The 134,339-nt window shown below is 37.3% G+C and overlaps 4 protein-coding genes across 5 annotated transcripts; 1 reads left to right on the plus strand and 3 right to left on the minus strand.

The window, feature by feature from the left end:
• The first annotated feature begins 7,359 nt into the window (after window positions 1–7,359).
• On the plus strand, window positions 7,360–90,263 carry LOC129237277 (synaptic vesicle glycoprotein 2B). The gene is made up of 5 exons (XM_054871925.1): window positions 7,360–7,757; window positions 83,663–84,175; window positions 84,251–84,674; window positions 89,307–89,533; window positions 89,648–90,263. The coding sequence occupies exons 1-5, from the start codon at window positions 7,715–7,717 to the stop codon at window positions 90,004–90,006; spliced, it is 1,566 nt and encodes a 521-aa protein (XP_054727900.1). The 5' UTR covers window positions 7,360–7,714; the 3' UTR covers window positions 90,007–90,263.
• On the minus strand, window positions 21,546–38,884 carry LOC129237279 (uncharacterized protein DDB_G0286175). 2 transcript variants are annotated; one of them, XM_054871926.1, is made up of 3 exons: window positions 38,533–38,884; window positions 31,758–32,651; window positions 21,546–22,526 (listed from the first exon to the last, which is right to left on the minus strand). In XM_054871926.1, the coding sequence occupies exons 2-3, from the start codon at window positions 31,981–31,983 to the stop codon at window positions 21,721–21,723; spliced, it is 1,032 nt and encodes a 343-aa protein (XP_054727901.1). In that variant the 5' UTR covers window positions 31,984–32,651; window positions 38,533–38,884; the 3' UTR covers window positions 21,546–21,720. The 2 variants fall into 2 exon arrangements, with proteins under 2 accessions (XP_054727901.1, XP_054727902.1); XM_054871927.1 differs by lacking the exon at window positions 38,533–38,884 and having other exon boundaries at window positions 31,758–32,654.
• LOC129237280 (uncharacterized) lies at window positions 73,313–73,886 on the minus strand. The gene has a single exon (XM_054871928.1). It carries the CDS (start codon window positions 73,670–73,672, stop codon window positions 73,445–73,447), a length of 228 nt encoding a protein of 75 aa, XP_054727903.1. The 5' UTR covers window positions 73,673–73,886; the 3' UTR covers window positions 73,313–73,444.
• Window positions 83,193–83,450, minus strand: LOC129236862 (uncharacterized). The gene has a single exon (XM_054871133.1). It carries the CDS (start codon window positions 83,448–83,450, stop codon window positions 83,193–83,195), a length of 258 nt encoding a protein of 85 aa, XP_054727108.1.
• Window positions 90,264–134,339: the final 44,076 nt, after the last annotated feature.

Genomic DNA, 134,339 nt, shown 5'->3' on the forward strand with positions numbered 1-134,339 from the left:
TGAGTCTTTACCAATGGGACGTCTTTACACGGGAACTTTGGAAATTTAGATTTTGTTGCTACTTCGACATTTTGTTGTATTTGCGCTGTGTTTGAAGTGTGCCGAACGGTTTTGAAAAATTCCAAATTTTTTTTCAAGTTATTGTAAATTAAACTTAAGAATTAAAGTTGAATAATATACATACTTTTTAAAATAGTTAAACTTAATTTAGCCGCCGTAGCCGAATGGGTTGGTGCGTGACTACCATTCGGAATTCACAGAGACAACGTAGGTTCGAATCTCGGTGAAACACTAAAAATTAAGAAAAACATTTTTCTAATAGCTGTTGCCCCTCGGCAGGCAACGGCAAACCTCCGAGTGTATTTCTGCCATGAAAAAGTTCCTCATAAAAATATCTGCCGTTCGGAGTCGGCTTGAAACTGTAGGTCCCTCCAATTGTGGAACAACATCAAGACGCACATCACAAATAAGAGGAGGAGCTCGGCCAAACACCCAAAAAGAGTGTACGCACCAATTATATACTATATATTTATACATATGTATGTATATAAACTTAATTTATAAAAATTCAAGTAATATTTTTTTTACACCAATTCAAATAATTTTTTTTTTTCACACCAAGCGAATAATCAAAATTTATGAAAACATATTTTTAAAAAATTAGAAGTATCTTTAAGTAATGCTCTATATAAAAAAAAATGTGTTCTTTGATTTTCTCGAAAAAATAATTTTTGAAATTTTTATTGACTGAGCCAAACATGGCTTGCGTGGTAATTCTAGGCTCTTTTCTGAATTTCTGATAGGCTAATTTTCACTTATTTTAATCTATAGTATGAAAATAAGTCGGGTTCTACTTCTTGACGCTCTAACTCCAGAACGCACGAACCGATTTTCACGGTTTTGCATTCGTTGGTTTATAGCATGTACTCTGCTCAGTTAATTTCATGTGACATTTATTATGTGCACGTTCTTTCAAACGCTAACTTAAAACCGGTATTGTATTGACTGTAAAATTGTGAAATTGAGGTTAAAGTTATTCGTTTCCTAACAGTTCAATTAGAAACCATCAAATCAATCACGCGTATTGTGCAAATTTTTATTCAACTTCAACAGCAGGCATTTCTTAAGCTGGTAAGTTGAACTGTGCAAATTATGTGGATCGTGCATTTGAGGTTAAATTCACCAGTAGTCCAAAATGCTGAGAGGACGACGTGCGAACATCGGCCGCCGCACAAGACACGTAAGCCAGCAACAAGCGTATTCACAGAACTTAAGCGAAGAAAGACAAAATATAATAAGAGAAAATGCCCGATTGAGACAGCGCGTGAGCACACGAAGATCATTGGCATCATACACTCGCTTGGCATTCCGATATGATCCCACTGCGAACTACAGTTCAAAAGAGAAACGGTTGGATTGTGCTGCACAAGTGGAAAAGTCAAACTGGATCCATTACTTACACCACTACAGACACTGAAACCATTGTTCGATGGAACTGATCCCGATTCCAACCATTTTCTTCAACGCATCCTTGAATACAAAAACTGCTTTCGCATGACTTCCTTTGGAGCTAATATCACTCGAGAAGGCGGCTTCATGCCGACTTGAAAGGTAAAAGATACAACACACACAACCAATCACTCACACCAATCAATCACACCAACACAATCAATTGCAACACATAACAACTACGCATACACTACACCATCACACGATCAGAAGTCACACCGTATTCTTCAAAAATAAATAAATAAATTATTCTATCTTAATTGTTTGCGCATCAATTTCTGCAAATATATTTCATTTCGTCGATGGTGGATCAGCTGAATGTGCGGTGCAATACACAAGGAACATAGCAGTTAAAGAGAGGAATTATCACGCTAATAACGCTGTGGTTAATATGTTCAAAACAGCATTGGAACGAATGCCAAAAAAAATTTAGAAAATCGTTGCGTGTTCGCGAGTTGGGAAACCATCCGTTTTGTTTGTGTTAACGTCAGGCCAAAGAACAAAAAATCTGGTTTACCAAAGAGCATTTCAATGAAACGGATAATTTGCGGACACGTATAGCGCTTCGATTCAGTATTTACTTTGGATTCACTTTAACTTCTTACTTAGAGAAGTTCAACTAAATTGCACTTCAATTTTGTAATCGAAATGCAGTTATTACTGTTGTGAAAGCTTGGAAAACTGTTTGAAAAATAGTGAAAATGCTTAATTAGTAGTAGATTGTTTCTGACTCATAAAAAAAAGCAAAAAAAAAAAATGAATTGTTTACGTAAACAATTAGCTTGTAAGCAATTACATTGTTTACATGTAAACAATTGCTGTAAACAATGTAAACAGTTTACAGGCCCAACCCTGGTTTGCAGTAAAATCTGTTTGCATTTTTGAGTCTAAGTTATTTTGATTTAAGCTTTTTTAATGTCATTTTTCGTATTTTTATTTTGTGAACTCAACGCCTCTTTTCGTTTGCTATATTTGTGAAGCAACTCCTTAAGGCTCATTGTTACAAAAAAAAACAGCTTCTTCCTAAATTATTGATAATTTGCATTGTATTCTCGTGCAAATCGAACATTATTTGCTTGTTATTTGCCTGCTGTTGCTTGTAAACAAATATTGCGTATGGGAATAAGTTTTCGCCTTCGTAAATGCGGTGTCGCTGCTCATACTATTTTTGTGTTCGCTCTAGTAATATACTGGTGATTTGAAGTTGTATATGTGAGGTCTCGATCGCAGTAGTTGAAGCATATAGAACCTTTTTTATCTGACGTCATAAATGTCTACGTTCGTCACGAAAAAACAGCATTTGCGGGAACTCATGCTTCATTATTACCTTTCTAAAAAAAGTGCAGCTGAAACGTGTCGTATATTGATCAATATTTCCGGTAATCACGCTCCATAAAATACAATTTGTAAAGCGGTTTCCAAAGTGGCAATTTCGAAGTGAGTGATAAAGATCGCGAAGGGGCACCGAAAAAATTTGAAGATACTCAACTGCAACAATTATTGGATGAAGACGCATGTCGAGTCCTTGAGAATATGTCTAAAGAGTTGGATGTTGACAGATCGTATGTTGCCTGAAAGATGGAGTAAAGCTGTAGCTTCCAATGGCACATACTTCACATAATTTCATGTAATATTTAATTGTTTAAATAATTCGTAACTTTGGCTAAGAAAGCTCAGAAACTTATTCCCATACCCAATATTTTTCTTACGATTGAAAAATTAATTCCATATGAGTAAGTTTCAAGAGCTTGCAACGCAAGCCATGTTGACTGATCCGATAGCCAAAAATTCAAAAATTAATTTATCAAGAAAATCAAAGAAGATATTTTTTATATTCATAGCATTTCATTAAGTCACTTCCAGCTTTATTAAAAATACTTTTTCACAGTTTTTGATTATTCGCAAACAACAGTAAAAACTATGACTTGAAATTGTTTTTCTTTTTTAAATTAAGTTTAGCTATTTTCAAAGAAGTATATTATTAAACTTTAATTCATATCCAGTAGTTTTTGTTAAAGACATTTTTTCTAGAATCAATACATTTCGAGATAAAAGTCCTTGAAAAAAAAGATAATTCAAAGTTTGTAAATATAAAAAAAAAAATGAATTTTGTAAAACCGTTTGCACACTTATATTACACAACAAATACAACAAAATGTCCAAGTAGCAACAGAATCTGGAATTCAAAAGAAACGCGCCATATGCACATATTTACTTATCTGTAAGCATAAAACTCCAGCGAATCGCTTAATCAATTCGCAGTCATGCTTAAAAATGAATTTATTAAATCTCGAGCTCTTATCATTTTGGAGTGGTTTAAGGTGAGAAAGTGCGTACACACACTAAATATACAAACATATGATTTTAAAAGTGGTAAACACTTCTTTTGATTACATACATACATACAATCTGAATCACAATACGGCGCAGGCTGCTGGGTAGTGTATTTACTACTAAAATACACCCGCTATTAATTTTGCGGAAGTGTCTCATTCGAAGAATATGCAACGTTCCACTGACCCGGAACCCAGATTAAGGTAACTTTATGGCTTACACTCAAGGTGGTAAGCCATATTTCTGCCAACAATTTCAACAGTTCAGAGGTTGTGGTAGCCGAATCCAGTGCCTGGATTGCAGCTTAGCTATCCCAAATAATAGCTATTTAGTAGTCCAGAAGTTTTCCCAATTGCCAGTACTTCCACATGGAAAACGCTGCAAGCGTTAGGAAGAAGCACACATTTTTCAATTCTGAGTCTTTAAGAATCCATTTTAGAGCCATTTGTATAGACTGTAGTGTCGAAGATGTTTAGTTAGAATCCCTTACTCCATTCCTCCTTAGATGGAGAGAGAATGGTAAAATTCCTATTGAATGTTACCGTCGGGATGACGTAATCAATCCTCTCTGAGGTGTACTGAGATTGTCGCAAATGACCATACGTTTTTTTTTTCAGCGACCCGCTTCATTTAAAGTAAATGCGTTCATGGTTGCCAACTTTTTTCATATGTAGATCTATCGGAATAGATCATAACTGACACTGTGCATTAAGAGCCTCCCTAGGAGATGATTTGAATGCACTGACCATTATTGCACAGGCTGATCTTTGTATTCTGCCAAGTAATTTGATATTCTAAACTCTCCTTAGAGCTTTCCACCAAATTACCGATTCATACGATAAAACTGCTCGTATACTCGCTACATACAACCATAAAGTATCATCTCCTTCCTTGCATAAATTTATGGGCATATGCAGCAATTTCTGCTTTATTAATTTAAGCTCAGCTTGGAGTCCAGATTTACCACCCCTAAAGGCTTTGCATTGGGCGAAAGTGAGAGAGTTTGTCCATTAATATTTGGTAGGGTAAAAGTTGATACCTTTTATCTGGTGGCAAATAGCCACAGCCTGTAGCCCAAGAGCCAAGCTCACCTAGCGCCCTTTGAATTATACCACTGATCGTATTAGGACAAAGTCCTGATGCCGTTAGCACCACATCATCAGCGTACGCCACCACTTTTACCTTACCTCTATTAAAATAAATATTCTTTCCGTGAGACGCTTCTGCTACTACAAAGTTTTGAAATTTTTTTTGCAACGAACGGATACTTACGAAGTCCTGTTTACACCTCACACAGTTCAAAAAGTAAGTCTCATTCATTCGTTATAGTCTTTTTCGTAACTTCTATACCAGAATATATTTAGTCCAAAGATAAATTCTGAGACAAATTTTACAGTGCATACGGCGAAAACAAATTCGCAGAAAAAAGTTCCGTTAATTTTTCTTTTGTTCGTTGCCTATTCATAAATAATACTCAGTTAAGAAGGGATGGAATTATTGAATTAAAAAAGTGTGGTAAAAGCGTAAGTAAGATTTACGAATAGCTGAAACGTTTGAAGTGACAGACAGAAAAAAAGTGGTCGTCCTCGCGTGGCTCAAACCAGTGGCCCCATAAAAGTCTTTCGAAAAAGAATGCGCAGAAGTCCCCGAATCGAATGTATCGACTAGATCCATGCCAATACTAATTAGAGATGATCTTCACAGGAAAGCCTGCCGCCGCTCAGCCGGCCATCTTTTGACAACGCGCTTGAAGGAAATCATACTCGACAGATGCAAACAGTTTCTTCGATGGCACGCAATCAACGGCCATGAAAATATTATTTTCGCAGATGGCAAAATTTTCACTGTTGAATGAAGACGTTTTTTTATAAGCAAAACTATAAAGACGCAAAAAATGTTGTTCCAAGGATTCAGCGTGACCACCATTCAGCATCCGTAATGGTTTGGTGAGCAGTGTCTTGTAAAGGCGTTATATCTCTTCATTTGCCGCTCCATCCCATAACGCACAAACCACCCAGCAGTGGCTAAAAAACAATATTCCTGGGTCCATAGACGCAGAAGATTGGCCAACTGGAATTCCAGATCTGAGTCCATTGGACTACAGCTTGTGGTCAGAATTGGAGAACATGACCTGTCGAATACTGCACAAATATTTGGAGAGTCTCAAACAATATTTGGTTCGAGCAGCGACGTCAATACCCACGGAAACCGTGTGTGCTGCAAAAGCTGAATTGCCTAATCGTTTGAAGGCTGGTGTAAAAACAAATAGTGACTACTTCGAATGAAAATTTAAAAAATTTTGAAGTGAAACTTCTTAGACATCGACGCTTACACCGTTTTTTGATGTTTGGCCGAGTTCCTCTTCGTATTTGAGGCGTGCATTTTGATGTTGTTCTACAAATGGAGGGATCTACAATTTCAAGCCGACTCTGAACGGTAGATATTTTTTATGAGGAGCTTTTTCATGGCAGAAAGACACTCGGAGGTTTGCCATTGCCTGCCGAGGGGCGACCGCTATTAGAAAAAACTTTTTCTTCATTTTGGTCTTTCGCCAAGATTCGAATCTACGTTCTCTCTGAACGCCGAATGGTAGTCACGCGGCAATCCATTCGGCTACGGCGGCCAAATTTACATGATTAAATAAAATTAACTTCATTAAAAAAGTAATATAATTTGATATCTATAACGGACTTAATTTGTAACAGAACTTATGGCAGGACTAAGTATTATCTCGTATACTTATTAATGAACTTCCTAAAGATACACAACTTATTAGAATATCATCCGTTTTTCTAACAGAAGTGAAAGTATGACCTTTTGGTGTTACGATGATATTGAAGTAATGTTGCGCCTCTCATATAACTTATCTTTCATTTAAAACGATTCCCATATTTTTGCCTTCCTAAATTTGCTTAATAAAGTTTCTTGTATAATTAGTTTATTTACGTAATCTGCCATTGAATTTCTTACACATCTCTTTATTTGATTTCATAATGCGTACCGCGGCATTTAGCATCCAAGGAAATGGCATTACCACTGGTAACTTTATTGAAGGCTCTATGTCATTAACTATTATCTTATTTGAATTCTAGTATTTAAGCGTACGCGCATCATTAAAAGTCTAAAAATGATATATTTTATAAGATAATAAAGAATTATAAACAAACAAACAATATATCATCATCATACATCCCCACGCACATACACACATACACACATATGTACTTATGCTGTTTTTGCAGGCTCATGCTGCCTTTATCAGTAATGTCTGAAGATTTTCATACAAAATTTCGTACAACCTAATAGGCCTACGCACTTATGTTTGCCCTTGCTCACGCGTAAACACACACACACACACACTCATGTATATGCATATGTGCCTATTGACGAACTACAGCTGGCAGAAGTTAAAGTGCGAAAGTGTTGTTGTCATATCATTGCTCTGCTGTCATTTCGGGCGTTATAATGCTTTGTCAGAAGTTATAGGCTTTCAGTTGGCGTGCGAAACGTATGGCGGTTTGAAACAGTTTATTCATTGCGAAGTTAGCCCCAGCTAGTCGAGCCAAGTACTAGTAGAACTTAGTCGTTAGTTGGTGAAATGCAATGAAAGTTATTAATTTTTAGTTCAATAGTTTAAATAGCAAAAATGTGCTGAACTGTGATATCTATCAAGTTTGTGGTTCAAACGAAATTAAATGAAGCGCAATTTTTAAATTTTCGGGCCGCGAATTTCAATTAGAATATTAATGAAAATATAATAATTACTATTTTCCGATACCTTTAAATGTGTCAATAGTAAAACAAAGAAAAAACAGAGAAAATAAAAATTAAGACTCTGTAATTTAAAGTTCAAACCAACAACTGATTAACAATGGATAATCCAGCTTATATAGCGGAAGTGGAGAATGCGTCTGGTGAGTGACTGGAATGGGCTTAATTCGCAGAAGTCCTTAAGTAAGGTTAAATCACTAGTTGTGCAAATAAAGGGTTTTCCAATAACAGGTGTTATTGGACGCGTACCGCTATTTCGGTAGATGTCACTTTTGAAGCAGTAATTTTTTGATATTTGACAAGTAGAAACTACGCCATTAATAAAAATGGAACAATACACGCTTAAACAACGCATTGAAATGATTAAAATTCTCTATAAAAATGGTGAAAATTTGGCAGAGACGGTTCGTAAAACTCGTGAAGCATCTTGTCGGACCGCAATAAAGAAATTGGTGAAAAATTGGAGCTTTTGGGACAAGTTAGTGATGTGAAGACTAAAACCCGAGCACGTCGCTCAAGAAAAGCCGAAAATATTGCAGTTGTAGCCGAATGAAAGTGTTGAGGAAAACCCAGATTTGTTTATTCCTTGTCGTTCTTTGGAATTAGGCATTCCACAAACGTCATTACACCGTGTTTTGCATAAAGATTTGGATCTTAAGAGGGTCTTCTGGTCTCGAGGCCCTGAAATGAAGGGTTTTTTTGGGGATGGATTGTGACAAATCCTGTGAATATTTAAAAATTTTTTTATTTTTATTTTAAAGGTACATGTCTTGGCTTTTAAAAAATGGTTTTGACTTTGAAAAAAATTAACACCCGCGACCTTGAAATGGCGCTGAAGACGTCCACCTCCAAACGAAACAGGTCTCCATTTTGGTCACGGTTTTTCCACCTGGGTAATCACAAAGCAAAAATTAGATATGCGTTGTCTTCAGAGTTGCCCTGGTTAAGTTTTCCCGTGACAGATTTTTTTTTTAAATTTTTTTCAAAAGTTATGCAACAATTTGCAAAAAAAATGTTTTTTTGCTCATTTTTTGAACTTTAAAAGGTTATAAAAAAGGAATGAAAAAAAAATTCAAAAATCGTACACGGAGAAACTTAGCGGTAAGTTTTCCGAACCTTTTAAGACCAAAACCATTGAAATCGGAGTATAACTATATTACTATGAAAAGTGTGACCAAAATGCTTAAAAAACACGATTTTCGGGGAAACGCGTTTAAAGATAAAGTTTATGATAAAACGGCCGGAGGAGGGTACACTTCGGTGCCCAGAAAAATGTGAAAAAATGCGATTTTCAAAAAATCCTTTCTGTGGCGTATTCTCGCATACACATACAACAAAATTATGCAAAAAAAAAAAATCGATTTTTTTTTCGCTGGAGACCAGAAGACCCCCTTAAGGCTTATAAAGTCCAGTTAACACAAGAACAACGTCGTGTCTTTGCTGATTGGGTCGTTGAAATTCATGAAAATGATCCGGAATTCCATCGAAAAATCATCTTGAGTGACCATTTCCACCTCGCTGGCTTCGTCAACAAGCAAAATTGTCCTATCTAGGGCTTAGAAAATCCAAGAGTTATTGTTGAAAAGCCACTCTATCCTCAACATGTGACTGTTTGGTGCGGTTTATGGTTCGGCGGAGTCATTGGACCTTACTTTTTCGAAAATGAAGCTGGAGCTACAGTTACGGTGAATGGATTGAGCTATCGAGAGATGATTAACGATTTTTTATGACTGAAATTGGAGGGTATTGATCTGGACAACGCTTCTTAATGGAAAACCCTTTATATGTTACAGTTCCTTTTCTAAAATCTTGTTGAATAATAAGAAATTTCAGCGACAGTTAATTTGACAAATCATACCACTTTTTCAGTATTGTTTGAAATTTCATAATTATGATTGGTACAGACTTCCACCTGAGCAGCATTTATTATTTGCTAAATGTATGATATTACTATGAGTAGAATCTTTTGTGCTTGGCAAAATTGATGCCACATTTCGATAAGATTCCTCTTTGTAATTCACAGTGAAGTGCACACTGTTATATAAAACGGACGAAAAGAATATATAGGATCAAGATGATTATGATGATATCTACTAGAGTAATAATAGGAAAATGTCCCAATATCGTTTCGTTGATTGTATGTTTAAAACGGTAGGTTAGGTTAGATTTTTGTGGCAGTCGGCTTAGAGTAGCCAACTCACTTAAGTCTTCACCATGAAGGTCTGTTGTGGTACCACTACGCAACACGTGAACTTCACTATTTACTTTTCATGGAACCAATTAGACTCTTTTATGATAGGATAGGCTTTATCCCAACACCGGATAGTTCCGTAAGAGAGTCAAAATGGTATTTTCCTAACAACCTTGCTCTACTCCTAGTTAAGGCTGGACAATTACAGAGGAAGTGTTCAACTGTTTCTTCCTTTTTCTCGTCGCTATACCTTCTGCCGTATTCATAATATAATAAGAAATAAGCCAAGAAGAGTGCCTACCTAACAGCCAATGACCGGTAACAGAAGCCACGACCTTCGCGATGTTCTCTTTTGAAAGGTTAAGCAATTTACCTGATCTTTTCTTATCTATTTGCGGCCAAATTAGCTACGTATTTTCTTCTCTCCATGACCTATTGGCCACTTGGAAAATATTATTTTTATTCCAATATTGCCTCTGTTTTCAAGCAGAGGAAGATTAGTAGTACCCTAGCTATTTGGCCTTATAATTTCCTTCAATATTTCTATGTCCCGGAACCCATACAAAGCTGATATTGAAGACGATGCTAATATCATTTAGAGCTGTCAGGAATTCCTGAGCAACCTTTGATCTAAGTATAACTGCCTCCATTGATTTGATGGCCGCCTGGCTGTCTGAGAAGATATTTATTGTAGTTTTTGTTACGGCGTGTGCGCTAAGGTACACAGTTATCTCCTTTATGGCTGCGACTTCTGCCTGGTAGACATATTTCTGCCTGGTTAAAAAACATTCATTTCTGATATTTTAGTAACGCGCAAATTCCTGTTCTGTGCAAAACGAAAACGTTTGCTTTTTGTGTAATGTTTATGTGACTGTTTTGGTTTAGAAACAAAAAATATGCCGCGCGGAAAGCTTTGTCTGAATTTGAGCAAGCACAAATTTTAACGTGAAGAGAGAGGGAAAACTGTGGTTTTGCATTATTTCTATTCGAAAGAAAAGCACGGATGCCAAGGCAAGCGGCAGAAAACCAAAACTTCACGGTAGCGATGTTCGGGAGGTTTAGTTATTTTTTATTTTATTTTTTTTTGTCGGGACAGATTAGCAAGTTCAGCACTCAGACACAATTAAGCTCATTGTACTGCACTCGAGTTCCTTTTTAATTTTCTTTAAACCTACCGGACCTCCAAAGAAGAGTAGATCTTGTGGTGCCAAGGACCTTAAGTCTGATTCGAGCGAAGGCCGGGCAGACGCACAAAAAGTGGTCCGCCACGTATAGCTATACTTATAAATAAATTAAATAGCCCTGCTGAAATTAAACACACTCTTAATTTGGAAGTTGCTATCCGTCGTGTCAAAGGCCAACGCCTATTTGTTTCATATCCACAAAAATAGTGTCAAGTATATAGAACTTCTGCAGGAAGTACTTAATACTTGTTTTGAGGATAATTTCGTTGAGGAGAGGATTTTCCAGCAAGACAACGCAGCCGTTCATGCTTCTAAAGCAACAATTAACAAGAGAAACTTGAAGATTTATGTTTTTAAACTCAAACTCCATTTATAAACCATAAAATTGATATATAAAATGTCAGTTTTTTAAGCAAATGTCAGTTTTTTAAGCAAATGGTTTATATTTCACTAATGCATTGATCTAAAGGATAGGATACCAGAGTGATTTGAAAGGATACTTCAAACTCCATTCACCTTTTAAGAATATGTTCTAATTCACTAAGAAGAATCATCTACGTGCATTTTGTAGAGTGACAAACTTTGTGATGGTATGCGACTAGTTGTCGAGAATATAAGTGAGGAGATAATATGAGAGGGTTATGTGAGTTATTGCAGCCGCCATAGCCTAATGGCTATTCGGAAGTGTGTAAATTCGAATTTCGGTGCATGAAGCACCAAATGATAAAAAAAGTGTTTTCTAATAGGACTATGAATAAGTTCGTGCGGGTTTTTTTCGAAATTTGAAACTTTATTGACGTAAAATGGTTACAAATTTAATATTCAAAGTATTGTCCATCGCTTACTACTACTTTTTCCCATCTTTCTGGCAATTCACGGATTCCCTTTGTGAAAAATTCGGTCGGTTTTGCCGCAATCCACGAATCGATCCATTTTTTGACTTCATCGTAATTACGGAAGTGCTGGTCAGCCAGGCCATGTTGCATCGATCGGAAGAGATAGTAATCGGATGGCGCAAGGTCTGGACTATACGGCGGGTGGGATAGGACATCCCATTTGAGCGTTTCTGAGTATGTTTTGACCACTTGTGCAACATGTGGCCGAGCATTGTCATGTTGCAAAATAACTTTGTCGTGTCTATCGGCGTATTGCGGCCGTTTTTCTCGCAGTGCTCGGCTCAAACGCATCAATTGTCGTCGGTAGACATCCCCCGTAATCGTTTCATTCGGTTTCAGTAGCTCATAATACACAACACCCAGCTGGTCCCACCAGATACACAGCATAACCTTCAGGCCATGAATATTCTGCGCCGACGTCGATGTTGAAGCATGGCCAGGGTATCCATACGTTGCCCGACGTTTTGGATTGTCGTAATGGACCCACTTTTCATCGCCAGTCACAATTCGATGCAAAAAACCCTTTCTTTTGTGCCGTTGAAGCAGTTGTTCGCATGCCATAAAACGGCGTTCAACGTCTCTTGGCTTCAATTCATACGGCACCCAATGGCCTACCTTTCGGATCATTCCCATGGCTTTTAAACGTTTGGAAATGGTTGATTGATCAACTCCCAAAGTTTTTGCAACCTCTTCTTGCGTTTGAGCCGGATCTTGATCGAGCAATTCCTCCAATTCGGTATCCATGAACTTTGGCGGCGCGGCCAAAATCACCACTTTTAAAGCGTGCAAACCACTTCTGGCACGTTCGCTCAGCTAGAGCATGCTCACCATAAACTTCCACCAAGATATGATGACTTTCGGCTGCTTTTTTCTTCATATTAAAATAATGAAGAAGAATTCCCCGCAAAAACACATTATTTGGCACGAAATTCGACATTTTCAAGTGTGGTAAAAATATTGTTGTTTACGCTTCAAATAAAAAACTTATACTGACGTTTGTGCCTTACGACAGTAGCTCTCCAATGAATGTTTGGAAATGTGGATCGATGGAATAATAATCAAGTTACGCCATCTGTTGTAAACCGCACGAACTTATTCATAGTCCTATTAATAGCGGTCGACCCTCGGCAGGTAATGGCAAACCTCCGAATGTATTTCTGCCATAAAAAAATATCTGTCGCTCGGAGTCGGCTTAAAAGTCGGCTTAGGTCTGCTAAAGGGTTTTTTAAGAGGTGTTTTTTGATATTCAAAGAAAAATGCTATTTTTTAATATAAATGATTGGTTATTTATTTCGGCATACCTTCCGTTAATAGTGAAAAACAACATCAGGCAAATGACCACCACGACCACGCTTACATGACAATATCCTTTTCATGAAATTTTCCATAACCGAATTGCAAACTGACAGCCCTATGTCCCTGGAAGCCTCACGAATTCCATCTTTGAGGTCTTGAATCGACCCTGCGCTGTTGGCGCAGACCTTCTCTTTCACGTGTTTCCAAAGAAAAAAGTCACAAGGTGTTAAATCATAAGATCTCGGGGTCCAATTGTGATCACCTCTACGAGAGATAACACGGTTCTGAAACTTTTCCCGTAAAATATAAATGGGGTCGTTGCTTGTGTGGCACGTAGCGCCGTCTTGTTGAAAATAAACGTTGTCCAGATCAATACCATCCAATTCCGGCCATAAAAAAGCGTTAATCATCTCTCCTGTTTAACACCTAACACCTGTTATTGGAAAACCCTATAAAAACCCATAAAAACGCACACCACAAATGGGAGGAGCAGCTAGGCCAAATATCTAATATAACAGAAGTGTATGGACCAATTACTTTTTTTAAGTCATACTTGTTGAATACTTAAGTTAATTAGCATCGAAAACCTTCGAATACTTCCCTTAATTAGTGTCACAATTTGTGTATTTTTTACAATATTTCAGAAAGTATCTCTGTTTCTGGCTAACACCAAAAAACGCGAAAATTTTGGATAATTGTTTTTCATAATTTTCGAGGTGTATTAACAAGTCAAGAATAACTTCTGCTCAAATATGAACGAGACGGTATCAATAAAACGGTCCGCGGATGACATATGGCAAAAATAAATTTTTTTGTTTTTTGGTAGGACTGTTATAAGCTTACATGGCAAATTTCAGCGTGATATCTCACATATTTTGTTTTCTGTGCTACTGTAAACAAGTCAAGCTTGAGTGTGTTCTTCGAATTTAACGATGGAAATTCAAGTTGAACAAAGAATTTGTTTGAAATTTTGTTATTCCAACAAAATTTCGGCTTCAGGCGCCTTAAAAATGTTGCAGACAACCTAAGGGGACTCTGCTCTATCGCATGCACATGTTTTCCAGTGGTTCAAAGAGGGCCGTACATCGGTTGAAAACTTGCCTCATGAACGTGGTCCAGCAACATCAGTAAAAGACGGAAACATCGGAAAAGTAAAGGAAATTGTGCTTGAAAATCGCACAAATCGCAAAATCGGTTAACGCTGAATATTATTTAGACGTTTTAAAGCGTTTGCGCGAGAATATTCGTCTTAAAAGGAAGGGATTGTGGGACAACAAGTCATGGTTCTTGCATCACGATAATGCACCAGCTCACACATCACGTCTTGTTCGCGATTATTTGAACAAAAATAATGTTAATATTGTTCCGAAAGCACCGTACTCGCCTGATATGGCTCCATGTGACTTTTTCCTGTTTCCCAAGCTCAAGTTGCCGCTCCGTGGAAAACATTTTAAAACAATTGAAGTCATAAAAGAGAATTCGAAGAACACACTCGAGCTTGACTTGTTTACAGTAGCACAGAAAACAAACTATGTGACATATCACGCTGAAATTTGCCATGTAAGCTTATAACAGTCCTACCAAAAAACAAAAAAATTTATTTTTGCCATATGTCATCCGCGGACCGTTTTATTGATACCGTCTCGTTCATATTTGAGCAGAAGGTATATCGATGAACTAAAATCATTATACGACGAGCCAGAGCCATGATTTAATAATATGATAATAATTGTAATTGATGTTTAAGGTGCTGGCCCATTGCACGCTTTCTTTGCGTGCATTGCTTGGACAACTGTCAAAAAAGAATATAAATCTACTGTAATAAATGAAAGTTGGCCAAATGGTCGCTTTGTTTCACTCGCTTGAAGCGCTTTAAAGTTTTGAATAGCTTAATACCACCTTTGGAAGCGCTTTTTCGGTCTTTGACATTATAATTTCCTCCCTTCGTTTTTTTCTATTATTCTGACAGCGTTCAGAACTGCCATTCGGCCACAGGAATTTTCAAAGTAAAGCAGAGCAAAGTAGAAAAAAAGCAAGAACGGCAAGCAAAGCCAGGCTGCATGGGGCAGCATCTTTACACTAATTTTTATGCGTTTGACCAAGCTTCTCCTTCTATTTGTGGTGTGCGAATCGATGTTGGAGGTTTGCCATTGCCTGTCGAGGGTCGACCGCTATTAGAAAAAAACTTTTTTTAATCATTTGGTTTTTCATGTCCGAGCTTTCGAACCCGGTCACTTCCATTCGGCCACGGTAGTCACGCACCAACCGATTCGGCTACGAAGGCCGTGCACAATTATGGCAAAAGCAATGAATTTTTTGGTGGTCGCTGTTCAATCGTCGACAAATTCCAAGAAGGTCGTCCAAAATCAAATGTTGTACCAGAATACCGTGATATTTAGGCAGCCTTGGGCATAAGTATGACAAGGATCAATTAAATATTGCATGATCGTCTTCTTCATCTTGGTTGGCGCTATAACCGCTTAAGCGATATTGGCCGAGTTCAACAAAGCGTGCCAGTTGGACACACTAAGTTAAGTGAAGTTAAGTCCCTCCCCACTTAATCTTTCCAACGCAGAAACAGAAGAAGAAGAACGCCTTCATCTTGTATTCATTTGGACGACATGACGTAGCCAACGAAACCCCTGGATCTTTATTCGTTGCACTATATCTACGTCGTCGTAAAGCTCATACAGCTCATCGTTCCATCGCCTGCAATATTCGCCGTTGCCAACGTGCAAAGGCCCAAAAATGTTGTGCAGAATCTTTCTCTCAAACACTCCAAGCGTCGCTTCATCGGATGTTGTCATCGTCCAAGCTTCTGCGCCATACATTAGGACGGGCATGATGAGAACCTTATAAAGTCTTAGTTTTGTTCGTCGAGAGAGGCCTTTTCTAATCAATTCCCTACCTAGTCCATAGTAGCACTTGTTGGCAAAAGAGTTCAAACATTGGTTTTCATGGTTGCCATTATTATCGGTGTTAATGCTGGTTTCTAAGTATACGAAGTCTCTTACAACCTCGAAATCATAACTGTCAAAAATGACGTGGGTGCCGATACGCGAGTGCACCGACTGTTTGTTTGATGACAGGAGGTACTTCGGTTTGTCCTCGTTCACCACCAGACCCATTTACTTTGCTGCTTTATCCAGTTTGGAAAAGGCAGAACTAACAGCGTGGTTGTTAAGCCCAAGATGTCCTTATTATCGGCATACGCCAACAATTGCCCGAGCTATTAAGTACTTGTATTAGGCTTTTTTTTTATAAAAACGTGCTAGTTCGAAAGATCCTTTTAATTTTATAAAGAAAATTGTTTGTCGAACTCACGCCAGCACGAGGTTTTACTCAGTTTCATATTTTCGCCCACTTACCATTTCGCTCGCCAATCTTTTCAAGCGGCCACCTCTTTATTCTCTTACTCACTTCGCTCTCTCACTCACTTCTCAATTTACTTACTTACCATTCCTTAACATAAATTTTCCAAATAAAAAATTCATTGAAAATCTTCCTCTTTTGTTTCATTACATTTCATTACACATTTTTTCAACTTATTTGAATTTATTGTTTCGTATTCATCTTTTAAATTACTTTTGATAATAATTACGATACTGCAACTACATACGTAATGCGATTACTTCTTATCTTCTTTGCTCTTTGTTATTTGCTGCTTGCAGCTGCCAGTTGTATGTAGTTGGTACTTAAAGGCTTTCATTTGCAGTTCTTCATATTCATTGCTTTATTTGTAAAGTACATAAGTACATAGTATATGTATATTATGTCTATGTATTATGTTTCCGCTATGCATTTTTGATCTACCTCCTGCTCTGGACATCTATAATTCTCGCCACTATCTTCGTTTTAGACGACCAGCATTTACACAAACTACCAATTCATCTCGTTAAACTCTCATATTTTCGCATCTGGCCACTTTGGCGCTTGAGCCATTGTTTAAGGCCATACCTAAGTCAACAATACATACATATGGTATACATATAAGAACTATGTAATTTGATATTGTTTTTTTTTTAATTTTTTTCCCCAACAAGCAAAATAAACATAAAGTGAAATTTTTTTAAGTTTACTCTAATAAACATTAAGTTTACAAAACGCTGATTTTTCGTTTATAAAACGCTTGAAAGTACGCGTATTATAATCGTAACGGCACCTCGGTTGTAAGCGTGTGAGTATAAACTTACAATAAAGGTTTAAAACACAATTTTTTTATAAATCATTACTTAAGCAATATTTTATTCCGTACAATAAGTTTGGAACCTATTGGTTTTCCTATGGTAACATTCAAAGGCAAATGTTCATTCTTATGCCGCAAGATTGTAAGCAACTCATTCCCAGTTGCACAACAAATATTAGCCGCATTCTTTTGTATACGCGTTGCAAAAGAACATTTCAACTACGTTAGCGCAGCTATGGTGGCCTTGATATAAACGGTCAATTCACATTAACCATGAAACAGAGAGCAAAACTAAAGGTGTCTACGATTCCCCATGTGTAAGCGAGTGGGGAATAGATGAGGGAACTGGCATAAATAAACATATGTTGGTAATATTGGAAAGTGATGCCAAAAATGGTTTATTGTTTATTTATTTATATATTTATTTAGAAGCACTTGGTAAGCATTAGTAAGTCCGCGTTCAGACAGGGAAACTTTTGATGATTCAACTTTGCGTATTCTTTCTTTTAGTTTTTAGCCTACAGCCAACAACCAACAAAATTGAGAAGTACCAAGAACTCAAAGTGTGTTCAGCGAGCACGAGTGATTCGGATACGATTTTGAAACAACAAAAGTTGGCCCCTATGAATGCGGTCTCATGTAACCTGCCTGATATACAAAAAAAAAAAAAAAAAAAAAAGAACAATTGGATATAGTGGTTTATATAACTTTTGTAAAGGCGCTGTGGGCGAATCTTGCTCAATAACTTTGTTGTTGCTTTCATCAAGTGAGTAGAGCCCAAACATAGCGAGCAGAGAAATGGCGAATCGAAAGCACCTCAAATGACGATCGAAAGGAAATGTTCCAAGTTCTTTCATGATCAATCACAATAGTGTCATTATTGAATAATGATGATAGATTGTGGAAATTGCGAAAATTATTAAAAGGGAAAAAGGTACATTTAAAGGGATTTTCCGGTAACACAATTATCAATGCACAATTTATCAGAATTCTATTAGGAATGCTGGTTTCTCTTAGATAATTAATCGTTAATTGCGTTCTATTTACTGCACTATCAATTAATATTTTCAGTATTTCATAAAGTTGGTTTTTTGGCAATTCGCTGGAAATCCAATTTTTGTTTCTCATATAATTTCACGTTTACCTTTTTATGACATTTTCGAAGATTTACAGTTTTTAGATCCAAATGTTGCTTTCATTTTCCAATAAAAACCAAAAGCGTTGCACTTTTTGCAATAAAAAATATATTCATATGTATGTACATATATTTTAATATTACTTCTTATGACGGTTTTTGCACTCTTTCTGAAATTGTTTGATTTGGGTAATTTAGATATTTTCCACGATTTTTGTGAGAAATTTGACTCAGAATGCCTGGCATCACTGGTTGGATTCTACTGGGTTAAAGGCAAGCTGTGTTGTTGCTTTCCATGTAAATCGACATAAAAAAGTGTGTGTTCTTTCAACTCGTCTACAGAAGAATACGTTTGGAGAATTCATCACTTGAAAGATCGACAGATCCACCGATTGACACAGCAAACGCTTGACTATACTGAACATTATTATTTGTTCTATTGGTTCATACCAGATTTCACTATTCCCAAGTAAATTGAAAATTTTTTCACATTCCTTTTTTCTCTTTTTTTAAGTACGAAATTTCTATTCATTTTGTACCACAACGATTTACATATACTTCGTCTTTTTATAATTATTTAAGGAGGAAGTCTACTGTGAATTTTTCAAAAAATCGATTTTTTCTTTATTAGCTTAAAAAATACTTTGAACCCTCTTAAATAAGGTACAATATGTGTTACAGCTGGCTAAATTTTTCTTCGTTGAAATTTCGACCTTTTCCCGAAGCGCTCCAAAGCGCGTACCTGCGGCACATGAAACTTTAAACGCATTTTTCTCGAAACTAAGTTTTTGTATACGGTGTACACGATATCTCGAGTTCTGATAAATGAATCAGCTTAAAAATTTAATTATATATTATATTCTCTGTAATAGTGTCTCTCGTCTGACATAGGATTTTTTTGATATCGTTATTTGTTAAATTGTTATAAACAATAGTAACATCAATTTTAGGCAAAAAAAAAGAAAAAAATTTCACGCCAAAATTTTTTATCGACATAATCCTACGTCAGACGAGAGTCAATACTATGTATATGATAACAATATTTTGTTTTTTTGTTTTAGATCACCGAAACGTAAGATTTCATGTACACCGTTTAGGCACCTAAGAAAAGCGGACCTGCGCTTGCAGAAGTGCCACAGCGGCCATTTTGAATATTTTGACTTAAAATTTTTTTTTCAAAAACTTAAATATATAATAAAGATAAGAGTTTAAATAGATTTTATGTACGAGCAATATTTTGTTAGAAATAAAATCCGGAAAATAAGCCTGTTTTTTCCCTTGTCACAGTAGACTTCCCCCTTAAAGCTTCATTTGTATGTGGAAAAAGTTTATAAAGAGTGATCAGATTGGAGGTACTTTTCCAATAGGGTTTTTTGACAGATCGCGCTTGACTATTGTCTCACTACATATACCATTTTGTCAATATTTATTGACATTTCATCATGAAAAGACTTACGCCTCAGCAATGTTTACAAATCGTAAAATTGTATTACGGAAATCGACGTTCTATAAAAAGTGTTCATCGCTTGTTCAGGCCAATTAATGATGTTCAGCGATGAGGCTCATTTTTGGCTTAATGGCTACATTAATAAGCAAAATTGCCAAATTTGAGCTGAAGAGAAACCCATTGAAAACAACCGTTTGGTGCGCCCAATGGACTGGAGGAATCATCGGCCCATATTTCTTCATAGCTGAAGCTGGCGCCAATGTAACAGTGAATGGCGAACGCTATCGCGCTGAGATAAATGACTTTTTGATGTCGTCAAACCATGGAATTACCTGCGTCGTCGTTTCGGTGAGAAATTTATCTTTTGTCTCGGACCAGTAGATTGGCTACCAAGATCGAGCGATATCGCACCTTTGGATAATAAGTGCTTTGTGGCTAAACCAGCTTCGATTGAGGCATTGGAAGTCAACATTACTAAAGTTATTCACGAGATACCGACCGAAGTCCTCCAGCGAGTCGCGAGCCATTCAAAATTGGTGTTTAGGGGTGGCCGAATTACGGCGCAGTTGCGGCCAACATTTGAAAGGGATTACCTTTGAAAAATAAATCTCATTAATGGTTGTTTTCGTTGTTTTATTTCAATTAAAAATCCGATACCTCTAAATTGATTACCCTTTATGTTCCGCTTCATGAGAGAACAATAGGATTTCACTTTCAAAGTTAAGTGATTCTTAAACATCTGCTCTCAATACTTAAAAAGTACGATTCTCATGTTCAAACACTTAAAATAAACTTAAACTAAAGAACTGTTTTAACAGTTATCATAGCAAACTTACTTTAAGTTTTTATTTAAACACTTACAGAAATGCTTGTTGGGGTGTTTTTATTTTATTGGTGGTGTACTTGATTCGATTTGGTGATTAAATTCTTCACTAGAAAATGCGCGCGTGTCTAAATGGTGAAAGGGCAAGTGAGGTGTGAGTGTGAGTGGAAAGTGACAAGTGGTGGCGGTGAAGGCGAAGTGAGTGAAAAAGTAATAGCGAGTGGTGGTGGTGTTGGTGTATAATAAATGCGTTTTCATGCGGTTTTATGCGTTTCTATGCGTTATTATGCTGCTTCAAATGGGTTAAGAACCATGCACGTAGATATAAAGTGGTGTGGTGTGATTTTGGTGTATAGGCGGGAAGGTTTTTTTCTTCGATTATAGTATATAAACATACAATACGAGTATAAACAGTACATACAGACGATTACAAGTGTATTGTTTGTTGGGTATACGGATATATAAGATTTTTTTGTGGTTTTTTAAGGTATTCAATTTTTCAGTTTTTTGTTGTTATTTCATCACTAATTGCTACACATTCAAAAATTTGCTATATATGCTCCATTGTTGTTTTTTCTCTTTGTTTTGCTTATTGTTTTCTGATTTTTTTCATAGTTACTCGTATTTGTGGTGTTTGCAGCCGCAGCAGCAGCAGTAGTCGCCGCAGCAATGCAGTTATTATGATAGCTCTGCTGCTGTTATTGTAGTTTTGGGGCGGCAATAATGGCAGTATTTGTTGTTATTTGTATCGGTTATGATCCAATTTTGACCCGGTTTGTGATTTTTCGGCGCACCACCATTTATTGCTTTGCTTATCTATGTAAATATGCTTTGCATCCCAACCCAGCGCGTCTGTTAAAGTAAAGTAATTTTTTTGTTTTGTATTCCTGCTTCCCTCAAACCCCCTACTTCGTCTTAACGATCTGGCTACCTCCGCATCTCAGCTTTTTATTTCTCGAAAATTAGTTCTCCGGTCAGCAGCGGATTCATATATGTCTGCGTATCGTAACCCACCCGCTTTCGCGCTCCGCCCCTACGCTCACCATGTGTATAATATAACGGACGCTTATCCTCACGCGAATTTAGAACTAACGGTATGGGCAGCTGTGTGTAAGGCTCCTGCACGACGGACAATATGGGCGGATTCATTGGTGGCGTCTCCACTACAAATGGCTCGGGTTCATAGTCATTGTTGTTATTATTGTTATCCGCATTGTTGTTAACTGCGACTGCTGTAGCGGTCTTTCGATGATTCTTGCGTGATGTGTGCCGATGATGGTTGTTATTGTTGTAATGCTTGCGATGCGACTTGCGTTTGTTGTGTCCGTTACTCGTATTGGCCACTGTCAACGCCGTCGCCGAAGAAGATGCCGTGGCAAGCGCTGAAGCGGGTGCCAGTATAGGTATTGGCGCTTGCGCTGTATCCAATATGGGTATACGCGGCTCGATGTTATTCACTATGGGACGCGATGGATCAAGTAGGAAGGTACCGTTTGTGGGTGTGACCGGTTTAAGTATCGGATCATTTGGATTTGCTTGTATTATTGTCGCTGTGGCGAAGATCTCTTGAAATTTATTGCCGGCTGCAAGTTGTTGTAGATGCAGATGTTGTTTTTGTAGAAATTGTTGTCGTTGCTGTTGTAGCTGATTCAGTATACGATATTGTTCGAGTATGTGTTTGTAGAATTGCTCGGCGGTTACTTCCGATGAATTGAGTAGGCGTATGGCGATTTTCTCTGGTATCACAATTTTGTCTGGTAAGAAAGGAGAAGAAGGATGTTATATAAATATTGAAATGATAAATGTAAGGATAAATTGCAAATTCTTATTTTGAGTATCCGAACACCTGCCACCTAACTCATAACTCTGTAACTGAGCGATTCCGTGCAAAGTGATTCAGGTGTTTTGGACATTGCCGTTAATTCTTCAAAAATTCAAAAATTGGTTTATTAGTAGGATTGAATGAGACTGAGGAAGAAGTAAAATGAGAAATCTTTGAAAACAAATTTAATAATTTTGAGATTATTTCCATGTTGAAATTTATGGTAGCGAATTTTTCGGAGTGAAATATTTATTTATTTATTTACCTACTTCTTCTATTGAAAAACTCTTTACAAAATTGGGCTTAGTCATTAATTAATAATAGATAAGGGCTAAAAAATGGAATCCACTGAAGTTCTAAAAACATGTATTAAAAAAGCAAAATCAAATGAGAGCATTCTAAGTTAATTTATGGCAGTTTTGCAGCTGTCCGCATAGAACGGCAGAAAATCAGGTAGAATTTCATTTATATTTTCATAACTTTTTTTTAATTTTTTTATCATAAAACGTACTTTAAAAATAGAGTATTCGACAAAAAAAAAAATATTTTTGGAATTTTTTGGAATAAAATACACTTAAAAAAATAATTATTTGAAGAATTTTTTTTAACAACAATAACAATTTTTTCAATTCCACAGGTGTTCAGTTAAATCAATTATACCAGGGACTGAAAATAATATATTTTTTTAATTTCTTAGGAAAAATTAAAGGCCTCCAAATAAGGTAGAACAGCTTCGATTACATACAATAGGGCGCAAAATTCATCACCCTATCGGTAGATTTATAGTTTTGCAAATGGCGTCTTACGTCAATCAAGTCTTTTTGACACTTGTGCGCTAAACAACTGCAGTATAAAAACAGACAAGCAATGAAGCGCTTGAAGGTCAAAATAAAGATTTCCATCACTCTAGAATCAAAAACAATATGCAAAAACAAAGTTGGAGGAGTAGTTTGGACCGCCTTGTAAAAAAACTCAAAGTTTTTAGCCGGAATTTTTAGAGTTTTTAGAATTTTTCTGTGCATGCAGTTTTATTGCACATTTGATTTCTTTTTGCTGAGGTATCACTCTAGAATCAAAAACAATATGCAAAAACAAAGTTGGAGGAGTAGTTTGGACCGCCTTGTAAAAAAACTCAAAGTTTTAGCCGGAATTTTTAGAGTTTTTAGAATTTTTCTGTGCATGCAGTTTTATTGCACATTTGATTTCTTTTTGCTGAGGTATCACGCCTTGTCTTCCACACAAAGTACATGCTCGATATTTTATAGGGAAAAAAGTCGTGTATCGTCTTTGAAAAAATTCCAAAACTCAACAGTATTTTGTAGTTATATTAGTTGCAATATCATCTTTTTCATGGCAGAAACACATTGCCTGCCGAGGGCAATCGCTGGTGACTCACGCGGAGATTCGAACCTACGTTCTCTCCGAATTCCGAATGGTAGTCACGCACTAACCCATTCGGCTACGGTGGCTGCTCTGAACCCAATACTTCAGTCAAAATATTGTTTAAAGTGCCCAATAAAATCGCCACTATTTCTACTACTACAGTTCTACCATTTCAGTCAGTCGATGATTTTTCAACACGATATTCTGTATTTTTTTTACGATTTCTGGTGTTATCGTTGGTTTTGGACGTCCTTGACGTAGATCGTCGTCGAGGTTTGAATTCAGCAACCCATCTTTTTACTATACTAATTGATGCCCTTATACACTTTGAACATTCGTTCATAAATTTCCATTGCTCCTAAGCCTTCCAAAAATAAAAATTCAATCATTGCACGATACTTAATTTTTTCCATTGTAGAAAATACTGTGACAGTTCGATCCTAATTGGCTTGTAAACAAAGAACGAATTGACAAATGGAAATGAAAATTTACCCAAATTTAGGTTAGTAGCAACACCCTCACTTATCGAAACGGAACGCTTGTTGAACAACCTAGTATTTTTATAAAATATATTTGTATAAAATAAATTTTTTAATAAATTTTTATAAAATATGTATAAATATGTATGTATAGTAGAGTATTTGTTTTTTGTATTTTGCAACTGGGTCTATAAGACGTAAGGTAATAACTTAGGTAAAAGTGTGAATTCACGGCTGTAAGTGTTTTACTAATTCTTATATAATTTTTAAATAAACAAAGAGACTTAGCAACCTTGTGTATGTACAGGGTTGGCCATATTAAACTGACCCATGTGATTATTAAAAAAATATGGAAAAAGAAACATTTTTTTGTGTTTCATTGTGAAAAACATTTAATTTAGTTCAAGGAGATTCGTTTACATCACTTTTTGAATATGATATCGCGCAAGTGGTCGCCCTTAGCTCGTATAGCGTAATGTGCCCGTTTTTCGGCGTTTTCCATAGTTTTGGCCAGCGTCTCGGCCGATATGGCGGCTATTTCCCGTCGGATATTGGCCTTAAGTGCGCCTAGTGTCTTTGGCTTGTTGACGTAAACCTTAGATTTCAAATTACAGTAAAAAGTTATAGGGTTACTCAATGGGTCAGTTTAATATGGCCAACCCTGTATATATTATATCTATGGCTAAGCGCAATACAAATTGTTTGTTTAATAATATCCACATGTTATTTGCAACCCGCCGCTTTTCCAATAACGCCAGAAAACCACATAAAAGCTGATCGAACAATTATTAAATCATTTTATGATAATAAATAATGTAAGTAATACTTGCACATTTATAAGAACACACACACAAACACTCACAACCTGCCATAATTTCTGCCATCAAGTTTTGCTGCTTATGATATCCTTTAATGGCAGCGCCATGGCTCTGTGTGTATATGTGTGCATATGTATGTATGCGTATAGTTGCTTTTGTTCTTGTGAATTTGTCGGTACATGGTCATAACCTTGTCGCCGGCAATTGTCGGTGGCGTCTATGACGACGACGCTATTACTCTCGTTGTTGTTGTAACTGTCGTGACTGCCACCTTGAAAATACCAAGTAGAAATTATGCCAAATAACAAGTTTGTTTTGCTCCCCATTTTTGTTTGTTCATCGTTGGTTGCTGCTCTACTTTATTTATTTATAAAGTATGTATGTATGTATTAGCTTTTTAAAGACTACAGTATAGTGTTGTTGCTGTTGCCAACTTAATATTACAGAAAAAACAACAACAAAAAAATATAGAGCAACGCAAATTTGCAATTAAAACAGAAGTGCAAATACAGACAAATCTACCTACAGATATATGCAGCACAGCATGCAAAGTGTGAGAGTGGGCGTAGGCGTGAGCCAATGAATGAATTTGGGTGGTGAGAGAAGCTCAACTTCTCTCAGCTTACGTAAGTGTGGGAGTGTGAGTGTAAGTATAGCGTTAAATGAATGAGTGGGCAGTAAATGGACAGCACAAACTGAATTATGGTGTGTCGATTTGTGTGAGTGAACGTTTACTCGGATTTTGACCTGTCAAAGAGGTTTTCACACATTTGCAATCAGAGGTGACAACGCGAACTCATAAACAACAAACAAGCAAGCACACCGCTTTTTGGCATTTGGGTTTGGTGTTGCGCGCTCAGTTGCAAGTCGCGGTGTCGCTGAAAGTGGAGCACACACCCACCGACCTCCAAGCGCATATGTTTCATACACACCCACACACATATATACATACTAAGAAACACACAAGTGTATATGCAAGTAAACATGCATGCATACATAGAATTTACAAAATATGCACTACTACTTATACAAATATGATGTGTGAGTGCAGCAACGCCTGCCTGTCAACTACCTACTCCCCACAATCTCTCTTCCTACCTCTGTGTCTAACATCTCACTTTAGCATATTGCCAACCCATTGACCTAATTTTTGGTGCAAAGCAAATTTGCAGCGCTGCAACCGCAAAACGCGAACATATAACAATAACAAAAAGCAACAAAATGCGCACACACAATAATAACAAATCGCTAGCGTTTGTGTACAACAATAGCAAACGGCAACGGCAACAACAATAGTCGCGTAAACTAGGCGTTGCACTTGTTAGCTACTCGTAGCCAGCTATTACAACACTACTCTACCTTTTACTCCACTCCTTACAGTTCTTACACTTCACATACTCAACTATCTTTGTTGCCGCGCTTCATAACCACAACCGCTACTGGTTTCTATCGCTCATTTTCTATCCTATCTGGCATCCTTTTCACTACGGCCATGCCCGAATGTTGTTACGCATGAATGGTTGACTAGCTGACTGCTGGGCTGGAGGATGCATTGTGGCCTAGAATTTCAACAGCTGCCACAAGTGGAGGAATTTCAATTCATAATACAACGAACGAACAAAAAGGAAGAGAAGAAGAAAAAGCAGCAATGGCAGTAACTATTTTTTCATTAATCGCACACTTTATTCTCCTTTTCGTCTTTTCGTCTTTTCGTCTTTCCGCCCTTCTCATTTCTCTGTGGCTGTGCGCTTTTATTCTATGTTTTTTCATTCTAGTTTTTTACTCAGCTTTTGTTCGCAGCTCTTTCACTTTTTACTGCACGTACTAATTTGCAAACTTTTTTGTTTTACGTTTTGTTTTGTTTGTTGTGTCTTTTTGGGGACGAGTGCTAAGGCAACCCAACTAACTCACTCACGTACGTAACGACTAATTTGCACAGGGGTCAAAAGGTGGCATTTGGTTGTACAAAAAGGACAATATTTCAAAAAAAGTGAAATTGTTCACATTGACCGCTGAGAGGTTGGAAAAAGTGGGGAGTAGTTAGTAATGTAATTTTACCAGTTTTACTGGGAAATTGCGGAAGTTTGATGGAACTTTACGCTGTAACTAAACGGTGATCAGATTGGAGGTACTTTTCAAATAGGGTTTTTTGACAGATCACGCAAGACTACTGCCGAACTAAATATATAATTTTTTCATTATTCATTGACATTTTATCATGGAAAGACTTACCTCCCAACAAAAAAATTTTATTACGAAAATCGCCGATCTGTGAAAAGTTTTCATCGCACGCTCGGGAAAACTTATGGTGATCAGCGATGAGGCCCATTTTGGATATAAGCAAAATTGCCGTATGAAGAGCAGTCCGAAGTCATTCAAGAACAGCCATTACATCTATTGAAAACAAAAAATGGGCTGGTGGAATCATCGGCCCATATTTCTTCAAAGACGAGGCAGGCGCCAATGAAACAGTGAATGGCGCACGCTATCGCGCCGTGACAAACATGCCATGGTTCCAGCAAGACAATGTACGTACTGTGCCGCTGTTTCGGTGAGCAATTTATCTCTCGCTCTCGTTTCGGACCAATAGATTGGCTACTAAGATCGTGTCATATCACTCCTTTGAACTCTTATTTATGAGGTATTTAAGGTATTTGTGGATAAACCAGCTTCGATTGAGGCATTGGAAGCCACCGCTACTAAAGTTATTTTCGAGATACCGACCGAAGTCCTCCATTCAAAATTAGTGTTTACGGATGGCCGAATTACGGCGAAGTTGCGGCCAACATTTGTAAGGGATTGTCTTTAAAAATATATGTCATTAATGATTCTACTAAAAATAATCAATTTTGAATTTTCATGGTTTTATTTCAATTGAAAATCCAATGCCTCTAAAGAAGAAGTGAGCTCGAAGCGTCTCTTACTTGAAGTGCCGAAGCATCTCCTATTGGGCTCTACAGAAGTATGTTATGGACCAAAGCTGTTATATGATGTTATCAAAAAGCTCGACCGATATGCGCTTTACAAGCTGCAACTATTTTTAAATTAGTGGCATAACAACTTTTCCCTCAGTGAGCCTCACAAAGAGATCAGACGGCTTCAAAGTGCAGCACCGATTTCCGAACTTAACGAGCTGACGAATCTAGTTATCAAACCGAATTGAGTATTAGTGTTGAGATCGCAATTGTATTTTACTGTGTTACCCATGAAAAGTCCTGAAATATCAACGGCGCCGCTATACTTAATATTTTGCACAGAGTTGTTCAATTTTCTGATAGGCTGTGTGGCATGGCATGCAATCTAAGCAAATATTTCTGTTTTCGCTACACGAAAAAGTTGATAATTGTGGTTTTGAAGCGTATACCGTTCGCCGAAAAGGCACGCGTAGTAAAATTTTCGAAAGAGCATCGAAGGTGACTAATGATGGCTTCAACAACAAACTGTCATATTTTGTAGAATTCTACTCTGCCGTGCAACTTTCCGATCTACTGATACCGATACATTTTTTTTTGTTCGTGCTTTGGCTGGAATGTTGCTTTTTCATGCGAGTTCGAAGTCGAATATGAGCTGCTCAACGGTTCAAATTGAGAAAGGATAATGAAACATGATCGTTTACTCCACTTATGGAAGAACAGCATAGGAGGAGCTGCTGTGAACGTCTAACAGATATACACGCGCCAGTTATATACTTCTAATTATATGCATAAAATGTGGTTTGAATGTATTTTATATGTTCATCATAACTCATCGCCTTGCAACTTTGCATAAGAAGCTAACACGAATTGAAGCTTACACTTGAGCTCATTACTTCGAGCAAAACCTATCCGGTTCTGCTTAGTTTTAGGCTTCCTTCTATGCAAGAAGCCTAGTACTATTGATGGCCAGGGTAGTCACATTCTTGTCGATTACACTTGAAAGTGGGTCAAGGAAAACTAAAAGAAGCGAAAGCAAATATTTACTCTTTCATGGCCATGACTTTGAAGTAATTTTTCAAGGCCAATATAATAGAAAAATAATGAGGGGCTTGAGGCTTGAAATTTCTTACAGGACATAACCCTTGGTCGTTATATATCAAAGATTAGCCCGAGGTATCGACGAACTACCATCAAAATGAAGAACTACCATAAAAATAATGAAATAAAAAATTGAAAGTTTGTAATAAATGACAGAGGAAACGCCTTTAGATAAATAATTTCAATTTAAACTCTTCTTTTCAAACTTTTATCTTACAGGCCTTATACAGCCCATTTTCCATCCAGAGAGGTCTGGGAAAATGGTGTAGTAAATTATGAAAACTGAATACTGATGGCTCAAAAAACTCAATGCTCAAGTGGCAGCTGGTGCATATTCGAAAACTATAGCCACCAATATATCCATTCTCTTGCTTGATTGTTGGCGACATCTGGGCGATCTCAGAAATCCTTTAGTGCTAAATAAAAGCGTAGTAACCGTTAGAGAAATCTTCATTTACTCCGATAGTCAGGCAGCTCTCAAATCGCTCCTATCAACACCCGTCTAAGACAGTAAAAGAGTGTTACAAATTATTAGAAATACTTGCAAGGTATTTTTCTATTAATCTACTCTGGGTGCCAGGACATTAAAAGTAACTGTAAGGTAGACGAGTTAGCTAGATTGGGCTCGTCGCTCCAAATTAGTCAGGACAAGGTCGACATACTCATACCTTTGGCAACATGTAAACTTTTAACAGACAGACACACCATTAGTGTTGCTAATTCCAACTGAAGACAGTTAAACACCTGCGCTATCAGTAGTCAAACGTGGCCCGAATGGGACATGAATTACACTAAGAGCCTACTTAAACTAAGTAGGAGAGATCTAAGAATCGTACGAAGCGTCCTATCTGGGCACTGCCTAATAGGAAGACATGCTGGTAGACTAAGGGCGTCATCCAATGAGTATTGTAGAAGCTGTCAGGATATAGAAGAGGAAGAGGTAGTCGAACACCTATGCGGGTGCATAGCTCGGTCTCGCTTTTGTGGACAACATTGCGGATGTTGCGAATCAGAAACTTTAGCTTTTTAAAGGTTGCACAATGGTTTCGAGAGGGCCAAGTAAAGTAAGGATAGGATAGTTTCGGAGGTATCACAGGGGCCGCCAACTAACCTACGAGCGTCCAAGGAGAGCCATTTCACCTAGGTTGGTAGGTAGGTAGGTAAGGTGGTTGTCGTAGCGACATACTTAGACCTTTCGCAAGTCCATTGTGATAGCACTGGAGCTTATTCTTATGTGTTCCTTTTCAAACCATCCGGTAGCTTTAATAAACGAGCAGAGCTTCGTTGGTTTTAGATGCGCTGTGCCCACTACATTGGTTAAAAATGCTGTATCAAGAGTGCGTAGCTTCTTCATAGCTAAACTTTCACACTCACATAAAAGGTGTCTGACTGTTTCCTCTTCTTCTGTATTAAGACAGCTTCTACAGAAATTGAAGTACGGGAGTCCTAACCTTCTAGCGTGGCTGCCTATTACACGATGACCTGTTATTATCCCTATAATTTTTCTTATAGCTTCTCTGTTAAATCTTAACAAAATTTTCGATCGATCGCTGTTCCAATTCAGCCATGTCTGCCTGCTTAGTTCGCATGTTGTGAGGTTTTGCCAGCTTGTATTTACTTTTTTGATGGTTTCCCTGTCTATAAGTAAGCGTTGTACCGGTTCGAGCAAGTTCATCCGCCTTGCAGTTCCTTGTTATATTCCTGTGGCCTGGCATCCAAATAAGGTGCACTTTGTAGCGCTTAGATACGTCATTTAGAAGTTTAAAACATTCTAAAACTGTTTTTGATGAGTGTGTTTTAGATCAAACGCATTTCACCTCGCCTAACCTACTTTTATCACAACGATACTTCAATATTTTCATCCAACCATAACTTTCCCTTCATGGGTTACCATTTTATGGGATAGAAAATTGTTAGATGGTGATGACTTTTGTTTACTTACAGGTTAACGACCCTCTAAATTTACACATGGGCCGGTTAGTTTGTCTATTCGCATGGAGTACTAGCTTCATTCTGAGTACATTGAGTATCCTGAGCACATTTTATGCGAATATTAAGTAATGGCAAAAAATGGATTGAAACATTTCAAATCTTCCACAGTTGGTCCTTAGAAATTTGGCTACCAGCGGAAGTTGAACGGATACTTGGCGACTGCGATAATGTCTCTCTGCTCTTTCATAGCCAATTTTTATAGCCTATAGTTTTCTTATCTTATTTTCTGTTCGTTCAACTCTTCGTTTGCTTATCAAATAAATTAGTTCACTTTGCATCACTGTGCGACCCACTTCTCATTACTTACACATTTTAGACGCGTAAATGAAATCCTTTGTTCGGAAATCATGTTATAACCAATATACATACAGACACATTCACATGCACATTCGCATTCACTCACCCAACCCAGAAACGTAGAGTTACAAAGTGTTGCGGACAAATTGTACTTGCATGTTATAAATTTCCACTGGCTTACCACATTGGTTGCCCTTAGTGACAAAGGGTCTAATGGTTGGATCCCAAATGAAGATGTAGTACAGCGACAACATAATCGCCGCCAACGAGACGCATAGCACATACACCGCCACCGTAAGTATACGGATGACTTTACGATTCTTGCCTGGTGGCTGATAACACCGGCTTATCGTCTCCGTTGGCGGGAGTTTCACTTTCTCCTCCAACGAACTGACTTTTGAACTCATCGCGCTACCGCCGGTCTCCTCCAGTTTTGCGGTTGTTTGACGCGCTTAGCGCGACTTTGCGAACCAACGAATAAGTTTGTTGTTAAAATGCACTCGCACACCAACCCAGCCAGCTGTTATGCTTGTTTCCTTACTTTGTATGTATGTGTGTGTATGTGCTTATGTATATGCGTACGTGCGTGCGGGTGTGGTCGGTGGCGTAAATTGTTTTAGTGTTGGCTGTTAAGTGCGTTTGTTTGCTTTGCGAAAGTATGTGTGCCTGGGTGCATGGGTGCGTGTGTGTGTGTGCTTTGAAGGATTAAAAGTAGTCGTTGTTTGATTTCAAATTGCTGTTACTATGATTACTGCGATTATTGTTGTTATTGTTGTTTGCTATAGTACCATCTTATTGTTTAAGTTGTTGACATTTTTGTTGCTTTTGCCATCAAAAGTTTTCGCTGTTATTAGTTTTCGCTGTTATTAGTATTCGCTGCTAAAGTTGTTGTAAAGTGTCCTTATGTGTTAAATTGCTGCAATTAATTGCTATTTGTCCTCTCTTCTCTCTTCTCTCCTCTTCTTGTCTTCTTATCTGCTTTGTGCTTTTGCTGCTTTTGATATGTTGAAAGTCTCGTTGAAATGCAATTATGTCGATTGTTCCGATTTGGTGAAGATACACGATCCGATTTTTTCTAAAATAATGACTTTGTTACACATTTGTATGAAGGTTTTATTTATAAGAAACCTGGTATATTTTTTAGCTCTTTTTGGCAAATAGATTTTTGTATTCAAAATAGTCTCTTTAAATTGTTCGTGATTTCTTCGTGTTTAAGTCAAATTTATTTACTTTTTTATTTTTGTTTTATTTTTTATTTATTTATTGATAAATCTAGATTTTGATATTAAAATAAGTTATTATGTTAATAAATGCACTCTTAATTAATTAATTCGAAAAATTTGCAATTCTTTATGTAAATCACATCAATGTTATCTACAAACTTTTTTAAATTTTTTGTATTTTGTTATTAATAAATTACTACAAAATTTTTTTATTATTTACTAAAAAAATTTATTTTGTTGTCTAAAAACTCCTTTTTTAATTTTTGTTTTCTATTACTGATCAATTACTATATAGGCGCGCAACTAACTTCCCGCTGTTTGTCAGTAGATGCCGCTAGCAGTGTGTGCTAGTCGATTTTAACATAACCTAAACGTCATAAACTGAGCTTAGACATATGGTAAACAAACTGCTTCGGCTCATCAGTGATTCGGTTTTGATTTCATATACTTTTGATTTTATGAAAGTGTCTGATTTTGTGCCGAATAATCGTCATTTGAGGGAAGTGTTGATTTTCCTCTTTCATTTGAAAAAACGGCGCCTGAAGCGCATCGAGAGCTACAAAAAGTTTATGGAGATGCTGCTTTAAGTGAAGCAACGTGCCGAGATTGGTTCCGTCGCTTCAAAGACGGTGATTTTAGCGACGGTATGCGAGATCTACCAGAAAGGTGGGAAAAAGTATTAGCCAACGATGGGCAATACTTTCAATGATTCACTTGTAACCATTTTTTTTCAGAACAAAGTTGTATTTTCATCAAAAAAACAGCGAGAACTTTGTTGCGCACCTATAATATTTTTAAAAACTATTTTTAAATTTGGTTGCAAAATTTTTTTATTATTTTTATTTGTTGTTTATTAATTATTACTTATTATTTGTTATTTATTATTTATTGTTTATTATTTATTATTTATTATTTATTATTTATTATTTATTATTTATTATTTATTATTTATTATTTATTATTTATTATTTATTATTTATTATTTAATATTTATTTTTTATTATTTATTATTTATTATTTATAATATATTATTTATAAATTTAAAAAATATAATTTTTGTTGCCTAAAACCTTTTTTTAAGTTTTGTATTTTATTACTGATCAATTATTATATTATTATTAAAATTTTTGGCAATAATTTTTTATTATTTTTATTTTTTATTTATTATGCATTGTTTATTATATATAATATAATTATTTTCTTAGATTTTTTGAAAGAATTTTTTATTATTTTTATTTTTTATTTAATTTTTATTTATTATTTATAATATATTGCTTCTAAATTAAAAAAATATTATATTAATTTTGTTGCCTTAAATATTTTTTTTAACCTTTTTTTATTTTATTATTGATCAAATTCTATTTTTTTTATTATTATTAGAATTTTTTGCCATAATTTTTTTTTTATTTATTATTTATAATTGACAACAGAAATACTAATTTCGTTGACTGAAACCTTTTTTTAAATTTTTTTGTATTTTATTATTGATACAATTTTATAATATTATTGTTGTTAATTTTTATTATTAATTATCAATTATTTATATTAGTATTAATTATTTATTACCAGTTTTTTGTTTTGTGTTTAATAATTATTACATATTATGTTTTACTTATGTTTCGTTATTTATTACTTATGATTTAATATTTATTACTTATAATTAAAAAAAAAAAGTTTTGCTGACTAAAAACTTTCTTTTTATTTATGAATTTTATCAATTCTAAATTTTTTTATTATTAAAATTTGTTTTTGTAGCAAGTTTTTATTATTTTTTTTATTGTTTATTATTTCCAGTTAACAATTTATACTTAAAAAATATTAATTTTGTTGTCTAAAAGCTTTTTTAAATGTCTTTTATGTTATCAATTACAATTTTTATTATTTTTAACTATTAACATTTATTTTTTGTCGCGTTTGTGTTTTCTTAAAAGAAAATAATTTTCAATACAGCCTATTTTTAAACAGCCTACTGTAATTTAATTGGAATAAATGAATAAATTCGCATTTTCGCATATTTTACTTTGTACAAAAAAAAAAATGAATAATAAAAATAAATAATAGAAAATTAAGATATTTTTTCGCTCACTGCTAGTTTTACTTATAGTTCGCTAATATACGTGATATATACAAATATTTATATACTAAGATTTATAGAATTTTTTTATGCTGGTTATTTTGTTCGCATTTAAAAAAAGTGATAATTGCTTGCTATTTATTTATTTAGAAATTTTAAAGTTTTAAAATTAATTAAGTTTAATCTTTAAATTTTTGCAAAAATATTTTTAGAGAAGTATTTCAATTAATTAAAGAAGGAGGTTTTGAACGAAATGTACAGTTTTTAAGGTACATATTTGAAGTACTTTTAATTAATTTTAATCTTTTAAATTTGTAAAGGAATATTTCTATAAAAACATTTCAATCAATTAAAGAACAAGTTTTAAAACAAAATGGGTTCTTTTTAAGGTTTATATTCGAATTAATTTTAATTGTTATGAACTTATTCTTTTTTATTGATAGTTTTTTTATCCTTCAGAGGCTAATTCCTCTTAGAAACTTGTAAGTTTAGGAAGCCCTAATTTTAATTACATTTCTAAGATTTTTAGTTACGTTCCACTATTTAATAATTGCCGTGCAATTCTCCCCAAGCAGCAGCTCAGGAGCCGTGAATAGCTAATATTTTTATTCGACCACAGCCTAATTATTCGACCCATTTGCAGTTTTTTGTTTCATAAATTTAGTCAAATTTAGTCTTCACCAGAACCTTATATCACAGGATTTGGGCAGTTTCTTCAATATGAATATCGTGCAGACTACAGCAGCGAGCTAGTCCTATTGCATGAAAGCCCTATTCTGTTGCAGTTTTTATTTTTGCAGCATGCTTCCCTAGTGACCAAAGACTCATAATAGTTGTGCCACGCGCGCTATGCAGTTAGTTTCCATAAGAAATATTTTACTTAATTGTTTTTGGGTTTTGGTTATTACTGAAAAAATCTTTAACCTTCTGCTGACAAACATTTTTGTTTTTAAATTCAATGTAATAGCTGTTTTTTCGTAAAATTGTTAAAATTTTATATTTAAGAAAAATATAGTAAATAAAAAAACAGGAAAAAAATTAAAGCATTTGAAAACTCAAAATCAGTTGACAATTTGTTTGAAGTTGAATTGCTTTTTATTTCAATTGATATTCGGTCTACTTCCAAATAATGTAGCTAACTATACGAGTATATTCAAGTTTACAGCTAATACCATTGGGTCTTGCAATATGAAAAATTAGTATTAATGCATAACATTTTGTTTAAGTCTAAGTTTTTCTTAGTGTTTCTGCAGTCTGCGCTTTTATTATCGCACAAATTCACTTGAACATTTCAAATTTGTGCTCGGAAAGACAGAAAGATAGAGATGCTGGAATTGAGAGTCAATGAAAGTTGCCTACTTCTGCTTGGCTTCAAAATGATCTACTCGCGCATATCGCGCGACCATTCTTATAAGGATAATGCGCCTTGGAATTTATGTTACTCTTACGCCCACGCTCACTTTTGTTGAAATGCTGAAAATGTCATTAGTGAATGCTTACTAACTGGCGCTCATTATTAAACTCCGCCAATCAAGAAGAAGAAGTGAATAGAAAACATACGTTTCGAATTATATTTAATTAATAAGCATTATTTCTTAGCAAATTTAATATTTTGATTGACTATTTTCTTTTATTTTTATTTGGCTAGTTGTTTGATTAGTTTATTTGTTAAATCAATTAAGGTCGTGCCTGCTTTTCAGTGTAAATTTGAAAGAAACGTTATATTATTTTTGTATCACCTTTGAATACATTTTTTTTAAATTCTATAGGGAAATTCACAATTAAGTACAAACGACCTGTCATCACAGCTCTGAAACGCTCAGATTTGTTATGCGGTATGAAGGAAATAAGATTGCTTCAAATCTTAGGAAAATGGGTGTGGCACAGGCCAATTAGGAGAAAATATTTATACATATACGTTTGGCGCTTACACCCTTTATTAGGTCTTTGCCCAAGTTTCTCCATCAATTTGTGGCGTGCATCTCGATCACAAATGGCTGAGCCTATAGTTTTAAGCCGCCTCCGATCGGCAGATGATTTTTTGTGAGAAAATTTTTCATGGCTTGTAGGTTTGCCATTGCCTGACTTTTCATATCATTTGATGCTTTATGCCTAGAGATTCGAACACATGCACTTCCGTATGGTAGTAACGCACCAACACATTCCCCTACGTCGGGCAAAATATTTGTAACTATGAAAATTCTTTATTAAATTCTGCCAATTATGCCAATGTGACAAATAATTTTCCCAACAATTAAAACTTTGATTCGCTGCCTTCCATTCAGTGCAAGGCGTGCCTGAGTAAAATTTGAGATAATTTAATGAAACTTAGTACGCAAGTTACTATCAAAATGCAGTAAGGCACCATTTGATATAGACGAAATCAATGAATTAACCACGCCTTCCTTCCATGTAACGGTTACTTTCAAAGTAGTCGAAGTAGCGATATTTCTGCAACTAACGAAGAAAAAATGCGTATTTTTTAATTTAAATTTTTGATATTATAGAAAAAAATATTGTGTGATAAAAAAAAAAAAACAAACACAGGAAAAAATACTTGGGCGTTACGGAAAAATATGTCTTGTTTAGGTTTCTACCACAATTATATTTTGAAAGCTAAGACATGCACGAGCTATACAAAGTTCTTCCACTCTTCAATACGTATTACACTGTAGAAAACAATAATCATATTTTTTGTGAATCAGGAAAATTTCCGTATGTATGTGAAACCATAGATTTTGCTTAGTAATGCTGCATACACCGTTTGTTTATTTTTTCAGGAATTAGTTTTACGAAAGAATTTTAAATTTCAAAAGCGGAAATGTGTATAGAGGCATCCATGGCGTATACTTTATTTGATACTTTATTTCATAGGAGGAGAGCTGAACTATTTTTCTACGTTTTTATAAAACAGCCAGAAGAACGAAGTTGGGCGTATATTATTACATACGCATACGCATATACATAGATTCAACATATATTCCGTTCAAAATAATTCATGGGACAATTTTATGATTATTTAAGGATAAAATTTTTCAAAGAAAAATTGCATTATAATTGTTCTGGTTCAGTGTTGCTTAAACAGCTGGATATATTATTTTTCGTCTGATAAGTATGTGAAATATTTTTTTTGAAAAATGTTTCCACTGAATCTGTAAAATGTTTTAAAAAATTCAATTGTTAAGAAAATGAAAAACTGAGTATGCAGCATTAATATATGAAATCTATAGTTTTACACGCTTGAAAATTAAAAAAAAGAAGAAACTTTTTCTTAATAATTTTTACTGCCTCACGATGTTATAATTTATTTTTCTCTTAAGTATTTAGTTTCACATTTATTATATTATTATATTTTTTATTTATTATTTATTTTTATATATTTATTTTTCATATTTGATTTTTATATTATATTATATTTATTTTTCATATTTAAAATTAATTAATTTTGCATTTAATTATTATACTATTTTTTAAATCACTTTACTTCGATTTGCTGCTTTTCTTCAACAAATTTCATTTAAAGTTAATTCTGTATATTATTCCCACTAAAAATTTCTTTGAACATTACAAGTATTTCAATTCCCAACTGTTTACTTTCGAACATTCATTTCAAAGTTTTTTAATTTGCATCTCCATATTCAAATGGAATTTTTATGTACCTTTTTTAACAATTTTTGAAGCTGTTTTTCTGTTAAATTTACTACTTATTGTCGCTGCTTTTCGGTGTTTTTTGTTGTGTTTAAAATTTTGGTGCTGTCATTGATTTTTTTTTGTGCTTTCGAGTATTTATTTATATATTTTTATTTAATACTCGGTAATTAGATTTGCCATTTGATGCGTTTATTTTAGTTGAGTTTATATTTGTATGTATATAAGTATAGGTGTGTATGTGTGTGTGTGTGTGTTTGTGCTACGTTTCGATGTGCGTTTATATTCCGCTTATTTGCATATCAGTAATACTATTTTCCGTTATATTTATATATATTTTTATTTTTTATTTCTCATTTACACGTCCAATTCTTCTTTTTTTTCGCGTAATAAAATTTATCCAAAAAAAAATTCAAAAATTTTCATCCGTTTTTGATTGCCGAAACTTTTTGGTATGTGCTCTCCGACGCGACAACAAACTGCAACTGAACTCAACTCAACCGAACAGAATCAAACTGAACTGATTCCTCCGTCGCTCGCCACGATGAATCTCGCAAACGCAGCAAGTCCTCACCGCACCACTCCATTGCTTGCATAGCACCACAAACATCTAAATACCATCCCTCGCTCGTCGGCATACTGTTTGTGCCATCCGAAGGAGGCGTTCGCAGCCATTCGTTTCCTTATGCGCGGCGCTTGCCTTACCACGCCGTTGCACTCCAACCGAAGGCGTTTTGCCATCGTATAGCTTTGTATTTGTCTGCTTTTTGGTTTTTGTACAATTCCTCATGTTTGTGTGCGACATGGTGGGTGTAGGGCACAAAAACCAGTCAGCCAGCAAGCCAGCTGTTGCAGGAGGCACTGCAAAACTTCTTTGCCCATCACCAACTCCACAGTCTATACAGCACATTCGCAACATTGGTCCTCCGCATTTCACCTTCAATCGTCATGTAACTTGTTGTTGTTGTTATTGTTGTTTTTGCTACAACTCCTCTGCACTGTCTTGTTCCCGTTTCTCGATTGCATTGTGGCTTCCGATATATTACATCTTCTCTTTTTCTGTTTGAATCGGTCGATTCCACTTGACTGGGGCGGATAAAGAACCAAAACAAACGTGCAACAAAAAAAACTTTACTGAAAAGACGATGAACGAATGAACGAACTCCATTCAGCAAATATGATGGAGTATCTGCTTGCATATAGAAATTGATTGGAAATGGAAAGTGCATGGCAATCGTTCGATTCACAGTAAAGGAAAAAGGAAAAACAGAAAAAAGTGAAAAGTTCTAAAAAAACTTTACTTTCCCAACGTGTGCTACGTGGGCTACATGTATTGAACATTTTATTGCTGAAGTGCATCGGCGTTGGAGCACTCATACAAGTGAAGTGTGTTATACAATCATGTCGGAAATATTCCGGAAATTTTTAATTGGGAAAGTTGCAGGCAGCTTAAACGACACTTAAGCAATATTGCATGAATTTCGAATGGATAGTAAAAAATTCGCGTAAAATATTCGGCTTATTGACAAAAGAAAAGTTGTAAAGTAAAATTTAAGACTTTGTACTTGGAGGAAGTATTGACAAAGTAGAAAATACTAGGCGCGCATATAAGTAGGTGTTTATGGCACAGTGTGACAAAATGCACACAAATTTTGCAATACATTTTGAAAAAAATTATATGGTAGTGAAAATGGCGATCATATCTAACAATCTTTTATTAGCAAACTGGTGTAATACCAACTTGACGAAAAAGTTCTGGAATATGTTCAAAAAACTCAAAATACAAATTTATATCTCAAAAGTGATATGATCGTCTTCAAAGGACCTCCCATGAACTGCAAGGCACTTATGCCAGCGTTTGGACCAGCACTCTAAATATTTCTGGAACTCTATTACAGTTACACATTGCTTCAGTGCCGCCAGCAAGAGGAAGCGGGCATGCGCAGTAAAAGCGCAGACACACCACTTTAGTGAAGTCCTAAACCACATGTGTGATCCTTCTGCTAGAAAAATGTGACACACAGATGGCGCACCAAGCAGCGAGAAGGCGTTGTTACTAAGCAATGACAGATGGGCATCCCCACTACTTAGAACTGATAGCGGCAGACTAATCACCTACCCTGTTAGAAATCAAATAGATTAACGGAACCAACGCAACACAAGTCCTGTCGAAGCCCTATGCTCCTGAGAGGAGTGCACAAGGAAAAAAAATTGGAATAGCCATCAGAGGCGTCTTCGATTTTTACATTAGTTCCTTTCGGCTGTTAAAATACGTTCCGAGTAGTGGTTTTTTATAGGGTAAAAAAAAAAGGAAGAAAATCACAGGGAGCCATATCAGGTGAATTCGATGGCTCTTGGTTGGTATTCGTTTCGTTCTTGATCAAAAATTCACGGATAATTATAACACTCATGGCGCAAAATCCATGAGTTGTTTCCAACAAATCCTTTCTTTTGTGGAGAATTGCTTTTCGTAAACGTCCCAACTACTTTATGAACTGAACTGATCTGACCTTCTGTTAAAAATTCGATACTATAAAAACTATGAGCATCGCTTTCTTTTTCGATTGAAAGAGATGTGGTGTTTTTTTGGCTTGGTTCATTCGAAGCTCTACACTCACCCGTCTGATATCTGGATTGCGTGTCGTACTCTTGTCTCCAGTAATGATGCGTTTGATGAATGGTGGGTAGCCTTGGAATTCGTGCCTTTAGCGATATCAACGCGGTCCTCTTTTCGCATGAAATGCAGGCCCTTTGGAACCAATGCGGCGCGAACTCAGATCATTAACTACTTACAATGCCCTAATGGTCCTAATTTGCGGTTACTGATCTGCTTTTCTGTCACTTTATTGATGTTTTCATCAGTTTTCCATGTCGACGGTCTGTCCCTACGTTTGTCATCCTCTTTAGGCCCACGATCTCTTCTGAAGCGTTCATGCCACTCGTAAACTCATTTCCGAAACAGTTTCCTAACATTTGTAAGGTGTTCGCATCATTGAACCCATGATTAACGCAAAATTTTATAAAAACTCGTTGTTGCAAATTAAAGCCCATTTTTAAAACCGTAAAAAATAAAACTCAAAATCGAAAACCCGTGCAGAGGTAGGTTTAGTCAAGACGGCGTAACCTGTACAAATGTCACGCAATGGCGATCAAATTTTTGTAGAAATGTTAATCAAAAACTTGGCAACCTAATAAAAAAAACAGAGCTCAAATCAGTTCACTTAGAGCATCACCTGGAGGTTGTTTTGGGATTTTTGATCAAGGTATTATATGAGTTCGTATGCTAGCGCTTTGGTGGGTTATTTTATTTATTATTATTGCTTATCTTGTAAAAAAATTTGACAAAGTAACTATGAGGTACTTAAAACTAGGGCCAACAGGCATTAAGCTTACTTAAAAAAATTGTGTTTTTTTTGTTTTTTTGAAAAAGAAATATTTATAAGAGGATCGCTTTTTTATTTTGCGGCCAAAAATGAAAACATAGTAGAATAATAATAAAAATGACTTTATAGGTTTTCAAGATATTCTCCTTCAAAGTCAATACACTTTTACACTCATTAGTGGATACCTCCAAAACGAGCTGTTTACAGGCTTCAGCAATTTCTTCAGGCGTTGAAAAGCGTTGACTTCGCGTGTTATTTTTGATGCTCGGGAACAAAAAGAAATCATTAGGTGCCAAATCAAGGCTGCAAGTGGATGTCCCATTAATTCGATCTTTTGACCGCTCAAAAACTCTCTTGTGTGAGCCGATACGACATAAGACATGATCTGTTTCCCACGCGAACGCCAATCGCGGCTCTGGCATTTCCCCAATAACTTTTTGGTTGCGCATGTGGAGTGTTAGGTTACCGTCATATTTTGGTTGGTTTGTGTGAGGTGTTGCGTTAGCTTGCATCAGTACTGGGCAAGAAAGGAAAAGTTACCTATGCGATAAAATGGGTCTTGGGCGGCCGCCCTTTTATTGGCTAATGTATCCGGCATTTCATTTTCGGTACTTCCTATATGCCCTGGAATCCAGGGGTTCAGTACCTGAATGTGGGGATTTGGTTTATAAGGTGGAGTATTTTGGTAGGTATGGCCGCTCGGGCGCTTATGGCAAACCTCCGAGTGTATTTCTGCCATAAAGAAGTACTCAAGAGAAAATAAGTCCACATAAAACTGTAGGCCCCACCATATGTGGAAAAACAGCAAGACGCACAACGAACATCTAGGGTTTAAGCGCCAATTATTATTATTATTAATATTATCGTCCATCTTAGTTGAGATTTTGCCTCATTTAACGGATTCCATTTTGAAAAAATTCCTCGATATTAAGGTCTCAGAAAATCATTGAGGACCCAATGTGCCTGTCGTGCTTAGAGGAGGCGTATAGCACTGAGCATTTTCTCTGTGAGTGTCCTGTCTTTGCTAGAGCACGGCCACGAGTTTTGGGTTCCGATGTCATTAGAATGAGTAATATTCGTTCCCTAAAACTGGACGATATTTACAGATTTGCCAAAGAATCTGGAAAATTCTCACAGGACTAACTAATTCTATCTCTGTCTCTATTCTTTCCTATCTCTTCCTCTGATACTTTTCTCCTTCCCATCTCAACTATCTACCCTCTTTCCAGAGCTTTAAATTCAATGGACTTTTTAGCCTGAGTGTTTTAGGAGCCACCAAATCTCCTGGTGCTCCTTGGCTCGACCTTTTCAAATTTCAATTCAATTTCAAGGTCTCAGAAGTGACCCAATTTTCGGCATCTTTCAAGAAGTGGATTGTTGCGCGACTAGAATAATCGGGCGGAACAAGCCGTTGTTGGAAGAAAACATTTCTTTCGAATAAAACAGGTGGTGTAGGCTTTTGAAGCGCCAGCTAAGTCTCCTCGACGAGTTTTCAAGCATTGTCGAGTAGCAGAATAATTTCGTCATCTATTTTGGCAAATTAGGGTTGGTTGAGCTGCAATACTCGTCAAAAATGCTTTCATTGGAAATTGTAGGAATTTGTTAATAAGGTGGAGAACTTTTAAATTTGTTAATAATTACAGGCGAACAAATGTTGATGAGAAATTGACATAAAACTTCAGGGATATCGATTTGTAGAAAAATTTCAAGGCGACTAACGCAGAAAGTAGACGAAAAGAGTTTACGTTTTGGAAAGTAATTCATTTAGTTTTGGAAGCTAGTGGAGATAGCAGCATAGGCGTGCTAAAGAATATATTAAAAAGCGTTTGCCAGTTTATTTTCAACACTCAAATGAGTTTTATTTATTCCCCCACGTAGTTTTATTAATTTGGTCAGCGAGTTGAAAAAAATGTGCGCCATTTTCAAAAACACCGTTTAATTTTTTTCAATTTGTTTTATTCCCCAATGTCTCCAACGACATCCTCTACCGCAGTGTGAACATTTTCCTTCAATTACCACAATGAAATAAAGTTGTATATGAATCATAGTGAAATATTTATTAGTGCAGCGATAACTAATTTGTATGAACACACCGGCCACACCGGACATTGTAATGAAACGCTTCCGCTGGCGCATGCAAAATTTTTCATTACACATTTTTGGCTGTACTCACTTTTTGCCATAATCCACATATCCACACAATGTTTGTGCATTTCAGATATGACATGCATACATACATATGTACGTACTGTACATTTCAATCGGTCATGCATACGAACAATTTTCCGATGCATTCAAATTCAATATTTGCGCTAAAAATAAAAGTTCGCCGTAAACAAATCGATGGCTCGTTAATAATTTGATTTACACAATTCATTTGGTGGAGACGAGAGCGTAAATATAAAAAAAAGAAAACAAACAGAAAAAAGGAAACAAAAATGAAAATAAAAGAAATTTATATAAAAGTTTCCGAATGTTATTTGCTTAGCTGTTTCACTTACTTATGCTACAGTGGTCAAAGTTGTTTTTTGTTTTTTTTTCATGACAATAAATTGATAATAATAAAGGGCTTTCCAATAACATGTGTTACAGGTGAATAGATTGCGCTATCGAGAGATGGTTAACGATTTTTTATGGCCGGAATTGGATGGTATTGATCTGGACAATGTTTATTTTCAACAAGACGGCGCTACGTGCCACACAAGCAACGAAACCATTGATCTTTTACGGGAAAAGTTTCCGGATCGTTTTATCTCGCGAAGAGGTGATCACATTTGGCCACCGATATCTTGTGATTTAACACCTTGTGACGTTTTTCTTTTGGGCCACGTGAAAAAGAAGGTCTACGCCAACAGCCCAGTGTCGATTCAAGAACTCAAAGATGGAACTCGTGAGGCTATCGTGGACATCACTTTGCAATTCGGTTATGGAAAATTTCATGAAAAGGATATTGTCCTGTAAGCATGGTCGTGGTCGTCATTTGCCTGATGTTATTTTCCACTATTAATGATATACCTTCCTCTTTATAATGAAATAAATATTCCATCATTTATATTAAAAAATAGCATTTTTCCTTAAATATCAAATTAACACCACTTATTAAAAAACCCTTTAGTCATCGAAATGCATTTAATTGAAATTTCTTAACTACGTAACTAATATTGAAACTATTGAAAGTACTAAGAGCGTGCTTTTGCGCATAACGGTTGTTTGTATTGGAATACCATTCATGCCTGGCTTTACATGCCTCAAATAGTGCGCATGATAACTCGAACAAAACTTGAGATGTCTGAACCATACGGGACGCAAATATTGTTTTTTTTCTCGAGAGCCGTTGGTTTTATTTGATATTTCTTAAAGTCAAAACTCCGCAGTGACCTATAATAATTTGTTTTACATGGGCAGCGGTGCTTCTTGGCTCGCTTTTGTAAAATTTCAAATTTCAAGGTGATCGGCAGGAAAAGTACTAAATTTTAAATTTCCCAGGCTCCTTAACATCTAAAAATATTATCGTACGCCAAATAATACAAGCCTACTCTATTCTCAACCCATCTGTGCCATGAAAATGAACACTCATTATATACTTATATATTTATTCCTTTTACTCCATAGTGAAGCATAGGGCCAAGTCCTTAATTCAGTGAAAATAGCACAATAAACTTTATATGGTGTACGCAGTACTTCCTTTGTAAACAAGCATCCAACGGTGGGTCCAAGTTATTGAGAAGTCTGACGGCACCAGCTAGTTTTTTTATTAGCAAAATATAAATACATGCACAAATAAAAATCAGTTGTGCTGCTGCAAAGCATTACATGAGGGCCAAATTTTGTATTAAATTGTGCAACCATTTATGAGAGTTTGACACATTGTAATTTTAAGTTTCTTGTGCAGAAGATTTGAAGAAAACCTATTTTTGTACACGGGGTAGCTACATGCAAGCGCTGTAGTCCCACATTTAGACAGCGATGCCATAATCAACATTGTGGACAAACTGTTTCCCACACACCTTTTGCTGCGCGGGGACGGAGATTCTGATAATTACGATATGCCTCCGCCCTTCACTGAAGAAGAGCTCAAAACTGCGGCAAGAAGGCTCAAAAGGAACAAAGCTCTTGACCCAGATGACGCTGAAGTCCTCAAGCTTGTGGCCGAAACCCGACCGGACGTGCCGCTCGCCGGAAAATTGCTGGAAAACTTTTACAGGGCAGGCTAGCAGAATCTGTTGAAAGTACAAAAGGACTATTAGCAAGGAAATAAGGTTTTCGATGCGGAAGATTGACCCTTGGCGCAATAGAGGAGGTGGTAATCAGTGTAGACCGCGCTCAATGAGGACGTTCTTATCCGCGGTGCATCGTCGCTTGAAATACGAAACGCATTTAATAGCTTACGATGGGCAGACATAATAAAAGTACTGCGAGAAAGGTTCTGAATACTCGCATACCTGCTATCGATCCTCCAGAGCTACCTAAGCGAACGTGAACTTCTATACGATACACCGGATGGTCAGAAAACTAAAGCGGTAACGTCTGGCGCAGGCCAACGAACTATTCTCGGCGCGGAAGACGAGCCTATAACATGAAGCTGGCTACAAGCATGGTGGACCCAGACTTGGGTGAATAGGTGTGGTCCATTTTATGGACATCGTGCTGGGCCCTCCCGAAGTAATGCAGAAAATACGATAGTTCCGGAAAGGGAGTCTCTCCCCTGAAGAGGAGCAGGGATTGTTTTAGTGGCCACACCACACGACGCAGTAGACGACGACTCACGCACCAAAAAAAAAAGAACCACAATAATTTTTATGCTTCATATCCGCAGAGTATACAATGAATTTAGTAGCTTCGGACCACCAGCGAAGATACAATGCCTGAGCATACTCGGCTATGTTCCTCTGCCCACTTAAAGCAAATATTCAAAATGCGCTTGTTTTATGATAATGTTTAAGCTGTCAAATGTTTATTAGGGTTGATATCACCAGCATATCAGCATCCTATGTCAATTGCTTTTGCGTAAACTTTTAAAGCTATAAGTGAAGGAAAATATGCATACATACGTACGTAAATATTTTCAAGTACATTTATGCGCACACGTCTCTGTTAGTCAAACATAAATATCGATTTACTATTTTCTTAAACTTTCGCCGCCAATAAAAAACAAAAACTGTGTGCGTGCCTATATTGGATTTGCCTTAGAAAGTTTGAGAACTAAGTATCTTAACTGCAAATTGTGAAAATCTGGGTTTGATTAAATGGGCTATCTCAAAGTGCTCCACACCTAAGGAGTAGAGATGCGTGGGGATATATCATAATTAGAGAAGAAAATTGCAAAAAGCAGAAAAAATAAGAAAGGAAAAGAAATGTAAGGAAACAGTGAACGGCAGTGATTGGAAAGGTTAGCTAAAGAATAGTTACATGCTGCTAAAAGAATTTCTGAGTCGAGTGAATCGAGGTGTGCTCGATAGCAGACTATTATTCGGCTCTGAGCGAATTTGACAGACTCAGCTGATGGGTTGACTTAAGAGTGGGCGTGTTTATAAAGAAAACTGAGACTGTGTGGGTGATATACGAAAAAATCAACGCAATGTCACTTCAGTTGCTGTTTGAAGAACGACTGATTGGACGAGTGTGTGAACATAAGCGAAATTAGTAGCCGCCGAAGTTTTCCTCACATTTTTCTTTTTCACCATAGTTAATGTCCTAACCTTTTAAATCTGTTATCTTTGGTTAAAGTTGGAGCCAAGATGAAATAAACTATAAGATGACCAACTAGTAATTATACCAGTCCTCAAAGTATAATGAAATTATTTTTTTCTAATTTTTTTTCGTGTTTGCTTGTTATTAGAAACTGTATCTTTTAATTCCAAAACACTGAAGAGGAAAAATGACCTAGTTTTGGGCATTGGGAATTGAGAAAATGCAATCCATTAACTGAAATCGAGTAATTAAAAATAATTTAGTTTAAAAGTGATTTACAAAGTACACCATAAATAAAAAAAATATTTTTTTCACTCTTAGTCAGGACTAACAAAAAGTGATTGTAATCACTTGTGGCCTCAATTAAATGAATATACGAGGGTATACTATATGATATATATATAAAGGGTAATCAGATTGGAGTTACTTTACTAATAGGGCTTTTTTGACAGATCACGCGTGACTACCGTCAAACCAAATACATACATTTTTTCAATATTCATTGACTTTTCAGGATGGAAAGTCTTACGTCTTAGCAATGTTTAAAAATCGTAAAATTGTATTGTATTACAAAAGTCGATGCTCTGTGAAAAGTGTTCATCACGCGTTCAGGCCAACTTATAGTGTACAGCGATGAGACCCATTTTAGGTTTAAAGGCTACGTCAATAAGCGAAATTGCCGTATTTGGGCTGAAGAGGAGCCCGAAGAAATTCACGAACATCGCTTATATCCATTGAAAACAACCGTTTGGTGCGGCTGGAGGAATCATCGACCATATTTCTTCGAAGACGAAGCTGACGTCAATATAACAGTGAATGTCAATCGCTATCGCGCCATGATAAGCGACTTTTTAATGCCGGATGAACGGAAATTGAAGCCGGTGATCTCCACAACATAAACACATTTGGTTCCAACAAGACGGCGCGACATGCATTCTTTAATACCTGTGGGTGTAGATCAATAGAAAAAAGTTGTGGTGTAATGTTGCAGGCATCTGTTGCGCATGCTATTGTTACCCTTGTAGCCCTACCTTGCACGCCTTTTACAAGCTTAAAATCAACGCGAACTTACACTTTATTCAACGGGTTATAAAGCTGCAGACCCAAAGATTCTGATCAAAAAATTAAATATTTTGATGAGCATTTTTTTTTTAAGCTTGGAGTTTTGAATAATTTGGTTTTTGTTGAAAAATTATACTTTTATAACAAAACAAACAAAAAAAGCAACAATTAAATGCGAAGAACAATAGTTAAAACTTGTTGTCACGGTTCTATTATTTTGAACACAGGTGCAGGACAGGACAACCTATGGCTACGTACATTTACGGTACTCTATTTTGAGACTCTATACTGCATTAGGGATTAAAAGTGCCTCTACTTCTAATAGCGGTCGCCCCTCGGCAGGCAGTGGCAAACCTTCGAGTGTATTTCTGCCATAAAAAAGCTCCCCATAAAAAATATCTGCCGTTTAGAGTAGGCTTGAAACTGTAGGTCCCTTCGTTTGTGGAACAACGTCAAGATGCACACCACAAATAGGAGAAGGAGCTCGGCCAAGCTCCTATTAAAGGATGTAAACACCAATTATATTATATATACGAGTGCGGTTACATAAGTATCCGTGTTTGATGACAAAGGGCGTTACAAAGGGAAGTTGGTGTTAGCATCGTGTGCTGCCATCTATAAAAAGATGGAAAAACAAATTTCAAACTGATTGATAGGTTAGTTTGGATTTTGCAGCTATTCGAGTACGACCTTTTTCGTGATTTTCGCTAAGATTGAAAAAAGCAGTATCGTTCGGTAATTCGCTTGTTGTTTTTGGATAGGAAAAAAATGCGAGAAGATAAAAGCAAAGTTGGATGCTGTCTATGGGGACGCTTCGCCATCTATGACCACAGTTAGATATTGGTTCAACGAATTTGAACGTGGGCGTACATCTGATATCAATGAGGAGCGACAAGGACGCCCGGCAGACGTGGTTACCGAAAAAATCATTCAAAAAGTCCACGACATAATTCTCGCTGATCGACGAACGAAAGTGCGCGAAGTAGCAGAGGTTATAGGTGTGTCGTCCGATATGGTAATTAATACTTTACATAATAAGTTGGCGATGAAAAAACTGTCGTCCCGTTCGGTGCCGCGATCGCTCACGGCGGAAAATAAGCAAATGCGGCTGTTAACTTCGAAGTAGTGTTTGGAGCAATTTGAGCGAGATTTTAAGGATATTTTGCATCTAGTTGTCACCGTTGGTGAAATCTGGATTCATCGTTACATACCAGAAACTAAGTAAGAATCAACACAATGGATTTCTCCCGGTGAATCTGCTCCAAAGAAGGCGAAGACAATCCCATCGGGCGGAAAGGTCGTGGCGACGATTTTTGAGGATGCGCACGGGGATCGTCATCCTCAACGATCACTAGAAATACTACAGCGCGTAATTGGAGCGCTTTCACAAAAAATTGAAAGAGTCACGGCCTCATTTGGTAAAAAAGAAGTTGATGTTTCACCACGACAATGCACCAGTACGTTCATCCGGATTTGTCGCCGCCAAACTGCATCAATTGCTTTATGAATTGTTGCCGCACCTTCCGTAGTCGCCCGATCTGGTTCTCTGCGGCTTTTTCTTCTTCCCTAACATGAAGAAATGGCTCGCGGGGAAAAAATTTAGTTCAAACTAGGAAGTCATCGCCGAGACAGAAGCGTATTTCGGAGAGTTCGACAAACCCTATTTTTGGGAGGGGTGAAAAAATGGGCGGAGGAAAAAAAAAACATTTTTTTTTTTAAATGGTGCCTTCATTTCTAACACGGTTACTTATTAAACCCTCTATAAATACGCGTGTTAGAAATGAAGACACCATTTTTTTAAATTTTAGTTTTCATCATAGTCCCCTTTTAGAAAGATACACTTCTTTTGGGTGAACACGCTTTTTGTATGTATGGTCGAGCTCCTCCTCCTATTTGTAGCATGCGTCTTGATGTTGTTCCACAAATGGAGGGACCTACAGTTTCAAGCCGACTCCGAACGGCAGATATTTTTTATGGTGAACTTTTTCATGACAGAAATATACTCGGAGGTTTGCCATTGCCTGCTGAGGGGCGACCGCTATTAGAAAAAACTTTTTCTTCATTTGGTGTTTCACCGAGATTCGAACCTACGTTCTCTCGGTGAATTCCGAGTGGTAGTCACGGACCAACCCTTTCGGCTACGGCTTCTTTATAAATACACAATTTATATATATATTCTACCTTTAGATTTTTTGAATTTAAGGAAAAGTCTTAATTTTTCTATTTATAGTTTAATTTAAAATTCTTGTTACATCAAAATGTATGTACGTATGCACATGCTCTTGATTTACCAGGTGGGAACTGGATGATGGTGAAAATTGTGTCAAATTTACGGTTCATTTTAATTACATGTGTATATGTCTCTACAATTACATACATATTGAGGCATGATATGCCCTATTTGTTTTCTCTTTTTATCCCTCTGGTCATGCATATATGGGTATGTGTGTGCACATACTCCTACACAGATGCACGCCTTTGTACTTAAGTGTGTATTTGCAAGCTTGTCGGCAAATATTTTTAAGCCAAGTTATTTCGGTGCTGAAATTCCTTTTGAATAGCCAATACAAGCAAACCAATGAGTGTATATACATTTAGGACTACCTGCAATCGAATATTTGTATGTATGTATGAATGTAGATAATGATAGACAGACAAACAGTCGATTGCTTTGCAATTTTTATGTTGTTGTTGTTGTACTGTAACCCATTTGTGTGCCACTTACACATCCATATATGTACAAAGTAACGCTATTATATACAAAGTAATAAGTATGAAAGTGTAAGTGTACATACACACATTCGCGTTCACAGGCATAGCAATCCCACTTTAGGGCCGACAAGGGTTAACACATGCATTACAGCACTTACTCACAACCCATTTGCAAGCAACTACCACTTAGTACTCACTGCTTAAAATGTGCATAAGTATATGCGAGTATATATGTATTTGCGAATGGGCACTGGTGTGTGTGCTTGTTGAAGTGTTGTTGCATAAAGGTGGCTAAAATTGGTAGAGGAAACGCTTAAACGTTGAAGGTGGTGAAAATTGTATGGAATGGTGGGTTATTGAGAAAATTTCTGCTGTGGTATTGGTGTGCAGTTAGTTGTCGGCGGTTGGTAGTTACAATTGCGACTGTTGTATTTGTTGTATTTGTTGTTGTTATTGTTGCTGTTGCTGTTGTTCGGATAACTGGTATTGCTGCGCAACATTTGCCATCTGTTCGTGTTGTTGCATTACGTTGGTGTTAGTGTGGACTTTCGCTTAAATCGAATTTATGGCAGGGGTTAATAAACTGCAACTGGGTCAGTAGGACGGCATGCAATTTCGCACAAGAACAACAGCTAACAGCGCCAATAACAACAGCAACAATAACAATAACAAATTTAATAACAACAACGGCAAAGTGAGACGATTGCATGCTCGGGCCGCGGGCATCGGAGTAGTTGAGCCAAAGCACACAAGCAAGCGCGAGTAAGCTAGCGGGGTGTCAAGGTGGAGGGACACAAGAACAGACATGCACAACAAATAAGTACTCGCGTACTCGTATCTACTATGTGTTTTTGGCCGACTATGCCAACATTTAGCAGGCGCTGTGCTAGTGATACGACCAGTGGTTAGCATATTGGCCTGTTCACTTGCGGTGGTGCTGGTGGTGGTCGCATCGCAGCGATACATACTGAACTATTGTACATATATACATGCATATATTTATATCACATACATACATATATTACATACCAAGAAATAGTACATACATACATCCACTCTATGCAACTAAAAACATTGAAATATAATGCACACCGCCTGACTTCTCGACCATTAACACACACTCATTTACTCACTTGCCTAACTCTGACCAACTGACTCGCTCAATGCTCGGCGGCTTGTCGGCCGATTGTAGCCTCAATCACGGCGCTTTGCAAGTGTGGCTGTGGAAATGTGTATCAAGTCCAACTGCTGCGCCTGAAAGTGTGCTACGCTGTTGAATAGAAAGGCACGCGAGGCAAGGTGGGGCGCCACAGGTGTACGGTGGGTAAGCAGTTGAGTAAGTAAAGGTGTTGAACGTTGAGAAATTTGTTTTGTGCAAATTACCTTTGAGTTCTTCATTTTGGCCTCCAAAAACATGCAGCCACGTATATAGGTGAGAGTCATAAGCCGGAGGCAGTGTAAATTGGCTTTACGGGCGAAGCAAACAAACAGCGCGATATTTTGCAGGCGTTTGAACGGGCGAAATTGCCGACGACCCAAAAGAGGGCATAAGCGAGCATTAATGGCATAAATATGCAAGTTTGTGTGAGTTTGGGATTGTGTTGGTGAAACTTTTGCTGCACCTTTAGGTGAATAAAAACACACATACACATGCGTATGTGTAGGCATGTATGTACGCGAATATATACCATATATATGATTGTCATGTGTTCGGCTAGCTTGAGAAAGGGTTGAGATGCCAACGGGCATGCACACACAAGCACGGTGAAACACTGACACACACAAACTCTGAACATTTGAATACGTGAGCGCATTGTAGCTGGTTGTTCAATACTTTGAGGTGCGCTGCCATACCATCGACTAAAAAGTTACATAATACCCAGTAAACCAAATTCACCGATTTGCTTAAACAATGGCAAAACAAAAAATAAATTGAATTTGGTTTTGATAGAGTGTTATTTTTTTGCTCCGAAATGAGAGTTGTTGTATATTTTTATGACAAACACTCTCTGTGAGTTGTTGTATATTTTTATCACAAATATTCACCATATTTTAAGTTTTACATTTTTTATCAAAAATAATTATAATTTTTTCAGTTAAATTTTTGATCGATTAAAAAATCCATTTCTTGAATGTTGTTTTTTTCTCAGAAGCAAAAATGAGTTTTTGAGTTTTATTGCTTTTTGCAGAACGAAAAACTCAAAATGCTACACCTCACCTTAACTTACCTGAAATTCCCTCAATTGGTCTTAGCTCACCTCACCTCAATTAACTTCTATGAACCCTCCTTGCAACGATGATAGATTTGCCAGGTATTGAAATACTTCTGCACTAATTTCGCTTTATGCTACTGATGAAGTTCATCAGATTTTTTATATTAAGGCCTGCTATATCAGCAGAAGTAGGAAAGAAGTAAGAACTAAGATGCCTGAGAGAGCAAGGCCGTTAAGGTGAAGGTACTGAGATGATTCCACCTCATCCTCCATACAGTTGACGCAAAAAGGCGCCAAAGCAATTCCAAGTCTCACGGCATACATACCTCGCGGTTAGTGACCTGTGAGGACACCCACGAAATTCTAGAGCTGAGATTTCGCTATCCCAGGAGCAGAGCGTAGGCTGTCAAGGGCATCCCAATACTCATCTTTCGCAGGGAAACTACCTAACAGGTCCCTTCTCTGGCCTGCCCTTATTTAATTTTAATTTCTTACTTAATTTTACTAAGTTTTTTATGAAATTGTAGTGCATTCTACTACAAAAAATCTAAGTTTCAAATTTTATGCAAATCATGACAAAATTTAACAAATTTTCACTAAAATTTCAAATTTCTTAATCAGCATTTTCAGAAAACTTCTGGGTATGCAGTTTTATAGCTCATTGAATTTTAGTATAAGGAAGTGCGGCCGCCGTAGCCGAATGGGGTGGTGCGTGATTACCATTCGGAATTCATAGAGAGAACGTTGGTTCGAATCTCGGTGATGGCAATGGCAAACCCCCGAGTGTATTTCTGCCTCGAGAAAAGCTCCTCATAAAAATATCTGCCGTTCGGAGTCGGTTTGAAACTGTAGGTCCCTCCATTTGCGCAACAACTTCAAGACGCACACCACAAATAGGAGGAGGAGCTCGGCCAAACACCCAAAAAGGGTGTACGCGCCAATTATATATGTTTATATATATATATAACTGCAAGTTTAAGTGGCTCAAAAATAACGTTGACATTTTATAATTTGCTTTTACTGTTGGTGTTGAGTGTTCACATAAAAAATAATGGCGGGCATTCGTTAGATGAAAAAAAACCGTCTGCAAAAAAACAAAAAAAACAAAAAATGTATATATATAAAATTGAATTCCAACTTTTAGGCAATGCGCTTCACAATCGCCTCCTGGAATTTGTATATTCTGCACCATTTATAGATTTAAAGAAGCAATTTTAAAGGCGTCAAATAAGGTCCTGTTGGTTCCTACTTATATTCTCTATGCGATAAGTTAGGTTGAGATAAGATACGATTAAGATGAGATAAGATAAAATAAGATATTATTCGCGCATAATAGGTGTAGATACTTTGATCTCGAAGTTGATTGCCTACATACTTGCTTTCCTCCAAAAATGTTTGTAAATATGTTATTAAGGGGTCCCGGTGGTTTAGAGTTCGAAAATGTAGGGTATTTTCAGGAATTTTGTTTTTCAATAAAAAATGCAAAACGATATTTAAATTTTGTAGGCTTTTTATTTAACTTCTCTTACATACAAAATTCCAAAATTTTTTTTTTCTAATTTTAATAATTTTAAAAATGGCGCTGGGGCGGTCAACTTCCCGAAAAATTGGACCTGCATGGTATTGTCCATTTTGGCTCTTTTATTTATTTGAAACACAAAAACCAAAAAAATTATAAATCAGTATGACTATAGCTTTGTCCCGCTACTAGAATATAAAAAAATTGACAAAATGGTGCGGGTTTGAATTTGACACCCTAAAAATCGGGTTTTTTCCGTTTTGTAATCAAAAAAAAAATATATACAAAATAATTGAAATAATAATATGATTCTAGTACGGGCGATAGCCATTGATGTTGTGAATAACATTTTAAAATTTCAGATGATTCGGTTGAATAGTTTTTTTTTGGCAACACCAGGCCGACAGAAGTCGTTTCGAGATAAATGAGTTTAAAGTTTGAGGTACAGGAGCGCGCGGACTTCTCTCTACCTAGTTAATAGGCTGTAGAAACTATAATATTGTGAATTTCTGCATGAAAATGTCACAGTATATTCTCAAGATACTATGCTTTCGAAATATTGAAAAAACAAAAAATCGATTTTTTGAAATTTCTAGAGCACCAGGACCGGAATATGTAGTTCTATAACTCAAATTTGCTACTAGGAAAACCAACTAATAATAGCACAAAAATCACTTCATACTTTCGTATGGTCTATGCAAAAATGAGTATTTTTTTCTCATGTGGGTAAGTAAATTTTTTCTAATATAGTATAAAAATAATTAAACAAAATTTCGAAAACAAATATATAATAATTTCTTACAAAATAAATCGAGTATTTTCATATTTTTACACAAAAAAAATTTATTTTTTTATTTTGTAACTACATATTTTGAGAGCTGTAGCTTTAATGGAAATTGTGGTCAGAGCAAAGATAGTAAATTTTATTACCTTTAATGCGATATAATTATCATTTGTTTTGATCGAGTAGCGAGTTCTCGTGAAATTAGGAGTTTTTCTCGAAAATTACCTGACAGAATGAAAAAATTATGTGAACTTTTGGAGTCAGCGAAAGATTTTACAGAGGCATTGGATGGTTTGGTTGATGGATAAAAGAATCTCTACTTATTTGTAAGCCAGTGGCATACACGCGCTTTATGTGTAAGCTGGAGCAAAATTAATCACTCTATGGCAAGATGTTACGTGACACGTCAATCATATTTTACACTTGTGAACTAGACAGCTGCAGTATGCAAACATATAAGTAGTGGAGCGCGTAGAGGTCCACATAAAGATTTCCATTACACAAAATCTTTTATTTATTTATTAAAAAAGTTATTCAAAAACAATTGTATGACTAATTTATATGAATTTATTAACTCACTTGAAAGCTCATTGGCGACACATGTGAATAGCGCATCCATGTGATATCATGCAAGGAGGTTGGTACCTCACCTAGGTGTATACTTATTCTTGAGCAAACTTATGAATCCTTTAATTTATTATATTCTTTTATACTCTTATGCTCTGGAACTCAGAAAAGCTGCTGATTCCTGATCATTCATAGTCCTTCCATTATTTGTGAGCAAATTTCAGCAGTACATACACTTGTGCTCACGTGTGGTACAAGCTTTTCACAGACGGTCGAGAAGATGTGAATGACGACGCTCGCTCTGGACACCACAGCACATCAACAACCGTTGAAAATGTTGAGAAAGTGAAGAAAATTGTTATGGAGAATCGTCGAATCACAATTAGAGAAGTTGCTGAGGATGTCGGCATATCGGTTGGCTCCTGCTATGCAATCTTTTCGGACATTTTGGGCATGAAGCATGTGGCAGCGAAGTTCGTTCCGAAATTGCTGAATTTAGATAAATATCAATGTCGCATGAGCATCGCTCAGTAATTGTTGAATGATATTTGCTTAAAAGGTTCATAACTGGTGACGAATCGTGGGTATATGGTAAAGACACCGAAACCAAAGCCCGTTCGTCCCAATGAAAGAGTCCAGGAGAGCCAAGAAAAAAACACGACAAGTTCGATCCAATGTTAAGGTGTTGCTCACTGTTTTTTAGGTACATCGGGAGTTCTTACCACAAGGGTGTGCGGTGAATAAGGAGTATTACCTTGCAGTTATGCGCCGTTTGTGTGAATCAATACGAAAAAAAAACGACCTGAATTGTGGGACAAAATGGATGACTTTTGCATCATGATAATGCACCTGCTCACTCATCTTTGCTTGGTAGAGATTATTTGGCCAAATCAACACCGTTATCATGCCTCAGCCACCGTATTCACCAAATTTGGCTCCCTGCGAACTTTTCTTGTTCGCAAGATTGAAGAGACCCATGAAAGGACGGCGTTTTGCGACGATTCAGAAGATAAAAACCGAGAGCTCAAGGACATATCGAAAAGTGCGCATCAGAACTGCTTCGAGGATTGGAAAAAACGCAATACACTGTATCTGAGATGGACTACTTTGAATGAGATAAAATAGAAATTGAAGAATAAATAAATATTTTTGAGAAAAATTAAAATTCACCTTATTTTATGAACACACCTCGTTCATATATGTAAACACTTTTTTACATACACACATGTGAGAAAGTGTTCAGGCTGCCTGCAGTAAATGGGTGAATAGAAATTAAAGCATGCGTAAACATCTTATGAGTTGAATGAAATTGAAAGGCATAATTTGTAGAGAAAAAAGTCTCAATTTAATAAGTTTCTTTTTGAAGACATTGACTCAGGTACCAATTATGTATGTGAAAAACTTTATTCTCGAAGGTATAAATCTAAGTAAAATACGTCGTACTATTAATTCGTTAACTTTCTTGAATAGAGTACTCCCTTTCAAAGTGGCCGATAAACATTTACTCTGAAGTCTAAGACCTTAAGGGCACTGACCTTTTCTAAGTACCAGCTCACAGTGATATGAACTCAAATTTTATAGCAGCAGGGCACAATCCTGGTGATTTTACTCAAGATATGGAGGATAGCAGTTCTTTTAGTTGGCTACGGGATTTCCAAAGGGAGGTGAACCTTACTTCATCAACGATTGGGGGAACACAGAACTCAGACGATACTGGACGGAGGCAGAATAAAGTGTTTATCCTTCGCTCCAGAAGAGCATCAGATGGGGTTTTAAACCTGGATAGGGGAGTGCCTACGAACTCTCACTAGTTGCTTACTACACTTCGGTATCGTTACAGGAAACTAGAATTAGTAGAAACAATCGTCTGCGGGTTTTGCGAACTAGATGATGAAACTACAGAACACAGCAGCTTTCACAAAGAGTCGTACACTTCGGTGGCTGTGACTCTAAATCCATAAGCGCGTCTTTTAAAAGACACTTTTTGACGTGATAACGTCTTATAATTCGATTTAGCCGGCTGCACACACGAAAAAATGTGTCGTTACCTTGCTCATTAGTGTTGCCTTGCTTATTTGTCGTTACCTTGCTCATTTGTCGTTACCTTGCTCATTGCCGTTACCTTGCTCATTTGTTGTTACCTTGCTCATTGCCGTTACCTTGAATGAACTGCAAGCGAGAGCGCGGAACGAACGACAAAGAGCACAATCGGCCCCCGCGTTCGGCAACTTTCGACATCTGGCTCTGTCCTACTTGAGTAAGCATATATAAATATATGTGTATGCGCATTTATATATAAATTCACATATTTGTATTTGCATATGCCTTTTTCCTGTGTGCATGGTAATGAACCATTTCTCTGTTGAGAATAGAACGATGATAGAAAAAGTAGGAAATTAAAGGGAGTGTTTCGAGTGTAAAGTGTCTTGAAAAAGGCAAATCGATGATGGTGCCTCTTAGTGTTGTTGACTTATCAACGTCTGATGCACAATCGAAATTGAAGATATCTGTCATGAATTTGATAAATGTTTCGTCATTTTTCACGTTTGTGTAAATGTAACTTGACCTATTCCATTGCAATTCCATTTACCTCCTCCTCTATATCCATACAAAATATCTATCAAACAAATAAAATTAAAATTTTGTTTTGAAAATTGCAACCATTCCATCAATATTTTCTTATGACGTTGTCACGTTAAACTATCGTCAGTAAACCGACTTTACAGACAAATTCTTTTTTTATCAAAAACCTGATGCGCCAAAATTTATGCGAAGCTAACAAAAGATAATTTAAAAAAAATTTCATCAAAATTTCAAACTTTTTAAACAGAATTTTTAGAATACTTCTTGACAAGTGTCAGTCTAGTACTTCAACCACCTAATTTTGGGTATGCAGGTTTTTTATAAAGCATATGTACGGAAGTTTTTTATATGAAAGCAAATGCAAAAAAAGTGTTTGAAAATCAGCGCTATTTTTGGCGCTTTAGACTGTACTCGTATTATACTATTATAAAATTTGCATACCGAAATTTTTTCAAGATTCTGTTTAAAAACTTGCCCTCTGATGTCATCTTCATTTGTTTACTGGGTACATACTCACACACATATACATATAAGTTTATATCAATCGCATGTGTGAATGTGTATCCGCACCACGTACGCTCGCTTGCTAGCTCGCTCGCCATGTCGTGCCTTGCTTGTACTTTAAGATTTATTGAGCTGCACCGCTTAAATGAGAAATGACTTTTCGCTGTATTTGAAGTTTCAATAGTAAGTAAATGGGTTAACACACGATTTTCTTTTACCCCTTTTACCTCTCTCTACTTTTACTCGTATTCTTGTCATGTTCATTGCTTCTCACTTATTTATCCCTTTTCTAGCAATAAAATGTTCAGCTGTCAGAGATAAGTTTGTTGCACTCGCCTGTAGATGTCGAATTCTCGATATCAATGGTGTGCGGGTATTCAATGGCGATTTTGTTTTTGGTAACCGTTTGACAATCGCTAGGGCGTGTCCTCTGGTTCTCTGTGTTCAGGAATGTGGAACAAATTTTTTGATTTATAGCTACAAGTACACCAAACTGCACGAAGAAGGAAAGAGCAATTGTGTGTTCGTATGCGCTCAGGCAGTGTGAGGCTGGGGAATGTTGAGGTGAGGTTGAGTTAATGATCTAATAAATGCATTAAATTATTGTCTAAAACAATTCAATTAATTATATCGTTATAAGAGAAATATTCTGAGATCAATTTTACAGCTTGGGTTGGAGGAATATTTTATGACACTTATTGGAAAATAATTTGTTGTAATATATTGTATTTGTTGTTGATGTAATGTATTGTTGTATTTAGGGAAAAGTGATAATGAAGTATACAAATAATACAGTGCAAAAAATTTAAGTAAACAGAGGCAAGAATGCGTATACCATGAAAGAGGAAGAGCTGTAAAATCTTGGAAAACTTGCTAATTTTCCTTAAACAACACAGTTTCTTTGACGTTTTTCTCACTTTACCTCAAGTTGATCTAAAGTATCTAATTATCTCGTATAAAGCTAGGTTTGCCATTAACATTGTCTTAAACGGGCTACAAGGTGAAGTCCAAAATAAACAAGACTGAGCTAAAAAGAAACGTCAGGAGCTTTGTTCTGATAACTTCGAGTTTATTTATTCAAAATAGTCCCCTTGGGCCTCGATACACTGTTTCGAGCGATCTAAAAGCTTTTCGAAAGATGGTTTCAGGTCATTGACCGGAATGGCCTTAAGAGCGTCGGAATGTCGGTACAAGCCTTTTGGGTGGCCTCTACGGACACAAAACGTTTTTCTTTCATGTTCAAATGCAATTTTCCGAATAAGTAGAAGTCACAGGGAGCCATATCAGGCGAATACGGTGAGTGATTGATGGTTAAAATGCGATTTCTAGTCAAAAAATCAGTCACAAGAGTGGATCGATGAGATGGTACATTAACATGCAATAAGCGCCAGCTTCCTCCTTCGCGGTATTCAGGGTGATTTCGATGAATGCGATGCAATCAACCGCTTCAAAACGCCAAGATAGAAAATTGCATTGACGGTTTGGCCCATTGGCACGAACTCCTTGTGGCAATTTCCTTGGAATCGTAAAAACAAATGAGCTTGGACTTGATTTTTGACTTCTCCAAACGCGATGTTTTCGATGGTAGCTCGTCTGGGGCCACTCCGTTAGGCACTTTGACGCTTAGTTTCAGGTTCACGTTTCATCACCAGTTAAAATGTTGTAAAGGAAGTTCTCGTCTTTTCTCGCCTCTTTAATGAGATCTTTCGAATGTTGAATTCTGAGCAATTTTTGGTCCTCAGTTAACTTGTGCGGAATGAAACGTGCACAGACCTTTCGTAAGCCCAAATGATCAATTTAATTCCGTTAAATCGATGTTTTGGAGATATTCAACTCCGATTCCATGAATTTCAATGATGATTTTGGTTAATTTTTAATAAATTTACGAACCATTTCGATGGAGTTTTCGGAGATTATTGATTTTGAGCGGCCTGTATGTTCATTGTCATTTATGTCTTCACAACCGTCTCTGAAACGTGTAAACCACTCATGAACTCTTGCACGAGATAGACAATCATCGCCATAAACTTTTTTCATCAATTCAAAGGTTTTACCGATTTTAAAACAAAATTTGATATTAACTCTTTGTTCGAAACTCGTTTTTGTACTGATGACACAAACATACTGACACTTTAGACGCAATAACTTCGCTTCCACTGAACCGAATGTCATCCAGCTTTCATTGGATGTCAGCTCTAAGCACTAAGTCAATATTTTGGTCTTCATCATAAATAATAATAAAATTTAATGGCGCATATTTTGCGGGACCTTTGATACCCACATTTTTTACCCTTAAGTCCGATGTTGACTCTTATTTTTGGAGAATCACCGAACCTCCCCTCCTCTGCTTTCGTTATATTCGGTCGCATAAGTTCAGTTTGGTTGCGGTTCATCTTTAGAGTCGAACAATGAGGGAAAATTTCTTTCAAATTTTTTGTTCAAAAATTATATAAAACTTTAGGTTTTGTAAAATTTTCCGAACAATGGTATCGAATCCAAGTATTTTAATTGCTTTGAAATATCATCTTCATGAGTGTGGCTAGTGAGCAATTGCACTTTACAGTAGTGCAAGTCAACTTTGAGCCAATAAACTGTACCGCTTGCAAAGTGAAAATGCAGGTCAGCTATTGTTTTTACATCACAAAGTAAAGTTACTCTACTATGAGTATTTTTCTGCTATTTTTACTAACTTAATTATGTGCTATGAGTTGATATTAATGCGATTGAGACTTTTTTGCTTCCTTGTTCACTCTCCTCGGCCCTCGACAAGACTCAGTCTTGCATTTGTTTCGTTAATCTTTTTTGATTTCTGACAGGGTTAAAAAATTATGATTGCTTATTACTTGGATCTTTTTAAATGTTCGGTTTGGCTTCGATTTGGTTTCGGCAGAAATTGGACGAAGTTCGGTTCGTTTCAATGCGACCTTAAAAATCGTTGGTCGGTCGCTTTGTATAAGTACATATTTTTAAAAATCTGAAAAATCTTAAATTTACGGGGTTCATGGAGATTTAAAATGTGCCACCAAAAAATATTCCTAGGAAAATTTCAGTAGTGGTCTTCTCAGATGTAAATAGTGGGCGATAATGAACAAAAGTAGAGCTTACTCTCGCTCATGTTGTGAATTTGATCTAAAAGGCAGAGTTTGAACTCATGTACTCGTAGTTTAATATTTAACGAAGGACTTAAGCAGTTTGTGTGCATATAAAAAGCTTTACTTAGTCACAATTTTTAACAGGCATTGCTGTTACATGCATACATAATTTTTAATATAGTAGCAGCTTCGTTGCTTTTGGAGGAGCGATTTTCGATTTCGGAGTTCAATTGCATTACATTCATTACAAACATCATTCAAATGAGTGAAGAAGTGTACTCCGATTGCATACCAGAGGATGATCTAGAAGTCAGTCTATACATACTTTTGTTCCAATTTCACCTTTAATAAAATATATTAATATAAATCGTAACTAAATCCGCTAGGTATATGGAGTTTTATTCTGTCAATAGGTGTGTTAAGAGGCTCAAATTATTTGGAAATCATTTGGAAAAAAAGTTTTTTAGTATTTTTTTCGGTCGTTTAAAGTCAAAAAAGGGTCAAAAAACGGGGTTTCAGCTTTGAACATCAGCCATTTTGTCAATTTTTTTTTTTAAGATCATAGCGTGCACGATAACAACATTTATACCGAACAAGAACCTTTTTGTCCTTTTGATTTCACACTTCTGTGAGTCCCGGAATTCGTGCGCCAGCTACATACCTAAAAAAATTTTGTGTTTTAGCATTGGATCAGAAAATAAAATACTGAAAACAAAAATAAAAAATCTTTTTTCGTTTCCGTTTTACTCACTCTTAAAGAAAGACCCAAACAACACCATTTCAAATGAGGCGAGGGCCATAATTTGCTCTTGAATTTGCTTTCAATTAGGCAAACGACTTGGTAATGGTAATGGTTGTACGGGCCTAAGGCCTTTTTGCACTTTACCTACTTGTAAAGGCCACAGCTATTAAAAAATATGTTGTTGAGTAGATGCCCTGTAGAATACACATCCAAAATTGTGTCCCGTGATTACTTCCATCAAAGCTCGTGACACACTCATTTATTGTCTGAAGAAGACTTTTGCTAATACCTAGTCTGGCCTTTTCAGGAAGCATTTGGTTGCTTTGCAAGCGCCAGTACTGTATCTGCGGCTCTCATGAGTTTTAATAATGCAAACCTTAGTTCCCCGTGGACGCTCCAAAGAACTGCAGCTCCCAAATTCATCGTCGCGGTTCACACGTCCAAGTTGAAGGGCTTCCATCTCGTAACGAAGTACAGCCTCTATGTACATTCCTGTACTATTTTTTAATAGGTGGGTGCTAAGGTTTCTTAGCCCTTTATAGCAGCGTGGCTGCCACTGCAGACCAGAATTTCACCACCGGCCACATTAGTCTCCCTCTTACTCTATGCATTGAATTTTTCCTAATATGCGTTTATAAATGACTCTGTGCGGTGAGTTGTGGAAGTATAACGAGTTAGGTACCCGGAGCTTAGTTACCAGAGCACATATAATATACATTTCAAAAAATAGTAAAAAGAGGTACCCCACCTCTAGCTTAGGTTTATATTTTTCATAAGACTCAAAATAAACACTTCTCTACAAATTATATAACTGAATAAATTTTTAGGTCTAAAAAAATGTAACTACAGTATTACTGAACCAAATCAGAGGCACTCAATAGCGATTATCATTTTCAAATATAATGTAATGAAGACCTTTAGTTTTGGGTTTTCAATTTGTGTGCTGCTATATCACAGCGGCGCCGCGGCCGAATGGGTTGGTGCGTGACTACCATTCGGAATTCAGAGAGAGAACGTCGGTTCGAATGTCGGTGTAAGATCAAAAATTAAGAAAACGTTTTTTCTAATAGCGTTCGCCTCTCGGCAGGCAATGGCAAAACCTCCGAGTGTATTTCTGCCATGAAAAAGGTTCTCATAAAAAAAAAATATCTGCCGTTCGGAGTCGGCTTGAAACTGTAGGTCCCTCCATTTGTGAAACAACATCAAGACGCACACCACAAATAGGAGGAGGAGCTCGGCCAAACACCCAAAAAGGGTGTACGTGCCAATTATATAATTATATATATATCACAGCCGGCAGCTGCCGTAGCCGTACAAGGGCTTTAATTTTGGCTCTTGAATCCTTGTTCTGCTATTTCACTGCCGTCAACCGTCGTAGCCGAATGGCCATTCGGAAGTGCACGGGCTCCAAACCACAAGCACGAGACATCCATTGATAAAAATAAGATTTTTCTAATAGCGGCCGCCCTCCGGCGAGTGTATTTCTGTCATGAGTAAGCCATCTGCCAATTCGAGTGACTCCATTTGTGGAACAACAGCAAGATGGACACCACGAATACGAGGAGGCGCTCGGCCAAACACACAATAAAGGGTGTAAGCGTCAATTATGTGCATATACAGTAGGTTCTGTTTTTATGCGGTAGATACGTTCCGCAAGAAGCAGCATAAAAAAAAAAACAGCATAAAAAAAGCTACTAGTTCTATAGTAAAACTATAGATACGTTTCAAATGCTAAAACCGCATAAATCTGAAATAATGTAATAAAATCGCATAAAAAAGGGCACTAGTCCCATATTATTACTATAGATACGTTCCATAGACCGCATGAATCTGAAATAATTAAATAAAATCGCATAAACAAAATATTGTATTTTTGAAAATTATATCTTTATATATCTTCCATACTTGTAGGGTTAGCATTTCTGATGTAATCTGTGATGAGTTTTTGCTTAGCTGGTTTAGAATCTTGTTTATATGTACAATTCCCGATAGGTCGACATGCATTTTGTAATTTAAAAAAAAACCGCACTATTTCAAAACCGCATAAAAAAAAGCCGCATAAAAACAGAACCTACTGTATGAACATATTTCACAGCCAGTTAAATCTTATAATTATATATAAAAAACCAGAAAACAAAACAGTAAAGTCTTAAATTTTTTTAAATTAAATTAAATTTCCTTTTAATAAATTTAAGAAAACAAGTTTTCAGTGAGTTAACTGACTAGCCACTGTCACTGGCGCTATCGATCGGCAGCATTTAAGAAAGACAAACAAAAGAGCGATAGAGAGCAACACACCAGCACACTTGCGCACATATTTATGTGCCCACACACTAGCGCAGGTATTTAATCCATATCGATTTGGCTTTGCAAGGTTTCCTCGTGAATGAACGAAGTGTGTGCTGGAAAAGTGTGTTAGCAGGTTATGCGCGCAGCAAATTAAATCAAATCAAACTAAATCAAGCCACCAAACTAAAGCAAAGCTCGGCTGCAGCAACCCACCTATGTGGCTTAGAAGTAAGTACAAGTAGAAGTGCCGGAAATGCGCCGCGCAAGCTGTGCCGATGCAGCACTTTTTAATGGAACGTACAAACGAAACTTGGCTTGACATCTTAGCGATATGGCATGAAAGGTGACATAATGTCACATGGCTGTGATTTGTTTCGAAACGTTTATCGCTGACATGGCCAAATATCTGCGATTGCCAATAACTAATGGGGTGAAAAGGGAGAGGATTTCTGAGGTGGCGAAAGAAAGCACTGATTTAGCGAGGTATTCGAAGGTGTTCGATGCTAATTGACTTAAGTATTCAATAAGTATGACTTAAAAAAGTAATTGGCGCATACACTTCTGTTAGATGTTTGCCTGAGCTGTTCCTGCTATTTGTGGCGTGCGTATTTACGTTGTTCAACAAATGGAGGGACCTACAAAGTTTAGCTGATTCCAAACGGCAAATGATTTTTTAGGAGCAGCTTTTTCCTGGCAGAAATACACTCGTCGGAGGGCGATCGCTATTAGAAAAAACTTTTTGGTGATTAATACACGGAGACTCGAACGTACGAAGTCCCGAATTGTAGTCACACACCAACTTATTCGGCTACGGCGGCCGAATGACCTTTGGTTAGGAATTTATATAATTTTTGCAACTCACCTACGTTATTGCTTTTCTCGTTGATTTTTCTCACTGATTTCTCTCACATTTGTTTTTTTTAAACAGGTTTTTTAGGCTTTTTAAAATTAATTATTTTCCTCTAGATTAGTATTTCGACTTAATTTTTATAAATTTTCATTATTTTCGCATTATTAGTTTGCTTTATAAATTTCTTCATTCGAAACTATGCACCTTTATTTGCACATTCATTTCCATCACTCACTACTTTAACCGTATCCTGGTGGCTTCTTCATAATCATGCTCTTATGCACCGGTGGCATGCGCGAGTCCCAAAAGAAAATATGATAAACCGAAAGGGCAAACCCCAAACTGCACAGGCCACACAAATAGATCAACACCATTAGGTAGCGTATGCAACGCTCTGAAAAAGTAGGTTTATGCGCCATTATCTCCTCGTTTTCATGCAAACGATAGGATGGCAAGTGACCGGTGGATATCCTCACAGTTGTTGGGCGTGAGCCTCTTATGCGTGTGGGTGATGTTGCTGTCGGTGTTGCATTTGCATCTGCATCTGATGCTGTCGCCGTTGCGGCTGCCGCTGCAGCTGATTCGTCGTCATTATCATTATTATTAATCACACTCGATTCAATTATATTGACAATTTTGGCTAAATTTTCCGACATTTTCACCTAAGTAGTTGCGTTCTTGCCACTCGAAATACCAACTGCGCTGCGTTGGCTGTTGTCGGCGCAATTTAAATGTGAGTCGTAACAGAAATCAAATCAGAATCGCATTTAATTGCCATTCACATAGCTGTAAATTAATTGACAGACGCAAAATGCGGCGACACGTTTTTAGCAGAGCTATCAAAAAGTCAGTGGCAATAACAGTTGCTTAGCTGAAAATACTGAAAAATATACCCGAGCTACTTTGTTCCAAACGGCTCGTGCAGCGCTGAATGTTAGTGCGGCTGCTTGGGATTTAGTGAAACGAAAAATAGGATTAAACTTTGTGTGTATTGCCTTGTCAACTTTTTGTTTTTAGTTTTGATGGCGCTGAATTTCGCTTTTATGGCGTAAATTAATCCCCTGCCCAACTATCGGTAGTGAGTGAGTAAGTGAGTAAGTGATGCCACTCTGTTGGTACGAGTATATAAAAGGTGGGTTGGACAGGCAGTGAGTTGAATGAGTTCCTTTATAAAATTGGCAAATGACATGCACAGGTGCAAACGTATGGTTGGTGGGGGGTGCTTCTTTAGAAGATGCATGTCCACAACAGAGTAGATATAGGGTGTTGTCAAGGCCAGTTGATCGTAAAAGATGTTTAATATGTAGGATTACATATTGCAAAATTAATAACCCTACCGGAGGATCTGAGATTTGAGGATTTTTGCAAATGGCGTTGTACGTCAATCATATTTGACACTTGTGAACTAAACAGATGCAGGCAAGCAATGGGGCCCTTTTCCATTCATATTCCCTCATGGGAGGAGTGAGTGGGATACAATACTTAGAGATAGGCAAATGTTCCGAAGCTGAGGGAAAGTTTGTAGGGAGAGTATTCTTCCCAATACTTGCAGTGTGTTGTAAGCGGAAGTGCTGGCAATAAGGAAAGCTTGTAGCCTACTGGTCGGAGACTTTTCGCTATTCTTTCGGTTAGCCAAGCTGCAATCCATGAACGGAATTCAGTTACAATAATCACTAAACTGCTGGAACAAAGCAGAAATGGCCTTACCACCTTGAGGGTAAACCATAAAGTTACCTTAATATGGGTCCTGAGACATTGGAATATTGAGCAGACGAACTGGCAAGCGGGGGATCTGCCATGTATATGATTCTTGCAAAATCGGTATTCACACCACTGGGTGCAATCAAGAATGCTATTTCCTTAAAAAAATCTCGCTGAAGCAGATGGAGAGACCAGATAACATCCAAAGTTAGCAGAACGTTATGGCCCACCTACAACCACAAGCAAATGTCAATACGGGCAAATATGAAACGAAGAAATGTCTTAAGACTCACGGCGGTGATTACTGGATTCTGGTCAATCGGGGAACAAGCAGCCAAAATGGGCATCCCTGCCAACATTCGATGAAGTGACGCTTGGAGTGTTTGAGAAAAAGATTCTGCGCAAGATTTTTGAACCTTTGGATGTTGGCAACGGCGAATATCGCAAGCTATGGAACGACGCGCTATATTAGCTTTACAACGACATAGACATAGCGCAGCGAATAAAGATCTAGCGGCTACGCTGACAGGGGAATGGATACAAATGCTCCGGCTCGAAAGTATTCGATGCGGTATCAGCTGATGGTAGTCGAGGAAGAGGAACGCCTCCTCTGAGTTGGAAAGATCAGGTGCAGAAGGTCTTAGTTCCACTTGGTGCGCTGATTAGCATGAGAAAGGATCGACAGTCGCTTTTGGTTAAACACGACCAAAGTCATGTGAGCAGCTATCGCGCGAATCAAGAAGAACTGTTTGTAGTAACAGGAATAAATTACCTATTGATTTCAGTAAATATTTTTAAATGATTTTTTCTAAAAACTAAACTCTTAGAAAATAAAGTCTTTTTGTGTCAATCAAAACTCTTTTTAACCTTGACCTTTCTGTCTGTAACGGCATTAGATGTATTCTTCTTAGTACCCTTATAAACTTAGCTTAGTTTCAGCGCTATTCATGCGCTATTTCGAGCTTTAAATATGGAAGAAAATGACCGTTAGTTCTATAGTTGGATTGATGTTGGTAAATTGAATTTTATTTCAACCGTAATTTTTCACTTATGAAATGAATAAGTTGAACAAAGTTTTATTAATTTTGAAATTATGAAAAATTTCTAACAAAAGTCTAAATCGGTGGTACCAGCTTTAAGCTGGTCAAAGTAGTCGTTCTATTAGATAGGTTGTGTGTTCAATAGTAAATAAATTTGATCTGAAATCATCGTTACGGAATGCCACAATGTCAGTGAGATATTACACCGATCAAGATGCTGAGGTAAGTGCTTCACTTTAGAAGGAGCTAAAATGAAAATGGTTATGCCTTAGACACTAACTTGGATTCTCACAGTTCTCATCGCGGATAATAGGGATGTCTCTGTTGTCGAGAGTCGATAAGTAAAAAATTTACTCCGAATGATTATTTGTGTACCGCCCCTTAATTCAAAAAGATTCACTAAGAATTTTATACTCCACGAGCATATATCAAATTGTGGTATATGATAAAGAAGTGTTTCCTCGATAAATACTCCGTTGTAGTCGTCACTGAAGAAATCACGAAGGGATCACAAGTCGCAGTTACTTTTGCTTGCTTTAAAGAGTGTCTACCACCAATAAACATTTTAAATTCTATTAAGAGCGGAGTTTATGCTTCTCACCAAAATGAGGTATTACAGAGGAATGGAACAGATATTCCTTTAACCCCCTTCAGCCTAGCAACAAGTGGAATAAACTATTATATTATTTTAATTAAGTTTACTAAATAAGGAAGGAAATAAAAAAAACCAACAGGGCGTATGAGTAACACGGATCGTGCGCATATCTATGGCAGTGCGTATACGCAATATATGTGGAAATCAAGCATATATGTAATTCTCGGCTTGTAGAGCTGACTAAATTTTATTTATTACAAAAAAAAGCATAAAACTTTGCATTTCGATTTTTTTGCTGATGATGATGGGATTTTTCTTCCATATAAAGAAATTCGAGATATGCTTCGTACGGAAGTTAGCACACCTCAGCGAAAAAAATGTTTTTAAAATCAAAGGTGGTTTATAGTCACTTGAAGCTTGCACTTTGTTACACTAGAACTTAGTGGGCTATAAAATTGCATACCCAGTTAAAAGATTGAAAGTGCTAAAGTTTGAAACTTTCCGTTATATGATTTTGGCTGTAGTATTAACTATATTTTTTTGCTAGAAGTTGATTTCAAGGAAAAAAAAACAAACATCACAAAGAAAATACATATTCGCTTCTGTTTACTCGTCTATTAGAAGAAAATTAAAAAAAAGTTTACTAAGACAGGATTTAAAATTTTACTTTGTGGTCAGTAAATTCGTTTGCCCTCTTTTTCAGCCAGGTCGTTTGCTTTAAAAGTTAAGTTTCCAGAGTTCCACGAATTTGTACAAGTAGAGATGTGGGACGTTTAAGCACCAGATTATTTCCAGTATCCGTGTTTCAAATTTTTAGTCATAGTTGTAATCAAATTCGGGATTTTCTTCCTCTCTAAATCCTAGTAGGATTTTTGTAATAATCTAATAAATGGTGAGCAGATTGGTGCTACTTTTTCCAATAGGGTTTTTCTTGACAGATCACGCGTGACTACTGTCAAACTAAATAAACAACTTTTTTCATTATTCATTAAAATTTCAGCATGGAAAGGCTTATGCCTCAAACAACATTTACAAATGGTAAAATTGTATTACGAAAATCGACGTTCTGTGGAAATTGTTCATCGCGCACTCAGGCCAACTTATGGTGTATAGGCCACCCATTTTAGGTTTAATGACTACGACAATAAACAAAATTGCAGTATTTGTGCTGAAGAGCAACCCATACAAATCCACGAACAGCCCTTGTATCCATTGAAAACAACCGTTTGGTGTAGACTATGGGCTGGAGGAATCATCGACTCATATTTCTTCAGTCGGGCGCCAATGTAACAGTGAATGTCAAACGCTATCGCGCCATGATAAAAGACTTTTTGATGCCGGAAATTGAATCCCGTGATCTTCATAACATAAATACAAGTGATCCACGGCGCTACTTGCCATATAGCCCTTGATACAATGGATTTACTGTGCCGTCGTTTCGGTGAGAAGTTAATCTCCCGTCTTGAGCCAGTGGATTGACGACCGAGATCGTGTGATACACCACCTTTGAACTTTTATTTGTGGAGTATATAAAGTCTAAGTGCTTTGTGGATAAATCAGCTTTGATTGAAGCATTGGAAGCCAACATTACTAAAGTTGTTCACGAGATACCGACCGAAGTCACCCAGCGAGTCGTTCAAAATTGGTGTTTGGGGGGATTATCTATCAAAAATAAATTACATGAGAACAATAAATTTCATGTAGAACAACATAAAAATAATAAAGATTGCTCAATCTATTTGAATATTCGCTCTTTTATTTCAATTTAAATTAATAACCCTTAACACACTGGCGCAGAATCAATGATCAATCAATGAGGAAGGTTTGTAATTTTTGCAAGTGGTGTCGTACCTTACTCATATTTGGTGCTTGTGAACTGGGCAGCTGCAGTATACATACAGACAAGCAATAGAGTGCGTCAAGGCCAGAATAAAGCCATCCATCATTCAAAATTAAAAAGTTATTCAAAAACCAAATTGGATTATTAATTTCGCCCCACCGAGTATTTCTTAACGGTTCATGTTGTCGTAAAACTCTCAACTCCTACAACTTTTATCTGCTTTAAAAGAGGATATGGAGGAAAATCAAACTTTGAACAAAATGAGAATTTGGCATTTTTGAGGGAGGTTGAGAGCTCAAAATGGCCACTGGATGGCTGCAAAATGAGTGGATGTTTTTCTGTGTGTTTTTTTTTTTAATTACATCAATACAACACTAATTTGGTCACTTGGTCTGTTGTAGGATGAGATGGCCGGCAGCCAAATTGCTTATCTAAAACACTAATTTCTGAAACTTTCTTCTCTAAGAAAAAACGTTGCGGAACAAACATTGTAAGTGAATAGATATTCTGCCAAAATCAACAATCGATGTCTTGAAACGGTCACACCCCTTATTAAAGGTTTAGCGTCTTAAGAAAAAATATTCGCGAACAAACCTTTTCAGTGGATGATCGTTCTACCGGAATGCACAATCAAGTTAAAGTTTGCTAAAACACTGTTGCTACTTATACAAGGTGGTGCAAAATTATCACCCTATCGGAAGATTTATAGTTTATGTAAATGACTTCATACGATACTTATATTAGATACTTGAGAATTAGACAGCTGAAGTATAAATACAGACAAACATTGGCGCGCTATACTCGAAAGATAGCGACTCCAAGGTCAACTACACCACCCATATAAACTGTTTTCTTCCTAGGTTGGGTTAGAATGGGTGTCCAAGAAGTGGGCACACTTGGACGAAGAAAAAATGAATTCAGGGAGAGGGCGGAGAGGAGAGGGGGTGGGATGGTTAAGGGGATGCGTTTCGAGTGTGTGGATTATGAACGATGACTTTGCTGAAGATGAATTTCGTCCTAAGCCGTTCGCAATGTTAGTCTTTATTTGTCGAAGTAGTTCTCTGTTTTCTGGTCCATATACTCTCAAACTGTTGTACTTGTCCTAAGTTCGGTCCGGGTTAGAATACGCAGTATATATTAATAGATTAAAGTCTGTTTAGAGAACTTTTGTGCGCTTTACTTTGCGCTCGATGAGGCTCTTGAATCCCATTCCGCCCTATCGCTCCCGTTACTTATTAATAAATCTCATGTCCTTAGAGTCTAGGTGTGTTCTGTAGTCGATGTGTTTTGTTTTTGATGTTTGCGCGGGCTCAATTGATTGACGGATTGTTTTTATGGGTATTGCTAAAATTATTTATGGAATGAATGCTCCTCTTTTGGAAGACGCTAGCTCAATTTGATGATGAATATTCTTCCTTATACTTTGATTTTTCTTACTCTAAGTTTAGTTTTAAGAAGTTACTTGTAAGACTCTTGCCATAAGGTATTTGTTTGTATCTTTCTATCTCTAGTCTGTAAGAATCCTGTTTGTTGATTAATAAATAAATATATAAATATAAATTCGCTAAATACATTGGTACTACTTATTTATACGAATAGAACACACACACACACACGTACTCACCAATTTCTATTTGGATATCACTTAAAAATTAAAGCTCCCCACGCCAATCCCTTTCTTCTGCTCCTCTGTCTCACTTTTTCTCTCTCCCTCTCTCTCTCTCTCTCTCTCTTCCATTACCTCCGTCACTGTCTCCTAACCCACATGATGCGCATGTTTATACTCCGGCAACGGCGGCATACGTGAATCCCATATAAACAGGTAATACATGGCTAATGTCATGCCCAAACCGCTAATGCCCCCCATGTAAATAACCAAGGAGATCAGACGGAATGTTTTAGATTCAAAGAAACTGTCTGATTTTGGGACAGTGATTTCTTCATCTTTACTAGCGCCATTGGCGGCAGGTGCGGTTGCAGACATATTCGTAATTAATTAACTCGGATTAAAGCAAGCAAAAAACCAATAAAAATTAACACTTTGCTTCAAATTTTCGTGACTTTGTATGTCTCTTTTCACCGTCTTATCACAGTCACGTCGGCAATACTATGTCTCAAGTGTAACTAAAATGACTCGCAAGAAATTGTGATCCACGAAGCTTTCCTTCTTTGCCTCAATGTCTGCGACAACTCGCTAGCTGGCGAGAAGAATGGGCGCGTATAAGTAGCAAAACTTTGCGGTTTTGGGTTTACTAATTGTTTATTCTTGTTATTTACGATGTGTTTGCGCGCGATTTTGTTCTTTTTAAGTTGGTGGGTGTATGCGCACAAAAATATTTCGTATATACTCATGGGTGCTGTACATACATGCATGCATACATACATACATTTGTGTACTTATGCCTACATATATATGTCGGTATGTATGCCTACAAGTAGTTTGGTATGCTACAATGGTTTTGCATATTTCTCTTATTTCGTTTCTTATTCTTTTGCACACTTGGCTTGTTCGAGGCGCTAATTAGTTGCAGGCGTGCATATATGTATGTGAAGACACACACAAAATACATATAAGTATATACATATGCATGAAGATACGTACCCTGCAGGGCAGTGTACGTGGCTTTGCATTGAAGCCTCTCGAAGGTCTTGAAATATAAATTATTAGTTTGGGGAAAAGAAAATTCATTATTTTTCCCACGACTTCTAACATGCCGGTCAACTTCGATTAATTTTGTGATTTTATCGACATTTTCGACGATGGGCGTGCATCTTGCAGTGTTGAAGTATCAGCACCAGAAACAATTTCAGCAGCCTGGCTTGCAATTTCGCCTTTATCAAAGAAAAACTGTAAAATGTACCGAATTGTTTCTTTGTTTACTTGCATAGTTAACACCCTGTGAGTTACAGGGAATGCAATAAACAAAAAACAGCAAAAGAATTTTTTAGTGTGAAATGTCACCTTGACGACAAGCATTAAATTTTTTTTTTAATTATTTGATGGATACTTTACGGGACATCGATCACTACAGCCATCTACCGAGAAAATAATGGATTTATTTTTATCCAGGTTAATATATAGGTAATATTAAAACAGTAATAGACCCTCTCTTTGACCGCTTTGGTAGTTAAATAATATTTTACGAGTTAATTACAGACATACCTATATTCTGTACATGCATCCGTAAATTTTTAGTTCCGTGAATTTCATACCCCCAATTAATTCCCATCAAATTTTGGGTTGACAACTAAGTAATTGCGGATTTTTTAGAAAATCAAAGAGAATCTTTTCATGGAACTTGATAACTTTATTCTGTAATGTATTGCCCATTTCGATCAATGACCTTTTGCCTACTTTCAGGCAACATCATAATCAGACGTTCAAAAAACTACTGGTTTTTATTAGCAAAAAACGGAATCAGGTACGATTTGACATCATCATCATTATTGAAATATATACCATTCAAGGCGTGTTGTAAAGATCGAAACAAAAAGCAGTCAGATGGTGCAAAGGTCAGGACTATATGCTGGATGTGGCAAAACATCCCAACCAAGCTCCAATAGTTTTTGCCGAGTGGCTGAAGATGTATGTGGCCTTGCCTTGTCATGACGAAATACAATACTTTTTCGATTTGTCAATTCGGGCTGCTTTTTTTCAACTGCATTGTTTAATTTCGTTAGTTGTTCAATGTAGACATCAGAATTGAGCGTTCGGTTGGGTGTTAAGAGTTCAAAGTAGACAATTCCTTTGTAATCCCACCAAACTGATAACAAAACCTTCTTTTGACAAATATCAGCTTTTGATGTTTTTTGAGTTGGTTCACCTGGCCACGATCATTTACGATTGATATTGTTGTACATAAACAACCCATTATTCATCGACAGTTATCAGTCGTTTTAAAAATGGATGATTTTCATTGCGTTTCTTTAGAAAATCGCTGCTGTTAATGCGTTTCTTTCAGTTCGTGAGGAACCTATGTATTGAGTTTTTGAACATATCCAAGTTGTTTTAAGTGATTTTGCATGCATGCGTGTGATACATGAAGCTTCTCTGCAATCTCACGTGTTGTACTGTGACGATTCGAACTGATTATTGCTTTAATTAGGGCGTCAACAACATCAACTGGACGACCAGAGCGTTTTTCATCTTTGAGTCAAAAATCACTAGAACAAAATTTGGCAAACCAATTTTGACACTGTCGTTCTTTTAAGGCTTCGGTCACCATAAACAGCACATACCTTTGTTTGAGCTTGCGATGCGGTTTTCCCTTTGCGGATATAAAAAAGCAGAATATGACGAAAATGTCCCTTTTGATTTTCTATTTTTAGCGAACGCCAAACGAAAACTACGCAACTGATCAAACAACTTTTTTTTATTGACAGCTGAATTGTCAACTATAAAATAACAAAATGTGTTTTACATTTGTACTACGTCTGTAAACCTAAAAATTCAAGCCACCTATGAGTGAAGTCCGCAATTACTTAGTTGCCAACCCAATATTATTAAATAATATTTATTAAAACTGCTACTTGCTAAATTCTTAGCCTATTTCTTCTGGGGGTTGTGAAACGGAATTTTCCCACCCGTGTATCACGACATCCTTTTTTAAGTATGTGGCCGTATCCACCAATTTGTGAGAGAAATATAATTTTCCGAAAAGGTAGAAGTCACAGGGAGTCATATCAGGGGAATACCGTGAGTGATTGATGGTTAAAATGCGATTTATAGTCAAAAAATCAGCCACAAGAGTAGATCGATAGATGGTGCATTATCATGCAATAAGCGCTAGCTTCCTCAGTCGCCGTATTCAGGGCGAATTTGACGAGTGCGATGCAACAAACGCTCCAAAGCGTCAAGATAGAAAATTGCATTGACGGTTTGACCCATTGGCACAAACTCCTTGTGGACAATTCCCTTGGAATTGTATAAACCAATGAGCATCGACTTGATTTTTGACTTCTCCAAACGCGATTTTTTGGGTGGTGGCCCGTATGGGGCCACTCCGTTAGGCACTTTGACGCTTAGTTTCAGGTTCACGTTTCATCACCAGTTGTAAAGGAAGTCCTCGTCTTTTCTCGCCTCTTTAATGAGGTCTTTCGAATGTTGAATTCTGAATTTTTGGTCCTTTCGTAAGCCCAAATGATCAGTTAAAATGCGATAAATCGATGTTTTGGAGATATTCAACTCAGATCGCATGAACTTCAACGGTGATTTCGGTCAATTCTTAATAAATTTATGAACAATTTCGATGGAGTTTTCGGTGATTACTGATTTTGGGCGGTCCGTATGTTCATAGTCATTTATGTCCTTACAATCATCTCTGAAACGTGTAAACCACTCATGAACTCTGGGAGGAGATAGAAAATCATCACCATAAGCTTTTTTCATTTAACTCATTAAAAAGATGGTGCCATCAAAAACATGACATTGGGAGATAATATATTTTTCAAAAAAATTTGCTTATAGAAGCACTTTTTTGGTAAATGGTGGTTAATAAGCCGTAGACATTTACCAGTGTCTATATACCTAAATAAATAAATAAATAAATTTACACTAGTTGCGAATTTTTAAATTTACCTTCATTTCCTCAGATTTTTCCTGCAGGGTATACTATTTTTATTTTTGGTATTCAAAGAGGTTCACAAGCTTGCTTAAATACACATACTTGTATAACTAAATGTTCATTACATTAATACATAGAAAGTGGACTTGTAATAGTGTAAGTGAGGAGCTACAATATGACACACTTAGTTTGAGCCCTGTACTTTGAGGACTTGTAATAGTGTAAGTGAGGAGCTACAATATGACACACTTAGTTTGAGCCCTGTCGTTTGGCAGCTGTCACTTAAATATCGTCTTAGTTATTACCATCGATTGAGGCAAATTGAAGCGCAAGTCATAAGTAAATTCATAAAAAAACATATTCGCAAAATCACACTTAGATGGTTTCTTTTAAATGTACGGACCTCGAAGAACGATAGCAGAGGAAAATGTTCACCATTTTTGACTCGATTTTTTTTTTAATGTTTATTATAATATTATTTTTTTTTATAAAGATATAGTGCCTACTGAAAACCTATTTATCTTCAGTTTCAAACTTTATATAAATATTATAAAAAATGTTATATATAAAGAAATTATAAAATTTCTGCAAAATTTTGGAGAAAATGCTCAACATCGCCGAGGAAAGAAATTATGAAAATTAAAGTGAGTTTTTAGCATCAGCAAACTTGCGTTTTACTGCATTGTTCTTTAGGAATCGAAATTTGTTTTTTTCTATTGTATTTTGTGTCGGGACAGACTAGCAAGTACAGAACTCAGACACCATTAAATCCATTGTACTCTACTCGGGTTCCATTTTTAATTTTCTTTAATTCTGCCCGGCCTCCGAAGAAATCTGAGTAGATCTTGTGCTGCCAAGGAGCCAAGGTGGTTGCTTCTAAACACATCAGTGTCAAAGACCTGAGGCGTGATTCGAGCTAAGGCTGGGCAGATGCACAGAAAATGGTGCGACGTGTCATCCTCCTCTCCATATGCTGGACAGAGTGCACTGTCTGAGATCCCCACTTTTTCCAAGTGCTCCGCCCATAGAAAATGGCCCATCATCAGTCCAACCAGCCGCTGCTTAGTGACAGAAGGAACTGCGACATTCGGTCGGACATGACGGGTAACATCAATTTTGCCCAACTGCAGCCTCTCTCAGCTTGCCAGGCTCGCTTGTGGGTCAAAGTAACCCTTTTGCTAACCGTGGCTTTGATGGCTGCAGAATGCAGTGGTAGAACGAGATCAGGGCCAAAGAAGTTGGCCTCAGAAAAGGCGAAATCAGGTGAAATCATCTCAGCATTTAAACAGCTGTGAGTTAACTACTTCCGCATGCTAAGATTTAAATATTTTGTATGTGGTTTTATAAACGATGCCTAAGGATTTAAGCGTGGCAGATATCAGCCTCCCGGTTCTCTTATTTCTCTTATTAACGTTAAAAATTACTCTTTAAGTTTTTCATACTGAGATTGTACATTTTCGGTTAGACGACTTAAATTTGGTGATGTTGATACATGCGACATAGAGCGACGGCCAAAAGTGTTTTAAGATGCTGAACTGGAATGAAGACTGGTGTAAAACTATTAATGAAGAACGCTGCCGGTAACGACTCATCGAATTGAAGCGAGCCTTAACCCGAAAACAGTCGGCTTTGGTGGCTGGAAATGAGGTTTTGATTTTCTGAGGTATTGGGATTAGGAAAGTCTTACTCCACACGCCATTTTAATCCTTATGCATTGTCACTTTTGACTAACTGACTGTTTCCATCAACATACAATCCCTTGTCAAGAATATGCCTCACTTCAGCTATAGGTAACAAAATTTGGATCGATTGTACTTGGTCTCAAAAGAAAACCGGTTCTATACGCTCGCTTATAAATGGGAAAAAGTTGTAGCTTCCGAAGACAAATACTTTGAATAAATTTTTTTCAAATAAAGCCTTAAATTCAGAAAAAAATCCTTAAAATACATTTGCATATGCAATTATACAATTTTCATCACTTAAGCTGGTGCTTGGTTTTAATGCAAACACACACACAAACCGCCAAACCTAAATTTACATTTCTCGTATTTACATATATGTATATATATGTATATGTATATAAACAAGGGTGAAACAAATTTTGAAAATAGTAAATAATTTTAGTATTTTAATGCCTTTGGTTATTTAAACGTTTTTACAAAAAAAAAAAAAAAAAAAACAAAATGAATTCTTTTGCATAAAATATACTTTAACATTAAAAATGAAAATATTTTTTAATTTTTGTAACAGTAAATGAACTTTAAAATTTAAAAAAATGTACTACAAAACTAAAAACATGTGCTTTCAATTTACGAGCAAAAATTTAATTTTTTCAACATATTATGTACTTTAAAACAAAAAAAATATTTCTTTTAGAATAAAATGTACTTAAGAATTAAAAAAATATGTTTTCTAATGTTTTTTTTAGCAAAAAAGGTACTTTAAAATTACAAAAGATGTTGTTTTAACGTTCTTAGCATAAAATGTACTTAAAAAACTTAAATTGTTTTAGCACAAAATGTACTTTCAAATTCCAAAAAAAAGATAAAAAAATGTGCCATAAAATTCCAAAAAAAAAATATTTTAATTTTAAAATTTTTCTTGCTAAAATATTTTTTTTAAATTTGTTTTAATTTTTTTTTTTGTAAAAAATGTACCTTCAAATTTTTTTTTTTTGTAAAAAATGTACCTTCAATTTAGCATTAAATATATTTTGAAATTATAAAATTTGGCACTTTAAAAAATTGATTCTTAGCAAAAATGTATCTTTAATTTTTTGTTTGGGGGAAAAATCACATTATCTTTAAACCTATAGAGAACTTTTTTTTGTAATTTTGGAAAAACACCACTCAAATTTTTTCTAATTTTTTGTATTATTAGATGAGACTCAGTAATCTCTGAAAGTCTTATAGCGGGATCCCCGAACAGTTGGTAATATCAGCACAGCGCACCAGTGAATTTGCCCTATTCCTTAGATTAGGTTGATATGGTTGCCCAGAAAGAGGACGCACTTGGTCGAAAACCAAAAATTCGGGAAATTAGGAGGGAGAAGGGGAGTGGATGTGCATTTGTTGAGAACGACCCAGCGATGACTGAGTTACGGTGGTGTAAGTCGCTTCGAACTGCTGATGAAGTTCAACAGGGTTTTAATATAAAGCCTTCTAACATATATCAGTAGATATATCCAAGAGATGAGAGCCAATATACTTACATCTTAGCTCCGCGATAGCAGGGTAGCTTAGGAGAAGGTGTTGACATAATTCCACCTCTGACTTAAATAGAACTCGAAGTAATGCCGATTCTAACAGCATGCACACCACGCGGTCAATGTCCTATAAGGGCATCCACGAAATTCGAGAGCTGAGACTTTGTAAATCTTAGAAGATCCCTTGAGCTTATCCGATCCACAAGTTTGTGTACTAGCCCAGCGCTCACTGAATTGACGCAAATCTCAGCTCTCCAGGCGCAGTCGCAAATAGTCAATCCCAATCCCAATCCTCACAGTTCGGCAGTCTGGTTGGCTCATCCACCTGGCAGTTTCCTGCAATATCGGTAAGACCAGGCATCCAGATGAGCTTTATATTCAAGAAAACGAATGCGATCGAAAGAGAAGTCAGTCATTCGCCGACCTGTTTCGAGTGCATCATCATCGAGCCCAGCGCCCTAATTGCCGCTTGACTGTTGGAGTAGATACAGGGTGGCTGATGAATTTTGCTACATTAAGAAACTCAAATAACTTTTTTTTTAGTGTATGGAATTCATTTATTTATTTTTTCAAATTGAAGGTCATTAAATTTTATTAAATGTGGCTTAACTAGTTTTAAAAATAATTGAATTTAAATGCCCTCCATGCTCGTTGACACAAGTGCGGCATCTTAGTAAAAAGTTGTTTATTGCTGCTTTGAGAGTTGCGACAGGAATAGCCGCAATTGTTGCCCGAATGGATTGTTTTAGTTCATCCAAATTTGTTGGCTTTGTTTTATAAACTTCTTGTTTACATAAACCCCACAAGAAAAAGTCAGGTGCAGTAAGGTCAGGCGACCTGGGGGGCCAACGAAATTCGGAGTTTCTTGAAATCAGTTTATTGGGAAATTTTCGTCGCAACTCTGTCATAACAGTCTGGGCTATGTGAGACGTTGCCCCATCTTGTTGAAACCACACAGAGTTGAAAGGAATTCTCTTTCGGCGTAGTTCTGGATAGAAAAATTCTTTCAGCATTTTCAAATAACGGTCTCCAGTAACCGTAACGGTGTGACCATTTTCTTCAAAAAAATAAGGCCCGACAATACAGCGTGAAGAAACCGCACACCACACTGTCACGCGAAGAGGATACAATTCCGTCTCGTGGAGTATCTGTGGGTTAGAAGTACTCCATATTCGACAATTTTGTTTGTTCACATTGAAGTTTAAATCGAAATGGGCCTCATCAGACATGAAAAGGCAGTTTAACATGTTTTGGTCTTCTTCCACCATTTGCAGGATCTTCTGGCAAAATTCCAAGCGAATCGGCAAGTCTGCTGCATTCAGTTTGTTAACCATTTGAATTTTGTAGGGAAATAAGTCTAAATCTTTGTGCATTATTGTTTGCAAAGACTGTCGGCTGACACCAAGTTGAGCAGATAAGCTTCTTGTTGAAACCCTTGGATTGCTTTGTATAGCTGCAGCTAGAGCAGCGATCGTTTCCTCCGTCCGAACTGGTGGGTTTCGCCTTCTTGCAACTGTTCCTTGCTCAGCAAAATTATTCACCAGTCTCATTATGGTCCATCTGCTCGGGGGATCGCCGCCAAACACCCGCCTGTACTCTCTCTGTACCAAAACTACGGACTCCAGTACGTGATAGCGGCGGACTATCTAAATTCTTGTTTGCGTGTCCCAGTTATCCATTTTAATAAATTTTAAAGATCAATCTGCAAATTAAAACAAAAATGGAACAGATAACTTAAAAAGAAAAAAAGTTATTCAATTTTTTTTTGGTAGCGGCTTTCATCAGCCACCCTGTATTAATGTCTGTGACAGTTATTACAAAAGTGAGCAGCCAATCAGCTGCCTCTTTAATACTACCTCTGCTTGGAATACACAACAGTGGTTCGGTAAGCTAAACTTGAGTCTAATGGAACTTCGAGCCATCCGTGAAGAGGTTCACTAGGCCCTCCTTCCAAATGCTCTGCAACTCTTCCCTTGAAGAAATGTGAGTGGAGAACGTTTCGCTTGAACTACGCATGGCTGAGCATTGATCAGTCGCCAAGGGGATGAACCCAAAATGCCGTGTATCTGCTTACAAATGTGCGTAAGGACGCTTCGATCGATTTGGAAACGGACCCAATATACGAGCGGGTTTTCAGAGCAGTATTTTGATCTGATTTTTCACTTGTTTGCTCTACGTATTTGAATATAACTCGAAAGTTTACGCTAATCAAATTATGAAGCCTGATAGAAGATATTAATAAGATATTAATAGAAAAAGAAAAAAAATTCAGAGAGTTTTACAAAAATTATCAAAAAACAAAAACTGTCTACTAAAAATTTTGAAAGAATTAAATGGTTTATGATTTTTGTAAAAAAACCCTTCTCAATTTTTTTCCAAAAATTCTATTAAAAATATTTCTAAAGTATTGTATATTTTGGCCTTATTTAAAAAAAAATACATATAAAAATATTAAAAAAATCGAAGTTATTTCACTTTACAAAGATCTATACAAAAGTTTTCAACTTTGAACAAATCTCAGAATTTATAAAATTATTCCACTTATTTTATATTTTCTTCAAGCCTGCAAATAAGCAAACGTTTAGAAAAACTGGGACAATGTCCATAATATTTTACCACTTGATTTGGAAACGCTCACAAAAGAGTAGTGCCTTTTATGAGCTCGTAATTGTTCGTCTTGCTGAGAGTCCTTTACCCCTTACCTCATTACTAATTTAAAGCCAGAATGCTTTCTCTCAAGGATATGCTTGAACCTTTTGCACTGGTTTTCCATCTATAGATATCGGGAACTTCAGATGTATATCGGGCATCGTTGAGTCGAAGAAGAACAAATAGTACAGCGATAAAATAAAACCAAGACCACTTATACCACCGAGATAAAGCAGAAGAGATAGCCAACGGAAGACTTTTGTATCGTAGAAACTTGGAGCTTCCACAGTCGCCTCTGATTCATTCTTGTCGTCGGTGACACTATTCGTAAGCGCGCTGGCCATTACGCGGACTAATTTCAAATATTACTGCTTCTGGAATACATTTTGCAAAATTGTTTTAACCAAAAATGCTATATAATACAGATATGTTAATATATTTTTGAATTATTATACCTAGCAGAAATCAATAAAATATAAGTAAACGCCATTCACGACATTTGATTGACAAATACCTTTCCGGATATATGTAAATATAAGTACTTTTGTCATTGCAGGTGCACACAAAAATGACAAATCTCAGGTGTACGCACATACCATGGAGGAAGCCTTGGATCTGGTGCAGGTCGGTCGCTTTCATTATACCCTAATGCTAACCTGCGGTATTTGCTTTTTGACAGTGATGGCTGAAATGACAGCCGTTGGTATTATAATGCCATTGATAAAATGTGATCTGGCAGCGACACAAGCTGAGCAGGGCATACTTGCGTCTGCGGGTTTCTTCGGCGTTGTTTTCAGTTCGCACATAGTGGGATTCTTGGCGGACACATGGGGACGTCTGCGAATATTACGCTGCTCACTCATCTTGGCTGCCATTGTCACAATTATATCGACATTCTCCGTGAATACCTGGATGTTAATCACATTCCGTTTCCTTAATGGCTTCTTCATTTGTGGCGGGCAGGCGTGTGTATTTAGCTACATCGGCGAGTTTCACAGTAATAGAACGCGCGTACGCCACATAACACTACTAGCCATCTCTCTGCCATTAGCATTTATACTATCGCCAGGTGAGTGCACGAGCGTTCAAATAGTTAAACAGGAACTGTACAATTTTAGGTTTACATTTTTAATATTCTTTCCAGCTGTCGCTCTTGTCTTACTTCCACTGCGTTTTGATTTTACAATTATTGGCTTGCCCTTTGCTCCCTGGCGTATTTTCCTCCTTTTCAACGCATTTTTATCCTTCCTGGGACTGCTGGGGCTATCCACATTGCCTGAAACACCGAAATATGTGCTGGTACACGGCGATCACGATGCAGCTTTAGTTATTCTGCGTCGCATTTACTCAACAAATACGGGTGACAACGCTGAAAATTACCCTGTCAAAAGCATTGTCTTACAGACTGGTGGTGCAACTTTGGCAAACATTCATAGCGTCAAAGATGCTCTCAAAATGATTTGGAAACAAACAACGCCTTTGTTTTATAGAGAACGTTTTTTGCAAACTCTAAATTTGAGTTTCTGCTTGTTTATGATCTACGCACTCTCTCAGGGACTATTCATGTGGTAAGTATCTATTGGTGTAATTTTTCCATATGAGGAGGCAGATTTAAATCAGCAAAACAAAGGAGGGAATAGAAAAGATGCGTTAAACATGCAAAAGCTTAAAATTTTTAAATCATAAACTCGTTAAATAATTTAAAAATAAAAGCAATAGAAGAAGTGCTATAGATGCAGGAAGTGTTGGAAAACACAAGTTTTTGAAACTTACTATATTCAGAATTTTTCGTATTCTATCTTAGGTAGGTCGGTAAAATGGTTGAAGTACTATTTTGGCACACTACAGGTAGCGCTTAAGTGCCGTTTTGATATCATTATGAGACCTCTAACAGGCAGATATCTGCAGTCAGTCAGAGCTGTTGATGGAATGGAGAAGGTTGATGCGATTTAGGTTGGAGCACTGCCACAGGCTGACGAAGAAAAGAGCTCCAAGTGACCTTAATGGACATGTACAGAGGAAGTGCTTAACAGTTCCTCTCAGTTTTCTCTCAGCTTCCATAATGGGGGCTAAATGATAAACCTAGCTTTTCCGCGAGTGTGCCGATCGTCCAGTGACCGGTAAACACAGCTACGAGTTTGGAAATTGAATGGCGTGGAGTCCATAGGACTTTCTGAAACCTCCGTATATTTTACTAGAGATCAATCTAATTCTAACGACAAAATCCACCACGTAATTCTGGAAATTATTTTCTAACATAATCTGACTCGGTATCAAGCAGCTCCGAAGTATATCCCGGTATGTCTAGTGATGCACTTGGTGAACGAGGAAATAGTACTCTTTTTGACAATCCCGTTCATTTGGTATCATCATGTGCTTTTTAATGTTGTTTCACAAATGGAGGAATCTACAGTTTTAAGTAAACTCCAAACGGCAGATGAGTGTTTATAAGACACTTTTTCATGGTAGGAATATACTTTGAGGTTTGCCTATGCTTGCCGAGGGTTGACCGCTATTAAAGAAAACTTTTTATATCATTCGGTGTCTTATGCCCGGAGTTTTGAACGTGGGCACTTCCGAATAATAGTCACGCACCAATCCATTTGGCTATGGCGGCCATTTGTCGATAGTTATCTTGGCTTATTTAGCGAATTTGTTGTCTTTTTCGTACAGAAGTCAATTGAAATCTATCTTGAAATTTTACATATTTGGGTGTCTGACCTCTTTCTTCTCGTCGGCCCAAGAAAGTGCAATTGAATTATTCTTTGGATTAGATCGGGGTGGTATATCAGGTTTCAGATTCATCTAGACAGGTTCTTGAACTAGCCAATTCATCGTTTTTAAGAGAATGAGGCGCTGACTGCAATACCACCCGGCTGCTTTGCTTCTCTCTTTAAAATCTTACTTAGGAGCTTTGCAAATATCTTCGGCTGCGAAGTTGCTCGTGTGGTTTCCAAAGCTCGGAAATTGAGCGCCACCAAATTTTGCATAACAAATACCTACGCCTTCATAAGCTGGGATATCTAGACCATTAAATCTTTTTTATCGGCAGTAAAATCTATTTTATATTGCCTCTTTGATGAGAAACTTACCGGAAATTTCGGAAGTTAATATTGGTATTCATATTGATACTTAGACCTAAGCAAGGGGGGATATCTTGGCAATGACTGGTACCATATTGGGGAGGATGGCTGTCTGAGTTTTAGAAAGACTGATATCCTGGCGAGGCTACATCCGGTAATATTCTAATTTGCTTTATAAAGAGATTCCGAAACGTACTTATTGCTAAATGAATTGACTAAAATACTCTGAAATCATGAAGGTGCAGATACCCTCTTTTTAGGCAGAAATAAATGCAATAGATGTCGGAGAGGTAAGCGAGAAAGGTCTCAAAACTTTTCAACAAACTTAAAACCTGGTAAAGTAGTGTCTTACTAAGATAAATTTCCTTAACATAATCAACCAAGTTTGGATTTTCTAGGTAACAAACCATATTAGCATTTAGAGAAATGGACCACAGAAACCGGAACCTTACATTTCTTCACATTTATAGTGGGTTTACGATTAAGTTTTGAAGTCCAGAGTCCTTCGGTGAGTAGACAAAGGAATACTACCCACCATAAAAAAGAGGAAGAAGCCCATTGGAAAGACTGCTGGGACAATCTATCAGCTTTTGAGCACTTCAAAGTACTTTCGGGATCTTACAGCCGAAAACGCTTTCGGAAATGTCTGAATTTATCTCAAACAACTTAAGAATTAGCACAGTAACTAAGACAGAAAATTGTGGGCCTAACTACCACTTTATTCAAAAAAGAATTTATTAGTCGATTTTTTTCTGTATAGAACGGCACGACATGGCTCATACTTGAGAAGTGCCCTACGAGGAACACAAGCGTAAAAAATACCAGATGATTGTCTAATAGAGACTCGTTTGATAAGATTTCTGAGACTTAAGCTCCATACTAAAGCTTCTCTCGGAAGCTGAGTTGGAGTACATTTTTTTAATTCTTAAAGAATATATCGACGAATGTCGATAGTAAAAATTTTGGTTTCAATACCCAATTTATAACTGTTACTACAAGATAACACAGAAAAATAATAATGACAACGACTTTATGGATTTTGAAAATATTCTCGTTGGCAGTCAATTCACTTCTGCATTCGCTTGGTCCCATTTTTAAAGTACTTTTTCCACTCAGAAGTGGATACCTTCGAAACGGGCTGTTTAAAAACTAGTTTTGATGTTCGGGAACAAAATGAAATCGTTAGTTACCAAATCAGGGCTGTAAAACAGATGACCCATTAGTTCGATCTTTTGAGTACTCAAAAACTCTCTTATGTAAGCTGAGAGAAGGTTGATTCATCTTCGTTGGTTTGTTTTCCTTAATTCTCCGCAACTTTCTGCACCACTGTTTTAAGTTTCTCTAGTGGTGCAGTTGCGACATGACCAGAGTTTTTTGTTTTGTTTCTGGCTCATATGCATAGAGCCAAGTATCGTCAACTTTTACGATATTATAGAAGTGCTTTAATCCATCGCGGCTAAATTTCTCCAACAGTTTTTTACATCAATCGAGACAAATCATTTTTTGGGCAATTGTCAAATTTTGCGGTATCCAATGGGAACAAATCTTCTTGACGACCAAATTTTCATGCAATATTGAATTTATGTTGGTCTCACTAATGCCCAAGGATGATCCCTCTATCTCGCAATATGTCACGTGACGATCTTACGTTACCAGTTGACACACTTAACGATTTCATCTAGTACACCAACCGGTTTTTGACAGCCTGCCCGTTGTACCTGCGTTCCATAGTGGCACCAAAAGTCGAAGAAAGTTGATCATTGCGCTCTTGGTTGAATTATTCAGTTATACAGCATACAGCGTCCAGCAGTCAAAGAGTAAATTAAAAAAGCCGTAAATTTAGTTTAGAAAATTACTTTTATTCAATTCAAAGTAAGGAATGTGTAAAAATAGTACAAGATTAAAAATCAGTTTACTTTCGCTCGATATGACCACCTTTTGCCTTGACTGTGGCCTTGAGACGGTCCAGAAATGAATCGCAAGCTGCCTGAATGTAGGTATTTTGGCCCACTTGCAGACAATAACTTTTTTCAGCGCCTCGAGACTGGTGAATCATTTAGTTCGGATTTTACGCCCCAAAGAATAATCCATCGGATTCGCATCTGGTGAATTTGAGAGTCATTGTTTGGACGTCATGAAGTTCGGAACGTTGTTTTTTAGCCATTCTTGGTTCACTCGAGGTGTGTGAGATAGTGCCGAGTCCTGTTGAAGTGTCCATGGTCTGCCACCGAAATGCTTGTCTGCCCACGGCTTCAAAGCAACCTCCAGAATACTTGCCCGGTAATATTTCGCATTTAACTTGACGCCAAGTTCAATGAAAACGATTGGAGAGCGCCCATCTGCCATTACTTGCGCCGGGTATTGCCTCCTGGTGCCCATTCGATGACTCAAACTTTCGTATGAACGGTCGATGAAATAAACCCTATCGTTTTGGGAGTTTACGAATTACTCAATTTGAAAAATGTACTGCTCAGAAAACACCATGTTCGGAAATTAACCGCTTTCGGCCAAGCGAAGCAACTCCTTCGCTCTCTTAAGTCTCACTTGTTGCTGCTTTGGTGTGAGATCATGCGCCTTTTGGATCTTGTAAGGCTTAACTTTGAGATAATTTTTCAGTATGGGGTGGATGCTACGGTCAGATATTTTCAGTTCTTTCGCCATTTGATTGGCACTTCTTCATTTTTTGAACCATTTCACGTGACGTTGCAGTCCTTTGATAACCACCCCCATGACGTTTCGCGATGCTACCAGTATCATTGTAACGAGTAATGGTGCGATAAACTAAAACTTTATTTACTGTAAGGTGCTCGAGCTCACGAACAATCGCTGGTTGTGATTTTCCAGCCAAATATAATGCAATCACACTACTGATTCCGCGCGCTTGTAAAAAATACTCTGTACTGTCATTTAGCCAACTAACATACAGCTGATGCTCGTGCGTCAGCTGCGTGAGCGGCCTGAAGTAGGTTACACTTCGAGTGCCGGACCCTGTAGAATCTATCCATATCCCAACACAATATCAACTCCATTTTTGCCCGACTTAGATATAAATAGATAGAAGAATTAACAAATATAAGAAACTCTTATTATAGATAAATTCTCTCTTATAATATTCAGGTTCCCGACAATTCTTAACGAACTCATCGCTAAAAAAGGTGAAGATGCCAGGATGTGTAAAATACTTGGAAACATGAACCTTACAGTGCCGGAAGCCAATGCCAACTCCAACTGTGAACTGGATTATTTTACGTTGCAAGTGCTGATGATGATGGGCGCCGTTTTTACTTTCATTTTCATCATATTTGCTTATACCATCGATATAATTGGCAAAGTTAATCTGTTAAGTAAGATTTGGACCAACTATTAAACAAATATAATTAACAACTAATTATTCTTTTATCCTATTTCTGGAATTGCTTTCAATCAAAATACTCATCAAATTCTTTTCTTTTTTTTAGTAATTTGGTTCGTGATCTGTTGTATCTGCGCAATTGTCGTGCATTGGCTTTCTAATTTCGCGGCCACTGTGACTGCCTTGATACTGTTCTTGGCTGTAGGAAATTGCGGTGGTATCATCGGAACCCTCACAACAGAATTCTATCCAACTCAAATCAATGCGATGGGTATGTGCTTCGTCATGATGATTGGTCGCTTAGGTTCTGTGGCAGGTGGAAATATTGTTGGTTTGACGATTTTCAATCATTGTGATGGTTTACTTTGGGGTTTCGTGGCTATTACTGTAACACTAATCGCACTAGCAACCGTATTGCCGGAACAAAAGCGTGAGAAGAAAGTAAATAATAGTGCGGCGAATTGAGAGAGCAGAGGAGAATTAACAAATAAACTAAAAAGAACAAAAAGAAGAAATTATTATTAAAGGTTGTGTTAAGTAGTGATTTTTTAATCTGCTCTCCAATTGTGAAAATAATTACAATACAGAGATGACTCAGCTTTAAAAAAACTTCGAAAGACTTATCGAATTATAGAAATATTGATAACTTAATCTGATATATGTATGTATTTTGACAAAAATTTCTGTAACCAAAGGCTAAATAAATAACAGAAAATTGTGAATGATTCAGTGTAAATCGCTTATCCACAGAGAATTGATCCAGTCCTTTAAGGATGGGGGTCATTTAAGGTTCACTGGGTAATAAGCGGCATGTTTTTCAAATTTTCTTTTGGCGATGCAGATGAAGTTAGCTTATGCAGTTAAGTACAAGTATATATAAATATATATATATATATATATACTTGCTTTTGAGTGCTTGGCCGAGCTCCTTCTTCCATTTTTGCGTTTTTTATGAAGAGTTTTTCATGGCAAAAATACACTTGGAGGCTTGCCATTGTCTGACGACCGCCGACCGCCATTGGAAAAACTTGTTCTATCAATTGGTGTTTTGTACCCAGGATTTCGAGCCTGTGCACTGCCGAATGGTAGTTACACACCAACCCATTCGGCTATAGTGGCCGCCGTTAATTTCCATATTATAATTCAATGTTTGATCAACATTTTTCTTGATTTTCACAGCAAGATATTCAAAATTTATTGAATAAGAACGAATCTGGGGAGGCGCATCGAGAAAAAGTTATTTTACTGTGTATGTTACATGAAAATGTGCAACAGAATCATGTAAAACAAGGAAATCTAAATGCATTTGTTAAAAGAAGAACTGCTTGAGGTACTTCCGAAGAAGTTTTTGTTCGCTTTTGCAGTTTTTAACAGTACTTGGGCTCTAAAATAAAAACCATTTTCGCTAAAATTTTTTTTATCAGAAATAGGCTTTGCTTTCTAAAGGCAAACATGTTTTATAAAAATAGCTTGGACTTCAGAAAATCATATGAACTAAAAATAAAAAAAGAGGTTCTCTGTAAAGTTGGTTTACTGACGATAGTTTAACGTAACAACGTCATAAGAAAATACTGATGGAATGGTTGCATTTTTCAAAAGAAAGTTTTAATTTTATTTGTTTGATAGATATTTTGTATGGATATAGAGAAGGAGGTAAATGGAATCGCAATGGAATAGGTCAGGTTACATTTACACAAACGTGAAAAAATTACGAAACATTTATCAAATTCATGAAAGATATGTTCAATTTCGATTGTGCATCAGACGTTAATAAGTCAACAACACTAAGAGGCACCATCATCGATTTGACTTTTTCAAGACACATTACACTCGAAACACTCCCCTTCATTTCCTGTTTTTCCTATCATCGTCCTATTCTATCCTATAAATTAATAATAAAAACATTAAAAACTAGTCGTCACTAATTATAAATTCGGTAAGGATGATGATGATACAATTGATTTTATTTTATAATAAATTCTTCAAGTAAATCAAATTAATAATCCACATAGAGAAATGGTTCATTACCATGCACACAGGTACATATACATACATATATATATGCTCACTCGAGTAGGAGAGAGACAGATGTCGAACGTTGCCGAACGCGGTGGCCGATTGTGCCTCTTTGTCGTTCGTTCCGCGCTCTCGCTTGCAGTTCAAGCAAGGTAACGCCACATGAGCAAGGTAACGCCACAATTTTTGGTGCATGCAGCCGGTTACATCATATTATAAGACGTTATCACGTCAATAGAAGAATACGAAAAAGTTGCGAAATTCATAAAAATTAATCAGTGAATTATTACTTAGTCAGTTAGTTTTATTATATGGTTTCTGTAGTACTATGAACTATATTTTTGTATAAAATTAATTAAAATTAGTCAAAACGTATACATATAGTTAAATAGTCAAAACGTATACATATGTACACTTATATAAATATCACTTTGCTTTGACGCTGAATGACTAATGACAAATAATGGCAATTTGTTTTCCTTTGAGTTTTTGCTTAGTTATTACCCAAACATTTTCAATTTGGTTGGGATCAGGCGACTGTGAAAGCCAATCTAACATTTTAATCCCATTTTGGGGTTTCCACTCTACACATCTTCGGCTTCGATGCTTGGGTTGGTTGTCTTCTTGTAAAATCCAAACTTGTTGGTTCTTCCAAACATCTCGGCAGCTGACAGTATTAATGCTTTTTGGTAAATTTTGTTTATCAAAACTGATTTTAATTTTGTTTATCAAAACCCATTTTGGGGTTTCCACTCTACACATCTTGGGCTTCGATGCTTGGGTTGGCTGTCTTCTTGTAAAATCCAACCTTGTTGGTTCTTCCAAACATCTCGGCAGCTGACAGTATTAATGCTTTTTGGTAAATTTTGTTTATCAAAACTGATTTTAAAAGTTCGTTGAAGTTGTCGATTATCAGCAGCACACCCGGACCGACGTATGCAACTATTCGCTCAAAAGGAAAACTCATCCGTGAATATTCTGTTTGCTCTATTTTGTTCTGAATTTGCTTTAACCCATGCAAGCTCGTTTTCAATGTGTTCTGGAATTTGAGATCTTCTGCAAGTGAATGTCCGCGAATCGTAGTTTCAAACAACGACAAGTTCGGTTCTGCCACAAACAAATCAATGATTCTCTGATCTTACTTTGGCGAGATACTTTTGTTTTGGACATCGTTCGAGGAAATCGTCAACTTTTTTAAATTGGGTATGCATTGAACACAATTATTTGAGAACGTTTTCGGCAGGTGACATTTTTGGGACTTTAGAGTGTGTACATCGGAGCTCGTTTTTCATATGCGGAACTCGTTGTACAAAAACAACATACGATTTCTAAAGCTCTCACAAAACTAACAAATTACACTACACGTATCCCAAAAACGACACGACTATTTAGCAGCATTTAAATTTTTTCATTATGGAACTTTAAGTTTGCATTTTGCCGGTCACGCTTCTATTAGATAGATTGTAACTAAGTTGTTTAATTTCCTTTGATAACATTTTTTGTTTCTTTGATATTTTTTATAATTTCATAGCTTCTTACGCATTAGTACGCTTGGTCATAAAAATAGAACTCGGATTTGATTGAAAAAAATTATAATTGTACCCAGTCTACCACATTCGAGATATTATTGCCCGCACATATTGGACCGAACCACTAAAAATTGCACTGACCGTTTGAAGCACTATTAATAATGTCAGAGAGATTCTACGTTGAATGAAGTTTCTATTAGAATGAAGTTCTACCATAAGCCGTAAATATGAGAAATGCCACGAATGTGGATTAAAAATGAAGGCATAATCAGTTGCCCGATTTCAGATCGTTGTTGTGTCATTTCAGATTAATATTTTTCTGTCATTTTTATCTGGCCACCCAATATTACAATTTATAGTTGTGATATAAACTATTTTTGTTTAAGCCACCGTATCCTTTGGAACCATGACAACTAATTATCTTATAATTTCTGGTAATTGAGTTTATAACAACAGTAATATGATGTCATAATACACAACAAATACTATAAGTAAAAGCTGTAACAAAAAAAAATAACAAAGTATTAATAGGGCGCCATCCATCTTCAGTAACACACACATACACCCACTCACATATGTGTATACATATATACACCTAAGCTGCCTAAGTCAAACGTAACAGCATTCACCGTTTGACGAATACCACGATCACCATTTGATGGAAGCCTGAGCGACAGTTGTACAGTTGTCACCGACGCTGCCATTATACTTTTGTATACTGCAAATCATGCCAAGCAGTAAGGTGCATAGCTACCAGCGGCGTACCAAATATAGCGTTGAGCAGCGGTCATTGCACGCAACTGCCAACTTCGGCATCCTAAATGCGTCTCATCTGCTAGTCGCGCACAGCACAGCACCACACCGCGCACTCCACTCCATCTACTTGCCCATGAGCAATAGCAGAAATGGCAATGCAGAAATAAAGAAATGTCACTTGCCTAGAATTGTAACCTTTTTTTCTGTTTGCTGTGCTGTGACTTGCCACAAATACGGCTACCGCTGCGCTGTTAGTAAATGTATGCACTTAAATGGGCAAAAAGCATTCCAGGCAAAGTGCGGTTGCATATGAATGTGATGTGTGGCGATGCGACGCGATGCGATGCGATGATCGTGGCACACGCATGCGCTTATGTCCATATATACATACATATATACATGTACGCACGTTCATGGCATATTTAAGAACTCTGTGTGTGGATTCCAAATGGCAGCTGCAGTCGTTTCTATTTTATTGGTAATGTGCGATCGACACCACATAACTTCGTCTGTGCAGGTTTATGTTTGATTGAGCTGTGTGCTGATAGATGGATGGATTGGCATATAGCCAAGTATATATATATATATATACACACACATACACTTAATTAAATACTGCTCTATACATACATATTTCCGTACGCATGCGCTGTTTACTAATGTTGCACTACAATGTTGCACTCACTGTGTGGCACTGGGTGGAATGCGTATATGATTGAAGACGACATAATATGGTGCATGTGAGACGTACATACATACTTGAGTAGCTGCTAAGGCCTAAGTGAAGTGATGCCTTCAAAATGAGATGCCTACTCGTCCGTGCAATCGGTACGACGGCACACTATTGTCAACTAACGGTTTAAGTGGCATACATGTTGACATTTTGTAAGACAAAAACAAAGAAACAAAAAAAAAAGTAAAAAAAAAAAACAGTAACAACAGCTAGCACATAAATACATTTTTAATCATTATTATTATAGATAAATGCACTCAAATCTCGAAAACTGCTGTTAGTTGTAATTCTGCATGCTACATGCAGGCCAGTGTACCGCGCACAGGCAGAACACCAACGGGTGGTTATTAAATAATGAGACGGACTTTGTAAAACCATGGATTTTGATTTTATATTATCAATTTCAATATGCACCTATTCTCAAACACTAAATTCCCCATGCGAGACTTCCATTGTTCAGAGCAGCGTATAAATCTTCAACCTCTCTGTTCTTTCAGCACGAATGCGGTTTTCTCTTTAACGGTTTCAACAGACTAAAATCTTGTCTGTCTTAAATTGGATGTCTTCCTAGAAAACCGTCGCATCCGCAAATATAGCGAAAGATCTTATAAGGCTCAATATCCAGGAATGTAGGAAATGTAAGGAGCAGGGCTCAAGGCAAACTGTAGAGCATCTCATCTTTGTGTATGTCCTACGTTATTCAAAACACGCTTAAAATATTTGTGGGAACCACAGTTTGATGGATTAAAAGACATATCAGCAGAGTGTTGAAAATATCTCCTTGAATACGCAATAGAAACAGATATAAGCAGATTAGATTAGATTAGATTTGTGGGGGTTGGACAAGTCCAAGCACTCAGTCAGGAAGAATACTGTACTGCACCCGGATAGATTACAAAGGAAGAAGTAGAGAGAGAGGATAGATATATATATATATAGTATAGACGGTAAGTCGAAAAAATTGATTTGAGGTTACTCTTCCACGAATCTTTTGAATTAATTAATGAATCTTCAGACATTCGGAAGAGGAAGAGTATGAACCATACTCATACTCAGTACAGTAGGCAACCCAACAGCCTAAGTCTGATTCTAGAAAACGCCGGATAGCTACAGATAAAGTGCTCTGCAGTATCCTCATTATCACAACAAAATAGGTATATTATAATATATTTATATGTATATAATAGGCGCGTATACCCTTTTTGGATGTGTGGCCGAGCTCTTCCTCTTATTTGTGGTGTGTGTCTTGATGTTGTTCCACAAATAGAAGGACCTACAGTTTCAAGCTCCAAACGGCAGATATTTTTTATCAGGAGCCTTTTCATGGCAGAAATACATTCGGAGGCTTGCTATGGCATGCCGAGGGGCTACCGCTATTACAAAAACTTTTTATTAATTTTGGTGTTTCACCGAGATTAGAATCCAATAATTCCCATGGTAGCCGTATGCTGAGTATTCTCAGGTAATTCCTACCAAGTTTTAGTAGAAAGGTCGCTAATTTCCTTTTTTGTTCTATCACGAAGCACCTGGCTACTCTGCTGGAGCCCAACTCAGACCAACGTCTTCTATGGGTAGGCCTCATGAATTCGTCAATTTAAAGTTGAATCGATGCAGAATTGACACCTAGAAAGAGTTCAGGACCTAGTGGTATGCTTCCAGAGCCTTCATTAGAAAGTTTATCAGCCAACTCGTTCCCTGTAGTATCACAATGTGCAGGCACCCAAATAAGACAAACTTTTATGTTTAGTTTTGTTTTGCGTCCACCGACTAATTTCGAAGTGCAGCGTGGGTTAATAAGGGATCTTAGTGCAGCTTGACTGTCACTACAATATTCTATATCCCCCCACTTTTTCTATATTAGCCAGTATCTCTACATTCAAGATGACATAGACTTCCGCTAAGAATACCGTAACCATCTGTTTTGTAGCGGTGGTGTACTTAGGGTCTCCAGACTCCGTTTAACTTGAGCCTACACGCCGCCTTCATCGCTTCGTTTCGAATTTGAAGATCTAGAGGTTGCAAGTTCAGGATAGCATTAAGCACATCGCCAGATGTCGTACTCATAGCACCTGTTATACCCAAGCACACACTTTTCTCTAGTCTGGTTAGGGGTTTAACTCTGGAATTAACCATAGGAGCCTTCCACCAGACTACAGAGGCATATGTACTAATAGGTCTAATCAGGGTGATGTACTATCAGTGAAGAGATCGCATGCCTTACAAACGGTTCTCCTCCACTGCCAGAAGACTTTTAGTGTTTGAGAGACCTTTTGTTTCCAGGTCATCTTACTACCTAAGACTACCCTCAGAAAGCAATTGCAGTATTGTTCCTTTCAATGTAATTTTCACCAATGCTCAATATTGTTAAGAGCTACCTACATTTGACTCCAGTTTCTAGTGACCATCCTGATATTAGTACGCACTCATCGCCCGGATGTGTTAAATTTTCTGCAGATTATTAATAAGAAAAGCCACAACAAAGCAACGGGAGCAAAGCGAATGGGTGGTGAACGAGGTCTTGTCGTCGATCAAACAGTCGGCGCACTCGCCTATCGACACCAACGTCACTGTTTACAGTTATGATTTCACGGCTCTTGAGACACTTCGGTTACCTAGGAACCAACATTAACACCGATAACAATGTCAGAATTAAAATCCAACATAGAATCTCTCTTGTCAACAGGTGCAACTTTAAACAATTGAGTAGTAAAGTCCTCTGACGACGAATAAGACTAAAACTTTATAAGGTTCTCTTCATGTCAGTCCTAACGCAAGGCGCAGAAGCTTGAACGATGACAATATCCGATGAGGCGCCCCTTGTTGTATTTGAGAGAAAGATTCTGCGGAAGATTTTTGGGCCTTTGCATATTGGTGACGGCGAATATCGCAGACGATGGAACAATCAGCTTTATGAGTTTTACGACGACATTGACATAGCGCAGCGAATAAGGATCCAACGGCTGCGTTGGCTGAATCACATGGTCCGAATGGATACGAACGTTTCGGCTCTGAAAGTATTCGATGCGGTACTAGCTGGCGCTAGCAGAGGAAGAGGAAGGCCTGCTATGCGTTGCATGAAGAAGAACTTGGCTTCACTTGGTGTGCCAAACTGGCGCGGGTAGCACGAGAAAGAAGCGAGCGCTTTGTTAAGCTCGGCCAAATTGGCATAAGCTGTTATCACGCCAATCAAGAAGAATAAGAAGAATCCCTATAAAACAGCTGGATCCCAGGTTATCATAGCTTGTACAATAATTCATTAATAGAGTATAAAAATATAGACATTTTCTTAATCGTCGTCATGGGCAAAATACTTATGTGAGCCACTGTATTTAAGGTATACTTTCACTCGTATTATAAGGTAGAATTAACATAAATTTTCACTAAAATATTAACTTTTTTTTTCCTAATCGTAGAGATTAACAAATGAGAAACCCATTCTTAGGCAAATCAAACGCAGAAAGTGGCGATGGATAGGTCACACGCTGAGAAAACCACCAGATAGCATCATGAGAATGGCACTGGGTTGGAACTCGCAAGGAAGCAGAGATCGTGGTCGCCCAAAAAACGCTTCGATAGGGTCAATGTTGGGCGAACTGGCTGAAGCCGACATTTCATGGGACGGTGCAAAAACGACATCACAAACCCGTGTACGCTTTAAGAGTATTGTCGAGGCCCTATGCTCCCGAGAGGAGTGAACAAAAAAAGTATGTGGATATCACTGAAATATGTATTTTTGCTCAAATTATTATTAGCGAACACATAAAAACTTATACTAAAGCTTAGCTTCACGGCTAGATTGTGCTGTAACTGAGATTCTCCCTTTTCATCATCTAGCTTTACAAAACAAACATTTGAATGTCTCATTTGTGTGAGGCGTTGTAAGTTATAGTTCTACTGAATATTTGCTGCTTAATGTGAAGAAGGTATTCCAAAATATTAGTCCATTAACCACTCAACCACTCAGCCACTCAAAAAGCAATGCAGGTGGCAAGAAAATGCCTGAGTAACATTCAAATATCACCGGTAGCTCGATCGGGAAGCAACGATCGAAGAGGCAGCAACTGGGAGGAGAAAAATCAAGGTGAGACAACAAATCAAACGATGCAATCACTCAGACTGGTCAACAACACAATTTCCAGCTTAAGCAGTTAACACTTCATAACACAGCGGTGGCAGTAATGCCGATGGCAGCAATTGCTTTGGTATTTACCGATCGTGTTCGAAAAGTATTGGCATTTGGAAGTGAAAAACAAGCAGCGCCAGAATCAATGGCCAGCTAGTGTAGCCGTCAGACAGGCGCAGACGTCACCATCATCATCATCCTCACCACCATCATCATTATCAACAAATAGACTCTGTGACAGCAAATATTTATCCAATCCAATTCCATACGTAAATAGGTCTGCACAGTGATCGTTTACAACAACAAGCCACCATTAGCTAACACTACACTAACAATAACAACTAGTGTGACAGCGGCAAAGACAATTGCAACGACAGTCGCCACCAAAAGACGTTTGCCATCGTTCTGTGCTTTGGTCCGTTAAGCTGTTGATCTCTCGTTGATGCGTGCCCGTCTAGTTGAACGTTCTTCTACTCACTTTGTCTTTGGCCACTGCTACTCGTACTACCGCTACTGCTGACATTATCAACTATTTAGCCGACTTTGCTGTTTGTTGTCTATTGGATTGTTTGCTCAACTGTTGTGCATTTTATTTAGTTTTGCAGGCCGTGCACAGTGTTGCACGTCCACAACTAACTACAAGTTTGTTTATCCATATTCGTTGAATATTTATGGTGAACGTGGCTTTGGTACCATACATAGTATTCAATTTCCAGAATTTTACGCCTTTCACGTTCTAGAACACGGATGTACCCGCCAATGTAATGCCATTTTAGTTATTGCAACATTGCCGCTGCAATTGTCATTTGTTGTTTAATAGTTCTCGTATATACACTCTTGTGTATCCTAATGTGATTAAATAGAATTCTGAAGTACGAAATGCCATGGCGATTAGGATAAGTGAGCAGTTCTATTTACAATTACCATAAAAATAAGATTATTTCGGAGTTAAGGTCTTGAGACCATATAAATCACTCGTCCCGCATTGGCGAGTACTATAAATAAGCGAATCCAAGAACCCTACCCAGGGCTGGCTTCGGGCTGCACCGATCATGTGTTGACCACGTAAACAGCCTTCGGGTAATAGTACAATAAAGCGTGGCGTATTAATCACCGCTTTATTCAATATTTATTGTTCGCTAAGACATTCGATACTCTTCCACACGACGCTATTTTGGCCGTGATACATCATACATTATGAATTTTTTTAAATAATGATAAATAATTAGCCTCGTAATAAACTTATATACAGACACACGCTCCCGAATTCTGCATGAAGGACAATTAAGCGATAAAATAAGCATAAAATCTGAAGTTAAACAAGGTTGCCCGCTCTCATCTTAGGCGAGGCTCTAGCTAATCAGAGAGGTATCACATCGGATCTACGTAGATCTTTAAACGACCTCGATTACGCAGACGATATTTGCATCCTTGCGCACCATCATACGACGCATTTGGTCTTATAAGGGTCCCATAGACCTGTAGCCTACATGCCCATGACAATATTTGGGTTTCAAGCAGTTTGAGGTGTGCGTAAGTGCTTCTTTTTGTAGCCTGTAGACTGTCGTTTATGCAGATAAGCAGATCTGCTATACAAATTGAGTAAACTGCTAGGTCCGACTTTCAAGTTAGGATAGAATAAATGGCTGCTCACACGAGGGGTCCACTTGGACAAAAAATTGAAACTTGTCTGCTTTTTTACTTATGAAAGAACCAAACAGGCGAAGAGATAAAGAAAAGAGTTTGGATTAGAGAATGACGACCATCAGAGGCTAACTACGTTCGTATTAACCGCTTTAAGCTACTGATGAATTCTAAATATTTGCCCAACGAGAGCAGAGAAGCTGAGAGGAATGTGATGAGATGATTCCCATCTCATCCTCTAGACAGCTTCCACAGAAAGAACTGAAGCAATCTCAAGTAAGACGGCATGGACACCTAACGGACAATGAACTCCTAAAGATACCTATTGAACTCGAGAGTTGCGGATTTGTTAGCTTTACAAGTTTTCTCGAGTGCTCCCGATCTACCCGTGATCAGAAGAATCTCTCGACCTTGCACGTTGGCGCACTAGCTTAGCGCTTGCTGAGTTCACGTGAGGCCCATTTCTCCTGGAGTATACCACAGGCTCTCAAGGGATTCCCAACCCTCTCGTTTTGTAATGAAACCGTCTCCACGGTACCCTGTCTAACCAGTTCATCAGCCTCGCAGTTTCCTTCTATGCCGCTGTTACCGAGAACCCAAACAACGAGACAAAAGGCCTAAGTGGCGCTTGGCTGTCGGAGTAGATATTTACGTCCTTTACAATAAATATAGGAGTAAGCAACTAATCCGAATGGATACAAACGCTCCGGCTTTGAAAGTATTCGATGCGGTACCAGCTGGTGGTAGCAGAGGAAGAGGGCGGTCTCCTCTGCGTTGGAAAGATCAGGTGGAGAAGGACTTGGCTTCACTTGGTGTGTCCAACTGGCGCCGGTTAGCACGAGAAAGAAACGACTGACGCGCTTTGTTAAACTCGGCCAAAATCGCGTAAGCGGTTATAGTGCCAATTAAGAAGAAGAAGCAACTAATCCTTTGCTTACTCAATTCCAGCTACCTCCGCTTGGAAAACACTACAGTAGCCCGGAAACCTAAATTTGAGCTTGATGGGGAGCTCCTCGCAGAATATTCCCTTACCAACTCTTCCGTTCAACTCTTCTTCTTGCTTTGCGATCTAACCAAGTACTTGATATATCCGACAACAACTTCTAGGCCAGCTAGCTTCGCTTTATTCGTAGGTCTGAATGCTTCTAGTGAAAATAGTTGCACCAGTAACAAAGGTGAAAGCTAAGTTGAAAAACCCTTTGGGTGTTTTGATATATTCGACCCCATCGTTCAACAGTGGAGTCTCTAGACTGCCGAAAATGGTGTCGCATTTTTGATATTGGATATTAGGTAGGTTAGTTAGATTGTAAGAGTACCACAGGAACATTACAAGTAGTACTAGAGCGCTGTTGTTGTAGTGGAGGAGAGAAAAGAGATCTAGGCTGGAGAGCTCCCTCAAGCTATCCCCAAAAGGGACCTCAAACGCCCAGCTGACAGATCCGGACACTTGCAAAGAAAGTGTTCAACATTATCTTTCTCTGCAATATCCGCAGAGCGTCTGTAATGGGAGTCGTACGGAAGTCCAAGCTTCTACGTTTGATCGGTGAAAACCACTTTGAGTTGTGATATTGGAACTATAAGTGTTCTGCTTCTGACGTACTGAGGTCAAAGTAATTTTTAGTGAGCACACGATAAGATAAAACTCCATCTGCCTTGCGCTTTTTTAAGAAAGAAATTGTCCAGCCATAAACCGGTTCTGTCGACTCTTTCCTGGCAACTTTATCAGCAATTTCATTTCCATCTTCGATATTTCCTACCAGTAAAAATGTCAGAGCTGCTCAAGTCAACACCATATTTTTTTTTTAATTTTAAAGTCGGTAACTTTTATTGTGACACAATTCATTTTCATGCAAAAACATTAGAAAACGCACATCAAAATTGTCAGATGACACGCGATCTCATTGAAAAGCGGTTGTAGCTTCCTATTTACTTAATTTTAAGTGCTATATGTATATATGTATATATAAGTGCATACTTAAGAGGTGGGGGTATTAAATAAAGAGATTGACGCTACAAAACATCTTATATTGATTCCATGGATATTTTCTTCACCTTCAATAGACACTTCCCTTTCATTGTTCGCATGAAAGTGCTGAAAGTCTTCGACTGGCCATTTTCTCGTTTACAATTTCTGCAGATTTCATCTTAAAAGGGACCTTGTCTCACTGTCTTTTAAGGTGAAATCGCTCAGTGCAAGACCCGAAAAAAAAGGCGAGTAGTAAGCCGCACTTACATTTACCTAGAAACCTGTTGGCAGAAAATATGAAATGACCTGGTGCTAGTCCGCGAAAAATTCGGAAATTTTTTCTTATTCCACAAAAAAAAAAATTCTTCGGAACAAAAACGTGAAGTTAGTCGCAATTTGTTCTTCAGAAACCCAGTAAAGGTGCATAATCTCTTGAGTATAGAAAAACTTTGGGAGCTTTTACAATAATTTGTTGCTCTCTTAGGTTAGATTAGATTACTGTGGATGCCGTTCTTTTTGAGAGTATAGAGTAGCCCAATATCTAATTCCCAATGTGGGGACCTTTGTCTCCTTGATAAAACATGAAATATTGTGAATCTCTGCGGATCCTATGTAGGTCTGCCAGACATCCAAAGAAGTAAGAGTTTAAGGGTTTCAATAATTTGTTTTGCTAGTCAATTGCTTGATTTTACAAAAATAAAAACATAGCTTTAATACGTCATGGTTCGGCTTGACTTTAGCAAAGTTTCAAAAACAAAAAATTAATAATTGTAAAAGATATCGCTGTTTGTGTGGACCCCATTTCTCCAGAAGTCCCTTGCGGTGATCATCACAACTCCTTGGAGATTCATCTAAAATCAATCGAACAAAAGAAATTAGTTTTATTAATAGACAATCTTGTGCCTGATCGAAGTTTTTTTTCAAAATTAACAATATGGGGACCTCAGGAAATATTTTTAAGATTTTCGAGAAAAAAAACCGAGTTTTTATGTTTTTCAAAAGCAGTATATAAATTTTATTGAAATCTACCAAGCGGTTTTTAAATTGCAGTGATCAAAATTTCAAAAAACATAGTTTGCAGGAAAACGTATTTAAAGCTAGTTGCCTGCTCTCGAACGCTCCGGAGTACCTAAACGCCCTTTGTTAATTGTTGAATAACTCGAAAAGTATTTGTCGAATTCACTTCAAAGTTTCACACAATATTTTTAATATAAGAAAATGCCAAAAAACAAAATCCAATTTTTTGAAAATTCTGACTACTCTTAACCCCTTAAATAGCGATTATTTGTTTGACTTAACATTATTCGAACGAAACAAAAACAGGTCTAAGGTGCACAAAAGCCGTCTAATGCCGTCTTCGCTTACAGAAGTGAGGGGTATTGCCTTTGAAAGAGAAAATTTTACGCAAAAACTGGTGCATACTTCTTCCCCAGTAATGTTAGCATAGTTATTCAATAGCCACACCTCGTACGTGTAGATTGGTATTCAGAAATTGCTTAGCCACTTAATGGCAAATATTTTGCAATAACTCTATGTTGGGGCGCATGATGCTTATTTTATATTGTTCGTCTTCTTTCTTGTTTTGGTTTTGAGGTGTGACAAATCGCTTGCGGCTGCAGGTGATGTTTAAGCGAGAGAGTAGGTTAAGATCTATCAATGTCTTTTATTTTATTTTCGTTCTATGCTTATGTATGAAACTAAAATATATGCAAAGGCGCATTCTGTGGGGGTCTCCTTTTATGGGGTCTGAGCGCAAGAGGAATATGCGTTAAAGAAAAATTTAACAAGAACCAAGTTTTTTTTCTGCTTAAAAATGGTAGTTTATGTAACCGCATGAAGAAATATGTCTCTGAATATACATATGTTTGTAATTTTTTTAGAATTTTGTGAGCGGTTAAAAAAACTTGTAAAATAATTCTTATTTTATTAATTGCCTAAAATATTATTTTAAATCAATAAAATAAATTTTATTAATTTTTTTTTTCATCTTTTTCTTTATTTTAGGATTAAATCCTATTTTACAACAATACAGATTAAAAATGCATACAATATCACAGATATAACAAATATAATAAATATCTATACTATATTAAAATCATGTATCGGTTGAGCTTGAAGCCCAACATTCTCGTCATATCTTTGGAGATAAAATTTTATTGATTTATATCCTACTGGTTTTACGTTTTATATCGCTTGCAACCTTGACACTTTTTTTATAAATCTTTAATTTTATTAATTTTTTTAAATTTTTCTATTCGTTTGATATTGGGAGAAAGGTAATTTATTATTATATATTTTAGTTTTTAGGTTTTTAATTTTATTGCTTATTTGTTTGGAATTTCGGAAATTGTTTAAAATTAACTAAATTAAGTTTATTAAGTTAAAATTTTGTTAATTTTTAATTTTATTAATATTTACTAATTTTTTAGTTATTTTATTAATTTATTTATTAATTAGAGGTATAACTAATTTTGTATATTTAATTTTAAATGTTATTAACCGCTTACAATTTTATGATTTTTTTCTTTCCATTAACTTTTTTACTAATTTTCACTAACTTTATTAACTAACATTTTTTTAAATATTATCTAGAACTACAAAGTAAATTTTATTATTTGAAATATTATATTATTAATTTATTGTTTAAAATTGTATTTTAATATTATTAATTTATTTTATTTTATTAGTTTTTAGTTGCGTTAACTGTTCATGTTTTTTTTTTGTTTTCGTTTTGTTTTGTTGTCCGAGCTAGAGCAGCACTCAGACATTAATTAAGTTTATTGTACCGCACTTGGATTTCCTTTTAATTTGTCAGTGCTTTGAATGGAAGAGCTTACTATAGAGCATTACTCCCAGATATTTAATTTCCTTGGATAGCTGGATTGTTACCCCTTTTAGCTTTAGCAGAACGAGTCCATCAATCTTCTTCCTCCTGGTGAAGAGGACAATACCAGTCTTGGTGGTATTTGCCGATAGCCCATTCGCACAGCACCAAGTGTCAATCAGATCCAGAGTTTTCTGCACTTTTCTGCAAACGTTCATAAGCGAAGGGCCTTTTATCAAATAGACAACGTCGCCCACATATGCTTGTGCATAGACTTCCGAGTCGTTTAAGGTGGTGAGGAGAGGATCGATCACCTTGCACCAGAGCAATGGAGGCAGCACATCGCCTTGGGGGCAACCACTATTAACCTCGGATAAAACCAGCAGCTCTTCTTCTGCTCGCGCCGAGCCGATTCTTTGGGGCAGCATCGAACGAATCCAATTCACTAGCATCCGGTCTCGGCCGTGTCTGCTAGCAGAGCTACACATACTGTCAAAAGTGGCATTATCAAACGCCCCCTCTATGTCTAAAAAGATGCCCATAGCGTAGTCGATGGCCAGCTCTACCCTAGCAACAAGCAGTGCTGACTCGCATGATTTTCCACTTTGGTAGACATGCTGAAATGGAGACAGAGGGTGAGCCTTCAGCGACTTCTGACGTATGCGCAATTCCACCAGTTGTACGAGACTTTTGCTAATGGGTATAAAGCTTTTGGGGCTGGTATAATCGTCTTTTCCAACCTTTGGGATGAAGGTAGCTCCCCCTATCCTCCAACAGCGTGGTACATAGGCCAGTGCCAGGCATGCAGAGAAGATTTTCTTCAAGGCTGCTGTGACGTACTCTGCGCCCTCCTTCAGAATGGCAGGATATATGCCATCTGGTCCGGGCGACTTGATGGCAAATCGAATGGCGGCCTCATTCACCACATATCTGGCAACTTACCAGTCATGCCGAGAAGGTGTAGCAGCTCTGACAAAAGCCTCTATCAATAAGGGCTGATTACCAGGAAAGTGAGATTCCATTAGCAAGCTGAGTGTCTCACTTTGCCGCTCCGTGAAGGAGCCATCAGATTTCCTAAAAGACCCGAACTTTGCAGTTGGGCCCCTTTTCAGGATCCTAACCAATCTCGCCGTGTCACTCAGAGATTAAATACCGCTGCAGAATTCCCTATATGAGGCTCTTTTCGATTCCCGAATAAGCCTCTTGTAGTTCTTCTGAACATCACGGTATCAGCAAGGTTAGTATTGAGGACACGGTTTAGAAGCTTTCTCGACTCATGCCTCAACATCTGGAGCTCTCGATTCCTCCAAGGAACGGGAGTTCGGTTAGGGAGAGGTCGAATTGGACAGGCTGACTCAAAACATTCAGTTAGGGCAGCGTTGAGTTTCTCAACAGCCGCCTCAATGGTCTGTTTATTTCGAAGGCTTAGTGACGTCACGTCAAGATCCCGCAACGCCCCCCTAAACTTCTGCCAGTCTGTTTTTCTGGTGTTTCTAGAGGGCAATGTCATTTGTACCTCCTCGCCACAGTGAAACACAATCTACCTGTGGTATTCATGTATTACTCTTTTAATTTTAGCTCTTACATTTTTTTAGTTTTTTAGTTTTTAGTTTTTAACTTTTTAATTTTATTAGTTCATTAAATTTTGTAAATCACTTAGAATTAATTTTTAATTGCACTAACTTTTAGCAAAGCATACATTTTCGAAATTTTTCTACCGCCAACAACCCAGTGAAAATAATTTTGAGATTAAAAAAAATTTAAGAAATAAAAAAAATATCTACAACTAGAATAAATTGCGTCTCAAGCAACCCTCTCTATCATCCTTCTGGGTCTGTCTCTGTGTTCATTTATGAATTTGTCATCTGTCTTAATTGTTTGCCATTGTTCAATAAACCATTATTTTTTGTTAGGTTGACAAATTTTCGCGTTTTATTAATTTGCTGTTGACTTCTGATGCTATCGGCTTTTATATACTTATAAACTGAGGAAGTCATGAGCTGCCATATATCTAAGTGTGAGCAAGCAATAAACTTGCATTAATGGCATACATCTGGAAGTGAAAGCAAAGATATGTATGATAACCCCTCGACTGCCCCAAAGCAATTTTTTGTAAAATCTATTTTCCTATTACTTTACAATTAAAATAAAAGATCGGGCTTAAGTGTTTTATTTACAGGAACTCATTACCATTTTTTCTATCACTAACTTAAAGTAAACACATTAAGCTAAGTAAATGAGTAATTAAAAGTGTGAGTTACTCAACTGTGAGTTGTAGAGAATTCATTTAATAAATCGACCGTATGACACGCGCCAAAGACTTTCAGTTAAAACATTTCATGAATAGTAGGAAGAACGAAAATCATAAAATCCGTCGATGTTAATTAAGGCATTGCACGAATTTATCAGCAACAAACCGCATGGCAGCAGCGTAACACAGTTGGTATGGGGTTAAACCGCAAAATGAAATGAAAATACAAATTCTTTAAGCAAAAACAAAGGGAGAAATAGAAACGAAAACCAACTGCAACAACAACAGCAAACAATTTATTTTTCTTTCATGCAGGTGAACTATTTTGGTTTTGGTGCGGCTGCTTAAGCCCATAAATGCGTGTACGTGCCTCAAAATTCATTGGCAACAGCAGCCGCAATAACACAATAACAGCAAACAGCAGCAGCAGAAACAACAATACTAGCAGCAGCGCCATAAATATGTTACAGTTAGCGTGGCAATCGTAAAAAGCAAAGCGTCTCAAAAATGGCAATAAAAGAATCAGAACAAACGTATTTGCAGATGCAGAGGCGCTGTTGGCAAATGTGATTGCTACTTATCGGGCATATACTTACATATGTATATTACATGAACGAGTATTTATGTATGTAGTTTTTGTTTTTGTTCTACACTTTTTTAGTTTCTTCTCGTTTTTTCTTTTTTATGGCTGAACGAGTGGTGTTTGCGTTGCCAGGTAATAAATGAAAATTTAGTGGTAAATCGCCGACAAGAAATCAGTAAAAAAGAAACTAAAATGTTGCACGGCAATTGGCGAGGTGTTGAAAAACTAAAGACTCAGGAAACGAACTTGGGCGCTGAGAGTTGTGCATGTGAAACAAGTTCATAAAATGCAATATACCTATGTGCTGGTATATGTGTAAGCAAATAGTATAGATGCGAGCGTGTGAATGAGTGAGTGATTAAAGGTGCGTTAATGAGTGAGTGTTGTGTTGAGTGATAATGAATGTTAATAAAGGATTTGGAAGTAAGCGTCAAAAGCTAGATTTTGTCCCAAAGCAGGTAAATCGAAGGGGATTATATACAATGAAATTTACAAAACGGTTATTGAATTTTATGTTTTTTTTTGCATTCTGAATAATAAATAGCCACTATTTTAGTGAGAGAGAGGCGGTCGTTACTGGCAATATTCGCACATTGTCGAAAAATAATCAGAAATCTGATATGCAGAGAAAAAATAGATGTGCATCGATATATTTGAGCTTAAACCATAAATTGTATACCTGTTGTCACTATTCTGTTATGTGTGAATAGTGATGCTTGCTCATAGAGAATTATAGAGATGGCTAACGTATAGAAATTGTAAAAATTCAATGCCGAATTGGTGGGAGTTTTGCCACATTACACCTATAAGCAGTAGAAAATCTGTGGTGAAATCTTTTTACATAATATTTTTTTTTTTTTATTTATTTATTTTAGAAGGTTAATGAAAACATGACCAGATAAAAAAAAATCTAGCTCGATAAGAGTTGATATCTGTTTGAACTCATAAAGAGCGCAAGCAATTGACGGGTTACGGTAATAATTTGTTTTGTTATTACTTCCATAAAAAGCGTACAAATTCTTTGAAACATTAAAGTTTATTTTGGGTAGGTAGGTTATGTTAGGTTAGGTTAGCCTGGTTGGCCATAAGCCACGCATAGACCTTTTGGTCCCTAGCGAAACCAGTGGGAGACCGACCTCTATGAATTCTGAAAGTAGACATCATGTAGGATGCCAGCGCGTTGGGCGAATCTAAGCAGATCTGGGAGATCCGCTTTTGAGACATACTCCAGACCCTCAAATAACAGGGCTCTCAGGCATTTTAAACGCGTTTTTGATAATGCCGGACAAACGCACAGAAGGTGTTCTAAAGTTTCCTCAACATCCTCTCTGCATTTCCTGCATTTGTCCGTGCTAGCAATGCCTATCTTGTACGCATGTGCAGCCAATAGATTATGACCTGTTAGCATACCTATGATAGTTCTGCAGTCCTTTCGCGAGAGCGTAAGTACGAATTGAGTCAGTTTTTTGTCGTAAGTTCTACACATAACTTTTGTTGTTTTACATGTGGTCAAATTAGTCCACCTATCCTATGGCCAGGCTTCATGCCTTTGTGTCAACCCTCCTCTTCAATTGTAGTACGAAATCTTCTCTCCCAATAAAGTACGGAGCCATGTAGGGCAACCTGAACTCCACTTTCCTATTGAGCTGTGTCCGAAGGTTCTACAAGTGAAGACTCCAGCAGCCAGTAACCTCCTCGCGGATTTCGCTCCCAGGTTTAGGTAGGTAGCGCAGTCAAAACCTCCCTTTAAAACGCCATATACTTTCACAATACGAACGTTAAAGAGAGAACAGATCTTCTACTTTCCAGAGGTTTGGGATTTATATGAAGTAAGCGAACATTATATGATCGAAGAGGTCACATACTTAAGGTTAGAACGTACAAAAGAGGTGTACAATAGACCAAACTTTTCAAAAAAAAAAATAAATAATTGGCGCGTACACTTCTGTTAGGTGTTTGGCTGAGCTCCCCCTCCTATTTGTGGTGTGCGTCTTGATGTTGTTCCACAAATGGAGGGACCTACAGTTTCAAGCCGATTCCGAACGGCAGATATTTTGCTAAGGAGCTTTTTCATGGCAGAAATACACTCGGAGGTTTGCCATTGCCTGCCGAGGGGCGACCGCTATTAGAAAAATGTTTTTATTAATTTTGCTTTCACCGAGATTCGAACTAACGACCTCTCTGTGAATTCCGAATGGTAATCACGCACCAACCCTTTCGGCTACGGCGGCCGCCACCAAACTTTTCAACTTAAACAAAATATCGACAAATGCCTTGAATCAGGTTTTGACGTTCACCTCGTATTCATTGACTTCAAACAAGCGTTCGACAGCATGCATAGAGAATCTATCGCCAACACAATGCATGAATTAGGAATCCCACCAAAGCTGGTTAGTTTGACGATGCTTACGCTGAAAGGCACCAAATAAAGAGTTTCCATAACAAGGTGAAACAAGGTGCTGTCCTTGCAACAACCATCTTCAATCTAGTATTATGCTAATAAAGACTTCACGAGATCGGGGCATTTATTTCCAGGTCTGCTTTGTCTATAGCACACGCGGACGATATAGCCATTGTCCCCGTAGTAGACGTAATTAGTAATAAGTAACGACAACAACATACTGGGCTGTATATCTGACAGGATAATGGCAACGAATCGTGCATACTACGCTGACATAAATCTCTTGAAATCCAGATCTCTCACTTAGTTGCAAACTCACTATTTATATATCGCTCATTCGGCCCGTGTTGACCAATACGCGAGTACGGATTCAGGCACAATAAGGAGTTGCTAAGGTTCTGTAATGGCGAAGATACTGGAAGATTTATCATAACACATCAGCAGGTTACATCATCCGCATGGATGACAGCAGGCCACAAAAGCTGCTGCTGGACTTCAATCCTTCATGTCCAATACACCAAGGCTGACCAAAAACAACTTGGATGCATAAAGTCACCGAGGAACTGAAAGAATTAGCCGTCAAACACTGTACATCTCTAGCTCTGGATCTTGTTGAATGGAACAAGATTGTTGAAGCAGCTAAAACCCACTCCGGCTGTAACGCTAATAGATGATGATGATAACTCCGAGCTATTCCGCCGCATCAAACCAAGCATCGCATAAAATTTAGAAATGATAAAAGTAATTTAGTAAGAATGTAAACTTCGCATAAAAAATAACACCGAGGTATTTTATTTGATCAACAGTCTGCAGGACATGGCTAGCAATATTATAGGAGGTTTCAAAAATAAAACACGATGTTTAGTAAGTGGCATGAGAGTATTTTTTAATATTTACGCAAAGGTGAGATCTAGCGCACTACGAAGAAAGGTTTTCAACCTCAGCTTGAAAATTCAACATATCAAAAGCAGAATTTACTAAAGAGTAAGCTTTCAAGTCATCAACGTGCAGCAGAAGCTTAGCATATGAAAAAGTAGAACTAATGTCATTTACGAATAATACGAAAAGAGCGGATCTAGAGTACTGCCTGAGGGACGCCGGACACTGCACTAGCAATAGAAACAACACCCGACCTGTTGCTTCAACTTAAGCGACTTAAGCTTTAACAAAGGAATTGTGTGAAAGCCTAGGCAAGCAGTTCCAAACTGGTCAGCTCCTCAAAGAAGAGGATCGAATCTCTTGGGTGTGCAAGTCTGTGTCTCAGGGGATTGCCATGTGGTCATTGGCATTCGTTTGACTGTTGTTAAAGGGGAATTATATACATATAATTGGCCCTCACACCCTTTTTGTGTATTTGACCGAGCTGCTCCTGCTATTTGAGCCGTGCGTCTTGACGTTGTCCCACAAATGGAGTACCTACAGTTTTAAGCCGACTCCACACGGCAAATATTTTGTATGAGGAGCTTTCTCGGAGGTTTGCCATTGCCTGCCGAGGGGCGACCGCTATTAGAAAAAAACGTTTTTCTTTTTGGTGTTTCACTGAAATTCGAAACTAAAAGGAAATTACCCAACGTATTTGTCAGGAAAGCGCTGGAGCTCCATTTCTTGGTGTACTATTTCAAAAACCCTATGGACCTAATACAATAAACGCGGGACGCGGAAAGGTCTGGGAATTCCACGCCATTGAATTTCCAAACTCGGTCATTCGACGGTTGACTCACACTTGAAAAAGCTAGGTTTACCATTTAACCCTCTTTGCAAACTGATATATGTATGTCCGTTGGAGTTCTAATAATGGCAACGAAACGGAGCCTTAGTGCTACTTTGCGAGTGCCAGGTTTTTTTTTTTTGTTTTTTTTTTTTGGCGGTGAGGTTGGGTTAAAAATGCTTTCGCACCATATAGTAACCGTCGCTACTACGTGTGTGGTGATTCCACTAAAAATATTCCCCCTCTTCTCTTGGAGTTTTCCCTCCACCCCGAGACTGCTTCCGCATTGCTTCGAGGTGGAGGGCCAAGACGGCGTCCTAAGAAGCACACTTACTTACTCACCCTGCGTCCAGGGTCGCCTGTTTTGAGAAACCTATGCTCAATGCTCTTCAGCATAACTTTCCATTTCGCGCTTCTTTTTTCGGATAATGTCCTCTACAAAATTTGTGAGTGCCAGGTTAGTACTTTCACCATTTCACTTACCTACCGACCTAGGCAAGCTCGTTTAAAAATCAGTATTTCATGAGAAACTTTATCGAAAGCTTTGGAGAAATCGATGTAAATGCAGTAGACTTGAGATCCAGAAGAAATCGCTGATATTCAATATTTACTAAAAACTGCAAGGTTAGATATTGTAGAACGCCCCGTGCCAAAACCCTATTGCAGAGCAGTTTAAACTGTTAACGGAGAAATAAATCTTATCCTTAACTATTAAAGAATTTCAATAGGCCTGTAATTGTATAAACTACTCTTGTTTCCACATTTGTAAGTGAGAGTTACCGAAGAAAATCTCCAGATGCATCGCTAAACTCGCCATAGCGAAGTGAGATGTTGAATAGTATATGCAGAGGTACAACCAGGCATGCCAACCTCATGAAATTTCAGCGAGATTGACAATAAGAAAGAGCACTGCATTAAAGGAGGATTGTATATGAAAGCATTTTGAAATGGACATATAAACCTTTATGCTAACTTATAGCTTTAGCAATAAGAACTTGCCAAATCTGCGATGGTTTTCGTAAAGTTTGATATTTTCAATAGTATTTATTATATTAGGGGAACCAAAAAGCTTGGACGAACAAATTTAGAAATATGCAAGAATGCTAAAACTATGCATTTAATGTCGACTCATTCGGAAGACTATTTCCACCAAACAAATAACGAATTTTGCGATATCCTGTTCTTAAAGATCGACTATTTTTATAATATGATTCAATAATGTGAATGAGTTGTTCTAACGCGTAAAATTGTGAATCTGTCTACTTGATAAATGTCAAAGATCAACAAAGAGCTACCGCCTAGAAATGATGCATTAGTAGCATCTAGGCGTCACTTTTGAAAGCGGTAGGCAGAATGCAAATCGCAAATGAAATGCCTTTCTAATGTTGTGTAAACGAGCGAATGACTGATTACTCCGTAGTTACAATTGCTCTGTGCGACCGGTATATGTACATATGTACGAACTAAATTATCATATACACATATACATATTTACGTGCGTTTCTCCGTTAATAGTTTCTCAGTTTTTGCGTAGAAGAAGCCCTAAATACAAATGAGCAACTAATTTGTGTCGACCAAAAATAAATCTCGTATAGGAACGAGGCATAGCATACAAAGTGCTTCAGTATATTGAAGAAGCTACATTGTTTACTGCATATGTATATGTATATATGTATGTGTGCAAATGCGAAAAGTTAACATAGTATGATAGAACAAGTTTTTGATATACTCAGTTACTCCCTCTTTTACGTACACATCTGGTAATGGTTTTAAAGTAAAATGTTTACCTTAAATTTCATCATCATCTTTTGGCCCTACATCTCTTTGTAAGCCTCGCCCTGCTGCACGTGGAGCCTCAATATATCTCGATCGCTTGCGACTTTTTTCCGATTCCTTATCCTAAGTTTATGGATGTCCTCCGCTAGTTCGCCGGCCCATCTTGGTCTCTAACGTTGAACGCTCTGGCTTCTACAATTTTCTTCAGCGCCCTCGTACCGTCCATTCTTGTTATATGACCCAGTCATCTTAACCGGTGCGCTTAGATGAAACGCATCATATTTTCGCCATTTGCGGTGATTGAAACTGTATTCAATTACAAGCAACACCAAACCATGAGACTACGCATGAAAACCCCTTACTTGGAGGATATAAACTAAAAAGGCTCAAACAATATGTGAGCCTCCCTTTAATCAAACTGAAAATAGTTACAAGCATCCTCACTGGTAACTGCCAACTGCGAAGTGATTTACATTTCTTCGGGATATGATAGGCTGGTTCTTGCCTATTTTGAAACTCCTCCGTAGAGACATCGTCACACTTGCTTCTTCGAAAACGATGACATATAGAGTAAGCATCTTCGCCTAGCTTTTTTTTTTAAGGAATTTGGTCTGGATGTTTAGGATATCAAAGACGGCTGCGAATGATGGAAAAATACGGTGTCTCCATCTTAAAGAGGGCAGAAGTGGAAGATAGAAGCTAGTACGGCCAACAAAGAGCCACATCTGTTTCCCGTAGCTCAGTGTCACCTTAACTTTTTTAAAGGAATTCGGTCTGGATGTTTAGGATATCAAAGACGGCTGCGAATGATGGAAAAATACGGCGTCTCCATCTTAAACAGGGCAGAAGTGGAAGATAGAAGCTAGTACGGCCAACAAAGAGCCACATCTGTTTCCCGTAGCTCAGTGTCACCTTAACTTTTTTAAAGGAATTCGGTCTGGATGTTTAGGATATCAAACACGGCTGCGAATGATGGAAAAATACGGCATCTCCATCTTAAACAGAACAGAAATGGAAGATAGAAGCTAGTACGGCCAACAAAGAGCCACATCTGTTTCCCGTAGCTCAGTGTCACCTTAACTTTTTTAAAGGAATTCGGTCTGGATGTTTAGGATATCAAAGACAGCTGCGAATGATGGAAAAATACGGCGTCTCCATCTTAAACAGGGCAGAAGTGGAAGATAGGAACCAGATCACATAAATTGAACTAGAATATATCTTCGACGTTCACTTCCGTCACGTAAGTTATTGGGAATCGAAAACATCTGTGGACAGATTCCATCTTCATAGATAATAAATAGAAATAAAACATGCGTAAATTCCTGGCAACACTTCTAAAGTATCTTAGTATTCTTCTAGCCGAAGTCTATGTATGATAGTTAGGATAAAGGCAACGTAGGCAAGTATTACGAACCTCGTTTTGTCTAAAATAGACTTCTTTGTAGACACGAAGACTGAAATGTGTTTAAAAATGTCACAGATGCCTACGAACTCTTTGCAGAAGTGCACGAAGAGAAGGTGTGAGAAAAGACGGGTCCAAACATAAAAGGAAGTGAGAATATACCGCGCTGTGAAGAGTACGTTTAAGGTTTCTGGAGAGCTTCTTCTTCCAAGGTCAGGGCTCTTTATTGGAATCACCAAGAGAGCAGAAAGACTTAAAAATATTTGGAGCATACATCTTTCTTAGACACCAACAACCACAAATCAGCTTGCGAAGAGATATAAAAGAGCACCATTGGGTGAAGCTTATGATGGCAATGAACTTATGAACTTATTCGCAAAATTATGTGAACTTCGAAATTCCATGAACCAAACAAAACCTTTTTGTGGGGTCATCAAAGCTCACAATACGATAGTTATCGAAAACTGGGAGACAGAGAATTCTCAGAAGCTTGACCTCCCTCCAGAAGAGCATCAAATGAGCTTCTAAACCTAGATAGAAATTACTTACGCACTTGCACTGGATACTGTACAAAACATTGCAATCTGCGTTATCATTTGAGGAAACTAGAATGAGGTGAAATAAATGAAACTCTCTGCGAATATGCAGCTCTCGAAAGACGAAGATTCGTGCACCTAAGTGGCGCCACTTTAAATCCATGGATATGGAATAGAAAGCCTGAGGAGTTACTCAAATTCTTCAGAAGTCTTCAATTAAAGGCTTGCGGTCAAGCGCGGTGGCAGTACCTTATGGCTCAACAACAGTAATAGTGATAACAATAACAGCGAAATAACTACATCCCAAAGAGCATTGAACTGGGGCCGTGTTTACACTCAAACACAGTTACACAGTACATAATCTCTTTGAAGATGTCTAAATATTTAAAAGTTTGCCTGTTACAAATTAAATAGCATTAAACTGAAATCGTCTGGAAATATGAAAATTTATCTGCGATGGATAAACATCAACATCCAAAAAAATGCCGATCTTCCACAAAGTAAAGTACTTTACGAGACAACTATTCTCGTTTCAAAGGGCTATTTGCGTACAGTGGACCTCTACAAAGTCGATGAATCTATTATGGATACATATGTATGTATGTGCTCGTATGCCCGTTGGCACATATCCATTGTTAGTTGCTGCGAAGTTCTAAATGAACGAATTTCGTATGAAAGCAACACTTATTTGCTAACTACTTGCCACAGATATGGATACTTCTGCAAGCTGCACGTTTCCTAAATACGCCATTCGAAAATTTCGCACAAACAACCTTTCAAACGGCGACAGCTGTGATGGTTGGATAAACAAATAAATGTCCAAGCACTTAAGTGTCTACTGACTGCTGCTGCACTGAGACAGAAAGCTGTGCCATGTTCCGCTTGTTTTGCAAATTTACTTTTGCTGCTTGCACTATGGCGACATACATACATATATATGAACGAGTAGGTATAAATATATTTACATGCCTCCCATGGGCGCTTTGAATGTAACAGTTGACTAGACAAACGAAATGTGTACATATGTATGTATGGGATACAACCCGAAGTAGAGGAAGCTGTGACTACACTTCCAGCTGTCGTTGCTGATAACAACAATTGTCACCACTGTTCGCTTGTGCAGACATCCTTCCCCGACTGCGCGAACATTTTCCATAGCTGTTTACTTTTAAAACAACTTACTGCGATTTCAGCTTTTCGTAAAGTTGTTCTATAAGTCGGTGCCCGCCTTTTGGTGCATCCTTCCACAAGCAGTTGACTGCTGCAGCTACCATTCACCAACGCTGGTCAAAGCGTTTACACTCTGATAAGGCAGCAGTGTTTTCCGGTGCTACGTCTGCTGGTTGGTGAAGTATTTGTGCGCATTTGTGTGTGTGTGTGTGTGCTTTTATGTACACATCTCTTCTTTTACTACATTTTCGTCTTCTTTGAGTAGTCCGAATGTGTTCATCTGCATTTGTCTTTTGTTTTTTTATTTGTTTGCAAGTCTAGGCTTCTAGCATTTTGTCTATTTGGCTGCACTTGTCGCCCTCTACTATGCCCGCTACTTAGTTTGTTCAACTGCTTGCAGGTTTTTACGTTTAACTAACCAACCCGCCCGTTGCTCGATTCTGTGGCGGCATTCGTAAACGCATTAAGAAGTCTTCTGTCGAGATGCGTTGATATGCAAATTAGCTTCATTCATTCACCCAAACTCCAAATGCGGAAATGTTCAATGGGTTTGGATTTTTGTGCGTGAAGTAATGCATTTCGCTTCGCATTTTCATTCGCAGGCAAGTTTGCTGCGGACTGCTCCAAGTGGAGTGGGTAGGCCGAATAATCGTTAAAATTATAATCGAAATTTAAGGAATTTGCAACCTCAGAATCTACATACGTACACAAGTTTGGTTTGCTGCGTTCAAAAAACAAAGAAAATAAAAAGAAAAATTTGAGTGCTCGTTGAATAGTAATTATGTAAAATTAATTAGTTAAAGAGTTGCTGGTGTCTTATATCAGCGAGCTTAAAATTGAAACTATTAGAAAATGGTTATATACCTGACATAAATACAACCATGGACAGATAAATATCACAAATGTGAACCTTATATCGTCCCCTTAGTATAACAATAGCCTATGTGCTCATAGGCTATTATTTTTTTATTGAATTTTTGGATTCTCCATCGTCGATTTTATATGTGGTCAAAATTTTATCAAATTCTAGTTCCACAAAGTGGGTCAAAACGTCATTCAAAAAATAATAAATATTTACAGACATAACGAGATTTGAGTGAGAGTTACTTTCGACAAAAAGTTTGAAATTCATTTTCTCAAAACATCAAAAAATGTATAGGCTATTTTAATACTAAGGGGACGATATGCTAAGTTAAGTTTTTAGTACGAACTCTGCTTTGATCAAATAAATTTGTTTGTTTACATTTATTAACATTACTAATCTTCCATTTATGCGAGGAATTTATCGTTTTTTTTTCGATGGAATTTTTTGCGTTCTATTCTATTTATGCTTATTGCTGTTTTGAAGTGGACACAAAAATAGCACATATTAACTTGTGCAGCGTAGAGTAAAACTTTAATATTGTTTCAGCGATTTTTAGTATAATTTTTTGTTTCTTAAGTAAAATTTTAAAGTAATTACTAAAAATGTGGCGTGGAAAACATTGCATGCCGGAGAAAAGAGCTCTTATATACCGTATGAGTCAAAACGGAAAAAGCTATGCAGAAATAGCTGAAATGATGATGTGCTCTCGGAAAATGTTTTATAGTGCTCTTAATTTAGTTGAGAAAGATTCATCCTATCTGAGCAAAAAACGAAAGGAAAACCAAAGCTGCGAAAAACTAATGTTAATGTGGATAGAGCTATAATACGCAAGAGCAAAGCAGATCCTTTGAAGCCGGCACGGCTAATAATGCTTGAAATAAACGAAGAATCTGGTCTACAAGTGTCCAGAAAGCTTTTAGGAAGGCGACTTAATGAAGCCCAGCTGTTTGGCCGCATAAGTAGAAAACTCCTCTCAAAAAGACATATCAAACACCGACTTGCCTTTGCAAAAGCCCACAAAGACAAATCTATTCAGTTTTGGAAAAACGTACCTTGGACCGACAAAACCAAAATAAATAGAATGGGACCAGATGGGAAAACTATTGTAAACAAAAAATCAAGCGCTAAATCCTAGGTTCACAAAAAAGACGATTAAACACGGCGGCGGAAGCATTGTGGTTTGGGGAGCTTTTTCCTGGCATGGTGTCGGGCCGATTGTTTGCGTGATTGGTAAAATGGATAGATTTCAGTATACGGATATACTTCAAAATAAAATGGATCTATTTGTGTTTGAGTTTGGACATTTATGCAGGACAATGATCCAAAGCATGGTGGAAAGACAGTGAAGCAATGGCTCAAAAGAGAAAAATTAATGTACTGGATTGGCGGCGCAGAGCCCTGATCTCAATCCAATAGAAAATTTGTGGAATGACGTGAAGGTCAAAACCGCTAACAAAAATTTTTAAACTTTTGATGATTTGTGGGCCGTAGTTGAGGAGGCTTGGTACTTGATTCCAAAGGAAAGATGCCACAAGCTTCTAGAACGCATGGAGCGACGGCTTGAAGAAGTAATCAAAAACGGTGGATATAGTATAAAATACTAATCTGGTAAAACAATATTATTACTTAAATATCTGATTTGTTTACTATTTTGCTTTTATTTGAAACTAGCTGACCCGGCGAACTTTGTTCCGCCCTAGAGGCAATAAAAAAGCAGATTTTTGGTTTGTATTAAGTTAATTTTTTTATTAATCAAGTATTTCAATGAAGCTTTAATAGATTGCACTCTTCAGTTAAGCACCTTGTGATACACGACATTTTTTGTTTTATTATCAGATGCAAGAACAAACAACGCAGATGGTTTTCCGACCCGTGAACATGTCACATATAATTGACCATGTGAGAAACATTGATTTTCTAGATTCAGACCACAAACTTGTTAATGGTCATGGCGAATGCAAGACGGGTCGGAAATTGAAGTCTTTTAAACTCAAACGGAAGATCGGTTGGGATCATCGGGATCCTCGGAATGAGAACTTCTTCACCTTCGAATTTTCCTTTGAGTATCATCGCGTAAATCACATTGTTTATCAATTTATTTACCACCAAACGCGTAACGTTGCAAAGTTTTGGTGGGCTTATGTTTCGAAGCATGATTACTACGGAGCCAACTTTTAGGCGTAAATTGTGCGGTGGTAAGCCAGGCACATCCAAGGAGTTTAAAAATTCAATTCGATAGTTGGTGGCTTCATCTTCATTTGTTACACAGTCAATGGATTTGAATGAAAGCATTGTTCCAATGATATCATTTTGAAGTATGTAGTTTGGGACATCTACATCTTAATTCTTAGCCGCTAAAATTGCTCGCTCACTCAACCATTCATTATTTTTGATGTTACTAATGATGTTTGGGAATACTTTATTGATAAGTTCGTCTTTCGATGAGACAAAGTTACAGAAATTATGAGGAAATAAAATCAATCCGCTCGATTCGTCGACAGGTACTCGACCATTAGTGATAGTCAGTAATTGCTCAGAGAAATCTTCAGTAGATGTATCATTAAGTAATGCAACTCTCATGTTTGTTGTCAGCTGAAGTTTCTTCACAGAGCGCCATAGATTCGATGATTTCAGGCAAGCGTTTATTTCGTCAGCAGCCGTTGATCTTGGAATTACCGGCATTGTTTGGCGAAAGTCGCCAGATAGTAAAATCATTGCGCCTCCAAAAAAGTCAACAATGGCAATTTCACTCTTCCACTAAGGCAGCACAATCCGGGCGTTTCTCCGGAAAACTTCAATGCGCCACAATACTCGCAAACAACATTCATTGGCCCAATGCAAACGCTAGGATGCAAGCAGTAATCAGTGTTGCAATCATATCGAAACGCTGCTCGATTCAAATCAGCACTTAATAATTCTCTTCTTGTGCGCCGAGAATGATCTACTTGTTGATCTCTGTTATTCGCTCGACGATTTCGCATTGCCAACCGACTCTTGTGGTTGAGAAGCACGAAGTCGAGCCATACTAACGCGGCACTCTTTACGGGCAATTCCTTGTGCTTCTTCAGACCTTTCATTCGCAATGTTTCGTATCTTTTTTGCATTACGGCTTTGTTGGGAAAGATTTGTCTATTTCGTCTCGGTCGCGGCATTGATAATGATGATTCAAAGAGAATACAAATTACTGTGATTATATATTTCTGACAAAATTTATAGTATCAAATTTTCTATTTAACCATAGACAAAATTACGTTTAGCTGTCCTTTGCGTTTTGTTATTCCATATGAGATGCGTTTTTGTTGTACCACATTTTATAGTGACTTCACGGAAATGCGTTCGAATGGGGAAAAAAGTATCCTATGTCCGTCTCCTGGTTCTAAGCTACGTCTCCAGCAATTTTCAGCCAAATCGGTTCAGCCGTTCTCGAGTTATAAATAGTGTAACTAACATGACTTTCTTTTATATATATAGATTTTTTAGGATGTGCTATTAATGTGTCCAGGAGGTTTCGTGAGTTATCAACGTTTTCGTAAATTAAATCAGAACGGAAATTCTTTTTGACCATTTTTTTGTTTTAAAGTGAAAGTAAATAAGTTTTTTTATTTTTTATGTTGCGTTTTCCCCAATAAAAAAAAAAATTATAATATTTAAAAACATATTCAAGTCTTTGCTTTCAAAGTCTAAATGTGCTATTTATGTGGCCATGGCTGTAAGGTCGTCATAGCCGAATGGGTGGATGCAAGACTAAAATTCGCAAGCTCACAGGTTCCAAACGTTAGACAAGACAAATGATGTTCTGTTTCTGGCTTTTCTATTCTTTTGTTATTCTATCTATTTTTTTGGCATTGGCAAACCTCCGAGTGTTTTGCGTAGTTCACTCCGTTTGAGGAAAAATATTACGACCCAAGCCACAAATAGGAGGAGTAACACCCAAATGTTATGTTATATATATATATACAGAGTATTTGAGGATATGCATATATGTGGCTGTAACTTTCTGAAATTATTATTTTTAAGGGAAGGACAATCAATAGATCCAGAAATGATACGAATAATAAATGAGCACGATTGAATAGATCGTCTGCTATCAAGGGGTTTTAAGTCAATCAATAAACATCGAGAGCGGTACGATGGTACAGGTTCAGAAAAGTTTAAAGATCGGAGCGGAAAACGAAGAAAAACTTTCTGAACTATCTCAATCCGATTAGGGAGACTTATGTATTTGATACGGTCTCCAAATAACAGCGGCATACTCTAATCTTGATCTAACAAAAGCACAATACAATGTTTTGAGAGTGTGTGGGTTGGTAAATGCAGAACAATTTCGGCGTACGAATGCTAGCATTGCATATGACCGTCTTATGACGTGGTTAACATGACTAGTGAAATTCAGCTTAAGTCTTTCATTTCTTCAACGAACTGCAAAGGTAAGGCAGCAATACTATACGAAGTATGCAAAGTATTGTTTGATTTTGCATATTTTACGTGAAAGCATTTGCTTATATTTAGTGACAAACGGCTTAAATAGCACCAGATCCGGACATTGTGTAAGTCGGAGTGCAACTTTTCAGAGTTACTAACACTCTTAATCACCGCAAATAAGTGATTTAAGATCATCAGCATAAAACAAGTGTTCAGCTAAAGAAAAGGATGAACCAATATCGTTAATAAAGAGAATAAAGAGAAGGTTTCCTAGAATACTTTCCTGTGGGATACCAGAGGTCGCAATAAATACACGGGATGTCGTATTATCAACGGGTACAACGCATTGCCTGTTGGGCAAATATGATTTGATCCATGACAAAAACGTGGAGTGTATACCCATTGACGCAAGCTTCGACAAGAGTATTCGGTGTGATACTTTGTCAAACGCTTTAGAGAAGTCTGTATAAATTGTATCAACTTAAGATCTGCTCTGGAAGGCTGAAATGCAGTAATAATTGAAAATAGACAAATTAGTGACAGTAGAGCGACTTGCAACGAAACCATGCTGGTTGGTAGATATTAGGCCTTTGACAGCAAAATATAACTTATCATTCACAGTTATCTCAAAAAGTTTTGAAAGCGTCAAGCGCCGATGTAGAATGTGTCCGATATGCAGAACTTATTCAACAAATCCAAGCGATCATTGACAAGAACCTTTCAAAATCAATGAGCACACTGCTTCTGAGGGTCGGAGACAGTTTTTTTCTGCTGACGATAAAAATGTTGACCAAGACTAATTGACCAACCGCAGAAAAGATATATGGCTATTGTCCTATCCTACATAGGCTCCTATTGTCATGCACATGAAGTTTCCATCCATAGTTATGGTTGTAGGTGTTGTGAGCAACCAAGGACGTTTTCTGCCACCACACTTCTTTGCCCAAGGATTTCGAGTAAATTCGACTGCATAACATATAGCGAGGTTCAAGTGAACAGTAGTGAGACACGGTGAGAGTGCATTTATCTTTCAGCAAGACTCTGCCCCTTCACACAAAGCAATGGCGACAAAATATTGGATAGCTGAAAACTTCCATGACCGCATAACATCGAACTTATGACCACCTAACTTCAACTTAATCGCCTGGATTACTACTTATGGAGAGTAGTTGAGTGTGAACCAAAAATTACAAGAGTGAAATGGTCGGACATCAAATTTTTGATTACGGTTAGAATCACTGACGACGGTTAGGAGGGAAGTGAACAGAAGCAACATCTGGATGACCTCGTTTTATTTTGCTGGTGGTAAAAGCGGTTGTTGAAAGCTGTGAAGCAAACAACCGTGAAATCGGCCTATGAGGGGATGCTCAATGCATATCATTCCGTATGGGGGAGCTGGGATACCAACAAACGCGGTGAGTCTCTCTTTCATTATACAATAGGAAGTAAGCTTTTACTGTGCAACAAAGGCAATGAACACACCTTTATTATACGTAATAGACAAGAAGTCCTCGATATTACGCTGGTCTATCATAGCATTTACGAAAAGATGACACAGTGAACAGATTTAAATTAACATTTACACTCCGATCATCGTTATTTTGAAATAATATTTGAACGAAGCAGCTCCGCCCCCTCCCCTAAATGAAGCCTGTCCAATCGTTAAGTATAAGGGAAAGAAAAAAACGCCCTGGTGGTCAAAAGACCTAACATCCTCGAGAATTGATTGCAGAAGACAGTTTAAAAAGGCGAAAGCAACACGAGAGCGTAAAGACTGAGACTGCTACTATTTTAAACTAAAAATATATGAAAAGGAAATTAGAAAAGCGAAAAGGTCTGGTTGGAGAACTTTCATGGAGAAATCGAGGGAAATACTGGAGCACCTAGACTGCATAAAATCCCCACAAAAAGTCATTATTCCTCCGGATACCTCCAAAAACCGAATAAGTTGGACTATCCCGAGCGAAGAGACATTAAAGTTGCTCGTGGACACACACTTTTCAAGCAACGCATCACCTAAACTATTAGTTAAACATCGAATAGAAATATGTAATTGTGCCATTGATGATATAGTCACTGAAACTGGGATAACCTGGGCAGTGAACACTCTCAAACCATTTAAATCACTGGGTCCAGACGGATTCTTCTCGGCTCAAATATGAAACTCTCTCAGCTATATTATGGAGTCGTTAACTGTTATATTCTAGGCTACTTTAAAGCTCACATCCGTTCCATCTTTATGGGGAGAAGTAAAAGTTGTATTTATTCCTAAGGCAGAAAAAAGCTCACATTTTATACCCATGCATTTGGTTAAATGAAGCGGGTCGCTAGAGAAAAAACTTATGCTCATGCAAGCCCATAGTTGCGACAAACTCAGTTAACCTCGGAGAGGGATGGCTACATCGTCCCGACGGTAACTTTCAATAGGAATTTTGCCACTCTTTTTCCATCTAAGGAAGAATGGAATAAGGGATTCTCTATAAACAATTTCGACACTACAGTCTATACAGATGCCAGTAAAATGGATTGTGGTGTTGGAGCTGGTTTATATTCTTACAGATTTAAAATTAAAAAATCTGTGCGTATCTCTAATACCAGCAGTGTCTTCCAGGTGGAAGTACTGGCAATCGGGGAAGCGTGTAGGCTACTAATCGCATATTTGTTTTTTAAGGGCAATATCGCTATTCTTTCGGATAGCCAAGCTGCAATCCAGGCGCTGGGTTCGGCTACAATAACATCTGAACTGGTGGATCAAAGTAGGAATAGCCTTACCACCTTGAGTGAAAACCATAAAATAACCTTAATCAGGGTCCCGGGACATCGGAACAGTGAAGGTAACGCAGATGAACTGAGCAGATTAACCGGCAAGAGGGGGATCTGCCATGAATAACACATTTGCAGATTCGGACCATTAGGTGCAGTCAAGAATATAATTTCCCTAAAATACCTCCTAATCGCGTATTGTAGATAGAAAGACCAGACGAAATGCAAAATTAGCAGATTATGGCCCAACTACAACCTCAAGTTATCGGCGATATTGATAAACATGAAACGGCGGGATGTCTGGAGACTAACGGTAGTCACAACTGGCTTCTGGTCTATCGGAGAACAAATAACCAAAATGGGCATCTTTCACAACACACACTGTCATAGTTATAAACAACCGGAGAAAAAGGAAACAATCTTCCATTTCCTCTGTGAATGCCCTGCCCAATGGAAGGACAGAATGTCAATCCTACGCCAACCGCTGTTCGAGAGTCTAGAACAAATGTCTGGCTTACCAACTTGTTTAACACTAATTTACAGCAAGACGTCTACAACCTAATAAGGTTGTCAAACCGCAGAGACTGGATAAAGTCTTGCTGTAAATTACTGTTAAACAAGTTGGTAACGAGGTTGTGGCAACAAAGTGGTGCGGAAGCGCTAGTTGGATTCTGGAAGAATCTGCACTTTAGCCAACCAACCAATACCTATGGATTTCAAGTTAATTAGCCCACCCTCATTTGTATTAAAAACTTTAGAAAGAATCATAGAACAGTATATTTTAGCTGATAACAACCCCACTCAGCTATAAAATCTACAGAAACAACACTTAACTCACTTGTTACAGAAATTGAGTAGTCAATTTATAATAAGGTAGCTTTCTTTGATATGATAATAGTAAAGGCCTGAATGCCTAATCTATTTGAAACTCTCATCCATAGATTCTGTGGTCAGTATTATATCAACATACAGTTAAATGCGTAAATATGGTGGGAGGATTTTGCTATCTTTGACTTTTGCGCCATCTATTGCGATCAGGAGGAAGTTTCGGGCTTTCATAACGTCTTCAATAATGAGATACAATTTCAGTATCATAATTTTCCTCATTTGAAAATAATATCCGTTCAGCGCTAGGACGCGGCTCAACTCTGTGATGGGTCAACTTTAAACCACCATCATTTATCGGCATCAAATCTCACTCTCTTTACACGCTAAACTATTAAATGGGCCGTTTTGTTACACCCTGTATGGATATAAGTATATATTTGTGTGCTTGGATATTTTGAACTGTAGCCGATATGTATTTTATAATCGGCACTTCGGTCATCTCAGAGTCTGTTCTTAAATTTTGAGCTTCGACTCAATCGCATAAGTATTTACTTTCTTCTTTCAAGTACCTACATAAATATATATTTATTTATGTATATTATTTTGTACACATACATATGCACATACAAACATTCTACAATTAAGATTAAACATTTCTGATTGCCTGCGAAACTGCAGTCAAAACCGAAAGAACAGCCCATGAAAAAGTATCTCAACAGCAAAAGAGCATTGGCTGACCGGTCGCCCGGTAGGTATTCTCACCATTGCGGCATTCGCAAAATCACAATCGCTGCCTTGCGATTTCAGTTCTCAGTTCCCAACGCGAATAAGTGAATAATTACATGAATTAGCAGCGAAAGGCATCGGATGGCGCAATAAAGAAAAACCAAACTGTGAAACGACGCGAAAGATGCAACCAAAGTCAACGGATGTTGGCTGGAAAAGAATAAAAAAGAAAAAATAAACAAGAAACAAATAAAGCAAAGCAAAAACACAACAAACAAGTGCGGCAACAAACGGAATGCACTGACCTGTCCCCTTCAAACATTATTTAATCGCGCGGCAAACAAAAAAGATCAGAGCTCGCAATCATTCGCCAAGGCAATGGCACATTGCAAACTACTCTTACCCAACGTTGGGCGATTATACAACAACAAAATACAGCAAATAAAATAACAATAGGTTGCAGTGATGATACTGACCAGGACAGGCTGGTCGATACCGGTCGGTCTACACGATTGGTAGGTGGGGGTATGAAAAAGCCAAGAATTCGATCGCGGCTATGTCGAATGATCAGTTCCAAGAAATGAAAACGTCTGCCGTCTATCGTCTGCCAACAACAATAACCAGCTGCCTTAGCCGTTATCGCTGCCACCACCACCAGCGACAACTTGTTGGCCGGAACTGTAAAGGAAAACAAGAAAACGGCCATGAGGCATTTGGTGAGGAGGAGAAAACCGAAGGTATGAAATGGTTGATGCGTGAAAGAGCATGTGGTAGGGGGACATGCCCAAATCATTGGCTGGGCCACTTGAACGGAAATTCATACGGTTAATAGTGTTGTTAACATAGCAGCGCACAATGCAACAAGAGGCGAATGCAATGATGGGACGGATTATAGAGTAGCCCTGGAATTTCATAGTTGGTCCAAGAGAGTAGACGCGAGCGCGAAAAGGTGAACGAGAGAGTGAGAGAAAATGCGTGTAAAAGTTGCTTCCAATGCGAAAAATTAAAAAGAAAAAACAACTGATTCAAAGTAACTGACAATTCCCGCATGCTTCAAACCACTAAGCACTTTCCAGCAGATGCAAAATAACAGTAAGCTCACCACCCAGAGCTGGGTCAAGAAGAACGCAGTGGCGCGCATCTGGAAGCGCAACGCTGGTCAATGGCGAACGGAGCACTCGTGCATGGAATGATCGTAAAGCAGTCACTTTCACGTGAACAATGAATTGTAAAGTGACAATGCAAAGTCATGCCGTACGAGACGCTTCTTAGGAGAACTTATAAACTTACTTTGAAACTCGTGGTCAATCATTGCAGAAAGCACTGGAAATTCACAGCAATAACGAGAGAGAGAGAGAGAGAGAGAGACCGAGAGAAAGCGATAGAAAGCTCTATGTGCAAAACGAGCAGTGCTTGTACAGTATTTCATAATTAGAACAACAACAAATCTAATATCCATTCAATGAGCGAAAGAGAGTGCAACTTTTCGCAACTCAGGTAGGCTTCTCCATACTTAAAAAAATTACCATTTGAGTTTGAGTTTTCCCAAGGGTATGAATAATTTTCTACTCAATGCGAAAGCACTCAACTAGCGTAGAGTTTACCTTCGGTCTGAAGAGAGGCCCCCAAAGGCCAATCCTTTAGTAAGTTAAAAGTTTATTACTGATGCTGAAAAATGTATTACAAATAACATTAACTATTGAAAAAGAGCCGGACGAAGCTTAAGAATTCACAAACGTGTGAAACTGTAAAGTGAAACTGGAAAATATCCTGGACTTTTCAACAAATTATGAGATTTAAGCAGTAATTCAGTAGAAAGCGTTGAAAGGGCGTTATGCTTTTTCATAACATTGTCAGGTCATAATTTATTTATAGGCCAGATATATTTTCGATGATAAAAAACTAACCCCTGTGAAACAAGAAAAAAAACAACAAAACAGAATAGAAGAGTAAGGAAATTATTCCAGCAGGGTTGGACATTTTGTACTACCAATAATTTTTTAATTTGTCAGTGTATTCCAAAAATGTTTAGTGCACTATGCCCAGCCCTATCTATAGTCGTAAATATTTCGCGGAAAGAGCTGTAGTAGAAAAAATTTATTTCCCCATTTTGAGAAGATAATTCCCAACTAAAGAAATATGGGGAATTTCATCACATTTTCTTAGATGGACTTCAAAAAATTTATTAAAAATATAAGGAAGACTTTCGAGAGTGAAATGCGTGTAAAAAAAAGTTCAAGCTTAGGTGAAAATGCTCTCTACAAGCGCTCTCATGCTAACTTAAAAAAATGAAAATGTGAGTGGATCAACAATACATATTAAAAAGTATTCTATAGCTATGCGAAATATGAAGTATGCAAAGAAAATGATTTCATTAGTTTTAGAAAAGCAGTCAGCTCTTGCTATGTCAGTACTAGTCTAGGCTTGGCGGACGCCACAGCCGAAAGTCAGCTTAAAACTGTAGATCCCTCCGTTTGTGGAACAACATCAAGATGCACGCTACAAATAGGAGGAGGAGCTCAGCGAAACACCAAATAGAAGTGTACGCGCCAATTATTTATTTTATTTAATTTTTTTTACCTAGCCTATTCGTCCTTTTTCTGGATTTCTTTTGCTTCTAATTCTTTTTCAATGTCGAATTATCCCAGAGTTGAAGACAGTTTATAGACTCTATAATATTACTTCAGGCTTACAAGCTTCGAATCAACTGTTAAAGTAAGCGGTATTACCAAGGCAAAGTTTTCCTAGCAAGTTTAAGCTAAGTTAAGTTAAGTAATTTTAAAGCACAGATCGACCGGTTGACCTGGAAACTGGTACACATTTTCTGAAATGAATTCCACATAGAGTGACGTAGGATCTTTTTAAGCAGTTAATATAATAATAATTTTTTTATATATTATATTTTTAATAATAATTTTTTCTTAAAAATACTGTTAACTTTTTGTGTACTTTTCATAAATTGGCTTTTACAAACTCAACAAAAAAAAATTAACTAGCCGTACAATTTTTTTTTAGTTAATTTAAAATTAAAGGGCTCTTTATTCCGAAAAATTTTGTTTTTTAAGAAATTGGGTTAATATTTTTAATACGTTTTATAAATGATTTTATTTGCGTAAATTTTTTTTTTATAAATTGTAGGTAATACAATATTTTTTATATATTTGTCTTTATTAAGCTTTTTACAATAAAAAAATTAAAGTGCTCTTACTTCCGCCAACAATTTTTTTTTTAAGAAATTTAACCAATTTTGTTTGCCATAAGTAAATTTAATTTTTCGTTTACTTTTTCATAAGCTAGATTTTATAAATTTTTTCCAAAAAACAAACCATTTAACTAGCTGTAAAATTGTTTTATAATTTAGATAGTTTTTTTTTGTAATTTCTCGACAACAAAAACAAAAAATTAAAGTGCTTTTTATTCCACAAAATTTGTTTTTTAAGAAATATAGTTTTACTTTGAATAAATTTTATAATTTTTGATTTTCGCTTTCATATGCGTTAAATTTTTACTTATAAGTTGTAGTTAAGTTTTTCCATAAATCTGTTTTTATAAAGTGTTTTATAACAACAAAGTGTTTAAAATTTAAAGTGTTCTTATTTCCGGAATTTTTGTTTTCGGAAATTCTTTAATTTATTTTTTAATTTTATAAATTGGTTGTTACAAAATTTAAGCCAAAAAATTAGAGTACGTTTATTTGGGTTAAACTTTTTCTTATTAATTAAATTAATTTTTTTTTATTATATACATTTTTTGTTCACAAAAAAATTGAAGCACACTTATATGGATTCGGCCAGGGTGGTCTGACAGCTTAAGTACCTACTAAAGGCCGCCAACGAAATATTGTGGGACGAAATTGCGGAAGCGTCAGTCTTTCTAAATATCCAAAAATCATGAAAATCGGTTGTGAAATAACGAAACCGTTAAATCTCCCCGGTAAAGATGCTGTAACTCCCTCAATTTTGCTCTGATTGGCCTAAACTTTGGCAAGTAACCTTTCAGCAGCAGTGCTATAACTCGCTCAGCTTTGCTCTGATTGGCTTGAAATTTTGGAATGGAATTGTGGAAGCGTCAGCCTTTCTAAATATTCAAAAATCATGAAAATCGGTTGTGAACTAACCAACTGTCAAATCTCCCCGGTAAAGATGCTGTAACTCCTTCAGTTTTGCTCTGACTGGACTGAAACGTTGGCAAGTAACCTTTCAGTGGCAGTGCTATAACTCGCTCAGCTGTCAAATCTCCTCTGTAAAGATACTGTAGTTCCCTCAATTTTGCTCTGATTGGTCTGAAACTTTGACGTGCAGCCTTTTGGTAAAAGCGCTAACACGGGGTAAAACCGTCTTCTCAACGGTAGACACACCTCGAAAACAAAGTTAATAAAAAAGGAATGCTCAGATGTGTGCTTTTCCTCTTTAACAGAAATGCTATAAATTAAATACTTAAATTTCAGCAACTGCCGCTGCAACTAACTTCTACAGCAAGCCAAACCAAAAGTGACACACAAACAAAGTGAAACAAGCCTCTTTCGAAGCCGTTTACATATTTACGCATACACTTCATTTAATTTCATCTCAAATCTTTCTCTATAAATTAATAAAATACGCAAATAATTAGAAAAGTGTTAATAAATGTTAAATAGTTAATGAAATAATTATTTGATTTATACATATTATTTTGTTGTTGCAACCTGTTGCACGAGCAACTCACATTTCTGCACTTGTCTGCAAATTCTCTGCGCTCAACGAGCAGACGCAGAAAAAAGCAAACAAAAAAATCGACAGAAATTTTCTACCTATCATTAGTGGAGCCATGCAGCTGCATTTGAGCTACACTAGCACCAAAAACCACATCAACAACAACACAAGTACTACAAATGGCATCATTGCATGCAGCAGGGAAAAGTTGTCAATCGAGACTTTTTGCTTTCAGCCATTCGCAGCGCGTGCGCGTCGCAGATCATCCGAACGGACAACGCTGGTGGACTTTACTGTGCCACTGTACCGCTTAACTCAATGCGGCTTGGCTTGTCTTGGCTCTTCTTAGCTTGCGCGCTTGGACTTTTGCGATTGGAATCGATTTGTCTTTTGGTGCTGGTTGTTGGTCGCCTTGATCTTGGCCTAGCGCTCGCCTCGTTTAGTCGTCATTGATACCCGCTTAACTGTTTCGCCATTTTTCCTGGCATTCCGAATCCGGTTAAATATTATATGAACAAACGAATGAACGGACTTGATTCGTTCACTTCAACTTACTATTCAACGTAATTGAATTGTGGATTAGGCCGCTGCTGCTGCGGTGGTTGCCGTTACCGTAGCTGTGCGATGCCGCAAACAAGTGCGCAAATGTGTGGACCAGTTTTTGCCGTTTTCTTTTTTACATTGCTTAATTTTATTATTTATATATACATACAAGCATATATACATATATTAATATATTTATTTATATATATTCTCGCTTATAACGCTCGGTGCAGTTTAAATTTAATCTCCTTTGACGAGTTATATGTCAAATACAAAAACTATAAAGGAGTTGAGCTGAATGTGAACAGGATTTGTTGGCCAGCAATCGGGCATGATATATGTATGGATGTGCATAAATGTAAATGATGAAGTATTATTGCTTAGTTTGGATACTTGAACACTTGCATGCAATCGGAGGAGCGGAAAGGACACATTTTTTTTCTATAATTTTATAATTTTATTGTACACATGAACAATTCAAATGAAAGTCGCATTCATACAAATGTCCACAAATATGAATCAAAGTTTATTAAAAAAGATGTAAATTATTCAAAATATTATTTCTAATGATATAAAAAAACGCATAGCAAAAATATTACCATCTTGATCACCTTCTTTCTGGGACAACCGCCACATGCCGCTGTAAGTACTAATTTGAGTTTTTTCCCTGTTACGTTGCCACATCTGTTATTAACATTCTTATCAAAATTTTATTGCCATTGCTTAACATTTGTAAAAGTCCCTTCAAAAGAGATCGTAAGTCTATCGAAGATAACGAAGGTAGTGACAGGCCGTCAGCATCAAAAACTGATTAAAACATCAATAAAGTGAAAGGAAAGTGATCTACCGCAAATTAACCAACAAGGAGCTGGCAGAGGACTTGAGCATTGCCTATGGATCCGTTCAGCACATTGCAGTTAACGACTTTGTCTCAAAGGACCTAAATTTCATGCGAAAAAGCGACCGAATATAAAATCGATAAAAGGATGGTGTGTAGTTTCTTTCTTGGTAATAGATTTACCAGAAGCTATTCTTTCCATCTGAAGCTGGTGTTATGAGGCTCAATCTGTGCGATGTCTGTAGGCCTTTCTCACAAAACGACCTATCTTTTCTTAAAATAGGAATAAAAATAAAAATAAATAATTGGCGCGTACACTTCTGTTAGGTGTTTGAGCGCGAGCTCCTCCTCCTTTTATCCCGCAAATTGAGGGACTTTCAGTTTTAAGTCGACTCCGAACGGCAGATGGTTTTTATGAGGAGCTTTTACATGGCAAAAATACACTCGCAGGTTCTGCCGAGGAGCGACCGGTATTAAAAAATAAAAGGTTTGCCATTGCCTGCCGAGCGACGACGGTTTTTAGAAAAAAAAACTTTTTTTTTCATTTTGGGAGAAATAACTTGTTCTATTATTTAGTGTTTCATGCACGAAGTTTCGAATCTACGGCTACACGGCATTAATTATAGGAGGCCGCCGTAGCCGAATGGTCTGGCGCGACTATCATTCGGAGATGCACAGGTTCGAATCTCCACGCATAACACAGCAAATAATACAGAAAGTTGTTTCTATGTAATAACGGTCGCTCCTCGGCAGAACCTCCGATTATATTATTCCATGAAAAAGCTTCTCATAAAAAACCATTTGCCGTTCGGAGTCGACTTACAACTGTAGACCTCCCATTCGTGGAACAATATCAAGACGCACGCCACAAAGAGAAAGAGGAGCTCGGCCATATATATATATAAGCCTTGTTCCACGATAATTGCTGATTCGACGGATTACAGGATCACCCATCTTGGAAAGAGTAGAGCACACTTAAATCTCAATCGAGCTCTTCTCATTGACGTTCTTCGTACTCCCTTTCAGTTCTTTGGATTATACCTACACCTTTTCTTTCCTTCCATTTCTCAAATCACGGTGTGATTTCTGTCTTTAGTAGCGGCATTCCTCGTACCGACAGTTTTTTCTTTAATTTTGTCACTATTCCCCTTTATCTCCGGATATCAGCAAGAATGCAGGTATCAAGAAATGGCTTACATAAGTGATCTGTTGAAAAATACTTATTTTTTTACTACAGCCTATTAAATAGCATTTCGTCAGTACGGCAGTGGCAGCAATTAATAAATTAAAGTACTTGTATCACAGCGGTGTCACATAACTGCACAAAAAAAGTAACAACAAGGTCAACCAGCACCAGTATCGACTATCGAACAGCGACGCTGCTTAAGTTAACAGCGAGAGAAGCATTTTGCTAAACAGACACTGTTATGTTACTCATTCACCTGACATTCCACTGGAAGCTGCGAGGCTGGTGAGATCGCTGAGTGAAAGCAGTAAAGTTGTGAGGCTTGTGGCACATTCTCCTCTTCAAGCGCAATAGAATCTGATGCGCCACTTACAGCTTCGCCGCACGATCGTGCTAAGTTAAGCCAGCCGAGCCGCAACAGCAGCAACCGCCAACCAGTCCACTGCACTCCACTTCAATCCAGCAGAAGCGTCAGTCTAACGAAAGAAAGTAACGCTTTAGATCGCGTATTTCGCGTT

The sequence above is a fragment of the Anastrepha obliqua genome, chromosome 2, assembly GCF_027943255.1.
Source record: "Anastrepha obliqua isolate idAnaObli1 chromosome 2, idAnaObli1_1.0, whole genome shotgun sequence".
NCBI classification, from domain to species: domain Eukaryota; kingdom Metazoa; phylum Arthropoda; class Insecta; order Diptera; family Tephritidae; genus Anastrepha; species Anastrepha obliqua.

Bases quoted from the DNA above. Each gene is read 5' to 3' on its own strand.
- LOC129237277 (XM_054871925.1), top strand. From the start codon at position 7,715: ATGGATAATCCAGCTTATATAGCGGAAGTGGAGAATGCGTCTG. The intron at 84,675-89,306 runs GTAAGTATCTAT...TATAATATTCAG, and splicing joins TCTCAGGGACTATTCATGTG to GTTCCCGACAATTCTTAACG. The intron at 89,534-89,647 runs GTAAGATTTGGA...TCTTTTTTTTAG, and splicing joins TGGCAAAGTTAATCTGTTAA to TAATTTGGTTCGTGATCTGT.
- LOC129237279 (XM_054871926.1), bottom strand. From the start codon at position 31,983: ATGAGTTCAAAAGTCAGTTCGTTGGAGGAGAAAGTGAAACTCCCGCCA. The intron at 22,527-31,757 runs GTAAGCCAGTGG...CTTTCTTACCAG, and splicing joins CACTAAGGGCAACCAATGTG to ACAAAATTGTGATACCAGAG.
- LOC129237280 (XM_054871928.1), bottom strand. From the start codon at position 73,672: ATGTCTGCAACCGCACCTGCCGCCAATGGCGCTAGTAAAGATGAAGAA.
- LOC129236862 (XM_054871133.1), bottom strand. From the start codon at position 83,450: ATGGCCAGCGCGCTTACGAATAGTGTCACCGACGACAAGAATGAATCA.